This window comes from Vanessa cardui, chromosome 23, assembly GCF_905220365.1.
Source record: "Vanessa cardui chromosome 23, ilVanCard2.1, whole genome shotgun sequence".
Lineage (NCBI taxonomy): Eukaryota > Metazoa > Arthropoda > Insecta > Lepidoptera > Nymphalidae > Vanessa > Vanessa cardui.
In genome coordinates, this window is record NC_061145.1 from 2,312,421 (window position 1) to 2,456,599 (window position 144,179).

The window sequence follows — 144,179 nt, forward strand, 5'->3', positions numbered from 1 at the left end:
AACATTTAAAAAATACAAAGTCATGTTAGTTAAATACAATTATTTAAATTAATATATCGTGCTTTCCGAATCGGTGGTAGCTACACTTAATTGTAAAATGACGATTCAAAAGTGCTTGTAAAAGCCTATTTGAATAAAGTTTATTTTGATTTGATTTAATACAGAATTTATAACTTAATCTACAACCTGAACAATAACTTTTTTTTTTAATTCAAAGACGCACGAAGTCGCGGGCACAGCTAGTGTCATATAAAGTTTGTTTTCGATAGAGTGACGTCATATTTGAAATCGTATTGTTGATAGAAATACATATTATTCAAATGCCACCGTGAGAAATTCCAAAGAATTGAACCGAGCCTTATTGGAATATTTACCATGATCGGAATTCTCATAAAGTCGATCGTCCATCACATAAATAGCGCCACGTAGCGCAGTTTCACAATATTTTGCATGATGTCGCATTCATTTAATTCGCTTACATAGTCTTGTGAGCGAGTGAAATGGATATACGTAGAACCATTTGCGAGAGCGAGACGGAGATATTAATTAATACGCGGAGCCAATAGCAATATCGTTAATTCCAGAACAATCGAGACTTGGAATGCAATTGAAAAAAAAATCTTTTTCATTTTGATTCCGTATTTGAAATAGTTCGAGAATGTTCTGAGTTATGCATTTAAAGTGATTAAAAATAGAAGCAATTTATTTTTATTATGTTTATAACATTTTTTAAATTAAGAACACTAATCGTATTTTTTAATAATCTTATACTATGTCGAAGTCGATATTCAAATTAAAATAAAATATTCTTTATTCAAGTTTGCTCATAAAATAATTTAAATCGACATGCTATTATACTATACAATGCGACATGCCATTACCGGTTCGGAAAATAGATTCTATAGAGAAGAACCGGCCAGGAACTCAATAGATTTTCACAATTTAAATTACGAGTAAATGGAAATTATTATCGAAATAATTTGATTTTTCATTTGAAAATATAACAACAACTCAAAAAGTTTTTAATAAACTAAAGCACTTGTAAATATTAAAATGAACACATACTATTTAATGTTAAGCATATAAAATTATTAAGAGACTTATTTAATAATGAAAGTGAGAAATAAGTTTATTTTTATATACATAGTTTAATTTATAAATTTATAATTTTTACATTTATTTTACAAACATTCTTTTCATGGTATTGGTAGGTGAAATAGGCCACCTGATGGTAAGTGGTCACCATTGCCCATAGACAATGACACTGTAAAAAGTATTAACCATTTCTTTCATCGCAAATGCGCTACCGACCTTGGGAACTGGCTCACTCACCCTTCAAACTGGAACACAACAATACTACTACTGTTGGCGATAGAATATAGGACGAGCGGTACCTACAACCAAGGTGTGTATATTAAATTATATCATAAAATCAATAAATTTATATTATCAATAATCGTACTTCAAAATTCTAAGCATCAATTATTAAGTAAAGTTGAAATAGTTACAACAGAAACAATTTTCAAACGAATTAATGTTTATTAATTGATTATATAGCTCATACCGACTTCGAACGGGTAAAATAAAAGTTTCAAATATTTACATATATTGAACTAGCGACCCGCTACAGCTTCGCACAGGTTCAATACTGATACTAAATATACTACATATTTTTTCTTGTTTCTTTACTATATTGTACATGTACATTATGTATAGAGAGCTGAGATGGCCCAGTGGTTAGAACGCGTGCATCTTAACCGACGATTGCGGGTCTAAACCCAGGCAAGCACCACTATGCATATGTGCTTAATATGTGTTTATAATTCGTCTCGTGCTCGGCGGTGAAGGAAAACATCGTGAGGATGTGTCTAATTTCATCGAAATTCTGCCACATGTGCATTCCATCAAACCGCATTGGAACAGCGTGGTGGAATATTTTCCAAACCTTCTCCTCAAACGGAGAGGAGGTCTTTATCCCAGCAGTGGGAAATTTACGGGCTGTTACTTACTTACTTACTTACTATTATGTACAGAAACCATCCTCCGTTGCGTTATTTTAAAGATCTAAGCATACATAAGGACAGACAGCGGTGAGCGACTTTGTTTTATACTATATAATTATGTTATGAAAATGAATGTGCTGTAATATTTTTCCATAACGCTCTCAGCCGAATACAGAATATTTTCCCAGTTTCATCACAATCATAGCTTAGGAACGCTTACAGAAAACGCAGATTTAATTTATTAAGATTTATTACATAATTAAATTTAAAACATTCTATACATATAATATTTATCTTTAGTACATTCTAATTAATTTACAATTTCACATAAAATAAATTATGGCACATATTAATTGCTTCATACATGTTTTTTTTGTAAATAAATTTATTATTACATTTTAAATTTAAATAAAACATACAGATATGTAAAGATTTATATAATTAACATTTTTGTAATGAATATTTTTAATTAATAACTAGGTACGCTTTATAATTAAAAATAGTCAAATATATATTTACTTTTTTGTACATACATTTTTATATAATATAATATTTTGACACTACCATATTTAAGTCACATTTACTATTTACTAAATTGATATATTATATATTTTATTCGTACACAATTTTATATACAAGGTATAAAAATACACAAATTTGTTTATAAAAAAAATAATAAAGGGATATCGATCAAATTTTCTTTATTAAATAAACAAATAATTAATACATTTTTATCAACTTTATTATGTACACGATGAAAAATAAACAGTTAATACGGGATACATCGATTTTTCCACAACTACGTATACAATTAATTTTACATTATGAACTACACCGAAAATAATTTTTATTTAACATTTATTCTCTACTGAAGGAACTCGGAATGGTACGTGGCAAACTTCAAGCGTAAAGTTTTGATAATTGGGACAAGAAATGGGCCACACGAGACAGACCTTTGATTGAGATCAAACTCAAGAGTCGATGTAAATATCGATCCTAAAACGTCAGAATATTTGATTTCAATTTTTTTATGGTATAGGTTGGCGGACGAGCATATGGGCCACCTGATGGTAAGTGGTCACCTTCAGCCATAGACAATGACGCTGTAAGAAATATTAACTATTCCTTACAACGTCAATGTGCCAAAAACCTTGGGCACTAAGATTTTATGTCCCTTGTGCCTGTAGTTACACTGGTTCACTCACCCTTCAAATCGGAACACAACAATACTTAGTACTGTTTTGGCGGTAGAGTAACTGATGAGTGGGTGGTACCTACCCAGACGGGCTTGCACAAAGCCCTACCACCAATAAAAACTACCACCAAAAAATTCGAACTCATAACACTTTATATACCCCATTTCCACATATTAAATTCCTAGTCTGTAAGATTTGTCACGTCCGCGGTTTATTATATTATGTGTACGCATAAAATTGTTTGTCCTTGTCTTTTCAATGCAAAGATAAAAATAGTGAGTTTACAAAGGTTTTTTTTTATAGCATCAGCTAAAGAATGTTTTTTTGGATATCACAACTTTAAGGACACGTAATACGAAACGAGTGGCGTACAAAGCCAGGTAGTATTATAGCACTGCAGATTTGGGCAGTGTTCTGAAGTTAGATAATTATTTAGTGTTGTAATATGTGAAGTCTTTGAAAATATATTTGCTAAAAATATAATGCTTTATTTAGTGATGTTATATGCGTAGTCTGTGAAAAGATATATGCAAAAGAATATGATGCAAAAACAACATACAGCCTCGTGCATGCTATTGGAATAATTAAATAAATTTATAATTCAACTACATCAACGGCACCAACAGCATCTGTGGATATGTAATCATAAACAAAAGGTTGTTTGGCATTAAATATAATATGCCTTCAGGTTGCTGTTGCAGTTTTCTTCAGTGCATTTTCATCGTATGGACTTTGATCAGTTTGTCTGTGTGGGCCGCGAGTGGCAAGCCATTCTCCAGGGACAAATGGATCTGAAGATCATCATTATGTTATTTTTTCTCATCGTTCTAACCATGGTAACCTTCAGAGTAGACTGTTCATACACATAATTTAGATTATATAATCGGAAAATTGAAGTCGTTTAAAAATTGAGGTGGCCCAGTGATCCGAAATGGTTAGAATACGCACATGATAACCGATGTTTTCGGGTTCAAACCCACGTGCTCATCTGAATTGTCCACTGAATTTTCATGTGCTTACTTTGTGTTTATAATTCATCTTGTGCTTGGCGGTGAAGAAAAACATGGTTAAGAAACCTGCATGTGTCTAATTCCAACGAAATTCTGCCACGTGTGAATCTACCAAACCGCTTTGAAGCAGTCTAGTGAAACATGCTCCAAATCTTCTCCTCAAAGGGAATGGAGGCCTTAGCCCAGCAGTGAGGAAGCAGCAGTTCACAGGCTAATGTTGTTGTTGAAGTGATCTACCAGATAACCAGATATCCAGAATTAGATACTTGAACATAATGCTTCAATCCCTACATTCAGATATCAGACACCATTTGCGTTAGTCTAATCCTGTACATCGATAAATTATAGACACAAAGGCAATATTATCTTGGAAATCGCATTTGTGGCGTGAGAAATTGTTCTTGTCGAGCCAATTTTATGAGAGAAGATAGCAATTTGACATAATTTGTTCGTCTTCCACCCTAAGCTGAGTAAACAAAATAAAAATTGAAATACAGGACCTAATTAAAAAGGTACTTATTTAAACAGCCCGCTGTTGAGCAAAGCTCCTCTTAATTAACGTAATGAGTTGAAACCCGAAAAGTCACGCTATGCAGAACAACGTAATACCATAATTAACGGTGTTATATAAAAAGTTTCTTTTGTGACACGTTTCCTGAGATTCATCATATTTATGTTTGGTAAATCAAGTATGGTTTTGAAAATATAAATTTGGCAAGAAGTTGGACCAAATGATGGTCAACGGGTATTGTTAAAAATTTTAACCGTTTCGTACATCGCCAATATATCACCAACCTTGGGACCAAAGTTGTTGTATTCCTTGTGCCATAACCCCAGAAGTTTTTTGGGAAATGAGATTTAAAGTAAAAGCTGTAAACTTCATTTTTTATTTTTTTTGTAAGGTACCAACCATTTTGGTGCTTATATATGCTTTTCTTTCTTTCCAACGACGATAACGATTACGTTACGTGGCAGTGTTTATTTGGCCATCAATTAGTAAGTTTATTGACAAAGGGATTTGAGTTTGAGATTGAATTGAGTTTGACCGAATTGAATGAAAATAAACTCTTTACGAATTTTTATTTTTCTATATAGAATATGTTTAACAAATTAGCGATTGCTTAGAATCTAGTTCATCTTGAACACGATACTATAAAGCATAACTTAATGTATCTTGTACTTAAACCGCTTACACAAAACAGCAATTCAGAGTAGATATAAAGTTAGGCGAATAGCTGTCAATTACTAATCCAGACCAGATAAAAAAAAAACAAAATAAAAAAAAATTGAACATCAGCGCGTGACGTCATCGCGTAAAATGTAATTGTTATGACGTAGCGATGATTGAAAAATAAACAAGGCGATACCGCAGAGCGCGGTTTGTGAATGAATATTAAGGGAATTGTATACAATAAAACAAAGTGCGGTGATAATGGTTTTGGACGGCAATTAAAGCATTTTGACAAGCATTTTTACTTGACGTGAATACCCAAGAGGCCTATTTTTGCACTATACATGTAAGGTTGATATTATGGACTGGCAAATGGACCAACTTGGTCATAATTGGTCACTACCCATTGACATTTGTAAAATAAGAAAGATTAACATGTGGTACAATTCTATTTCCTAAAATTAATTGCCAAACCAATGAAGCCAATGTGATGAAATTCGGTGTGAACCTAACCTGAACTTTAAGGATGGATATAGGCTACCTTTTTTGCCTAACATGTGACAATCAATTCCCCAAAACACAAGCAAAGCCGCGGGCGACATCTAGTTTATCATATACATATGTAAGCTTTATAAATAAATTAAAAAAAAGAGAAAATATAAATGTACCACTAAAATTGGGAATTGGTATGTGACTGTAGTCACATTGGCTCACTTAAACCGGAACACATGTGTTTACACTTTCTTATTGATTGTCGAAAATCTAACACCGGTTCGGAATATAATACATCAGACCTGAGAAGAACGGGCGAAAGAAACTCAGCGGGATCTATTTTTTCTTTTCTTTTTTTATAATGTTACTTTACAATACACAATAATAAACATATTTTTGTTATTTGAAACAGACTGGAGGCGATCATCTCATTCCCAAGGTACAATACTGTTTGGCGTTTGAATACGCGATGAGTGGTACCGTTACCCCAGACAGGCTTGGACTAAGCTCTACTAGTAAGATTTAACCCATATAAACAGGGGGTAATTAGAAAATATATTATAACATGGTTATTACTTTCACTAATTACTTTATTCGAATATTTTTGTAGTCCGGGAAAGGTCGTAATCGTCCTCTGGATCAGCAATTTATTTTAATCTCAATCTGACGTTTATTCATTATTCGGAGCGATAATAATTTTTCATTGAAGCCGTAAAGACGAAAAAGTTACACATTGGGCCATTATAGTCTATACATATATAAAATTGGAGTGTCTGTATATAATATTAAGGAAACCGAATTAATAAATGTACATGTATGTATACGATACATGTACCAAAATAATATTTTTTTTCAGTTTTTGAATGTCTGTCTGTCTATCTTTTTCCGGCTAATCTCTTGATGTGCTGGACCGATTTTGACGAGACTTTCACTGGCTGATGAAATAAGGAGTAACTTAGGCTACTACAATAACTTTTTTGTTAAATTTAAACGCGCACTAAGTTGAAGCACTCCTTGCTTTCAAATAAATCAATTATTTCGTTCAAACGTTTGAATCGATTTTTATGTAATTTCTTCGGTTATTCAGGAGAAGTTTTTGAGCTTTACACTCGGGTTTAAACTCATAGTTCATAGTAAATTCTTATTAAGTTGTTTCGTTAAAAATATCAATAACAATGGAAGAGAATTAGGAATAAGTATGGATTTTTTTAATATGAACGAATTCTCAGCTTCGTCAGGCTTAATAATACAAGTTATAAATATCATCATAATCTTTAAATATGTATGTTTAACTTCTGAATATATTATTCAGCTAACAAGCTACGCGGAAACTAAATTAAGGCATATACATATAATATCAGATATAACTGATCTTGAAAGAGCAATGTTTTTTTTTGTCTAAATTATTTGAGTTTGCACGAACATTTTAAACACGTAAAGTATTATTTATGTTTTATATACTTACGAAAGCATGACAACACACGATAACTGTATATCAACCGCTGTGAACTACTAATATTTTATTAAATAATTTGTTAATATTTTTCTCGTTACTTAGTTTTTTAATAATTACTATGTTAGTTATTTTTAATACTGTTGATATTTTATTCATTTAAAAAAAAATTCACGTACATAAATGTTGATACAATACTAATGTGTAAGGCAGTGTAGAAGAAACAATAAGGTAAGGCAATATATTAAATGCGCGAGATGGACCGTCGATCTGATCAAGTCCGCGGGGTATCGTTGTTCAGCAGTAGAGCTGAGATAGTCCAGTGGTTAGAACGCGTGCATCTTAACCGATGATTTCGAGTTCAAACCTCGTCAAGCACCACTATATATATGTGCTTAATTTGTGTTTATAATTCATCTCGTGCTCGGCGGTGTAGGAAAACATCGTGAGGAAACCTGCATGTGTCTAATTTCTTCAAAATTCCACCCGCATTGGAAAAACGTGATGGAATATGTTTTAATCCCTCACCTTAATCAGAGAGAAAAGGCCTTAGCCCAGCAGTGGGAAATTTACAGGCTGTTACTTTACTTTATAAATTTAAAAACTGCTACTGGAAAATGACTGAATGAACGAAGCAGACAGTAGATTATGTCTTCGCTATAAACCCTCATCAAAAGCCCATTTTTAAATATTCAGTTCGAGAATCAATTATTTGGACCTTTGATGGAAATGTCCTTAATTCAAAAATGCCTCTAACTGCTTTACAATAAAGTATATTTTCCTTTGCTGGTGATTGGATTGATTAAATTCAACTCCTTTTAGAATTAACTATAAAGCTCAAAACATACTGGATGCTTTAAATTATTGCATCATATATCTCGATTTTAAGCTATAAATGAAGAAATGGTGTATTATTAGATATCGATACCGATTTTTAAAATACTAATATTATTATTTATTAATAATTAAAAACACATGTTTTACAAAACACAGTATCATTATAATCCGCTAAGCCGTTTCGTAGTTCAGTGATAAACTTTGAGAACCTAAAACGCGTTTATATATGTAAACATCTATGTATGTATGTGTTTAACATTTATTTATATACATAATAAACTTATCCTACAAAAGGATTACAAGGCGTTTATATTAGTGACAGGCCTTTGTTGACAGGATAGTCATACGACACTATTCACTTTAGTGTATTTTTATAAAAGGTATAGATTTAATATTATAGCCATAGCATTGTCATGGACGACTAGTCTAACACTTGGATTGTTCTTGACAGCGATAAGGACAGGCGATTCAAAGATAAAAGATTGAGACTGCAATCAATTCGTTCTGGCTTTTTCTGTTTCATCTTATTTAGTTGCAAATGAATAATTTAATACTAGTCATAAATGCCGCGATGGCAAAATGATTAGAAAGCATCTTAATCGAAGAACAGATTCAAATCCGGACCTATCAATTGCAAATGAGCAAATTTCATATTTGTATCAACCAACCAGCATTGAGTGAGCTGGAATAGAATCTTTTTTTTATATGATGGGTGGCATACGATCTAGTAGCTCACCTGATGGAAAGTGGCTACAATTTGCCTCTTAATTAGTTTTAAATCTACTCCTCCTCGAAAGAAGCCTTATTATCAGCCCTATAAGCTGTGGAGCATAATATTAATTATAGTATAATATTGACATTAATTAATTATTATAAAAGTATGGCTTCGTAGCGTAAGATAGATCTTCTGTAAAAAGCCATGTTGAATATGTGTATGTGTGAATATATTTTATGTGTGTGTTCCATGTTAAATGTGTGTTCTCACATGTATCATTGTGTTGTGTGCGTAACCATCCTTGTATGTGTAAGACATCAATGTGTGTGTATGTTCGTATTTGATTTAGAGATACGAGAAAATTTCAAACATGTAACACCAACTTTCTGTTTTTACGTCAAAGTTTTAAGTCAAAGTTCATAAAACATTAATTAATTATATATTTTGTGTACTTATTGTAAATATTTGTCCTTATCTTGATGTTATTTAAATTTATCTTTTATTTTTTATTTAACCCAATTATTACTAGAAGTGCCCGCGACTTCGTGAGCCTTTGATTTTAACAAAAAAGTTATCATTGTAGCCTAAGCTACTCCTTATTACACCAGCTATCTGGTAGTGAAAGTCCCATCACATCTGATTCAGACTTTCCAGATATAAGTGGGTACAAACAGAAAGGGAGACAAAAATTAAACCAAAATTGTATTTATGCAAGCGCGTCTGAGTAGGTACGTCCTTATCATATAATCTACCCCTAAGTTGTTGTACTCAGTATTGTTTTGTTCTGGTTAGCAGAGTAAGTGAGCCAGTGTAACTACAGGCACAAGAGAGATGACATCTTACTTCCCAAGGTTGTTGGCATATTGGTGATTGGCGTATTGGTGATTATCGTATTGGCGAGTGGCGATGTCATGTATGACACAATTGGTCTTTATAAATTTGACGGCAACAGTTATATGACTGCTTTCTTTAAGAAATGTGAACTTCGGACTAATCCGATACCCACCTCTCATTGACATTAGCGATGTAAGAAATATTGATCATCCTTTACAATATAGCGCCATCAATTATGCAATGTGTTATTAGACTAAAAATGAATTATTTAGATTCAAGCCCAATACGGTAGGGTTGTTATAATTTATTAATAGAAACCCATTAAATTGCCCAACTAGGGATTTCAGTTCACGACCGTGGATTAGTCACAAGACAGAAATAATTTATACCTATTAATCTCGAGATATTCATGTATTATGAAAACGGCAAGGTCGAATCAAGGTATTCAATTTTTAGGCCGTATAATCTTGTGCTATTATTAAAAGAAAAAAATTAAATTTCAGTGATATAAAACCACAGACTAAAGCCAGTTAAAAGTTAATAAGCCGACACATGTCACAAATGTCAACAATTTAACTCGTATATTTTGGCATATTTCGTGTATACAAAGTTTAGACGAGTTTGACTTAAAACAACTTCGTCGTTAATAGGATTCGTTTGAGTCAATTTCATAAGTTTAATTATCATTTGCATATTTCATTCGTTAAGATTTATATTAAAGATAATACACAAGAAAAAATAAACAAAAGTCTAAATTAAATAGAGAAATGATTGACAAATTATAGCAAAACTCGCTGGCAAATATGTTACGATCGTTGGAAGAAGATCTACGTATGTCAGTGTAGTCTGTACTTAGGAGGCTAGCACCTTCCTGATCCAATGGGCTTAAGCTTTGAGCCAATTATATACAAAATCTTGCGTCAGGTTCGTGGTTAAAATAATTTTTGAAGAATGACTGAATATATCTTTTTAAATAAGCTCAAATCATCTGACCAAATTTCATTTTCATCATTAATTTCATTTTTAGTATCAAGCAGTTAAAAAGTGTACTAATAATTGGTGATCTAGGGGGTAGATGTATCTGCAAACCAATATATCTCATTAGCAATTCTAAAGCAATACATCCATGCTTTGTATTTCAGCACTTGTAATATAAAGAGTGAGGTTAAAAGTAATTGGTACCTGCGTTATGGCGCGATAAGGAGACGGCCCTGGATGTCAAATTTGAATTAGTATGTGGTACCTGGAGTCCTTTGCATGCCATGTTGAGGACCCTTGTACAAAACATCATTTGATTACAATCGATCCTCAATGCATTGCCTTCGTACAAAAAAGGAAGTCCACGATTTTTCTTGGTCCTTGTAACGTAGCCTGGCCCCAGTCAAATATAGAACTGGAGCACCTAGGTGGTTTCGGCTGGCTGTGTATGTAATGAGGTTACATGGTTTTATGATATCCATGAGAAAGAGCTACTAAACCAATATTCATAAAAGATATAAGAAATGCAGTGCCTTTCGGAAAAGTTCGTCAGTATATAACATTATTGTAGAAACAGTTACTTTTCGTAGTTTCAAGCGTGATTTTTATGGTCTCGTTGTAATTATTATGAATAGCTTGTGTTAAGATGTCCGTGTATATGTGTACAGGTATCCACTTACAATCAGATGGCCCATATCTACCTTCTTAAATAGGTAAGTATATATTTTAGCAAAAAAACTGAACAAATCCAAATAGTGACCCATTGGAAAATGCCATTACGAAAACCAAAAATACATATAAATATACAAGATGTCAAAGCTCACAACCAACTCTTTAGACCAATTAAATTAACTTCCAATTATAATGTCTTCCGGTCTTGAGCATGAGGGCTGATGTGCTCGGAGTACGTCCGCTGAAGTCGATTTGATGCAGTTGTTCATGTGGATGTCTGATGATGCGTTGGAATGGTGGTCGCGACGGTGCATCTGGTGACAGTAGCGGCGACCGAAGTTACCACATATCGACCTGGTGGCAACGAGAATTGTCTCGGTTTAATAAGAAATTTAGTTAGATTCGATTTAAAATATTTCACAGCACGTGTTGAAGGAAAATTACATTTGAACTAATATATGTTAATATTTTAATTTTCTTATGACTAATGAGCTGAGATGGCCCAGTGGTTAGAACGAAAACATCGCGAGGAAACGTGCATGTGTCTAATTTCATCGAAATTCTGCCACATATGCATTCCACCAACCCGCATTAGAACAGCGTGGTGGAATTTGTTCCAAGCCCTCTCCTTAATGAAAGAGGAGGCCTTATCCCAGCAGTGGGAAATTTACAGGCTGTTACTTTAATTTAGGACTAATATTTTTGATTATTTATACATGTAGATAGGGGAACAAAAGAACCAAAACTTGAAATTGGACCTCGCCATATGACATACTACTTTACTAGAGTGCATTGTCTTAGTAGTCAACTTTCTTTAATCTTTTTTCGATACATTCTAAGTTTTGACACTCTATCTAGATATAAATAATTTAGAACTAACACATTAAATTCGTATTCAATAAAACAATATGCAAGAATCAACAGGATCGATATAATTATTTTTAAAGAGTACTTTCAAAACTATTTGGTTCGTCTATATGTAAACCTGATTACGGAAGAACTTTAATATATGTATATAGAAATAAAAAAATAAAAATCTATTTAAAAAAATAAGGGAGAAAGCATAAAAAAGTAAAACTCGTCCGAAGTTTTGATTAAACCAGTAGTCGGTGCAAAACTTATTGAAGTTGGTTACATCTTTTATTTTTTCTTCCGTAATATTATCAAAACGCATTATTATTATAGCCTTATAACAGATTATCAAGTAAGTCATGTTTTTAATAATCGGTGTACAAAAAAAAGCCACAAACATAACCTAAAAGAGTTTTTCAATCGTGTCGCACATTACAAAAGTTCACTTGACTTACTTACTGGCGTCGTATACGCTGTAATACCCACTAAAAACCAATAGTGGCTGTCGCTTTGGGGGGAGAAACGGCATCTCTTACGCCTACCTATTATGTCAATATATGTTTATAACTAGTGATAAGTTGCAAAAACGCTCAGGGCAGTTCTTCTGTTCAACCTACTATCGATTTGAATTACATTCTTACTTGGCTCTTTTTATAATTATTCACGCCCAGAATTTTTTTTTATATATTGATCGAAATCAAAAGCTACAAATGTCTATATCGACTGGAATAGTGGCAAGAATGCTTGAAGCATTTCCTTATTGAATCACTGATCCTCTAGGCCAAAATAAGCAAGCCAAAGTCGTGGAGGAGGATTAAACGTGTTTTTAAAGATTCAGATTTTCATAATACAATTAGTTTGATAAATATAAATAAAAATTTTAACAATAAGAAAAACCGACTTCAAACAAAACACTATTTTAAAACAAATGAATATGCACTAAAAAGTAATAAAAATAATTACGTATTCCACATATTTTTTAGAGTCCTCCTAAGAAAAATGAAATGAAAAATGTTAGACTACTTAAAAGTCTATTTACGATTATATAATTTAGCTATAGTTATTGTTATATTTGGAGCCGGTGTCTTCGGTTCGGTTCGGTTGAAAATTAATTTCGTCATTGAATCGCAACTCTGATCCTCTAGGCCAAAATAACCAAGCCAAAGTCGTGGAGGAGAATTAAAGGTGTTCGTAAAGATTATCATAATATTATATAGATTTTCATAATACAACTAGTTTAACAACAAAAAGAGAGCCTGATTTTCTTTCGCCGGTTCTTCTTAGGTCTGGGTGTTTCCTTTTCCGAACTGGTGGTAGTATTTACTTGCCTATCAATAATAAATGGAATGTTTCCATACTGAATAAATGAATTAAAGTTTGAGTGATAATTATACCCAAGTTCAAATGTGTGATTATAGTACATTGTTCTTAGAAAAGAAATAAATAAACAAGTCTTACCTGCAACATGAGTCTAAAGTCTTCCTGAATGCTGCTCGGAAATCCCTGTTGAAGTATGCGTATATTAATGGGTTTAGAGCCGAGTTGAAGTATCCCACCCAGAAGACCGCTGCCACAACCGGTGGTGGTGACGGACACGACTCGCCACAGAGAGCAGTTATTATGTACCTGACGGACAAAGATTCGTATTACTATAGAAAAAAATGAGGCTGACACAGGACCCTCGGCACATATGGACATCCAAATGAATACATATTTAAATAACTTTCATATAAAAAGAGTATAATGGAACGTAAACGTGACGTGAAAGTATGGAATAAAATAAATAAAAACATGCGATTGTACTGAAAATCAATATTTTCTTACCATTTTTTTATGGTATAGGTTGGTGGACGAGCAGATGGGCCACCTGATGGTAAGTGGTCACCATCACCCATAGACAATGACGCTGTAAGAAATATTATCTATTCCTTACATCGTCAATGTGCCATCAACCTTGGGAACTAAGTTGTTATGTCCCTTGTGCCTGCAGTTACACTGGCTCACTCACCCTTCAAACCGGAACACAACAATAATGAGTACTGTTATTTGGCGGTAGAATAACTGATGAGTGGGTGGTACCTACCCAGACGGGCTTGCACAAAGCCCTACCACCAAGTAAAACAAATAAAATTTTAACAATACTAGTTATCACCCGTGGCTTCGCTAGCGTTTAAGGGGTCGGTCGTCAGCTGTTAATAAGTCGACAGACAGAGTTTCTGAAGCATTTAAAATATTAGTACAGTTAGTGATTATGATCTCCTGGCTGATTTTGGCCAATTAAATTGCATTGGCTAAAATCATTTTGTATAAGCCAAAGTTATGCTCTTTGCCGTCAAGCTAGACGAAACGGTGTTATCCCCCAACGTGCGCAAATAGATCAATAGATTTGATATAACACAGAAAAAAGCACGTAGGGGATTAATTATAATTTTAATTAAGAAGAGAAATTTTTCTTAATTAGTCTTAAGCCGTATTTCTTATCTTTTATCTAATAAACTTTAATAGTTTTTTTTAGTATTTTACAGCAAAATTTATAACTCTTTATTTTGTATTTGATTTTAATTTAATTTTGTAAAATAACGATTCAAAAGTACTAGTTAAATTGCCAACTCGAATAAAGTGTATTTTGGTTTTAACTAACTTCGAGATTTGTCATTCTAGACTCAATGAAACTTTGTTGAACGAAAGTTATATTTTAATGTAAAAACTTAGCCAGCAATGAATTTCTGAATTTGTTTCCACGAAAAGGAAGGAAGATATTTTGTGAAAGAAGTGTCAGTGTAAATTATATTGACTGGCTCTTTGATCTAGTGAATAGACAAAGTCGTGATCCTGGAATTAAACTCCAAGATGGGTGATAAAAATATTTTAGTGCTGAATAAGTTTCCGTAACACTTGTTTCGGAAATTACGTAAAACCGTTGATTCTGTACCTACTATATACAGTCGCGTCAGATTTGACGTCCATTTTATTATTATTTTGATTAATTATAAGAGAAAAAAGTGCAACATCGTTTGCGTCACAGTTACAGCCTCGCTTGGCTTGGTTTAGTTTTTAATTTAGTTTTAGTTTTATTTAATTTTAATTTGTGGTAGATTTATGACTATCAATAGCCAAGTCACTTCCATATTCACCAAAGATTTTTGACTTTGGATTGGGGTTGGTCATTGTTTCCGAAACCAGTTAAGACGTCATGATCATTATTGTATAAAAACTTTTTGGTCTACTAACTAGGTAATGATAACATCAATTATAATGAACTTTTGAAAAAGTACACATTGGTCGTTAATACAAACAATAAGTAATAAGTATTTAAAATTTAAATACTTGCTTACCATAAGAAAAACGGCAGCCAGCAAGCCAAGAACGCGCTCATGATGATCCCAAGAGTCCGTGCTGCTTTCCTCTCTCTCTTCATTTTGTTGCTCGCCATCGGCTGCATCTGAATGCTCTGGCGTTCCCTCATGACATCGCCTACCGAGATCCCATTGATTTGCAAGTGCTTGTCCAAGAGTAGCGCCGCTACTTTGCTCCTGGTGATATGAGATTTTATATATTAATACAGATTAACACATTGGTCTTATCTATGTATATAGGATTGTTTAAGCTACTTAATTAATACTTGTCAATATATAATAAGATACGGGGAAATATAATCAATTTATCATTTTCATAATTTAAAAAGATTATTGAGACTAAATTAATAAATAAATCGTATTATTCATTAAAAGAGTACTTTTGGAAAGAATCGCCTCGGATTCCATGATAGGACACTAATTACTGTAAATAACAGCATTGTATATTTGTTTATATGAAAAGAGCAACTATGCGCTTTGTTTTGTTTGTGTTTTATGATATAGGTTGGCGGACGAGCATATAGACATTAATGTTTTTGGTGAGATTTGAATTCCGCACATCAACTGTCAAACGCATCATGACAACTAAATTTTGTTAGCTATGAAAAATATTAATATGGAAGCAATCTTAGAAAAGTAAAGAATCTGGTTATTTACGAGGAGACATTGTTAATAATAACATTAAATGTCGTTTCTCTTACAGAGAAACTCAATTTTGTTTCATTAACTGTGTCATCCTAATAAAAAAGAAAGATTCGAAGAAAAAGAATCTTATATATATTTCACACAGGGCCATAAAGACGCAATACGAGTACAGCTGCATTTGTCTAGTTTCAATGAAAATCTGCCGAATATCAAACAGATCTATTTTTGTATATGAATGAAATCAGTTTTGGATTTTAAATAAATGGATAGATTTATGTGTTTCTAATTGAAATTACCATGTTTAGTGATTCATATTATTCAAAAACATTAATGCAACTTGATCAATATTGAAATAAAAAATTATATCAATTAAATACAACTAAATCTATATAACATATACTGCTTTAAATTCGATAGGTATTAGCTGCGCGTAATCGAACTCTTTTTCCGTTAGAAGATTAAATTAACCTTAAGTTGTTTATTCTCAGAAATATAAATAAGCTTGTTTATTTGTGTAAAGCGATGAGGTAAAGTCTCCGAAATATATACCAAATATCACTCAAAATAAAAGTGTCTGATTTCGACAACGGTCTCGTAAGTCATAGGCTTTCAGCCAAGTCAAATCTAGGCTAAGCGTGCTGAGGTTTTAAATTTCAAGCTCGTCAAAATCTTGCAAAGATTATAGTGAGGATATACCGTTGCTTTCAATATTAGTCTAGACTTCTATACTAAAATTATAAAGAGGAAAACTTTGTTTGTTTGTAAAGTACAGGCTTTGAACTTGATGTCGAAAGACTCGCATTGAAGTCTAGTAACTTATCAATTAAAATTACTAAATTATTAATTGTAAAATATTCATACAGGTGAGATACACCAAACCCGCCCGCCCGGCTCCGCGCGGGTGCAATACTAATACTAAATATACCACATATTTTGTTTAATTACGACATCATATTAGAAACTTCTAAAATGATTATCAGTGTTTTTTTACTATATTGTCAATGTATTTTGTAAAAAAACCTTTCAATCGAATCACCCATTAATAAAAAAAAACCACATCAAAATCTAATGCAAATTTTTAAAAATGTAAACATACAAAAGGACAGACAGTGATAAGCGACTTTGTTTTATACGGTGTAATGTAGCATGTAGTCGATAGTGACCATCATGATTCACACATAACAAAAAATTTGATCACAGGTCTCGTCAGTAACATTTGCACATAATTCCAGGCAGCAAGCAGCTTTTAATTCGTGCTCATTGCCAAGTCACTATAATTATAATATAAAGAAAACTATCGATACAATTACTAAATGTTGATTTATAACTACAAAATAATTTGAATAGAACTTGGCTTCTATGAGATCTCAAAACTTTTTACGATGGAAAGACTGCATCGAGAGACGTGGCATTTTATACATTTAATGTTTTTGGTGGAATAAGTATTGCTCGTTTAAGAAACTGTTGATTACTTTTGGTTAAATCTTAAAATGTATACCGAACATATTCGAAATTCAAATTGTATTCGTTGGTTCTTGATATACATCTGGCACTGTAATTAATGCCATGTTCAACTATTGAAATTTCAAAACGTTCATTTTTAGACCAATACCATTATCTACTTGAAACGTTGATGGATATAGAGGAAGGGGAGGACCAAGGAAACGATGGATGGATTGTGTGAAAGACGATATAGTTGGAAAGAATGTTACTTCTGGGATTATATACAGAGAAGTAAAGAAGAAGAAGATGCTTCTCTGACCCCAAATAAAATTGGGATAAGGGCAGAAGAAGAATGAATAAGACCGACAGACCGAAAACTCTTCGACATTGGCGTATGTGCCACCTTAAGAACTAAAATGTACTGGAAAATTTAAACTTAAAATCGAAGTGAATAAACATTGTATATTGTTGGAAGAAATAATACGAGTAAGAACATTATCATTTTCTTTGAATTCTGATAAATTGAATATCAATTCTATACAAAACATGCCAAGTGTTAAGCCTCTTTCTACTCGTGAAACGTAATGTAGATCTTATTATACACGAGCTATTTTATACAAGACGTTCCAACTTAACTGACTTCGAACAAAAGTTAAAGTAAATATTTGAATATCAAAGTCATGAACGAAATTCGTCGCTTTTATATGAAAAGGTTATATGTATGTGCAAATTTAAATTTATTATTTACTAGCGACCTGACCCGGCTTCGGACCGGTGCAGAGCTGATGCTAAATATAGTAGAGAACGTCTAAATTATCAGTGTTTCTTAACTATATTGTTAAAGTTTTATATTTTGTGTCTTATTTGCAATTGTAAGATCAACTGAATAAGTAATTTACTTCAATATGTATGATTTGGTGATTTATTTATGTTATGATATTTTCGAAGTTAGAACTATTTTTGGTTTATTGACTTATATTCTTATTACAGTTATTTATGTTATTGTCTTTTTTTAATCTATTTCACTTCTGTATGCTAAATGTATAAAAATTTATATGTGAATGATATTTTTGATATACGTTATATGTAGCTAATATGTAAGAGTGAATCTGATCGAAAGTGACTACCACCGCCCATGGAATGCAATATCGAGTGCTTGCAGGTGAATGCTTGCAGGCAAAAAAAATTAGGCTTCACAGACTGTTGGTAAATACATTATTCAAAACCTACTTGAAGTGTGTAAAGATCTGTAAAAACATATAAATTTCTATTAGAGATATATTTTATACAAAAATATTTATTATCTGTGTATTTATGCAGCTGTCATCATGATTGACACAAATCGCGGAAGCGCGGGAAAATAAGATATGTAAAATGGCGCGGTGAAGACGGTGTGTGTACAGCGTGTTGATATTTAAATAAAATATTCAATACAATATATAAATCATGCTTACATTTATATTATTTATTTAAATATATACATTAGTTTATGTTCTACTGTATTAAGAATTATTTAACAAAAATGCTATATATTTTAATATATATTTTTGTTGTTTTGTTAAATATATTAAAATATCTTTATTAGAAATGAAAACTTCCTCCTAGCTTGATTTTTTTCGTGTAACAATTGTCGTTTTATTTCAACTTATTAACAGAGAAACCTTAATAAATTATATATCTAAACCGTCCACATGAATCACTTTATCTATTAGTGAAAACCACATGAAAATCCGTTCAGTAGGTTTAGAATTTATTGGGACAATACAGATAAACATACGTGACTTTGTTTTATAATATGTCGTGATTAACAAAAAAAAAAACGAAAAGCAGATACATAGCAAATAAATATAAATAGTTATTTGTGTTTTTTTAAATGATAGCTTTTTGTCTAAGTATGAAAATACGAAGCTGTTGTCCGCAGATTTGCTCGCGTGGATATTGATTATATCAAGGAATAATTTGAAATATTACTTTAATTTATGGTCTCTGTGTATCCCAAAATTTAAAGTTACTTAAAGAATGACAGACTTCCATACAAACTTTCAACCCAAATTTCACCCCCTTATTATTAATTAAATTAGTAATTTCAAAATGCCTTCCTTAGTGAGTGTCTATTCAATATAAACAACCCTACTCACCAAATTTCATGGCCCCGACATTAATAGTTTATGCTCGGCGATGATGTATCAGTTAGTTCAGGACATGTTACTTATATTAATGTACCTACCCACCATTGCACGCGGTCAATATTTATACAGTAACTAGTTTTGGTTCATATTTGAATATATTTAAACATTTAATGTTAATAATTCTTATGGTAATAAATTAATGAATATTAATATTAAAATATGACTAGCTCTTTCTGTCTGTCGCCCTTTTACGACCAAATTGCTGAGCCTAATTCGATAAAATAGGATACGAAGCAAGTTTGAACTCCAAGAAAGGATATAGGTTACTTTTTCCTGACACATGACAACCATTACTTGGCGGTAGGGCTTTGTGCAAGCCCGTCTGGGTAGGTACCACCCACTCACCAGTTATTCTACCGCCAAATAACAGTACTCAGTATTGTTGTGTTCCGGTTTAAAGGGTGAGTGAGCCAGTGTAACTACAGGCACAAGGGACATAAAATCTTAGTTCCCATGGTTCGTGGAGCATTGATGATGTAAGGAATAGTTAATATTTCTTACAGCGTCATTGTCTATGGGTGATGATGACCACTTACAATCAGGTGACCCTTATGCTCGACCGCCAACCTATATCATAAAAAAGTGAGCGAAACCGGCAACAACAAGCAAGAATATATGCGCTATAGGCCTAGTTGTCTTAGTTAAGAGAGTAACAGGCATGAGGGACATAGTATCTTAGTACCACAGATTCGTGTGACATGAGATATTATATTTCACATAGTGATAGTAAATATTAACCAACGGGTAGCCCATTTGACGGTCTTTCTACCTATTTTAATAAATAAGACTGTTATCTTGTCTATGTTATATACATAGAAATTATATACATATGGCATAATATTTGTATATAAGTAGTCTCAGCCACGCATTGCCTTGGCTATTATATTTTGAGTTATATTGTACGATAATATTTTTCCAAAAGTCTGAAACACGAAAAAATTTGTTAAATAGCGGTTTTTGCTTGTTATGCCTTAGAGAAGATAAATAAATCCTTTTATTATAATATCAAATGAAATAAAAAAATATATTCGTTTTACTGAATTATTTATATATGAAGAGCTGAGATGGCCCAGTGGTTAGAACGCGTGCATCTTAACCGATGATTGCGGGTTCAAACCCAGGCAAGCACCACTATATATATGTGCTTAATTTGTGTTCATAATTCATCTCTTTCTCGGCGGTGAAGGAAAACATTGTGAGGAAACCTGCATGTGTTTAATTTTTTCTAAATTCTGCCACATGTACATTCCACCAACCCACATTGGAACAGCGTGGAATATTTTCCATACCCTCTCCTTAATGGAAGAGGAGGCCTTATCCCAGCAGTGGGAAATTTATAGGCTGTTACTGTACTTACTACTTTTTTATGTATATAAATTACATTGGTATTAAATTGATTATTACGTTGAAAAAAAGACCATTGATTCTCCACAGGTAATACCTTTGAAGCAATGCACCATTCGATTGCAAATATTGGTGATCTGCCAAGAACAAACTTCATTTTAAATTCTCAAGGCTAATGGGTTTTTAGCATTGTCAGGCGATTTTAAACTGCCTTCGTATAAAACTTAATTTACAGTTGATATTTAATAATAATAATAAGTGAATTATTTATTTTTTATGGAATAAGTTATAAACGGTACCATCTGACGCAGGGGTCACCACCAAACATTGATATTGGTTTCAAAAAAAAATCAAAATAAAATGTATTCCAGTGGGCTTTTACAAGCACTTTTGAATCGTCATTTAACAATTAAATGAAGCTACCACCGGTTCGGAAAGTAGATTCTACCGAGAAGAACCGGCAGGAACTCAATAGTTACTCTTTTTCAACATTTAAAAAATACAATCATATTAGTTAAATGCAATTATATACGTATGTAATGTATCCTGCCTGGAAATCAACAGGTATGAATTCCAAGCTTTTTTATCATCTACAAAATCTTGTATCGAATAATATGCCTTTTTTCCAATGTATTGCTGTTAGAAATATTTATCATTCCTCATATCACTAAGCTACCAATGTTATATCCCTTGTGCCTGTAGTTACACTGGCTCACTCATCCTTTAAATTGGAACACAACACTAATAAGTGTTATTGCTTGGCTGTAGAATACATAATGAGTGTACGAGTGTAAGAGTGGTACTTAGGCGGGCTTGCACAAAGTGTTACCACCAAATAAATATACAAAAAATGACGTTTTACGGATATAATAATAATAACATGAAATCGTAATTATTCTTGTCAAGTAGAAATATAATTTATTATTTAAAAACTCCCTTTGCATCTCACAATGTATATATAAATTTAATAAAATAAGAGTGTCTGCTGGTATCCTTTGTAACTGTGACGGTCTATGAAAAGGCTTTAGTATTAACGAGATAATTAAATAATATGTGAATGAATGAAATAAACATGAATGAATGAATGATGAATATTTATTTTTAAGTATGCATTCATTAATAACGGATATATCACACATGATATTGTTAGTAATGGCGGATCTACACTCAGCGTGGTCATATTTGCATAACGTATTCACTATTCCTGTTAGCTACGACTATTCACTTATTTCATTATATTGGAAAATTGCAAACAGACCAATGAGTGCTTCCATCCAACGGTCGGATTTACGGTGCTATGTTATGTTTTTTTTTGCATAAATACATATAGCATTATAATATTAATATTGTGTAAATTTCCCACTGCTGGGCTAAGGTCATCCTTTTAGGTGAAGGTTTGGAGCTTATCTCACAACGCTGCTCCAATGCGGATTGATGCATTCACAAGTTGCAGAATTTCGTTGAAATTAGACATATGTAGGCAGGTATCCTCACGATGTTTTCCTTCACCGCTGATCACGAGAGACATTATGAACACAAATTAAGCACGTGAAAATTCAGTGAACGGAGTTTGAACCCGCAATTATCGGTTAAGATGTATGCGTTCTAATCACTAGGCTATGTCGGCTCTTGGGTCTTCTCGGCTCTTCATGAATGCATACTGATAAAAATGTATTTAGGTTTAAAAGAAAACAGTATGAAATACATAACTATCACGACGATAGTTTCAAATTTATGTGGGGCACACCACAAAGAGCAGCTATTATATTAATATTATAATATACTAATAGCTACTTACTATGATACATGTTTTCGTAAGTCATGTATATTTTTTGCTAAAAGGGCTTTTTCGCATAAACGAACATGCCGCCCTGGTTAAGAATTCTTAGGAGGATACAAAAATAGAATATATTAAACTCAAAACTATGTTCATTAATCACAGGTCTATGGCTTAATTTAGACAACATTTTTGCGAGTTTTGACGTAGGATCTGACAGAATGACATAGCATTGTCCTACAGATTTTATATCTAAATTAAGTCGATTTCCAACAGATTCATTTCGAGCACCTTCCATCAATACGTGTGTTTGAAACGCATCCAATAAAAGCCACCTAAACTACGGGATTACACTAAGTAAAACGACCATTTCAAGATGAACTGACTGTATTCACACTCGGAAGAAAAAGCAATAGTACGTTTCTTTTTTTTTTTTGTGTGTTGAGTATTGCTGTTGGCCCTACTGGCCTTCGCAGCGTCACCTGTCTTTCGGGCGAGAACTAATGTCCCCTGCCCTGAGGTTGAGCGCGGGGCTCTAAATTAAAACTAAATTAAAACTAAAGTTCGTCCTGAGGGTGTCTCCTATGAGATCGCACCTCGGCTCAGAACGAAATCGGTGGGGAGTGATTCCAACACTGAGTGAATTTACTGACGTCTCGGCCGCCTCCGAGACGTCGCATAACTGGGTCCTCGTTTCCGCCGGCGGAAACGCTGTGGGTGTGTGGTGTGTAGTGTGTTATTCCCTACAAATGGTTTGTTTGCGATAGTGAGGCTATCGTCTGCGTCGTTCAGGACGTGCATAGGTCGCCTGAGTCTATTTGGAATATTACCTCTGCGAGAGGTGTATCGGCACGATTGAGCAATCGGCGGATTGCTGTGTTCTTTAGCTCTCTCAAAATACGCCGTCGATAGTATTTTGAGATGCTTCGCGATCGAATCGATGTCGAAGTCCTTATGGAGATCTACGTTTCGGATGTACCACGGCGAGTCCGTGGCAATGCGGATAAATCTATTTTGAATGGTCTGCAATCTTTTGATTTGCGTCGCCATGATATGAGCAAAGATATAATAATAATAAGATAGATCGCGTAGGTCATGATAGGACGAATGCAGGCTTTGTATAGTGTCGTCTTATTTCTAAGGGACATTTTACTCCGCCCGCATAACATCATATACAGTCTTCCTAGTACGAACGCTGCTTTGTTTCGGACTCTAGTTACGTGAGATTTGAAAGTTAGTCTACTGTCTAGGGTGACCCCCAGGTATTTCGCTTCCGGCAATAGTACGTAAACAGGGCGACCCTTATATATGTACCTTCCCGCGAACACAACGCTTGCGCGATTCAGAAATGAGCTGCCGTTGCTTACCGCCTATGACATATATGAAGATTCAGTTGACAACTTCTAGCGCGTTTCAGGATGAATCGTGACATGTTTTAGTGACATAGTATGTTATTGCATACATTTATATCTTATTTTATATTATATTTTATTTTAAACTTATTTATTATTTTATTAATATTTACATAAAATGTGAGGCTTTAACAACGTGTAAAGATAATCAGGTACGTTACAAGTTGAGCAGTTCGTAGAAGTTGATTTCCGCATCAGGAATGCAAACTTATTGCATGTGAATTCATATTATTTTAGATTTTTTCAGTTAGACATTACGAAAACCAAAACGAAAGTAGTCTCGGTAACGCGGCTGAAACATTTGCTATCGCTATTTAATAAGATATTCAATGAAATACATTAACAATGTATGACAATAATTATAACGAAATATACGAATAATATTATAGATAGACGGGAAAGTCGTTTGTCAAAATCATACTGTTATTTTTATTTTATATGTTCGCCATATTCCCAATAAAGCTAGAAATTTTTTGGAGGATTTCCAAACACGAACCACTCTCGCGAATAAATCCAATACGTCAAAATATTAGCAACGTAATCAAAATGTACTCTTTCCAACAAGATTTTCTCGTACCAGTTTGAAGTACAATTTTGAGACGTCATTTTGCAAGATTCAATTCAAATATAAAATAATGTTTAAAATTTTTTTACTGTCATTTTAAAGATGTTCAAACGTAGCTAATTTAATTAACGCATAAATTTATGCCATAATAAATTTGAAGGAATCAGAAAGTTCATTACAAATTCATTTGAGCTCTCCAGAAACTATATATATATATATCTTGCAAAATCTATAATTAAAGAGAGGGTTTGAAACATATTCCACCACGCTGTTCCAATGCGGATTGGTGGAATGCACATGTGGTAGAAACACGCTGAAATTAGACACATGCAGGTTTCCTCAGGATGTTTTCCTTCACCGCCGAGCAAGAGATGATTTTTTTTAATAAACTCTTAAAAGTAAAACCGCTATTTCCGGTGAGCCTAAACGTTGAATTATAAACGATTTTTTATCAATATAACCATCTTCTAATATTGGTAAGTCAATAAAGTTACATTAACAAGTATACATTCAAAATATTGTCACAAAGATCTTCAGCTGTCTTATACAATGTTTAGGTATATTATACAGCCTTGCTTGCGTTTGCCACAAAAGCGCTCGGAACTATAATTTTCTTTCCGACTGCCGTTGGCCTACTTAAATCTCTAAATCCACAATACTTTTGTAAGCTAGCGGAAAAGGAAGATTTTTTATAATACAGCTGACTTACATCACTTGATATGACTATAGCTATTAAGAATAAACTCGAAACTTACTTTAGAACACGATTGTAGAAAGTGATTTATCATTAATAACTGGCTCAACTTGAGGCATTATCCGCGCCATATTTATGAAACTACCCTTAGCACACAGAGAATTTCCCCTCATAAGAAGTAAATTAAGAAAAAGGATATGTCCTTCCCATTGATCCAAACTATCCTCGGTCGCGCTTATGACATTTATATAGTTAGTATATTAAAGAATATATGCATGTTTTTAAAATTTTACAGGATAGCATAGGTATTCATCTGTGCAGCCAAAAAAGATTAACTTTTATTGACTCGACCTGTTTAGTTAACTTCTTTTATTGTATTTCTCTACTTTTCATACACTAACACAAATTTATTACAATTTATGTACAACATAATAAAACAAAAGTTTTAACAAAAAATCTGACTTAAAAAAAACATATCTAAACAAATTAATATGCACTAAAAACTTTACTTTTTCTAGTCATCAACATGTAGATACGATCAATGAGTTTACCATCAGTTTAATAGTTAGAGTTAGAGTTTAGTATCAGTATCATTGTTATCATGAGATTTTATTGTAGTGCAACCCGAAACATATATTTAAGAGTTCACCTATACATTACGTGAAAAGAAAGAACGACCAACCAACACATGCATATGGATCCATTTAGATTTAAAGTTATTATTTCCATGAGATAAAAAAAGCTTCGTTAAAAAAATAGTTCATCTATATACAAGATGGATTGCGTCCAATTATTGGACCAAATATTTAAAAAAAAGTTTATGTAAAAGATAGATTACGTCCAATCATTGGACCAAACATTCGGCAAAGCTTTGACAGGAAACCGATAAAATCATTCAAACAACATACCAACATTCCAACATCGGTAACCACACGCGTCAGCTTCACAGTTTCACAAAACATCAAAGAGCTCCCATATATTTCAATTTAATTATCGAAAATACCTCAAAATACCACAATGTAAAAATATTTTTGTTGTTTATATGACTTTGATATGTGTACAAACCACAGACAATTATTATTTGTTTGTAGACCTTAACATTAAAATATTGAAATTTCTCATGTGGAAATTGAGTGTAAAAACAAACAAGTGACAGGGTTTGTTGTTTAATAATAAGAGATTGAGGGTTAAAAAATTAAAGCCACCGTCAGACTATCGGCAATACGATGATTGATCAATTTTTTTTAATTACCTCGAGTAATAACATTTAGCCAAAAATCTGTGAACATACACAAAATTTAATGGAATAACGGTCCTTGCTTGCTATGCGTTAAAGAAGATAAATAAATCCTTTTACTAGAATATCAAATGAAATTAAAAAATATATTCGTTGTACTGAATTATTTATTTATTCCTTTATCAAATATATTCAGATTTCGCTAAAGTAATGGGATTTATTTGAATAAATATACGTATTTCGAAAGTAAGCTGACAAACAGGAAAATCTAAAAGAGAAACGAACGCACGCTTATCTTGTTTTTCAAATGATTTGTCTTAAATATCTTCTGACAAATGTATCCAAAACTATTTCCAAACGTTATAAAATAAGTAAGAACTCAATTCAAATTTGAAAAGTACTATTAACTTTATTTATAAACAATATGCTCTTTTGACTAACAATTAGTAAAACCTCTTTAAAATGGACTACGTTAAAAAATGGCGTGAAAGATAAATGGGCGCAAAAGAGCTAAAATAACGATAGTAAAAGTATTATGTAATATTTGCCATTCGAAATATTTGCAGGACAAAATTTGCATATCGCAAAGTCAATAAATCACTGACTATCCAAATTGAAATTCTACAACAAAGTTGTTCACAAAATCATGGTAATTGTTTATACAGTTTCAATCATAACACAACAGCAAATCCTCGTCCCATTTGGAGTTAGCCGAAATCTGCTCAATTTTCCTTATCAATATTAAGTTTTATGCTTGAGTTGAGAAAATCCATGAATATTATTTTTAGTAATTCGTGGAGAAAATTGTCGATACGGAAGAAGAAAAATTTGACAAAAATGAGAATTTTTCAATTAATTTCACAGAGTTGGACATTTTATATGTAAGATATTTATAAAAAATCTATGAATGTTAATAGTTTTCCCATACAAAAATTTCTTTCGAAATTGGTTTGTTGAAACTAATATAGAGGATATTGTTTACAATTTATCCGTGAATTAATCGCCTATATTGGTAAGCTAATGGTACTTAAATTTATTCTTACCTGTAAAGCATACGTTCTTGTCGATCTGCCTCCACATATATCCGGTAGTACATGTAGAGCATTATCACACCCGGGATCCAAAAACTGACACTGCTGGATATCACTGCGTACACTCTATTCACCGTGAAACTGCACACTTTTGGGTGTCTTTTCCGAAAGTCCAGATGTTCAAGCGTCGTGTACCATCCCATAAATATAGGTAGAAAGGAAACCAATGCAGGGCTGCACCACACAACCGCCAACATGATGCCCAACTTGCTGGTCGTCATAATCAATGGGTAGTCCAAAGGTTGAACAATGGCGTAGTATCTGTCAACGCTTATGCAACACAAATGCAATATTGATGCCGATGAAAAATAAACATCCAGAGAGTTCCAGACGTCGCACATAAAGTATCCAAATAGCCATTGTCCATTCGTGATTTCGACGCTAAAGTTGAAGCACATAGCCCATATCGCAACCAACATATCAGCCAACGCGAGCGATACGACGAAATAGTTGGTGATCACTCTCAATTTCCTGTGTCTCATGACTGATACGATAACGAGCAAATTACCAAATATGGCCGCCAGTATTATGAAGAGCATTGTGATACACTTCAGGATGATAAGGAAGACGATGATCGGGTCATCCTCGAATTGATTCGAGTAGACCAAATCGTTGATCGTCTCGTTTATCTCGAGACTCTTGTTGACGTAAGAATCCGTTAGATACATTGATGTTGATAGATCTCTGAAGTCGAGGGTCAGGTTCTGCGGCGTATCGCTCAGTACGATGTCGATGTCAACTCTCATGTTTTCACATTTTGTTCAATTTTGATCCTTTAAGTTATGTTTATCTCTTTTGTTAAGGTAAAAGGGGCCACTGTGTGCGGACCCGCCTTAATTCTCCTTCCCATTGTGTCTCGCTCGTTACCTGCAAAAAGGAAACTTGTTTGAAAGGTGATTTCTTTGTACGTGCTCAATTTAGAGTTGTTGACGGCTCATTGGAAAAAGTTTTCTTTTTATATTTTTTTTATAAGATCTTAAGGCAATATGAATGGTAACTGTTTGTTATGAAACTTTATCAATTTTCCCATAATTATGTCGAACGAATTTTCTTTATGAGGAAAGTTATATCTATGGCCCTCCAATTCGTTATTATATTATTTGTGACGCTATTATTGTTCTACATTAATAAATAAATAAATTAATATTAAATATAATGCGATGTAAGAAATATTTAGACATCAAGACTAGATTTTATTTAAAAATAAAATTATTCAATACGAGACTCAAAATAAGAAACTATGTTGTAGTAAGAATAACTTTGTCGTTCCGTTTTATGTCATCAGTGAACATTGGCTAATAATGTGTATTTTCTTCATATAAATAAATTGTATAGATTAAACTTAGAACAATATTATATATTAAAAAACGTTTACGTGTAAGGATGTTGATTTTTGGCGACTCTTAAGTTTATGGTTTAACAACAAGTTCGGTTAGGTGGATTTAATCATTTCGGCAGACGGACAAGCATAAAGCTCTCTCATGGCTCATAATCAACAGCGCTGTAAAAAATAATAATCATTCCTTACATCCCCAATAACACTAACCTTGGAAACTAGCTTACTCACCTTTAGTAAAACACACTGACCCTTCGAACCGGAATATGTTCCGGTCTTGGTGAGTAAGCCAGTTAAACTCAAACCATAAAGTAAAACAAGCTTATAAAGTATTTCCAAGGTAACACATTGGCGGTTTAAAGAGTCATTTAAATGTCTTACCTCAATGTTTGGACCATGAGACATTTTTACATGGCATCATTTTTCGTTCCGCAAACGTATGTTAAGAAAATAGAAAATAACAAATGAATTAGTAATTTAAAAAAAATATGTTACATATTACTTAACCTTTAAGTACTGACGTGGGTGTCTCACAGACGGTGACAAAACATATATTAACTTTATTTCGGCGCCTTTAAAGTTACCTCCGCACCCTTCTCTGTAGCTTCGGGATCCAACGCAATGATAGATCAGTCGAGCCAGATTACAGCATAAATGTATTATCTATGTGTCGAGCGAAGTCGCAATATTGTTGAAAATCCTCGACGTCAATCCAAAACATTCAACGACTCAGAATCTTTATGACTTGAACTATTTGACACGACGATGATTAACACAATTGTTAAATCAAAAACTTTTACAGATTAGCACAAAGTATAAAAATCCAAATAAAGTTGAACTAAAACCCACCGATCGTGAAGAAATGAAAGCTTTCTTAAAAAGAGCGAAATAGTAGCTTTTTGATTAGTATCTAATTAATGTTAATCTCATACGAAAATGTTGTTGTTTTTTAATTTTCCTTAGTAAATGAATAATAAACGGATCATATTGCAATTAAATAATGTGAATTTTAGTGAATATTAAGAACCCATTTCGGTTTTTTAAATAACCGTCTGATAGACGTCACGTCATCATTTATGATCTGACTAAACCACATCAGTACTTAAAGGTTAATCTGTGGTCTTCTAAATTTAAAAAAATTACGTCAATTATTTTACAAGTGATGTGAATATTATTTCTATTCCAATATATTCTGCAACATAAATTAATATGAATCAAATCATCCACTGAAATTGTCCGCGGATTAAACTTTATTCGAGCGGCTCAATTTCAAACGGGTAGATGAAAGAAAATCTGAGACGATCTTAAATTCTATTTCATCATCTTTTTCCGATTCATTAAGACTGCCGGATATCCCAAAAGTCCTTGAGGTTTTTCCAAAGAATTTTATGATTTAGACAATCTTGTCGATTTATTCATTTATGGCTAACATTCATTTACTAAATTCAAATTCATTCACTCGTTCCAATTGTCTATGGTTTCATTTTAACAATCACAAGAAAGTTATTATTAAGATGCCATATTGTTCTAAGATTATTTTTTACATGATCAACTTCTGCTATCAACTAAAAAAAATTCTGATCAACCGATCACTATGACAAATGTTATATATACACAGGCATGAAAGCCTCTGGCAGGTTTTCATTATGATACGAGTATATATTTTGTAGCTTCATATTTGTTTTGCATACGAATACAAAAATCTACCGTTTTGACTTGTTCTTTTAATATGTTTAATCATTAATCACTTTAACTAAACATTTAAGAAATATTACCTATGTAAAGTAAAAAGTAATAAAAGCTTGTTAATGTCCGTTGAACAGAAATTCTCTCTTTTGGAGAAGAAGAAAGAAGAAATGGAAATGAAGAAAGCCTGTAAATGTTAAACTGCAGAGCTTGAAGAAAGGTTCAGACCTAGTAACATGGTGCTCACTGCTCACTATATGCGGCAGTAATTATGTCTGTCGCTCTTTCACAACTAAAATAATAAACGGAATTTGATGAAATTTGTAATGAAGCAAACTTGAACTCCAAGGAAGGGTATAAGCTGCTTTTTTCACCTAACACATGACAACCAACCCTTACAAAGTGAGCGAAGCCGTGGTCAACAACTAGTTTCTAATAAATGTAAATTAAGCACGTGCAAATTGACAAAATATTCATTTAAGTTTCACGCGGTCTTCTTTCTAAGCATTTGGTTAGAATCTACAAATGTTATTTAGTCCGCTTGAATACCGCTCTTATTGAAGCGTCTGTCGGCAGATTTAGTTCGACATCGCTTGAAGCTTAAAGACTTAGAGATTCTTTTCAATCATTGTTGTTCTTGCTTTTTTCAATGTAAGATTGTTTGATGTATCTGTTTAATAAAAGATAGATAACATTGTATCACGGTATGTTACATAGATAAATGAATTGTGGTAATTGGAAAATGTTGACGCAGATATATGAGAGTAAGAAAACGTTTGTTTGCAATGAAAAGTTTATTTAATAAAAATGTATTATATGTTTTGGTTGTGAAAAAATGTATTATATGTATGGTTCACCTCATATTATATAAGTTCTCAATGTTTTTGGCATTTTATGGAACTTTGTGTTTGAGTGATATGATGAAACATTAGTTTCCGGTTTCGACTTCATACAATTACTGACTATTATATATTACTTACTATTATACTTATTACTGAACTACTTTATTGTTAAAAAAAAATTTTAAGGCCGTAGCGTCCTAGCAAGACCTAGACCTAGCAAGAATCATACATACCTCCTAAGAATCCAAGCACACCAAAAAAAAAACATCAAAATCACTCTAGCCCTCGCGGTGTAGCTCAGTGAAATATACACCTATAAAAGAATTTTATATATAAAGTCCGACGGGTCAGTTTGATAAGAATTTGCGTTAGCGCGATTTTACAAAATGAGAATAAATTTGAGGAAATAAATAATAAATAATATTGAATCGAAAACTGCGAGTTATTGATCAAGAAGTTAATGAATATTTAGCAATTTAAATTATAATAATCTAAATAATAATGAATCTAAAACCACCAATTATTAGCCAAGAACATGATGACTTTTTTCTTCATATTGAAAAATCATCATCAGAAATAAACTCAATCAAAATAATAAAAAGAAAAAGGCACGTAGACTTAGATTAGGGAGATTCATTCATTTAAAAAAAAGGTTCTCTTATCGTTTCGTAGCTTATCGGGGTTTTATTGAAGGCACGAAACGATAAGGCTTCACGTAGAATTGGTAATAGACTTATAAAATTATTCAGAATGACTTGACATAGCAGATTTAAATAACAAAATTTTTATATCGAGTAAACTTCAAATCATTCAAATTCTTTTTAAAATGTGTTTAAAGATCTTTATAGAAACTACAGTTCAAGAAACAGTTTTTATTTGCTGACAGGGATTTGTGCATTCCACCAACCCGCATTGGAACAGTGTGGTGGAATATGTTCCAAAACCTTCTCCTCAAAGGGAGAGGAGGCCTTTAGCTCAGCAGTGGGAATTTACAGGCTGTTGTTGTTGTTGTCGTTGTTGTAGGGCTATGTTCAAGCCCATCACGCTAGGTATCACCCACTCATTAGATGTTCTAATGACAGTAGTGGTCAGTATTGTTGTGTTCCGTTTAAAGGGTGCATAAGCGAGTGTAACCACATGCACAAGGGATGTAACATCTTAGTTCCCAAGGTTGGTGACGCATCGATGACGTAAGGAAATGTTCGAGTAAGTAACTGTGCGAATGTCTATGGGCGATAGATCACTTACTATCAGATAGTCATTCGGCAGTAAACATATGTCCCAAAAAAATGAACTAAAATTTTTCGCATTTATAAATGGGTCGTTAAATATATTAATGTGGTTACACATGCTAAGTTACATCAAATACAATATTAGTTATTGAGGTATTGTCCTGAAATTCTCGGCAGCCGCTTGGTATTTGACAGGTTGTTGCTGCCTTGCCTCGGGCAACAGGTAAACTAGTTAGTAGTGCCTCTAAACTTGTTATTTAGCCTCGACTATGAATATTCTTGACAGTGTAAAAATAGCATCAATGAAGCTGTGATAAATTTAATTTTAGACCGAATAATATTTTACCTTTGTTAATTCTGAATATTATTTTGATTTGATTTGATATAACGTCGTGGACAATTTATGCCAATATTTAACGTTTTTAATTTTTTGACGAATTTAATATCAAAAAAATCATTTTGACGTTTGAAGATTAATCTGAGCGCTGTTGGCGAGCTAGATATGAACATTATCAAATTGCCGACGACAGACTTAGAGGCATTTTATCTACGTTTAACGTCCTTATTACCAAAAAGGAATTTATAAATTAATTTAATTCACGATAATAATAATCATATAACCGTGGTGCCGTCGTTATTTCTGATTTTCCATAACACAAGTGCTTTAGCTACTTACATTGAGATCAGAGTAATGGTTCTACAAGAAGTACCTATTCCAATATAGCTTAGTATGTTTAGCATCATGATGGCTATGAAAAAATGGACTCATAGTTATTCTTAACTAGCAAGCCAGTCCTGTCTTAGTTACTTAAATTATGACCAGGCTATTTTAAAAGTACCACACCTCGTTTTTTTGCTGTTACTAGAGTCAGAAGGCCTAGATAATGCTTTGACAAGAGATTTCGACGGAAAAATTCTTACTTACAACATTTCTTGTTACAGTGGTTAATTCTTATGTAAATAAACAAGAAATCTTTTGAGCAATTGGAGTATAATAATTTTAAAAATGTATTACTTTTCTCGGTGGTATATATACAGAAATAAAAATGGACTTAGGGGGTAGGCTATTAAAAATATTTAATAATTTCTGTCCTAGTTCATCAGGGCTTATCAAAAAGTGCTTAAAATAATAAAGTAAAGTAAAAAAACATATATAAGTCTTCTGCTCGACCTAAAATGTAAGACCTCATCTAGTTTTGAGGAGAAGATGTATAGAGTATTAATATATATTTATTTATTGAGTATTGCCTCAATTGATGTAGTGGATACAAAATTAGCAGATTTTCAGCCAACACATTCTAATCCTCACGTTTTCCTTCACCCCTGAGCTCGAGGTGAAGTAAATACTAATGAAGTGCAAGGAAATTCAATGATGTTTGTCCGAATTAACGCCCACAATCTTCAATTAACATTCACGTGTTCTAGCCACGGGTTTAGCTCTAAACAAAGGCATCTCATTATCTCCATCCCGTAAATGTTAGATATAATGATAGCGTCAATCGCTTATCAATGTCGGAAGTTTGATTATATTCTAAGCTTGGTATGATAACATTGTCTTCTGGGATGTTACCGGCTATAGCGGAAACTGAACAGATATTTTCCAACTTCTTAATAGATATCCCATACAAGTATTTTGTATAATATAGTGTGTAGTGCAAGAAGAGCGTAAAAACCTTTACCAAAAGATGGATTTTCAACAGCACCAGGGAAATTTTAGTCTCAGAATGCGTATTTACGTGATTTCCAAGATCATGCATAGCACGAAAATATGCTGTTTCTAGAAATATATTTGACGGAAAAGCATAAAATCAAAATCAAAATAAACGTTATTCAAGTGGGCTTTTACAAGCACTTTTGAATCGTCGTTTAACAATTAAGTGAAGCTGCAACCGGTTAGGAAAGTAGATTCTACTGAGAAGAACTCAGTAGTTACTCTTTTTCAATATTTAAAACATACAATCATTACTACTGTCTCGAACCAAAATTCTAATCCTTTGCAATACGAAATTAAGCACTACAAGAGGTAACAACGTTCAAAGAAAATGGCGCAGTTATTTATCAAAAAATACTCTTTATACACAAAGTATACATTACTTAATTGCTATTTAAGAAGTTAGAAGCTAACAAAATCTATTGATACATGCCGGATCAGCTTACTCGACGTTTGAAACTTTTCCAATACGAATAACGATTAAATCCACTCAGTACGAATTCCTTACTTCTAAAACAAATAATTCAGGTCGTTCTAGATATCAGACAAGACAGTAAGACAGAATATATTGTGTATCTAACTGAAACAATGCATTCGCTTTGATAAAATGAATCAATAATTACAACAATGTATTCTGGATTAATTTTGAGACAAATATAACAATAACTATAATTACGTTATATAATCGTAAATCGACTTTTAAGTAGTCTAATATTTTTCATTTCATTTTGCTTAGGAGGACTTTAAAAAACTATGTTGAATACCCAATTATTTTTATTACTTTTTAGTGCATATTCATTTGTTTTAAAATAGTGTTTTGTTTGAAGTCGGTTTTTCTTTTTGTTTAAATATAATATTAAGGTCGACTAAATATAATGCGCAATTTATTTCGTTACTCAAGCTTGTATTATTTTTTGATTCGATTCTTGATTATTAACAATAGTATAATACTTTATTAAAACAGATTTTGGTTTTGACTTTGACTAACGGACTAACAACTACAGTCTGAAAAGTGTCTCTTGTAAAATATTATTGGTGCGGTTATATGTAACATTTATTTACATAAAATGTATTTACAATATAGCCTTAATGATGCAAAATAACAATTAAAAATAGATACTTCACAAAGCATTATAAGTATAAATAATGCTAACAACATTTCGCCTTTAATTGTTTTTTATTTTTAAATTGCGATTTAACAAAATTTATTTAAATTTAAAGTTAAAAGTTCGGACAACAGTTTCAACCGTGAAGAAGCAAGAAACTCAGTAGCTAGTTACTCTGGCCTAACAATGAAATAACAGGTAATCAATAATACTTATCAACAACGATTTTTTGCATAACATGTTATGACAGATAAATCAATGATCCACCTGATGGTAAGTGACTAAGATATTATGTCTTCTCGTTACACTGGCTCACTCACCTTTAAAACCGGCTTGAAAGCCAAGTAAAGTTAATTTTCTATTTACTCTGTAATTAACTAGGGAATTTCGGCTAGTATATATATTTCGGTGGTTTCTGAAAAGCATTTGGGAATGTGTTTATAACTCTATGTATGTCTGCGCTGCTCTTACAATAGCCTGTGGCAGTTGACTAAGCCGAGTAATTACATAGATCAATAAGGGTACAGGTGTGTTCTGAGCTTCACTTTGTAGGGTGACCACGTCCGATTTAAATTTAGGAATATTTCTTTTGGTTTTTTAGTATATTTTGAGTATAGAACTCAAACCAAAGTAATCTTTACCTAACCATACGTGTATCACTATAAGTCTCTGTGATGCTGATTATAGATTAGATTGCTATATGCCATCATATATTGTTACGAAGTTATATTACGCGGCTTACATTAGATTGAAGTGGTACAAATCATCATATAAGATATATTATGTCTTCCAGGCGATCTTTCCCTTAATTTTTTGTTGTCTAAATGGACACAGAATTTTCCAATGATATTTATTTGTATTTAATAGATAATATATAGTGAAAACGACTTCTTTACAAACTGCTCTTCGACATTTTATATGCATATTATGTATATTTTATCATCATTATATTGCGATGTCATTTAACAACTATTCTATATTATATCTGTTTATAATTAAATTACTGACATGTCGATATGATCTACACAGGCTTTGCCATAGATAATATGTAGTTTCTAAAAATGCCACTGTGTTGCCATATATATACAAAGCTTATAGTTTGTTTTGCTTTGAGAGTCTGGATTAAAAATAAAATAGACACTCTTGAATATAAAAAAGTTTCATTAAGCTTTAGTTAATTATCTGTTGAAACGAGAATCTCTTATTTATACAACTCTACGATTTCAAGGAAATTAGTTGATTCTCCTTTAACGGAGATACTTTTAATATTACTTGATAAATATAGTGTATTTTATAATTACATATTCATTGCATCTGATTTCAGTGTAATCATGTGTAATTACTCAATATCAGAACGTTATTTGTATTGCTTTGAAATAAAGACAAGTTATTCCCGCTTAATAATTTTATTATTTTTTTTATTCCGACCTCTGAACTAAGTTGATAAAATTAAACAAATAATTATAATTTGTTCCAAGTAACAATGTATTTATTTACCCGTATTTATGTGGAAGCATTGATCACTTCTATTAGTAAAACTGTGATCGTATTAAGGAACAGTTTGTATATAAATCGACTAAGAAAGCTATGTATTATATTACTAATTGAGAAGCAAATCTTCAGCTCAAATGACTGGGTTATGTAACATAAAATTCAGTTGACGGATTTTTCTTAAGCATACTAACGATGAAGTAAATATATGTTCGACACAACTAGGTTCTTTTGAGTATAAATATTATGTTGAAAAGCTTATAATGAGATGGCCCACTGGTTTGAACATGTGCATTTTAACCGATAATTTCGGTTTCAAACTCAGGCAAGCATCACTATATGTATATGTGCTTAATTTGTATTTATAATTCATCTCGTGCTCGGCGGTGAAGGAAAACATCGTGAGAAAATCTGCATGTGTCTAATTTTGTTCAAATTTTGCCACATGTGCATTCCAACAACCCACATTGGAACAGCGTGGTGGAATATGTTTCGAACACTCTCCTTAACGGGAGAGGAGGCCTTAGCCCAGCAGTGGGTAATTTACAGGCTGTTACTTACTTATAATGTATTTATATAATATCGCTCTTTCGTGAAAAGACTGCGTTGTGTGATATCCTCTTTTGATTGATGATTTTTTATTTATATTACTGTAAATTTTCAGTCTTAGTGCACGATATAGTGTATTTAATTAACCAACTTCTAAAATGTTATCAGTTCGATATGGATGTACGTAGCATTGTTAGAATTTAATTATATTTCAGGCTTCATCCACTTAGGCTTCTAAACGCGTGTGCTTATTTTTTAACTGTATGTATGTATGTATCTATTTATTCTCTTTAACTAAAAGTTTTATTATGTTTAATCATTTTTAATCTAATTAAGGTACTCCACAACTGTTTGAATACTGTATGTTTTATTAAAATCGGTTCAGTAGTTTTATAGACGTATTTCTTATTTTCCAGCAGTTTATAATTATGAAGTTGATTTATTATTTATCATTTATTTAATATGCTCAAAATTGATAAATATTTTGATTAAATCTTTGTATGTTTTATATTAAGCATGCAAATTAAAAAGCACAAATAATTTGTCAATTTGTCCAGGTATAATATACGAACATGGTGCCACTAGCTACCTTCGCTATTTGTCTTCGTTGCCCGACATCTGTGGTTTTGATGGCCCGAAATTTATATCAAGACCGAAATGACATATTCATCATAATATCTCGGCAATATTACCATACTATGTTAACATTCAATGTCAAAATGTATAAGAATATAATAAGACGTTATTAAAATAAACTATATTTGTTAACAACTATCACGTACACAACAAAATAAAAAAGATGAAAAAAATATTATCTGATTCAACATTACTTTTTTATGGTATAGGTTGGTGGATGAGCATATAGGCCACCTGATGGTAAGTGGTAACCTTCACCCATAGACAATGACGCTGTAAGAAATATTAACTGTTCCTTAAATCGCCAATGCGCCACTAACCTTGGGAACTAAGATTTTATTTTTTTGTTTTTTGTTTGAGGTGTGCAATAAAGAATAATTCATGTGCAGTGTGTACACGGGATTTCATGGGTACGCCACTCAGAGATCCCGGGTTCGATCCCGGCCGAATCGATGTAAATAAAGTTCATTAGCTCTCTATGTTGTCTTGGGTCTGGGTGTTCGTGATACCGTTATCGATACTTCTGATTTTCCATAACAGTGTTTTAGCTACTTACATTGGGATCAGAGTAATGTATGTTATGTCGTCAGATATTTATTATTATACCATATTTGTATATGTAACCAGTCTTTGTGATTGGAGGCTGGATGAACCTTTGTGCATAGGACGTTTCAAGTTGATTATTGTTTGAAAGAGCTGTCTGCAAACTGTTTCTTGTTTCACAGTCTTGGCTTGAGTTAGTAAGCCAAGTCGATTAAGCATTATTCAAAAAGATTAATTTATTTATTGAATAAATATATAAGGAGGTTTAATAAGTATTCCAGTGACACGATTTTATGTTTAAGTTTATCTTATCAGTTCAAACGAAAAGCACCCCCTCTACCCCCCGCCTTGGGAGTTGATTTCCGTTAAACCGTTCTCAGTAAACATTTATTTACAAAGGAGTGGAAAATCTTGCCAAGTTTTAAGGTCGTATTTCTATAAACAAGCTGAGATGGCCCAGTGGTTAGAACGCGTGCATCTTAACCGATGATTTCGGATTGAAACCTAGACAAGCACCACTATATATATATGTGTGCTTAATTTGTATTTATAAATGATTTTGTGCTCGGCGGCGAAGGAAAACTTCGAAAGGAAATCTGCATGTATCTAATTTCTTTGAAATTCTGCCACGTGCAATTCACCAAACTGCATTGGGACAGCGTGGTGGAATATGTTCCAAACCCTCTCCTTAATGAAAGAGGAGGCCTTAGCCCAGCATTGGGAAATTTACGGGCTAAACAAAAAAAAATCAAAATGTACTTTATTCAAGTGGATTTTTACAAGCACTTTTGAATCGTCAATTAACAATTAAGTGAAGCCACCGGTCGGAAAGTAGATTCTACCGAGAAGAACCGCCAAGAAACTCAGTAGTTACTCTTTTTCAACATTTAAAAAAAATACAGTCATGTTAGTTAATACAATTATTTAAATTATAATTCCAGCCCGTAAATTTCCCTTTTACTTTATTTCTATAAACATAATATAAAATAACATCCTCCTCTCTCAAGCAGAGGATTTGTATCTCATTCCACACTGCTACATTGTGGGTTTATGGGTTTCATAATTATAATTGTATTGTACGCACCGCTACGCACGGGTTTCATAATCCACATTATAAGCCATTGTATTAAATGACGCACGCTGGTATCATTTTGATAGTTTTTGAATTCAAGCAGACAACTAGAGCGAGTGGTTTTCAACCGACTTCAAAAAGGAGGTTATCAATTCGTCTGTATTTTTTTATGTTTGTTACCTCATAACTTTTCACTGCGTGGACCGATTTTGATATTACTTTTTGTTTGAAACGTAGTGCTTACCGTAGGGTCCCAACTGGCAACACCAATTCCAAATATAACAAAAAATATAACTACATTACATAATCGTAAATCGCCTTTTAAGTAGTCTAATATTTTTCATTTCATTTTACCTAGGAGGACTCTAAAAAATATGTTAAATATGCAATTATTTTTATTCATTTTAATTTCTTTTAAAATAGTGTTTTGTTTGATGTCGGTTTTATCTTTTTGTTAAAATTTTTATTTATACAATATTTATTTATTTAAAATACTTCATTGCACAACACAGAAATATATGGGAAATACAAAACATTAAATACATAGTGCGCAAAGACTGTCCTATCGCTTCTAGCGATCTCTAACAAACAACCTTTGGTGATAGAAGCTTAGAACTAAAAAAGGTAAGTGAAAAAAAAGATACAGAAAAAGATAAATAGTATAATATAATAATATTTATACTAAGGTATAATAATAAACTACACATAAATACACCCCAATACAATATTTAGTGATATAATATAATCTTTATATTATAAATGTGAAAGTAACTATCTGTCACTCTTTCACGATCAAACTGCAAAACCAAATTTGAATTTTGGTATGAAGCAAACTTGAACTCTAAGAAAATACATAAGCTACTTTTTTTGCCTGACACATGACAACCAACACCTTAAACGCAAGTGAAGCCGCGAGCGTCTAGTAATAGTAAAATATATTTCATCTCCGAAATTCTCTAAATGATTATTCATGTAAAACATGAGTCTGTCAGACAGATCCCCACTTCGTTCATTAGCCGAAGACCACGTCGCAGAACCTCATGATTTGCGTAATTTATCAAATCGTGCGCGATTAAAGATTACAACTCATGTTTTAACGAAGGACATTAATTTAGAATACATTAAATTTAAAATACGTTTAGAAATCCGCCGAGCATCTGAGTTTTTGCTATGTCTGGCTGTCTATTTGTTTTTTTTTTAGTTTAAATTGGATCATGTCCAATTCATCTTCCAAATTAACCTTGTCATAAATAGGAACAATATCATTGTTATTCTGAGAGAGAGATACGTAATGTTTGAATCCCCGAAAGTTAATGTTCAAAACAATTATCTTATCTATATTTAAAAGAAATAAAATTGCTATTGATTCAAAGTAATCTTTCAGTACTCTTTGTTCGAATTCTTTATCAAATTGAACACTTATTCTTAATATTTTTGCACACGTTTTAGTTCACAGATATAATGGTACCTCATGTAACAGACCAAGTGTGCAATATAAATAATAGATAGATAAGGCTAAAGTGATCCAAATGAAGAAGGGAAAATCCATTATTATATTCATTTTAAAAGATATTTTATAGATAAACTTTTGCTCTTGCCACGTGAAATCGAACTGACTGTTAGTATTATAAATAAGCAAGTTCATAAATAATATTTATCTGAAAGTTATGAAGAAAATAAGTTAAGCGAAAAGTGATTCCCAACGGATCGTCATCATTCAGAGTTCGAGATACTACGAACAAAGATGTTATCTCTGATTGTTTTTCGTATTATTCAATCGAATTACAAAGTTTTCACAAATTGTCGGTAAAATCCCACACTGATTTTTTCTATTTATAATACAAAGTAATGCTTGAAGTTTGCTAGATTGATCATCATACTTTTATTATCTACCATTTTAAGCTTGAAAAAAAACCGTTTTTAAATATACATTTAAAAAGTTTTCTTATTCATTATTCAAAAATATTAATTTAAAATTACATGCTGTATAGGGACATATTGATCTATATTATATTAAATTCACAATTTATTCAAGATTAATGCTGTATTGCTTATAATCGCTTCGATAATAAACCATTATTTCACGTTAAAAATAAAGGATAAAAAATGTGCATTGTGGGTTATCCCTAAGAGAAACACATATAACATCGAGGACTTTTTTTATAAACCTTTTTAAGGTGGAAAATACTGTAGCACATTATTTTGACCTATCTCAGCCAGTTCAGCCGACGTTAGCGACGTAAGAGCAGAATATGTTTGTATTTACGACGTCGCTTTAGAAAGCTCATAAATTATCAGTGCTTACTATATTGTGCAGTCTATCTATTAAATGTAACCGCATCAAAATCCATTATACAATTTTAAAGACCTTAGTATACATAGGTACAGACAACGGTAAGCAAATTTATTTTAAAAGTACTATGTAATGATAGTGATGATGATTAACAGTCGTCAGCAGTATCGATCGCGTGTTAGCGTTTGGTCATTAGGAATAAAAACATCATCAAATTCAAGACAGCAGTTAAGTGAAAGAATAACAAATAATTTCACCTTTGTAACATTAGTATAAATTTATCATGCTTTAGAGATTTCGTTTAAAAAGAGGTATAAATTCTAAGCGTAATAGAATTAAAACATCAGGGACATTCATTTGTTTTAAAAAAATGTCATAAAAAATTTGTCGCTCGGGTGTACGAGATCGTAGATCAAATTATGCTTACGAGTCGAGTACACACTGAATTAAGCTAATAAAAATGATCTCCTTTTTGGTTCAGTATCTAATTCATATGTCTGCAGATTTGGATATCCTGGATTCAAACTTGAGCTTTGTTTTTGTCAACATTCAATAGCTGTCAGAAGTCCCAACTTAACGTTTTTCTTTATCATAATTTGGTTAGTTGGACAGGAAAAGAAAGCTATTTGATGATAAGTGATCACCGCTCCATAGACGTTGGTTTCATAAGAAATATTACCATTACACCACCGATCTTCGGAGCAAAGATTTTGTGTACTTTGTAGTTACCCAAGTAGGTTTGCAGAAGACCGAACCAAGAAGGCATTGTTAATATTCCTTACACCTCAGACCGCAAGAAAAGCCATTGGTGTTGCGCTTGAATTCTCTGGCTTTAGTCATACATTATGATAATAAAGAAATTTATATATAATGTTTGCACTCGAGTACTATAATATTTTCTGAATTATTGGCTAACTCCACTGATCTGACAGCTGACAGTTGGGAACTAAATCAGTAAGAAAGTTTCTTAGATTAATCACAGTCTATCCAGATATATGACATATTGTGGCCGTAGAGGGTGTTAACCAGAAGGGCGGTACCTCACTGTGAGCATTCACATGTAGTGGAACAGGTCGTGTGTGAGTGTTTGAGAAGAACTGATAAGAAACGTTCGCAACCTGTAATGATAAAATTTATGTTACATTAGCTAGCTGTGCCGTGTAGTCCAGTGGCTATTTGAAGTATCTAAACCGATGATTCTAGGTTCAAACCTGGGGCATGGAATTAAAATGCTTTATTTTTATTTTTAATTTATCGTTTGCTTGGCGGTGAAGGAAAACATATTGAAAATGCCAAAATCTGAACCTGAACTGGTGAGAATCTGCCACGTGTATCTACTAACCAGTATCAGAGCAGCGTAATAGAATAAGCTCCAAACATTCTTCTTGAATGGGAGAAGAGGTTTGTGCCCATCAGTGAAATGTTAAAAGGCTGTAACAGTTTTACAGTCTTAGTTTAAGGATGATGGGTCGTTAATTGTTTATCTATGAAATATTCAATCCTACATATTTTGAAATGAGTTGCGACATAAATAATATTATTCATCAAAATATATAATCAAAGCAATTTCACCGTACTCAATAAGACAGCGTTACTCGATATCGCAAAATCAACTGACTCGACTGCAGGAGAATGCTCAAAATTAAATCTTCCCTATATTGCTACATTACAAGCGAATGACGAGAGATAGTCCCAAAGAATAAGTGCTCGACAAAACATCATAACAACACAAACGGAGACAGCCATGCTTATCGATAAATCTATGTTGTCCGTGAGTAACGTGCGCGACATAAAATTGACAGAAACAAATGAGCGTCGAATGAAAATTGTAATTTTGAACTGACGCTTGAGTCAATATACAAAACCCTTCGCAACAAAATAGCTCATCCTACAACTTGTTTCACCCGCGAGTTTATACAACTTTTACCCATAGCTCCCAAATCATCACCCCCATTTTCTTACTCGAGGAATTAAAAAAGCAACCTATGTCCTTCACCTAGACTCACCCTATCTTAATACCAGTTTTCATCTCTATCAGTTCAGTTGTTTAACTGTGGAACTTCACTGCAACAGACAGAGTTACTTTCGCATTTATAATATTAGTATAGATTGTATTTATGCATCACATAGTAATGTAATAGTCCCCCTTTCTTGCTTTAGTTTCTTTACCCCACCTTAAGGCTGCTTGGAAGAGATCGCTGTTTTAGCGATAACGCCGCCTCTTGTAGATTTTCCTTGTATATAATTAATGTCTGTGTTTATTGGAGAATTATAATTTGATAATGTTATTATATACTTCTTGATTCATATACAACAACCAGTTATGTTCATGATAGCAGTCGAGATGAAACAATAATAAATAAAATTTTAACAAAAAGAAAAACCGACTTCAAACAAAACAGTATTTTAAAACAAATTAAAATGCACTAAAAAGTAATAAAAATAATTGCATATTTAACATATTTTTGAGAGTCCTCCTAGGTAAAATTAAATGAAAAATATTAGACTACTCAAAAGTCGATTTACGATTATATAACGTAGTTATAGTTATTGTTATATTTGGAGCCGGTGTCCATACGGAATCATCGGAAAAAAAATGGGACCCCACGGTAAGCACTACCTTTCAAACAAAAAAAAAATTATCAAAATCGGTCCACCCAGTAAAAAGTAACAAACATAAAAGGTAACAAACATAAAAAAAAAATAAAAAAAAAATACAGACGAATTGATAACCTCCTCCTTTTTGAAGTCGGATGAAAATGCATCGATCTAAGCATTAGGTCGTGAGTTCAAATCCGAATATTATTGGATTTTCAAGTGCAAATGTTTTTATAATTATAATTGGTCACGTGCACAATGTCATCGCATCCTTTATGTTACGTGAGAAACGTATCCCTAATGGAACATTTCGAACTAAATTGTAATCCTTTCCTTTAAGTGTTTTTGTCTAGTAGACAGATCTCCAGCCCGATGATCCACGGGACAAAATTTACCGTGGATCGTGTGTCAACATGGAATGGAATGGATCGTGAGCTGAGATGACCCAGTGGCCAGACCACGTGCATCTTAACAGACGATTGCGGGTTCAATCCCAGGCAAGCGCCACTGAATGTCATGTGCCTAATTTGTAATATTCATTTCGTGCTCAGTGGTGACAGAAAACATCGTGAGGAAGCCTGCATATGTCTCATTTCATAGAAATTCTGCCTCATGTGTGTTTTCCCAACCCGGATTGCGTGTTGGAATATGTTCCAAAGCCTCTCCTCAAAGAGAGAGGAGGCCTAAGCCGAACAGGGGGAAATTTACAGGCTGTTGTTGTTGTTGTTGTTGTTGTGTAAAAAATTTGTGTATATAAAACAATTTCGACATGCTTTTGCTGTTTTATAATTACTTTTAATTAAGAACGTGTGTTATCTGCATCAAGAACTATCCCAGGAGCTGTTCAGGCATATCGAAGTCTGGGGTAATATTTTTCCCTACGTCATTAGACTAATGAAGTGTTAAGCTTGACTTTAAGGGTCTCTTCACACGGGTTTGCCTGGCGCTGACCACGCGTGTATTTTTTACACTGTAACTTTACAATTTACGATAAAATGGTACGTTAATTGCTCACGCTTTTTGCAAATGAAAATAACATATTATTGTATGAAGGAGCTGAGATGGCCCAGTATTTAGAACGCGTGCATCTTAATTGCTGATTTCGGGTTCAAACCCAGGCAAGGACCACTATATATATAAATATAAATATAAATATATATATATATATATATATATATATATATATATATATATATATATATATATATAAATATAAATATAAATATAAATATATATATATATATATACATATATATATATATATATATATATATATATATATATATATAATTATATATATAATCTCGTGCTCGGCGGTGAAGGAATACATCATGAGGAAATCAGCATGTATTTAATTTCATCGAAATTCTGCCACATGTGCATTCCATCAACCCGCATTGGAACAGCGTGGTGGAATATGTTCCAAACCCTCACATTAATGGGAGATGAGGCCTTAGCTCAGTAGTGAGTAATTTAGAGGCTGTTGACTTTACTGACTTTACTTGACCTATGAAATATTAAAAATGTTGTTATTGTTGTTGTTGTTGTTGTTGGTGTGCAAATATTTTAAAATACATTTTAGTCCAATGACATTACATCTTGACTGCGGTTAATTTATTTTAAGTGAACCAATCAAAACTGTCCTTATGTTCCAAGCCTCATGGCAAAGCCCAGCTGTGTTTTATTTCATTATAAAAAGTACGGCTTTGAGTAAGATTCTTATTAAAACTAATGGCCGTGTCGGATGTTTCAATTTATTCTGATGCAAGTGTCGTGACGTTTCCGCATTAGCTGGGAGGGAGGAAAAAGTCTTGAGTTTTTTTTGTTTGTTGAACTTATTTTTTTTTTAAATTAATTTTAGGTTATTTTTTGTATTTATTTAATAAATATACAAATTTATTAAGTTCTTTGCTATCTTCTATATTTATTGAATATCATGTCCTGACTGATACTCATCATCGGTTTGTTAGTGAAAGTAGAGTATCTTTTAAGAGAGAAACATGAACATTTATTTTTGGCTACTGATTAAAAATGAGTGGATACATATTTCAGTCTTTTTGGATATTCTAGCCTTAGGTTTAAAATACTCAACAATGTGTTATACCAAGAGGTCTTAATTCAACGCCATACTTTAAGTTCATCTGTAAATATATTCAATATCCACGTGAGAAAAGCCGGTGGCAACAGCTATTATAATAGATAGATAGAAAAGTTACACGGAAATTTAGTTTAGCGGTGTATGTATAATATAGGGTTTTATGCAGTCTTTAAAATACTTGGAAAGTTTACTTGGTGGTAGGACTTAGTGCACATTCTACCGCCAAACAATATTACTCAGTATTGTTGTGTTCCGGTCTGAAGGGTGAGTGAGCCATTGTAACTACAGGCATAAGGGACATAACATTAGTTCCCAAGGTTGCTGGCACATTGACGATGTAAGGAATCGTCATTGTCTATGGGTGATGGTGACCACTTATCATCAGGTGGGCCATATGCTCCGCCAACCTATACCATAAAAAATAGACTCAGTATTGTACTTTTACTTTAAAACAAAAATGCGTGTAAAATATCGAAAACTTTTAAAATTATAATAAGATAATTTTATTTAGAAAATATACTCTTAAAAGGATTTATGAGTTTGTTTATGAATACGATTTAAAAAATAATTGCCTTTTTAAGTTAATACTGCTATTTGGTAGTTATAAAAAACAATCATACACTTTATATTTTCTGTAATCCGGATAATCTTTAAAAAGAGTCTATAAACACAAAGTTTATTTGTAAATGTTTTAATATATGGTATGTTCCAATATCTCGTGATCGTTATTTCATAAAAAATATCCAAATTAAAATACTTCATTCAAGTAGGCTTATGACTTGTAATTTTACAAAACTTTTGTAAAATTACGATTTATTAAGTTAGAAGTAGTTTTCAAACTCAGTGCTCTACTATTGCCCTTATTCACCATTTATAATACATCGTTATGTTAGTTAAATACAATTATGTATATAATATATCAAAATTAAAATATACTTTGTTCAAGCAGGCTTTAACAAGTACATTTACTAAATATTATATATTAAGTTAGCTAATCTAAGTACTAGAATGTAGATTCTACCGAGAAGAATCAGCAAGAAACTTAGTAGTTTCTCATTTTCAACATTTAAAAATACAGTTATAAATATATATTATATCAAAGTATTATCTGCACCCTATTTCATCTATATAATCTTGTATTGAATAACATGGTTATTAATTTGTTTAAAATATTTTACATATCGTATATTGTTTACATATGTACATGTATATATAGTAAATTGTTTATAGCAATTTTTTATTTATATCTGATAATCATAATAGAAAATGAGTCATCTTATTGTATATGATTGCCATATCTCATAGCCATGAGCATTCTAAGAAAGCATATAATCGCTTATGCGCCGCCAATCTTGAAAACGAACAGTGTATGGCATATACATATTGCGACACTAGCAGCGCCCGCGACTTCGTACGCGTTTTAATTTAACAAAAAAGTTATTGTTGTAGCCTAAGTTACTCCTTATTCCATCAGCTTTCTGCCTGTTAAATTCCTAACATAATCTGTCCAGCCGTTCTAGAGATTAGCCGAAATAAACAGACATATAAAAATTGTATACAATACGCATGCATTAATTAAAAAGCGGTTATAAATTCTGCCACACGTGCATTCCACCAACCCGCATTGAAACAGCGTGGTGGAATATGTTTCAAACCCTCTCCCTAATGGAAGAGGAAGCCTTATCCCAGCAGTGGGAAATTTACAGGCTGTTACTTTACTTTACTTTTTTCTAACAATTGTACACACTTTAAAGATTAATTTATCACCCGTGTGTAAAATTATTAGACGCAGTACGAGTACCAGTTGATAAAACAGAAGGCAGTCGCATTCGTAACGATCAGTCCATTTTAAGTGAATTCAAGCACTTTACCAGTCAGACTATAATTTACATTTAAATGCAGTCTGTTTGTCTCTGACGCGTCGTAAATAAAAACAAGATTTAGATCACGTCATCCACTTTCAACTTACGCTGGTAGCCCTGAGGAAATGCAAATGGAATTTGAAATCAACTTCAGTTATTGAAAATTTCTTTAAATATGAAATATAAAAACGACATATAAAAAATTTTTGGAATAGTCTTCTGTATTTAAATCGTATGCGAAAAAGTAATCGTGGTAATAGTCCATGCGTTTAACGCATGTAATAAAAGTTCAGTGCGTTTTACCCTTAACACGACTGGGCAAAACCCCAATAAGTATATAACCGTATAATTCGCTTATCATAGTGATAATAACTTGAATCGACCCACAACTGGAAGTAGTTTAATTGTAGGGGATCTTCGAAAGTCAAAAAAATCAGTACATCTCTTACTGATGAATGTAAAGAAGATTTCATTGGATTTTATTTTTAAGTCAGTCTTTGTTATATTTATTTATCTGGGAAGCCATCGTGATATATAAAGTGTTTAATTCTACATATACATCCAGAATTAAAAAATATTACCATGTCCATCTGGGGGTACGGCAGTGCCCCAGCCAAGTCTCGAGCAAAACGGACACGGCCGTACCATCTTTTCTCGAAGCGATTCACGGCTGTTTTGATTTTTATTTGTGCTCATTGCTAAGTCACTATAATTATAATATAAAGAAAACTATTGATACAATTACTAAATGTTGATTTATAACTACATAATAATTTGAATAGGACTTGGCTTCTATGAGATCTCAAAACTTTTAACGATGGAAAGACTGCAGCGAGAGGCTTGGCATTTTTTTACATTTAATGTTTTTGGTGGGATCACTCTTACAGACTGTCTTCGTGTCAGAAAAAAAAGACGTAAAGAAATATATATGTAATAGTACTGTGCTTATTAAAAAAGAATTAACGAAATGAAACGAAATTAAAATTATACAGTAAACATCTAAGAAATAAAAAATCATTATCAAAAAAGAAAAATAAAGAAAAATATGAATACCTCTTATGGCAAAAACAACAGTGACACGAAAAGAGTGTTATGGTACAAAATATTTCCTTAATTTATTTTTAAATTTCATTTCAGTGTTGCCATATATGTCAATAGCAGTTTGTTTAAAAATAGAATAATAGAAAAATAGAACAGAATTTAAGTCATAGCTTATGGTAGATGCGATAGTCTGCAGTGACATTTTACCTTATCATCACTAGAAAAGAAGAAAGGCTGAAGCGTGAAAATGGTACATTTGGGAAATGATGTTTAAAGTGATGTTAGAAAACTTCATTTCCCAAACGTACCATTTAGGTGCTTAAGCCTTTCTTAACAGTGATGATATGTACTTCCTCGTAGATTAAAAGCGTGACGTAACTAAATGTATCTTTTGAGTTAAACTTCTTTCTTTATTTTATTTTATGGTATAGTTTGGCGGATATTCATATACGCCAACTGATGGTAAGTGGCACCATCACCTAAAGACAATGAAGCTGTAAGAAATATTAACTATTCCTTAAATCGTTAATGTGCCATCAACCTTGAGAACTAAGATGTTATGTCCCTTGTGCCTGTAGTTACACTGGCTCAATCACCCTTTAAACCGGAACACAACAATACTGAGTACTGTTATTTGGCGATAGAATAACTGATGAGTGGGTGGTACCTACCCAGACGGGCTTGCACAAAGCCCTACCCTATTTATATGAGAATTTTCAACAAGAATAACAATAACTCATGAAAAAATTCCCCACATAGGCAACTACAGCTTGTTCTTAAAATTCGATCAGCTACATAAACATCAGCTATCAATTCTCGATCAATATCAAGATTCTATTCATTCACATAGATTAAAAAAAATTTGATAAAAAATAACAATCACTTGTAGTGGAAACGAATTTTAAGTTATGAACAATTATGACTTCATGTAATATTATTAATATTTTCAATAATAATAAATGTATTAATATTGTTTCAAGATATCTAAATCATTGTCTACTTATACTTACAAGACAACTTTGCAACAACTTGTACTTTAGAGCTGAGATGGCCCAGTGGTTAGAACGCGTACATCTTAACCGATGATGTCGGGTTCAAACCCAGGAAAGCACCAATATATATATATATATATATATATATATATATGTGTGCTTAATTTGTGTTTATAATTCATCTCGTGCTCGGCGGTGAAGGAAAACGTCGTGAGGAAACCTGCATGTGTCTAATTTTACCGAAATTCCGCCACATGTGCATTCCACAAACCCGCATTGGAACAGCGTGGTGGAATATGTTCCAAACCTTCTCCGTAATCGAAGAGGAGGCCTTATCTCAGCAGTGGGAAACGTACAGGCTGTTACTTTACTTTTTACTTTACTTTTGTATTTTGTAAGTCTAGTTATTGGTGCACGTTTTCCTTCGTCAGTTTTGTGAATAGGTGTTCGAAATAATGGGCAATGAATATTCCTAGATAATATAAAATTATTATTACGTTGAAACTGTGTACTTCAGATTTTATACAGAAAAGTTAAGTCATGTAATGACTGACACTACGGTCATTCGTTTAAGAGTCATAAGCATTGTAATTGACTGACTTTGTGGAATAATCTTGATTTGGAAAACCTTTATGATCGTTGGAATCATCACACTAAATTTTAGGAAGGGTTACGATTCCTGGAAATAAATCGCCATTGCAGATTGCAATTCCAACTCAAATACTATATGCCATGTACCATAGAAATTCGGAATATGGATGTTATAATAAAATACCTGGTTATATAAACAATGTAAACATTCAATGCATTTAAGACCAAATTGACTAATTACATAAAAGTAAATCACTTAAAAAAAACTATAATAATAAAATAATAATAACAATAATAAATATATACGATTATTCGTTTTGTGTTTGTTTCTGTTTTGTTTTTTTTTTACTTTTATAAATATTATTTCCTTTTACTGACAGTAGTTATAACGTTGACGGGTAACACTAAAAAATTAAAAAAATATTATCGTGCACATACATAATGCATATTTGAGTCTTATGTCGTTTTCATATGGATACCATCATCAGAACTTGACAAAATAAAATGGGAATATACGGAATGCAGTAGTTTTCAAACAAAAAAAAATGTCAAAATCGGTCCACTCAGTAAAAAGTTATGAGGTAACAAACATAAAAAAAAATACAGATGAATTGATAACCTCCTCCTTTTTGAAGTCGGTTGAAAATTAAAATATGGGCTATGTCTGAGACAAAATAAAAAAATAATAATAAGCCAATGCGTTGAATGGAATATTTTAACACGAAAACGAATGGTACGTTACTCTATATATACTCTATACTCTCATGTTAGCGACTTATATCTTTTTTGAGAATAAATGTCTACAAACCTAAGAATGATTGCTAAGTGTAAGGGTACCGAACCGGTCCTGCCCATAGCCCTCCAGAGAACTATCAACATACAGTAAAAATGTTGACACGTACAGTACGACACAACTTAGATGTAGCATCGACAAAACTCGTAAAACCGATCACATCCGCATTAAGTACGCTATCCCAAATTATCAATATTTATTTCTTATTTGAAATAAAACGCAATACTAGTAATATCATATGACCTAATATATTCGTCAAATTGGCACGTAGATTTACATGCACTGTTTTCTCGGGTTGAACTGACGCGAGTATCTATAGCGAGGAATAGCCTCGAATGGCGCGATAGGGAGCTATTACTTTTGGTTGTATAAATAGGCAGTAATCAGTTCTATTGAATTTGCCGATGCTACATCTAAATTGTGTCGAACTATACGCACGAACGAATAGTAATACTTTGTTTATATTTGCCAAATTAAAGGATGTTTCAGAAATATTATTATCCAAGTTTATTCTAAATCAAATTGTATAAAACCGAAAAAAAATGGAAATCCACGAAAAAACAATCAACCCCGAGAGACGGCGTTAATGGACAAAAGTTATATAAACTTTTCGAAAAGGGCTGTTTCGGAACGAAACGAATATTTTTTTAAAAGTTATTTTATTTCTGTAACGAAAATGATAATTTGGTTGAATATCGTGAACGAATTGTTTTATAAACTAATTTTTCACTGTCATTTATTAAAATAAGTTGCAGAAACAGTGGTCGTATAAATATATATCCAGGGAAGTGGAGGTTGCAAGATGATAAACGAGATCGTCATGCTGTTTGCCCTTACGGAATACGTGTCAATGGTATCCCCAAAGCGTGACAATCTGGGGACACGGCCGTGCCCCAGCCAAGTCTCGAGCAAAACGAGTACGGACGTACCATCTTTTCTCGAAGCGATTCGCGGCTTTTTCGCCCCTCCTATATCTTCGACGTGGACAAAGCTAGGAGTTTAGGTTTTCGGCGAATAATAGTAGGAACAAGCTTAAGTTCGAAATTACATGCCAATTGAATTAATAGTTTAGGAGTTACGGTCGATCAAAGTTACACCATTTTGTCACTCACTGACTCACTGACCGATCATCAAAAATCTAAGATACTTTATCACTATAATTATAATATAAAAAAAACTATTGATACAATTACTAAATATTGATTCATAACTACAAAATAATTTGAATAGGTCTTGGCTTCTATGATCATCTCAAATCTTTTTACGATGGAAAGACTGCATCGAGTGACTTGGCATTTTTTTACATTTATTGTTTTTGGTGATGACCATTGGACATCGAATCGAACAACCCGCTCAGTTCGCCGCCTTATTATATTCAAAACTAGTAGTTGATTCGTTCGCGTGTTTTTTTTATGGTATAGGTTGGCGTACGATCATATGGGCCACCTGATGGTATGTGGTCACCATCACCCATAGACAATCACGCTGTAAGAACTATTAGCTATTCCTTACATCGTCAATGTACCACCAACCTTGGGAACTAAGATGTTATGTCTCTAGTGCCTGTAGTTACACTGGCTTACTCACCCTTCAAACCGGAACAGAACAATACTGAGTACTGTTATTTGGCGGTAGAATAACTGATGAGTGGGTGGTACCTACCCAGACGGGCTTGCACAAAGCCCTACCACCAAGTAAAGTGTTAGGGTGTTGGCTGTTATGTGTTAGGGCAAAAACAGACAGAGTTACTTTCACATTTATAATATTATATTCAGAAATGGTGATATTTTAATTTTGGACTAATATTTATTCATTGGATTAAAAAAAAATAAACATCGTTCTATTTTAATAGGACGATATAGTAAATAAACAAGAAAAAATCTATAATATATTTAGTATCAGGGCACACGTGCGAAGCCGGGGTGGGTCGCTAGTAAATGTATATAAAAAAAACAATCGATATCTCATTTTACATTGTGATCCTTTAGTCTGGTCAGGGCGGGAAAGGCGGCGATTCTATTTTTAGATTAATTGTAATTGGTGTTTATTTTCAATCATAATTTTTTATCCCAAACAAAATAAGCGGTTTCAATGTAATATAAATATCAATCTTCATTTTTCAAATATTCGAAATGTTTCTTTTTGTTTTGCTTTTATAATTAAATTGAATAAATTGAAATCGTCGATATTCGATATTAATTGAACAGTTTTAAAATTAAAAAGGCTCACGTTTCCGGTGATGCTTAGTTGCCAAATATTGAATCTCAGAATTGAGATATAATAAATGATATGAATATCATTAAGCTTAATGAATTACTGAAATGTCCTAAAGAGATTCGAATACTTTCTTATTTCTAAAACAATATAAAATCAAATATGACATTTACCGTAGTTGTAGACAGATTACAAGAAAGCGAGTAAAATAATATATAGATTATTAAGACGAAATTAATAAATATATCATATTATTCATTAAAAGTGTACTTTAATGAATGATATGACATATTGTTTTGATTTAGGCTCGGGTTCCATCATAGGACACTAATTATTGTAAATAACAGCATTGTAAATATGTTTACTTGAAAAGAGCAACTATGCAAGTTTCTTGCCGTTTTTTCACGCTAGAAGCTTTTTTCCGAAACGGTGGTAGTATAACAACATACAACGCATCATTGTGAAGTTTACTTGAATAAAATTGGTTTGATTTAATTTGTATATGTATATTGTATATTATTTATATATTTATGTTTTTATTAATGGGAATATATTTTTAATTACAATTTGGAACTTTTCAAACAAATTTTCTGCAATCCTATCTGGCAAGGGGCCACTCACTCATCAGATGTTTTATCTTTGGTTTGGTTTGAAGAGTGAGTAAGCCAGTGTAACTACATGCAAAACACATATAACATCTTAGGGATGTTGATTAACCAAGATTATTGGCGCATTGGTGATGTAAGGAATTTTTATTTCTAATATAGCCAATGAAGTTATGAAAGCAGTAGTAAGCACAAATAATTAGCTGATATACATTCAAGTCTATATCTATGAATTCCGCACTGCAGCAGTGTGGTGGATTATATTCCTAACTTTCTCCTCAAAAGAGACAGTAGGCCCAGCTGTGGGAAATTTACAGACTATTACTGTACTTTATACTAAATCTATGAATAAATATAAATTAAGTAACAAAATCAACTATTTCTCAGAGTCTCTTTATCGGTTCTGGGGTGTAAAATATATGTTGTCATTTTTTGATAATTAATAAATAATACTTATATACTTTATATACAGGTTGATCCTTTTATCTTGATTAGAATAATTTAATAAACGCGTAGGACGTAGATTACCATTGGGATTTAGAAAAGATTGTAACGGGATCACTCTGATCAATAAGTTTCATCGTAAAACATTTGTTAAGCTTACTTCTCGATCTTAAGATATTACCATTTTTTGTGGTATAGGTTGGTGAACGAGCATATGGGCCACCTGATGGTAAGTGATCACCATCACCCATAGACAATGAAGCTGTAAGAAATATTAACAATTTCTTAGATCGTCAATACGCTACCAACCTTGGGAACTAAGATGTTATGTCCCTTGTGGCTGTAGTTACACAGGCTCACTCACCCTTCAAACCGGAACACAACAATACTGACTACTGTAATTTGGCGGTAGAATAACTGATGAGTGGGTGGTACCTACCCAGGCGGGCTTGCACAAAGCCCTACCATCACGTAAATAAATAATACCCATTTATTATAATCATATTTTTTTAATACTTCGAATCGAACCTTTTCATCCCCTTAATCACGATTACTAGGTAATAATAAATTAAAGTCTCGTGTAAAAAAACATTGATAGATTCATAAAGGATAAGCTTACGATTATATGAGTAGGTTTTTGGAAAAGCGTAATTATAAGCGTTTTTCTAGGTAGATATATATTAAATCTAATTTTCATTTAAAAATGCTTGTAAGAACTTATTTAAATAGTATATCGATATTTAATTTGCAGCGTGAATATTCCCCTTGTTATAAGGTACTATGTGCCTGTAATTACACTGATTCATACACCCTTCAGCAACGTAACGCAGCGCTACAAAGAATATTACAAAATAATTCATATCTCGTAATCGTAATTCATTTCGTGCTCGGCAGTGAAGGAAAACATCGTGAGAAAACCTGCATGTGTCTAATTTCATCGAAATTCATATGCATTCCACCAACCCTTATTGGAACAGCGCGGTGGAATATGTTCCATACCCTCTATTTAATGGGAGAGGAGGCCTTAGCTCGGCAGTGGGAAAATTACGGGCTGTTACTTTACTTTTTATATATTTAACGACTGCCTTTATTATATGATAAGTAACAGATAAAGATAATTAGGAAGTGGTTTTCTATTGGCTTATCGAGGTGGGTATCATGCGCTACTTATACAGAATTTTTATTTCATTGATACTCAATTTGACCACAGAAACAAAAATTCTTTGCAAGCAATCATTGAAGTGTGCTATAATAATAATTATTTTTAATATATATGTTTGTATAATGTAGCGCTTTCCTAAACGATAATACCTGTTGACTTCCAGGCAGGATATATTAATTTCAATAATTGTATTTAACTAACATGACTTTGTATTTTTTAAATATTGAAAAAGAGTAACTACTGAGTTTCTTGCCGGTTCTTCTCGGTAGAATCTACTTTCCGAACCGGTGGTAGCTTCAATTAATTGTTAAATGACGATTAAAAAGTGAACGCTTGTAAAAGCCCACTTGAATAAAGTTCATTTTGATTTTGATACATATTCATTCTAGAATCAAAGGTAACCATATTGTAGTTGAGGAATATGTTAGTCGGGAGGTAAATTTGCAAACATCTATTTTATTTCCCATGAATTAATTTTGTATTGAAAATATAGATTGACATCTATAAAGTCAAATCTATATAACAAATCGAATCAAATGTTAGATTAATTATTTGCTATTGATCGATTCCAATATAGTTAATTAATATTGAATCGTGATTAAACAAAAGCATTGTTATCGTATGTGTGTGGGAACATCAAAAGAGCTCAAATTTAACTATTTAACAAAGAGATTTGATCAACAATGGCTAGTTCTGAGAGTTTATCGCATCGTCCTTTGATCATATTAGATCAATATTTGGATAGCTTTGTAGTGTCTCCTGTGCTGAGTAATAATGAAAATCGTTACAACCAAAATAAACATTGCTTGAAGCTATAAATTAATTAAAAATATGAAAACGACATTAGAGAATTTATAAGATCAAACGTAATTTCATAAAGTAACACGTTAACACTTTTATATTAGGCTGCAATGCTATCCATGTATATATAATCGACGACCTCCGTGTGGTGTGTACACCGGTTTTCATGGGTACGCCACTCCGAGGTCCCGGGTTCGATTCCCGGCCGAGTCGATGTAGATTACCATTAGTTTTCTATGTTGTCTTGGGTCTGGGTGTTAGTGGTACCGTCGTTACTTCTGATTTTCCATAACACAAGTGTTTTAGCTACTTACGTTGGGATCAGAGTAATGTATGTGATGTTGTCTCATATTATATTATTATTATTATAAAACCCGTTGGCGGCCCCTAAGAAACGTGTACGCTCTTTTCTTAAAGGTTTCCAAGTTGTATCGGTTCCACAAAAATGCCTTAATTGATGCAATTGTAGATTAAAACAGAGACGGACAATTTGTTCGGAAAAATATCTTCTTTCATTTATTATTGATTTTATTATCTATATTTTGAAGATATACATATAAATGAAGATGGAAACAAAGCTATCAACAACAACAACAACAGTCTGTAAGTTCCCACGTCTGGACTAAAGGCCTCCTCTCCCGTTCAGAAGAAGGTTTGGAACATATTCCACCACGCTGTTCCAATGCGAGTTGGTGGAATACACATGTGGCAGAATTTCTTATGAAATTTGTCACATGCAGGTTCACCGCTGAGCACGAGATGAATTATAAAGACAAATTAAGCACATGAATCAGCGGTGCTTGCCTGGGTTTGAACCCGCAATCATCGGTTAAGATGCACGCGTTCTAAACACTGGGCCATCTCGACTCTTAACAAAGCTATGCCATCTCCAAATCACTTCGTAAAACAAGGAAGCGAAGTGAACAGCCGGGTCTTTTAATCTGACGCGAAAATATTTTCGTAACATAATGACGCGGCATACCTTGATTAAAATAATAAAAGGTTTCACCGCAAAGTAAGCTTTCCCCTCCGGGTGTGGTCCAAGAGCATATGTTATTAATTATTAAATACTACGAAGCCTTTTTGTCTGAATCTACTCGAAATATAAGAACTTTTGCAATTGGATATTTTAGTTTCAATTAGTAAGTAAAAGTAAGTAACAGCTTGTACATTTCCCACTGCTGAGATAAGGCCTCCTCTTCCATTAAGGAGAGGGTTTGGAACATATTCCACCACGCTGTTCCATTGCGGGTTAGAGGAATGCGCATGTGGCAGAATTTCGATGAAATTAGACACATGCAGGTTTCCTCGCGGTGTTTTCCTTCACCGTCGAGCAAGAGGTGAATTATAAACACAAATTAAGCACATACATATAGTGGTGCTTGCCATCTCTGCTCTGAGTTTCAATTGAATTGAAAAAAATTTGAAACAGTCTTGTCTATTTCCAAAAACACGAACGAGATAAACTTGCTTGTCACTATATCTACGCTGAGATCTTTTAAAATACTCAACTGATTTTAACGTAATTTTCATCAAGAACAGAGTGATTCGAGAAGAAATACACAAAACTTGTATATAATACACCAACAATATAGTAAAGAAACACTGATAATTTTGAAAGTTTCTAATGAGATTTCGTAAATATACAAATTTTGTTGTATAATTAGTATCAGTATTGCAACCGTGCGAATTTAATGCGGGTTTTAAATAAATGTAATCCATATAGAGGCAAATCTTTGCCGTCTTACACCACACGCAAAAATAATCCATGGATAAAGGCCGCTGACATTTTATTGTTAATGTTCGAGGTTCTGGACTGGAGGTATAATATACCTGCTTTTGGATTTAACGAGGACCTCAACATGATAATCCTTTCGAACACATTTTTAACGCAAAGTTGGGATTATTAGGTTTCTTTCGGGATTTTGCTACAATTTAAAGACGTGTGGAATCATATGTACATATGTGTTTATACAAAACTTGGTAGATGAGTGATTGGTTAAATGACGTTTACTTGGTGGTAGGGCTTTGTGCAAGCCCGTCTGGATAGGTACGGTGGAACCTACTCATCAGTTATTCTACGGCTAAATAACAGTACTCAGTATTGTTGTGTTCCGGTTTGAAGGGTGAGTGAGACAGTGTAACTACAGGCACAAGGGACATAACATCTTAGTTCCATGATGTAAGAAATAGTTAATATTTGTTACAGCTTCATTATATATGGGTGATGGTGACCACTTACCTTCAGGTGCCCTATATGCTCTTCCGCCAACCTATACCATAAAAAACGACGTCAATACATTTTTAATTATGATTGTTGTTAAAATATCTTCTAATTTATACTAATATTATAAACGTGAAAATAACTCTGTGTATCTGTCGCTCTTTTACGACCAAACTAATAAAACGAATTTGATGAAATTTGGTGTGAAGCAAACTTGAACTCCAAAAAACGACATGTTATCATATGTGAGCCAAAAAAGAAGCCAACCTCTAAGCAAAGAAGCGGGTGACAACTAGTATTATATAGACATAAAAACTTCAAAAATGAAATATATAGTTGAATCAGTGGTAGTGTTGTGTAATTGTAGTTCAGAATGGTTTAGGGTTATCACTATATAGAACAGCCTAGACAATGTCACATGTAAATGCGCAATTCCACTTCTTTTATTATTTTAGGTTGAATCCATCAACCTAATATAATAAAAGGACAAATGGTCCACCTGTTGTCGCACAATGGAAAGCATTCAACACAGCCCATCGACATGCCTTATGTCACCCAATGTACCACTAAGCTTAGAGGCTAAGATGTCCCTTGTGCCCGTTGTTACACTGGCTCACTCACATTTCAATGTAGAACCCAACAATACTGAGTATTGATGTTTGGGGCTAGACTGTCTGATAAGTTACACAAAGCCTTGACACCAAGTTCACTACTTCAACTATAGTTCCTTACTCCCAGAGGAAAAGTTACTTGCCCAGCAGTGGGACTGACAGGTACACTTATTATATTATGTGATTATATTCAAGTATTATTGAATCTGGCAATTTAAATATACGGCCCAAAATCAGTGAGTTCGCATTCCAGCTTAATTGAGTGAACATCGTATTAATACAAAGGATTCCGTAACTCAGATCTTATTGTTATGATCTTACATATGTCCATTGTATTATAATATATCAATAAGTACATATAATACATTCGGTGTGTCTGTTTGTACTATTAAAATATCTCTCTTTACTAAATGAAAATGTATGTATACAAGTTACGTATACGAAAATATTTTGTTTTTACATTTTTTGGTCTGGCTGTTGATTCCAGTTAATCTCTAGAAAAGCTGGACCGATTTTGATGGGACTCCGCCGTCCCTCTACCAACTACTTAATGTCACGAATATGCCTACAGAATTAATAAGTTATAGTAAAACCTTCGAACTAAAGTATATATATTTTTTAATTGATTGCGAGGCGCGGGCAGAGCTACTTAGGAATATACAAAATTACTAGCACGTCTAAATCACATTTTATTGTGATAAGTAGGGTAGAACACCAAAAAGCTATATTTGGGTAGACGATCTCAGTAAAGGAAAACATGGTAAGGAAACCTGCATGTGTCTAATTTCATCGAAATTCTACCACATGTGAATGCTTCACCCCGCACTGGAGCAGCGTTGTGGAATATGCTCCTAACCTTCTCCTCAAAAGGAAGAGAGCCTTACTTCTATGTTATTATTAGTAAATAAGACAAGGACGTAATAATGACGGTACATTAAACCACAGCATCCTAACTTATCATCCGAAAAGCGAAGGAATCGAATCAATAACCGAGTATTTTTATTCGATTTAAGTAATGCTATCCGAAAGGGATGGAAGGGAATATCAGTATAAACAGGTAGGTAGGGTACGCTTATTTAATTATTGGTTGCTGAGGGTTGTTGTGCCCGCGACTTTGTTTGTGGCTTTTCCAACCTTTGCACGAACCGACCTTAATCAGGTATCCCCGAGGACTTTAACTTTTCCCTTAAATATATAGAACAATATATAATTAAAACTGAGTAATTGACAAATACATTAAATGAAATTCGGAGTGTTTGTTTGTAATATGCAAATAAATAATTTTTACTAAATGCACATGTGTACATGGTACATACATATATCAAAACGATATTTTTCATAATTTTTGGTTTCTGTTTATCATTCTGTTTGTTGCGACTAATCTTTGAAAAAGCTGAAACAATTTTGACAGTACTTTCACTGGCAGAAAGCTGATGTAATAAGGAAAACAATAACTTAACAAAAGATTTTAATTAAATTCAAAATTTACTTAAAGTAACCTAGTTTTGTCTCAGTCCTCATAGGCTACCTAATCGTAAGTGATACCATCGTCCATACACAATGGCGCTGGAATATTAGCCATTCCTTACATCGTAAATGCACAAGCCTTAGGAACTAAGAAGTTATGTCCCTTGTACCTGTAGTTACACTAGCTCACTCACCCTCCACATCAGAATACAACAATACCAAGTACGTAAGTGTTGTTTGGCGGTAAAATATTTGATGGGTACCTACCCAGATGGGTTTGCACACTACCATGCAACCAAACTTTCCGTAAATAAGTACGAAGTAAACAGGAATATTTGTATTACATAAAAAACGGTGTTATAAAAATACATAAGGTACTCCGTTAAAATGGATTGAACTCACATTTCACCGAGGCTGAATAGAAAAATACATCAATGTCAGAGTTCTCGCCGTCGAATAAGAGTTTGAAGGGGTTTTTCAACGTTTACAGTTTTGATACACGTATTGTAAAGCCGTTTATTTGTGTGGGAGGTATATGGCAATCCATTCACCCGTATTGGAGCTGCGTAGTGGAATATGCTCCAAACCATTCTCAACAAAGGAAGAGGGCATATTTTTATTAAAAGATATGTCTTTGTAATAATTATATTTGTTTGTTTTAAAAATAAATTTAAGTGTTTTTTTTATGATTATGTGATATAAACAGTGGAACAGCGTGTTGGAGAAGATAGCCTTACATATATATATAAAAATTTTGTTGAGTAGGTTGGTGAACTAGCATATGGGCCACCTGATGGTATGTAGTCACCATCATCCATAGACAATGACGCTGTAAGAAATATTAACTATTCCTTACATCGTCAATGCGCCACCAACCTTGGGAACTAAGGTGCTATGTCCCCTGTTCCTGTAGTAACACTGGCTCACTCACCCTTCAAACCGGAACACAACAATACTGCGTACTGTTGTTTAGCGGTAGAATATCTGATAAGTGGGTGGTATGGCCACCAAGTGAATTATACAATATATTAATTTTACCCAACTTTTCAAGTTATTATGACTATGATAAGTAATGACACCTATCATTAGGTACACGCTAGTCATACATTATAACAGTTTAAAATTATAGAAATAGTTGAAAAAAGGGGTTTTCAGATTGAAAGTTGACATCACCCTAGATATTGTCGCTGTTAGAAATAATTTCAATTCCTTACATAATCACTGACATCGACGGGAACACCGGTATTCACGTTTAAATCCAGAACACAACAAAACCTATTGTTACTGTTAGGCACTAGAATATCTAAAGGTACGATGGTACCATTAGATTGAGATTAATGGTGATGAATGATATAAATCTTCTCAATTATTAAAAATATTTAAACATAAAGGGATATATATTTATTATCTGTGCCTAAAATATTCTACTACATCAGCTTTCTGTTAGTGAAAATCCTGCCAAAATCGGCCCAACCAAAGTCCTGAGATTATCTGGAACAAATAAACAGACTAACACAAAAATTAAAAAATATATATATTTTGTTATATGTAACATGTCTAAATATATATACATTTAGTAAAAATTTTAATATTACAAACAGACACTCCAATATTATTACATATATAGATTTAATGTTCTAAAAATAAAATGTACATATTAAAAAGTTACATTCGGAACAAAATTCAACATAATTACCAAACGATAATTAATGTATTATGCAAAGAGATGATTAAAAAAAAAATCAAAAGGGATTTTCATGTTGGGTTCCATATTTACGCTCAGATAAACGGACCCAAACGCGCCAGTGGGTCCCGTAAAGGGTCCGGAAGGGATGGATAAAAAATCGCTGCTCGTGACCATAAAACAAAGTTACAGTTGAACAACATGACTTGACTTGGTAACTGTTTACGTTTATGAATAATACATTGTCGATTTGAACATTAAAAGATAGCCAGGCGCGGTCCGGAGGTCATAGGAGTCATGTATGCTCTTATCTTCTAAGTTAAATTGAAAAAAAAAGTAACAGCCTGTACATTTCTCACCGCTGAGATAAGGCCTCCTCTTACATTAAGGAGAAGGTTTGAAACATATTCCACCACGCTGTTCCAATGCGGGTTGGTGGAATACACATGTAGCAGAATTTCTATGAAATTTGACACATGCAGGATTCCTCACTATATTATCCTTCACCGCCGAGCGCGAGATGAATTATAAACACAAATTAAGCACATATATACATATATAGGGGTGTTGCCTGGGTTTGAACCCGCAATCATCGGTTAACGCATTCTAACCACTTGGCCATCTCAGCTCAAAACATTCTCAAATTATATGTGGGAGATAATAATTTTTAATCAAGTTCCGCTCTTACAATACGGTTGTGCTATTGACTCAAAATGACAAGTTGCTATAAAAAGGCTCGACAGATGGCAACAGTTCAGAAATGGTTCAGACTTCAGTGTTGAACACAACACAATCGGTGCTCTGAGCTTTCTATTTGGTGATTAACCCAGGTGAGCACATTTTTGTACTCATTCTGTAATAATGAAACCTTATTTATTCTATACATAGAATTCATTGTGATTAGTGTTTAAGAATAATTTATTGTTATTGTTTTAAATGTACATTGTTTACTTATAAATAATATATTATTAAGCAATTTGTTTTCATTTGTGTAGTCAAAAAACACTTGGTTGATATTATAAAAAGATGTTCAACTGACATTTCCATTTGAAGATTTCCACTTAACCCAAATATTAAAAATGACCAAAAGGCTTTAGCCGCGTCGGCTCCTGGGTAGGTGACGAGTATCTAATTGAAGATTTTATATTAAATCTGAAACCACAGATAAACAAAAGACGGAGGAAAAGCAAGTACCTACTATATTTGTACTTATTATTAAAAGCGGGTAAATTTTCTACTAAAGTGGTTATATAGCCAAATTACTGGGCTATGTGTTTGTCTTCGTGGATAAGAATTTTTATTTATTTATCTATGCTTTATTGTACCAATACATTAAATAAAAATTTTCATTTACAAAAGTTGCATGGATGCAACAGGCGGTCTAATCTAAAATTTGGGCAGACGACTGGTTCTATAAAACAAATTTGGGAAGTGGTACAATAACTTTGATAAAATACTCAATATAAAATATAATAAATTATACATATAATACAATCAAATAAGTTACTCCAGCAATAGCAATATAATAGTTTTTGGTCAGATTTATTTCAGGCAGGTGGAGTGTGGCTACATCCCACTTCTGATAACGAGGAGTCAGGCATCAGCTCGTTATCAGATATGGTAATATCTTCCTGTCGATCTTCCTTTTAAGTATGTCTTTTTTCGCTGTCATGTGTTCTACGTCATACTGACGTCGCCAGTATATACGATAAATAATTAATAAATCCTTATAAGACTTTTTGTCGCTTCGAAATATATTTATTCAGGTGGAAGGTTTTTGTACATAATAAATGGACAATATATGTTTGTAATTTTGATATCGTAAATAAAAAAGAACCTGTAGTATATTTAGTATAAGTATAGCATCCGTGCGAAGTCGGGGCGGGTGGCTACTATCTTATGTTTGTAACCAAGGCTGACTAGAGCAACGAGTCAATTCCTCGCCACAATAGATGCTTTCGCTCGTAATCAGCTTATATACAATATACAATCGATACTTTTCAAGTAAACATATATTTACCTTTTATTTATTCTCGATTCTGTTAGAAATCACTTCGTATTTCACTCGGGAACTATAGAAAACTGTTTATAGTGTATACGCCATTTTAACACGTCCATTCTATAAATTGTGTAATGATTGTAAAAGTCGCATATCACTTTAGACATGAATTTACTTTGAAACATAAAATTTATATATTTATATACATATATAAATGTTTTTTGTATCTATATATGAATTTATTTCTTTATTTGAAAGATTATATACCTACATTTTTATTCAACTTTCGAGTTTTAGCAATAAGGCTCTCTCATGCACACTTGAATGTAATTTACATATGTATTTATTGGTATACAATAAAAATATTTTGATTTAATTTGATTTGATAACTTTCTAGCGACGTGATTTTTCAGTGTTGAGTTTCGAGTTCCCACAGAATAGGTATACAGAATCAATGAATTAAATCAAGGTCATGAAACGATGTCTTTGTTAAGTCATAAAAACTTTTCAAATGCCTCGTTAACACGATTGGTCGAGTTTTAAAGTAGGGAACTGTTAACGTTATCAGAAGCTGTTATCAGAAGTTTAGTCTACAAACGACGGTTTAGCAATCAGAAACAATATTAATGCTTGTTCTACATTTCCCTGATTATTGGTTTTAGTTCAATATTGATGTTAAGATTTCTACTTGTTTTATTATACCAATTAAGATATACTAGCGATCGACCCAGTTTTGCATGGGACTATTTATTAATAATCAACTTTAAAAAAAAAAACCGACTTCAGGGGTACACCTCTAAAGTTCTACCCTTGGGGGTGAAATATTTTCTCAAATTCGAATGAAACCACCCTTTTGATAATACCTATTCAACAAAAAAATAATCGTTCAAATATTAATATATAATTAACATAAGAATTAACAACATTAAATGCTTAAATATATATATATACAAATATGAACTAAAACTAGTTACTGTATAAATCTTGACCGCGTGGAATGGTGGCAAGAATGCTAGCAGCGTTTCCCCGTTGAATCGCAATTCCGATCCTCTGGGCAAAAAACGAACCAGCCCTCCTGTCAAATTGGTTCATAATCGGCGGAGATATTGAGTATAAAAAAGTTCATCCCCAATTTTCCACTCTTGGGAGTTGTTTTTTATTATTAAATTTAAATGGTGGTCCCATTTAAATTTAATGTGTGTATAGGTAAAACCCTTGAGGTATTACCTATACACCGAAAAAAGATTTGTTCAAATCGGTTCATAATTGGCGGAGTTATCGCGTAACAAACATAGAAAAAAAACATACGGGTCGAATTGAGAACCTCCTCCTTTTTTTGAAGTCGGTTGATAAATAAAACTGTATGTGTGTTACGAGAGTAACATTACCCTTCAATAAGGTGTTATGACATTTGATTCAACATTACAATTTATATCACTTTATTATAGCATATTATGAATATAGTAGGGGCTATTGAATTTACTTTATTATATACAATTATTATTGTAATCGATTGATCAATAATTCGTAAAATATTATTTTATATGGCATAGCATTTAATACTGGCATGTACAATATTTCATATTTTAATTATGATTGAGCTGTCATTAGAAAACAATTGGACGATAGCGTGGATTTGAGGCAGAATTTCTATGAAATTTGTCACATGCAGGTTTCCTCACGATGTTTTCCTTCACCGCTGAGCACGAGATGAATTATAAAGACAAATTAAGCACATGAAACAGCGGTGCTGGCCTGGGTTTGAACCCGTAATCATCGGTTAAGATGCACTCGTTCTAACCACTGGGCCATCACGACTGGGCCATCAACACTCAACAACAACAACAAACTCTCAGCAATAACCTCTACTCATGTAAGAACTGTAAATACGGTGATAAGTCTTTTAATTATAGCCTAAGTAGTCTGCTAATTATTACAAAGAGTTCTATATATCTTGATTTATGATATAAAGTGTCTCGAAGATGGAACCTTGTCGCAATTTATGGACACCTTCTTAATAATTTACGTGTGCCTCAGACACAGACGACAGATGACCGTAAAACTTTCTTTAGTTTTGTAGCTATCGACATAAGTACAGTCGATGTAAGAAAAGGTTCGTCACCTTAAGATCTATTTTTGTGTGCTCAGTGTGAACGATAATCTGCTTTACCGATAGAGAATGACATATTGTATCGCAATGATTTGATGTTTAGATTCAAAAGGTATTAAAAGTTTAAAGTAAAGGTAAAAGTAAAGTAGTAAAGTAACAGCCTGTAAATTTCCCACTGCTGAGATAAGGCTTCCTCTTCCATTAAGGAGAGGGTTTGGAACATGAGCTTAGATGGCCCAGTGGTTAGAACGCGTGCATCTTAACCGATGATGATTGCGGGTTCAAACCTAGGTAAGCACCACTATATATATATGTGCTTAATTTGTGTTTGTAATTCATCTCGTGCTCGGCGGTGAAGGAAAACATCGTGAGGAAACCTGCATGTGTCTAATTTCGTTAAAAGTTTAGGACTTGATAGTGGAATTAATTTAAAAATTGACGAAGGTTTTCTTTCTCTGACTTAACATCAAGTAGAGTTGAACTACTAGAGCTCAATAAAGGCATAAAACAAAAACATAATATTAGTAGGCTTTTACGAGCCCTTGCGTCGTTCAACAATCACTAATGTTGGTATGTTTGAAGAAAATAACAGAATATCAAGATACCTGTTTGTTTAATTGAATAACGTAGTAACAACCTGGGGTATATCAACAAATTATAACTTTTAGACTCTAAATGTTTTTGGAGTTTATTTGTTTTTCATACTTATTCCATCACCTCGTAATGGAATAAGCTTTACGGCTACTTTCTTCGATAAATGTTCAATTCTGTTATTATAAGAAAGGCGAGATCTTGTCACGATTTAAATGTTACTTAAGCTACATATATCAATATTAAACAATACCATTGATTTATTTATCAGAATTTTAACGTTAATTTAACATTTTCCCGTAATAACGGTAGCACACCATATCTAGATTAAATTGTTTCAGGAACTTCCCTGAAACAATTTCGTACTTGTGTGCGTAAGTATGCATCTTTGTGTGAGTATATGTATGCCTATGTTTTATTTTACCATAAGAATATGAAGTTCATACCTTCCCACGCTAAAATTCTAAATTATAAGCGGTTGAAATTGCGAAGTGCACCTACTTACATAATTATATTGTATACTAAAATCTTCTCCGAAACGCGTTGCATATTATTGTCAAAGATTTAAATCGTTTAAGTTTTATGCAGGTATTCGTTAAGGAGCATTTTCATTTAAAAAATCTCTCTCATTTATAACAATGTTATTAATTTCAGAATATTTACCATGTTTTTTTTATTTTTATTCGATGGAGCTCAATATTTCGACATTATCTACGAATGTCTTGTTCACGAGACTGAAGTTTGCGGGTAGATGTTGATAATATTAAAAGTGTCCATATCGGACTACCTCCTTTCTCGTACGTTTGCTGCGTAAACACCGGTCACCTCTACTATTGTCACTTTCACCCCTACCATTGTCACTGGTTATATTTATTTTATGTACACTCCACACTATAAACAATAATAAAAACATAGTAAATATCCCGAATTAATAACTTAAATAATAAAACTAACCATGTTAATTTAAAATCTTGTATAAAACAAGTTGCTAAATCAACTACAAGACAAAATAATAACCGATCTTGTTAAAAGGCTTCGTATGTCTAAGACATAATAGGCGTTAGGTACACTTTTTACTTTGCATAGGTTAATAAATTTCTTGTTAAGTTAACATTACTTCGTACCTTAGCGTAAGTTCGACTATTGTTGTTCCTTTTTACTTACATAAAATGCTCATTATTATTCCACGCATGAATTACTCCATTAAGATGAAAATCATATGCCTTAGATATTCATCCATGCTTCATTACCTCTCGATTTCTAAAACTAACCGTGTAATTTAAATATACATTTAATTGGTACACAACCAATGATGTTGTAGTAAACAGATATGTTATTAAAGCGCAAAAAGTGAAGACTAGAAAACGTCCTAATTGAGACGTTAGTCTTTAGTCGTTTTACGTAGTAATACGTTATAATACATCATAATTACGTAGTAATACGTTTTGCGTAATTGAAACATCTAGTTATCCCTTTTACTTATTGTTTTTATCAAGCTATCCTTTTTACTTGTAACGAAATGTAAAAATAAACTAAAATAAACGGTCCCCGGCGCAGCACACTTTTTCTGTTGCTTAGTATGAATATAACATATCTGTTTATTAGAATATCATTGTACACAACACAGTAATGCGTGAAAAAAGGAACTGGTTAAGAATTACTTGAGAAGCGGCTATAGGGGTTCATTGTATTATCTGAATTCAGGAGCCATTGTTAAGCGTTGGCTCTCATTTTTTACAAGTAAAACATTATCCAACAAAAAAATATACACCATAAGATTAGACGTTACTTAATGTTGTAGCCTTACTTTTTATTTAGTTGCATTATATCTTTATCGATTTACTAACAAGCGATTGGAAGAGATCGGGTAATATAAAAATAATATTCGTAAATAGCATATCTTTAACAACTAAACAGTCGGTTACATGTTTAAAGGCGACAGTTTCAATGCGATCGAATCATTGAATAGAAATGCGCAATTAAAACGCCTGTATGAAAAAAAATACTGATATTTTTGAGGTAAGCGCACTGACCACTACTTATAATATTATATTATTATTGATATAACTAATTCAATCTCTCCTGATCTTAAAAAGTTAAAAATCGATGCATTGATTTTCCAAAAGTCGAACCCATTCGAAGAACTGCTAATATAGAAAGGTAATAAGTTAACTAAATTTCAAAGCAATAATACAATTTTATTTATGATAGTTCGTTATTTGAAATTTGCCTTAACTTTTTTTTCATTGTTGTTGAATACATATCTTTCATATAAAATGTCTGATTTACCCTTATGTCGGTATTGTAAATTTTTTATCAGTAATCCAGATTCTCTGACACCGAAAAGAATTCTGCGTAGGTAAATAAATTATGCAACGTTGGACTTGTGCCAGGCTGGTATGAAGCAAGATTTGCTTAAAGCAATGTTACTTTATTTTTTATTTATAGTATTTATTTGTGCAAAGGAATAAGTTAGGCAATTGTTAAATATAAGTTTGTGTTTTATTTAAATATATTCTTTTTTCAAATTTTAAATTCCTTTTTGCAATGTAGAAGCATAACACGTATTGGTTCGAAAAAAGAACAGCCTGACCTGAGAAGAACCGGCGAAAGTAAGTCAACGCTTTTTTAGAAGAAATAGCCAGGATGTAATTGCTTCATTGTGAAGGTATGCTATCAAACATAAAATCACTTATTGTACACTTAAAAACACATGTTCATTAGCAAGATATCGTTATTTATAGCTTATCTTAAATTCCTCTCGATTGAACAAGTAACAGTACTTGGTAAATATAACTAACATGCGTTTTAATTGCAAAGATCCAGATAAATCCGGAATAGAAGCGAAATGAGGGTTCCGTATGAAATTGAATATAACGAGAAAGGCTTACGCTCTCAAAAAGATTCGGTCGAGGGTCAAATTATTAAATTTAAAATTGGAATATTCATCTCAAACTACTCCATCCATCGTGTTTCAAGTAGTGTACTAATTAAATAATTAGTTTTCGTAGCGATATTGAAATCTCGATTTTATACTTTAACTACTCTGACCTCTTAGCAAATGATTTGATTTAATTTTAATTAATAATTAACTTATCCATTTATTTGGTGGTAGTCTGTACAAACCTGTCTGGGTACCATACACTCATCAGATGTACCACCGACAAAGAGTATTGTTGTATTCCATTTGAAGTGTGAGTGAAGTGTTCATCTTACAGCACCATTGTCTATGAGTGGTGGTGACCACGTACCATCAGTTAGTCCATTTGCTTTTCCTATGTAAGTATATCAATCCTCTCCTTAATGAGAGAGGAGGCCTTAGTCCAGCAGTGGGAAATTTACAGGCTGTTACTCTATTATTACAAACATGCCAAATCATTATGATTTCTTTTTTAAGTCATGATTACGAAGCTAAATTTTGCCTGCAATAATTTTTCATATGATGAGTCAGCTGACGATCGCACTATTTATGTACATCTTACTACGTAGCTAATAAAGATAAATTAATATTTGTTTAATACGAAATTCAAATAAAATACTGTAATTCGAAACGAAAGAAAAGTATCAAATCTTCTTTTTATGATAATTCGTTGTAATTATGTGTCATTGAACTGTGACCGGCGGCGGTGCATATATAAATGAGTACAGTCACTTTATATCTCATTGGTGGAATTTAGAAAACTAGCTCTCAGTCATACGACATCTTGAAAAGTGCATCATTTATCAGGTCATGTTATGTTTTACGTTGATTTTATTATCATAATTATGTTATCTTTATATAGAAAAGATCTCTTGAAGTTAATTTTATTGTATGTAAGCATTTTAGTAGGTGTACACTTCGAAATTCAAATTTTATTTAAAAAACGGCGTCTTCTTTCTTCTTCGTTCTTATAAGCTGTTATAAGAAGCTGTTTAAACATTTTCAGTAGCATGGATGCTAGCTGAGCATCCATGCTACTGATGGGCCTGTATGGGCCACCTGATGGTAAGTGCTCACCATCACCCATAGACAATGACGCTGTAAGAAATATCAACTATTCCTTATCACGAGTCACCAACCTTGGGAACTAAGATGCTATATCCCTTGTGCCTTTAGTTACACTGGCTCACTCACCCTTCAAACCGGAACACAACAATACTGCGTACTGTTGTTTAGCAACCACCAAATTGTATATACTTTTTAATGCAACCTTTGTTTCATTGTTTTAGAACATAATTCAATTTCGTCACTGGGAAAGTAAATTTTATTTACGATAAATATATTCCGCCGTGCACTCTGTTTTGTTTAACTATTTTACGAGCTTTCATTTATCTTCAAATAATGTGTGCGAGTCATAACTTTCAATTGAATTTTAAACAAGTTCCACTCGAGCGATTTCACTGAAATTTTCCGCAGTTTTGAAGCTGGTGACAATACAATGTAGTGTGCACGGAGGTTTGTTTTAATCCTTGCATTAATAGAAGGTTTTTATAAAGTTTTTAAACGTGTTGTTATCGAAACTCATTTGATATGTTCGATACGTTTTATTAAGTTGTTATAATTTAAAAACAAAGTTATTATAATTTTTTTTTTAATTAACAGCATGCTGAATAACTTTGTGGAAACCGGCTGTGATGGTATATTATGCGGAGGAATGAGGACCAAGTTGTGAGGAAGGTATTCAGTATGGATGTGGACGATCAAGTAAATGATGGATGGATTGTGTGAGAGACGATATGGTTAGAAAGAATGTTACTCGATGACTTATGACAGAGAAGTATGGAAGAAGAAAACATGCTGCGCCGACTTCAAGTAAAATTGGGATAAGGGTAGGAGGATGATATGTATGGCTTCGTCAGCGTGTGACAGGAACATATGTATATATATAATATATAGAAGGTCGGTTTGATAGTATTCTATAAAGAACTTTATATTTTATAATATGTTTAATTAGGTTGACTAAATATGCTCTATAAAAGAAATTATATTTGCGTAAAAATATCTAACATAACATGTACGTTAAACTCGTAGCGATTGCGTAGCAGTTCGTAGCTTACGAGTAGCGCATGCTACATAGCAATTTGTCAATCAATCAAGTATGTAGCTCTTTTTAGTGTTGCCATTACCTTTGTTTGTTTTGTTTGACTTTAAAAATTAAGTATACTAAATTATTATTAAAAAAAGTACTTAACTGCAGTGAATAAATTGCATTAATTAATTATTTGTTAGCTACTAACTACTTGATAAATATACTATTTATTTATAATATACTTCCTTTTATTTGATATCAAATCTGTATCAGATATATGCATCGATTATCATTACATAGATTTAAAACAAGTTATCACGGGGCATTTATACAGACGGAAAATGTATGTATGAAATTATAGAAATACTCACGTCAAACCTGATACAACTAACCGGATTTATTTAAATAGGATAAATAAATGTATTTTTAAGTCTTGCCCTAAACCATAAAGACTGACCTAATCCCAAAAACAAACCTCACCTAAGTGAAGGTTGTTTTTTCTAGGTTACTTTCGGATTTGTACGAAAAAAATCTAATTTGAGGTCATGCATACTAAAGTATCGTTTAGTTAGGGTTCAGATTTCAGATATATAACAAAGCTTACTTTAATAATTCAACTATATTATTAAACACCCACGCAAAACAGATATTTGGGCTTCAGAATAAATACTGATTTTCAATTTCCATACGGAGCTAGGTTTATTTATGGATGTGTCACGCTATAGAGGATTATCTGGGATTAAAGTCTATACGAATATTCCGAGGAAAAGTCCGATTATATATAAACAATGTTAATTAACAACGAGAGCTTACCTAGATGTGTATACAAATCGAATTCCGTACAACGAAATCGATTATCGTACAAATCATGATTGCGTGGAATCGTAACAAAAATTCGAGTAACATTTTCCTATTCAATCTTAATTTCGATTTTCTGATCGAAGAATGAACCTTTTTGTTCTTCTGTAATTATTCAGAAATAACAGAGTAAATGTATATTGTTTTTAAAGTCTATTAGGAGACGCTTCTCCTGATTTAAGTAAGCTCGTCCATCGTATGTCGTCGTAAACTCTAACAAACAAACAACAACAACAACAACAACAGTCTGTAAATTTCCCACCGTTAGGCCAAGGCCTCCTCTCCCTTTGTGAAAAGGTTCAGAACATATTTCACCATGTTGTTCCAATGTGGGTTGGTGGAATACATATGTGGCAGAATTTCTATAAAATTAGACACATGCAGGTTTCTTTACAATGTTTTCTTTCACCGCTGAGCACGAGATGAATTATAAACAAAGTTTAATATGCACGCGTTCTAACCACTGGGCCATCTCGGCTTCTCAAAATACTCTAACGCCATTTAACAACATTCGGTTTTGTTGCGTTCCAGTTCGAAGGATATGTTTCTTTATAAGTACAGACACACAGAACATCTTCGTAAAAATTAAGAGGTAGTTCCAAGGCGATACTTTATAACGATTAATATTTCTTAACATGCCAAAGTCTACACGACAACTTTCCTAGATGGCACATTAGCCAACTGACCTATATCAGAGTATAAATAATATTAAATGCTTAAATATATACAAATATGAACTGTAACTATTTACTGTATAAATCTTGACCGCGTGGAATGGTGGCAAGAATGCTAGCAGTATTTCCCCGTTGAATCGCAATTCCGAACCTCTGAGCAAAAAACGAACCAGCCCTCCTGTCACCAGTGGAGGCAATGAGGCGAGGTGTTATACGTTTGATGAAGCTTTTTGCACCACTCCTCCAAGGGACAAGCGTTTCGACAACAAATGGAACAAAAAGTGATAACACTGACCTATTAAAATAAATTTCATTAACAGTGGAAATTTCATATGTTAGATCTAATATAACCTTACATTTGCGCAAATTTAATACTATTTAATTTCACTAAACAATACTTAATTAAACTATGAGTATGATATATGTACGTTTAGGCTTCCTTTGTTGATAAATTTAATCCGTACAAACTACTTCCAAGCAACGTAGATTATATTTAATAATTTAGTTTTCTGACTTTATATTTGATATAAATACTCATTACAGCCAAGTGGGCTTGATTTTTGTCTGTGATTTTTTTCAAAAAAAGAAAATATTGTAACTTATAAAGGATCAAACCTAAGCTTGCAGATTAGTCAAAAATCGTAGTACATTGTTGACCTAATGTCAACATATACTAGGCCGAATTTTGACTTGATTACTACGCTATCTAGCAAGTTATTTCTGTAAAGGAGCCTATGGATACTTACGTGATATTTTTCGAGCAATTTCAGTCCAGTATTCGCGGTCTTGCCTTGAAATAACAGGATGTAATATAAAATGGTGCTTGGTTATTACATTTATAATATTTAAGAAGTAAAACGTACATTCCGAAAGGGTTCACATTTCACAATTTTTTTTATGGAATAAGTTGGCGGACGAAAATATAGGCCACCTGATGGTGAGTGGTCACCGTCACCAATAGACAATAACGGTGTAAGAAATATTAACTAATCCTTACATCGTCAATGCGCCACCAACCTTGGGAACTAAGATGATATGTTCTTTGTGCACAAGTTACACTGGCTCACTCACCCTTCAAACCGGAACACAACAATATTGCGTACAGTTGTTTAGCAGTAGAATATCTGATGAGTGGGTGGTATCTACCCAAGCGGGCTTGCATAAAACCCTACCACCAAGTAAATCATGTAAAAGGATATTTTTTGTTATTTTTTTTTTCTTGTACTACTTATGGTAGTATAGGGTTATTGGGTGACCCATTAACCCTATACTATCTAAATATAAAAGTACGAATGCATTTAAAACATGAATAAATAACTAAAAACTCATATATTAAAAAGATTAGAATTTATTCATAAGAGTCTTGAATAAAATATTCTAATTACGATTTTAATATAATCTTGGAAGTAAAAAGGTACTTTCAAAGATAAATACACTAAGGAAGAAAATCTTTCTCTTATAAGTGAAAACGCGTAACTTCTCGGGTAAAATAACACGCTTTGAATATAGTTTAATCCGTACACGATAATCCTTTATGATACTAAATAATATAGTTTCATATTCCAGTTTTCTGAAAGAACACGTCTACCGGTTAGCTTTGTTTACGAACTTAATATATAAAACATGTTTGTTTTTTTTTATGGAATAGTATGGCGGACGAGCATATGGGCTGGGCAACCTGATGGTAAGTGGTCACCATCACCTATAGACAATGACGGTGTAAGAAATATTAACCATCCCTTAAATCGTCAATGCGCCACTAACCTTGCATATTTCAATTTCTACTTCGTATTATCTCTATTTCTATATAGTCTAAATAGTAACATAGTAAAATTATTTTAAAATTGAAAATAATTGATTATTTAATAATAAGCAATTATTTCTATTGAATTATATATTTTCTACAAGTATGACTGAAGTTTTAAGAGGAGCCTGAAAGAAGCCTATTTAAAGAAGTGTACCTATACACTTCTTTAAATACTCCGGATGTAGTCATGTGCCGAGATGCAAGCAAGCACCACTGAATATTCATGTGCTTAATTTGTGTTTAAAATTCATCTCGTGCTCGGCTGTGAAGGAAAACATCGTGAGGAAACCTGCATGTGTATTTCATCGAAACTCTGCCACATGTGTATTCCAGCAAGCCGCATTTGAACCACGTGGTGGAAAATAGTTCAAACCTTCTCCTCAAACGGAGAGAACCCTTAGGCCAATAGGAAATTTACAGGCTGGTAATACATTGTAAAAAAATTATGTAATCATGACATATATTATCTTATAATTATTGACAAAATTTACATATCATATGGCATATTACTTTGGGGTAACGCTGCAGATATTGAATCTGTCTTTATTTTACAAAAGAGAGCCATCCGGTTTATTTATAATCTTGGAGCTAGAGACTCACTTCGGGATGTTTTTAACAAAGTGGGAATACTCACTGTTGCGTCGCAATATATTTACAACAATATTATGTATATTCACAGTAACATTGATAACTTTGATAAATTCAGTGATAATCATTGTATGTGCACTAGGGGTAAGGATAAGCTTATGACGCCAAGTTTCCGACTCCGCAAAGTCAATAAATCCTTCTTGGGGCAAGGTATCCGTTTCTATAATAAAATTCCGCAGAAATTTTTAACTTTACCGTTTAGTAAATTCAAATCGTTTGTAAAAAATACATTGGTAGAAAAAGCATATTATTCGATACAAGATTTTATAGATGATAAAAAAGCGTGGAGTTAATACCTGTTGACTTCCAAGCAGGATACATTAATTGAAATAATTGTATTTAATTAACATGACGTTGTATTTTTTAAATGTTAAAAAAGAGTAACTACTGAGTTTCTTGCCGGTTCTTCACGGTAGAATCTACTTTCCGAACCGGTGGTAGCTTCACTTAATTGTAAAATGACGATTCAAAAGTGCTTATAAAAGCCTACTTGAATAAAGTTTATTTTGATTTTGATTTTGACACGTATTCCGTTTTACGTATTTTTATAATGAGTTTGGAAAGTGATAAATTTTTACATACCAAGATAACTTAATGCCTTTGTATATAACACTCGAGGTATGTAAATTTCCTACCTGACGCCTCATCGAAGGTTACAACCCTTGCAATGAGCCAAAATTTATTTTAGATAAAAGCAATTCCCGGGGGAAAATCACTTGAGAACCTTCCCTTAGCCGTTAGATAAGCGAATCTTATTTTGTTTTTCTTGTATTAACCCGTAAAGTACAAAAGGAAGGTTATTTTTTTAAATGTCTGTTTTTCTTTTCATAAAAGCATTATAATATTTTATCGGCAGTATTGTGAAGTTTATTATCGTTCTTTGCTTTAAAAAAAAAAAAAAACAAATGAATACGTTAATTGTATCATTATTATTTTAAAATGGAGTGTCTGTTTGTAATATCAAAACAAATGCTTTCTACTAGATATACGGGACATATACTAAAATAACATTTTTTTGGTCTATCTGTCTGTTTGTTCCGGCTAATCTCTGAAATATCTGGACCGATTTGCACAGTGCTTTCACTGGCAGATGGCTGATGTTAGTAAGAAGTAAGTTGGTACTTTTATTTCAGAATTGTGTATAAAACAATAATAAATTTGCGCTGCAATGTCTAACTACCGTCGAGTGACGTGCGCAGCCCTCGCCCATACCAGCACTCCACCGTTATATCAAGTGCCTCCTACGAATTACTTCACATCACTAAAGCTACCTAATTTTTTTATGGTATAGTTTGACGGACGAGCATATGGGCCACCTGATGGTAAGTGGTCACCATTACCCATAGACAATGACGCTGTAATAAATATTAACTATTCCTTAAATCGTCAATGCGCCACTAACGTTGGTTAGTAACTTGTGCCTGTAGTTACACTGGCTCACTCACCCTTCAAACCGGAACACAACAATACTGAGTACTGTTGTTTGGCGGTAATAGGTAGTTGGTGTTTACCTAATACATAATAAGGTAAGTAATATCTGAGACCTGAACAATATCTTTTTTATTAAATTAAAACACACAAAGCCGCACTCACAGCTAGATTTTATACAAAATGAACCCTTATATAATAATACGATATTTGAATAATTATTCAATAAATTTAATAGAAAACAAGAGAAATTAAATGGTGAAAATTAAACACAATACATCACTGATTTCAACAGAACGATTTATTGTACGGTGTTGATGATTTTGTATATCGAAATCACATTGCAAATAGTTCAATAAATTAATTATTATTAATATCTTATTACAGATACGTGATAGCTCAGTAGTTACGAAAATGTGAAACTCAATCAATGATCCTAGGTTCAAAACTTTAGTTGTAGCTGTTATTGTTCTAGGCTTTGTGCCCCTCTGGGTAGGTACCACCCACTCATCAGTTATTCTACCGCCAAATAATAGTACTCAGTATTGTTGTGTTCGGTTTGAAGGGTGAGTGAGCCAGTGTAACTACAGGCATAAGGGACATAACATCTTAGTTCCCAAGGTTGGTGGCACATTGACGATGTAAGGAATAGTTAATATTTCTTACAGCGTCATTGTCTATGGGTGATGGTGGCAACTTACCATTAGGTAGCCTAAATGCTCGTCCGCCAAACTATATAATTACAAAAAAAAACCACAAAGTTCGTTCATCGGATGCTCGACGTCTTAAACTTGTTTATTTACCTACCGAGGAAGTTAAAGTTGTATAAGTCAGAAGCCCTATTGGAGCAGCCTGATGGGATTATCTCTAATGCTTTCAGATGCTACCTTTGATGAGTAGATTTGGAATGTTAGCCAGACAGTGGAAAGGTGTTACTAAAATATTGCATAAATATCATTACATATATATAGCGTAACTTTGCTGAGATATATAAAAATCGTATAATTTATCGCTACATATTATAAAACAAAGTCTTCCGGCCACGTCTGTCTGGCCGTATGTTCGCGATAAACTCAAATTTTACAGTGGTAGTGCCACACTGCATACCTCTCGGTTGCATTCGAATGGGCCGGCACGCCCGGGGAAGTACCACTCTCTCACTTAAAATCGGCGTAAAGTGGTAGTTATGCTACCGCGTTTCGTCCGGTAAGTGAGAGTTCCGGAGGCCCGATCCTTCTCCCCCCAAAACATGGTTCCCCCTGGTGTTGAAGATGTCCATGGGCGGTGGTAGTCACTTTCCATCAAGTGAGCCTCCTGCTCGTTTGCCACCAAACGTACATAATAAAAATAAAACTCGAAAATTATTGAACGGATTTTCATGCGGTTTTCACTAATAGATTGATTCGCAATGTTTAGGTATATAATTTATTAAGGTTTTTGTGTAAATAAGTTGAAATAAGACAATTGTTAAACACGTCAAAAAAACCAACAAAAAATACATAAATAAAAAAAAAGTATGTCCATCCGTGCGAAGGTTGTATGGGCACCTGGTTACGGTATAAATTTTTGATGCAGACCCTTAATATACAAAATACACTTACTTACAAAATAAAATATATTATATGTCAATATTCTTAACAATTTAAAGTGCACTGTAAATACATTAACAAGAAGACTCTGAGTAACTCAATATAAAATTACGGGAAGCCCGTCTTCGTTAATTAGCCGGCGAGTAACATTAATTACGGGAACATATAATCGAGTAGGACGCGTCGAAAAATAACAGTAATTTGCGTAAAAGTATTTCGTTTCGCCTGAATAAATAGTACTTGAAACGTAATGTACGTTTCAATTGAAGAAATATTGTAAGGTAGGCATTAAATTAATAATAAATATTGGACAACATCACATACATTACTCTGATCCCAATGTAAGTAGCTAAAGCACTTGTGTTATGGAAAATCAAAAGTAACGAAGGTACTACAAACATCCAGACCCAAAATAGAAAACTAACGAATTTTTTCTACATCAAATCAGCCGGTAATCGAACCTGGGACCTCAAGTGGCGTACCCATGAAAACCGGTGTACACACTACTCAACCACGGTTAAATCGTTAAATGAACCAATAAATTCCCCTTGTGTCAGTTAACTAGCATGACTGGGTTACCTGTTCTTTGGATGTAAAGTAACTCAATACATTGTTTACTGTTTTGTTATAGTTGCTAACTGAACTCCATCAAAACAACGTACTGTGCAAACGTCGTGGGAAGCTCTCGTCATTGATGATGCTGATGATGCTCTGAGCAACGAGAAGATCACGGCTAGAGTGGTTTAGTAGATGAGCATGTGTAAATAATCACAGTCTCTATAATCCGCATCAAAGACCTAAAGTCGCAAGAATCCGTTTTGGTACTCAAGAATACTCTACATAACCCATTTACCTCCAGAACTTAAGTACCATTCGAAGATAATAACGAAGATAATTCGATGATGCAATATTAAATTGTTACTATTTATAAAAAAATAATAATTTTACAGAACTAAAAAATGTTACTAGCCGGTTAGAGCAAAAGAAAAAAAAGACGTAAACAAAATCAAAGTAAATTGTTATCTACATACTAAAATTCTAACTAAGTAGTGTTTCATTTGACTTTGGCGCCAAATGTGACTTGCAGCTTACAGTGAAGTGAAATCAAAACAAAATCCGTCCTTAGAAATTCCTAAAAAAAAAGAATAAACGCGCGTACACGCGCTAATAAACGATAATTCTGTTATCATGATAAGGATAAAATTTCAAAATTCGAACGTTACCGATTGAATTGTTTCACGAAAATGAACCCATTAAACATTAAACTCATCCAATGTCTAAAGTTCGCGTTAACGAATCGCATTCGATACCGCCTCATTAATAAAACCATACACAAAGTTCACCTCATCGATCTCATTCAATCTTCGCTCAGGACATTCGGTCACCACCGACAGGTGCTCGAGCGAGCGTTCGTTACGCTTGACATTATTGATGTAGTAAATCCACTTAATGGTTTTCAGATAAAATCAATTATTCAAGCTCCTGTTTACAAGTGTTGTCTTCACACTATCAATTTGGGATACGGGAGTATCTGCTTATACCAGAATTAATAGCATAACTACAACAATTGTACTGCCTTTTGGTCATGTAGCTTGCTTATAGAATAGTGGATTCCAAATGTGATTACTGTTTGTGTCAGATTGTGAGGGAAATGGCATATATAGTTGGTTGGTTATTTCTCTTTCGTAATTAGCTATTTTTTATGTGATAGGTAGCAAATGAGCAGGAGGCTCACCTGATGGAAAGTAACTACCACCGCCCATGGACAGCACCAGGGGGCTAGCAAGTGCGTTGCCGGCCTTTGAGGACGCTGTAAGAAATATTAACTACTCCTTACATTCATAAAACTTGCCACCAACCTTGGGAACTAACATGTTATGTCCCTTGTGCCTGTAATTACACTGGCTTACTCACCCTTCAAACCGGAACACAACAATACTAAGTACTGTTATTTGGCGGCAGAATAACTGATGAGTGGATGGTACCTACCGAGACGGGCTTGCACAAGGCCCTGCCACCAAGTATTCCATGAGAAATGGAAAAAAATAAAAAATATATACAAAATAAGGAATATATTACCCACTCATAGTTTCCAGGAAAATCTTAACGAAAAACCTGCCCTGTGAATCATTACAGGAAACGCGGAAAATAGTACGAAACCGTCTCCCCACACGACCGACTGGCTCTAAATGTTTTCTTTATTTATTTATGCGTTTGCTGCGACAGGCCAATGATTTAGGAACGGGTACACGCGTTTACATTTTACAAAACAGTATGCTATGCTTATTTTTTTGCTTTACTTTATTCTATACAAGAATATTTACGCTAGTAACGTTAATAGCTTAAATTTAAATCAGATGATACTGTGAAAAGCAACTACTTACATGAAAATATAATATAATTTTCTGTTATTATTATTGTTATTTTTATTTATTTATTTTCACTCATATAATATTATATTTTTAAATATAAGATACAAACATATAAAATATATTTAAAAATATAAAATACAGAGGCCAACCAGTGGCGGGAACAGGGTCCAAGCCACCGGTGGTCAGGGCTCCAGAGAGAGGAACTTCCTCACAATACGAGCCGTGCCGAGGAGTACTGCCTTCTGCATCAGGCCCTTGACCCAGCCACCCAACGAGAGCCTCTTAAGGTGTTGGTCGAGGCTCTTGGCCATTAGGCCATTCGCTGAAACAACTATCGGCACAATAACTGCTGTATCCACATCCCACATGTCGACAACCTCGTGAGCTAAGTCAAGATATTTTATTTGTTTATCTTTCTCAGCCTTCACGAGATTCTCGTCATGAGGGATGGTGATGTCAACAATTATCGTGCGGCGCTCTGACCGATCTATCACCACTATATCAGGCTTGTTGGCGACAACAGTCCTGTCAGTTATAGATCGGTCCCAGTACAGTGTGATATGACCATTCTCGAGAACTGGGTCGGGCACATACCTGTAGTATGGTACCTCTGATTATTGTTATTATTATTATGATGTACATATACTAGCAGTTCTTTCAAATATATTACATTGTATAAAACAAAGTCGCTTACCATTGTCTGTCTGTGTATGCTTAGATCCTCAAAATTACGCAAGGGATTTCCTTTCCTTCATCATCATCATCATCATGATGATGATGATGATGATGATGAAGGGATTTCCATAGATTGATTCGAGACAAAGTTATTTATATGAAATTGTTTTACACACAGAAATAAATTAAGAATATTTGATATAGTGAATAAAATCCAAAGTATATTATATAAAAAAAAATTAAATAACATATTATAAAGCAGTATATAATGAGAGAAAATAAAAAAGAGGGAAAGGAAAGACGATTTCTGAAAGCTCACTCTACTGTAAGCTGCGTAAAAGAAAATCTCCATATATTAGTATAGATAGAGAATCATTTTAAAAATAGAACATCTATATAATTCAGTCTACACCAATCAATACACAAGAATCGATGTAACATGGAAATTACAACGGCCAAATGTCAGCGTGTCTGACTCCAGAGGGACAGCGTGACGCGATTGCACAGTGGGTTCAAACATTTCGAGTAATCACGTGCGTGACATATACCGCGTGTTAAGTTCACCTTCATTTATAATACACGGTTAGAATACACGCAGAGAATTTCATATATATGTGTCAGATTTTTATAAATAGATACATGATTTTCAGTAATCAACTTTACGATCTTCTTAACGAATACGCCACGGTTTCCTTAGCATTTTTGGGGGTTGTTGTTAGTTGTCATGAATAAGGCAAAACAAGTTGTTTGTCTTCCTTGGAGTTCAAGTTTGCTTCATAGCAAATTTAATCAAATTCGATTCATTGGTTTGGAAGTTAAAGATAGACAGACAGACAGAGTTACATTCACATTTATAATATTGTTATATATAGTATAGATTACGAAACGATAGTCAATCGACTCAACTTTACAAAGCCAGCTCAAATGATAAAAGACCATGAAAAGAGAAACTAAGAAAGTATAACCTTTTTTAAACTCTATAATGGATTGTGATGCATTGACGGTTTAAAAGCAGAAGTTTATTGGTTTAAAATATTATTAATAACCTTTTTTTATATATATATATATTTTATATTTTAAATCGGTAGACTAACCTCCAACCTTGGGGCCAAGGTTTGCACCAAGATGATATGTTTCATGTACCTGTAGTTACACTGGCTCACTCAAATCGGTACATAACAATACTAAGTATTGGTGTTTGACGTAAGAATGTATGATGGTAGTGGTGGTAATATAATATATCCTTCATCCACTTAACAATCACAATCATACAGACAAACAAATGATAAATAAATATTGGACAATATCACATACATTACTCTGATCCCAATGTAAGTAGCTGAAGCACTTATGTTATGAAAAATCGGATGTAACGACGGTAACACAACAAAGATCAGCTAATAGAACCACGATGAAAGTCATTAAGAGCGCTCTGCATGTAAATATAAAGTAAACAGAGTTTGTTTTGTCATAGGAAGTGACTGACTAAAATAATCTGCTGCGATACCAGGCGTGCTTGGCATCACAAGACTAGTCCTACATCCATACTATCTACATTTTAATTTTCAACCAACTTCAAAAAGGAGGAGGTTATCAATTCGTCTGTATTTTTTTTTATAAATAAATATAAATATTGGACAACAACAAAAACATTACTCTGATCCCAATGTAAGTAGCTAAAGTATTGATGCCGGAAAGTCAGAAGTAATGACGGTACCACAAACACCCAGGCCCAAGACAACATAGAATTTTAGAACTAATGAATTTTCTACATCGACTCGGCTGAGAAATGAATCCGGGACCTCGGAGTGGCGTACTATGAAAACCGATGTACACACTACTCGACGATGGAGATCGTCAGCAAAGTATTAAATAAAACAAATTCTTTATTAATTGTCTGATTAATATTATCATTGGTATCGAGAAATAATTCTAAATAAAATTTGGGCAAAAGGTCATAATTTTTCGTGAAAAAAGTATTCATAGCCATCAAGTCTCTAGAGAGGAATGAAAGTTCTGATATTTGCGAGTAAAATTACGCCCTAATATATGAATGGGTTTAGATGAAATATCGGACGAATATTATTTGCCTTGAATTATTATCTAGACTACTTTACTAGAAAAATAGTCCCCTTAGGGAGGAGCTGTGGGGAAAATATACCGGTCTGATCAGGAGTTAGACATAAATCAACTATAATACGAAACGAAAGAAAACTCGCCATCAATCTAATATACCCCTAATTGACGTAGAAAGGCTCACCTAATTAGATCTAATGATTTTCTTTTTATTTAACATAGGCAGGTTAACAGACAAGTTACAGGTCAGTTACACACGTAGTCACAGTAAATTTATACTAATATTATAAATATCAAAGTAACTCTCGACGACATCCGTCGTCGATTGGTGTGTACACCGGTTTTCATGGGTACGCCACTCTGAGGTCCCGGGTTCGATTCCCGGGTTGATGTTGTCTCATATTTATTAAAAAAAAAAAACGCTGTAACACTGTCTGTCTGTGTGTCGCTCTTTCATCACCAAACCAATGAACCGAATTTGATAAAATTTGGCGTGAAGCAAATTTAAACTCCAACTCTAATAATATCATAATAATATAGACTACATATTTTTTTGCCTCACACGTGAAAACCATGCCCCTAAAACGCGAGCGACAAATGTAGATATGAATAAAGATATAAAAGTCTAGAATAAAAAATACTTACAATTCGATATCAACTTATTATACAAGAAACATATCGAGGTGTCAATAGTAAATGAAATTAGGGAAGTGCTTTCCACTATTTGATTTGATCACTTTTTTCTTGAATGGATTGTAACTGTTAGTCACAGTGGTCTATACAGCATCAGCGGACAGGTGGCTGAGTCGTAGAAGACTGCCGGATCTGCCCATAGATGGACTCAGAGCACGCCACTTGTTAGGGCCTCCTGTGAGGCCAGACATTGGCTAACTTCGCAACCTGAAGGAAGGACATGTTTGCATAATTGATAATAGCTACTGACAGTTGTACTTACTAGTATCTACTATTAGGGGATTTGAGTGACACGACGGTTTACCAAATTGATCTAATAAATATATCTTTCACCACTTTTTTTATGGAGTCCATACTTAAGTCTTTATAAAGATCTATGTTACGCATAAAATACGGGCAACCAGCTGTGATGGATAGTCATCCATTCTGTAAAACCTTTGGGCCATGTTCTGTCGCTTGTTTGTGTGTGTGTGTGTGTGTGTGTGTTGTGTGTGTGTGTGTGTGTGCAATTGCAATACTAGTTTATATGAGAATGGTATAGATGCATGATTTGCGTAGTACCACCATAATAGTTATATAAGGGACATATTATTAGGTTTGAATAGTATCGGATATCGTCCACTTAGAACCAAGAAGGCTTTGTTTATTATGTTTCGACGACCACCGTGGTCGAGTGGTGTGTACATCGGTTTTCATGGGTACGCCACTCTGAGGTCCCGGGTTCGATTCCCAGCCGAGTCGATGTAGTAGATCAGTTTTCTATGTTGTCTTGGGTCTGGGTGTTTGTGGTACCGTCGTTACTTCTGATTTCCATAACACAAGTGCTTCAGCTACTTACATTGGGATCAGAGTAATGTATGTGCTGTTGTCTCATATTTATCTTAAAGATTGCTTCCGATCTAGCGTAACGCCTGAGTGTTTGGCTTCTTTGTGCTAGGGGTGGGCCTATCGTTAAGGCTAACATATGTTATTTCACATATTTAAAATAACTAGCGAATATCTCGATAGCGCGTTTCAGGTAAGTGATGTTTTTGATCAGCGCCCTCTATCGCTACCCGGTTGTGATATACACAATAATACAATAATCTTGTGAACTAAGGCATATTTAATCATTTGATCTTTAAAATGACAAACAGATACTGCTGTTTGACAGTTAAAAATATCTGACGGGTGGAACCTAACGAGATAGACATACGCCTTACCAAATTATATTTTAAGCGATGCTTCTGCCAGATATAATTTAAGGGTACCACTTTACCTGATAACATGGAAGAGGCCCATATCCTACATTGAGATTAGCTCAAGATATTTAGCACTACAAACAAAAAAAATACAAAAAAAAACGATTTCAAACAATACAATAAACTTAATAATTAACTTATTTTATCTACTCATTAATATGTAAAAGTAAAGTAAAGTAACAGCCTGTCAATTTCCCACTGATGGGATAAGGCCTCCGCTTCCATTAAGAAGAGGGTTTGGAACATATTCCACGACGCTGTTCCAATGCGGGGTTGGTGGAATGAATTATAAACAGAAATTAAGCACATATATGTAGTGGTGGTTGCCTGGGTATGAACCCGCAATCATCGATTAAGATGCACGCGTTCTAACCACTGGGCCATCTCAGCTCTATTAATATGTAGGTACGATCTAACTCAACATGTACAATGATCAAACTATGTTTCAGAGTTCTCCTAAGTAAAATGAAATGAAATATATTAGACTATTCAAAAGTCAATTTACGATTATTGTTATTTTTAAGCCTATGGTCAAATGGTGAACCTCCTTTATTGAAGTCGGTTAAAAATAGCCTGTTATAAACTAAAATTAATCCATAGTTTCGAATGTTGGTTATCAAATTACCGGTAACATTAATTAATGACGCTGAAATATAAGGATTAATTAAATCGTACGTATTAATGATAACCGACTAAATTGCGTATGTATGACACAACATATCACAGCGTGTGATGTTACGACTATAAAATTATGTCGCTTAAAATTTTCGACCGATAGCTCGTGGAATCGGTCAAATAACATTTTCGGCGCTATGATTGCATCGTTATTGAATTTTGACCAAACATTTGATTTCTCCATCGCTTCCTACATTTCGCCGTTCGTATCTCAAATACCAATTCTCATACAGGTAGCAAGTATAATATGTTCATCTTTTAAGCCTAAAATATATATTTTTTTAATATAGTTTACATTTCATTGAACTAAGGATAATCTAGGCTCTCTTTAACCACCCTGAGAATCCACCGACGATGTTGGAGGCCGTCAAAGGCAGTCTGACCGTCAGGAAGTCACGGTAGCACGGCGCCCGCCGGAAGGAGGGTACCACTGGTTTTTTTAATGGGTATTCCGGTATTCCTGGCACACTCGGCTTCCAGGGCACCGGGGAGTGCCACATAACCAGCCCCCCCCCCCTTCCAGCACGTGAAGGAAGCGCGTGACGCGTTTTGCCATCGATAAAAAGATAAAAAAAGGTTCTAGTTTAGTGCATAATATACCATAGCGTAGCGTAATGTAAGCGTCCGTTGCGCTTTTCTTTGTTTCTATTTGAATACGCAACAAGTAACGTTTAATTATGCAAAACCCCGCATTCCTTTTAACTGTTTAAATTTATTTTCGTATCCTCCCCATTGTGCTTAATTAAACTCTTGTTAATTTAGCATTCCATTATATAATTAGTACGTAATAACGGTTTACACCCAAAAGTACAAGATAACAACGCTCCCACCAAATGTGTTCTTATAAATAAATTATAAAAAATTAAATCGACTTCAAAATTAGAAACAGCTAGTGAACTAAAAATAAAAAATGTAATATGAGTAGTTCGTGATGGCCAAAATAATATTATCGTTTTACAATGATTCTCCAATCTCTCTATCTTTTGTTACAATCCCACACTATCGTCCAATTGTTTTATAATGACAGCTCAATCATATTTAAAATAAGGAATAGTGTTACATGCCAGTATTAAATGCTATTCCATATTAAATAATATTAATTACAGTTTTACTAATTATATTGATAAATAAATTACAATAATAATTGTATATAATAAAGTAATCAATAGCCCTTGCTATATTCATAATATGGAATAATAAGGTAATATAAATTATGATATAGAATAAAATATCATTAAATCGTATGAAGGCTAGGGTTCCTCTGTAACATTTGCATCTATGAAACTACTCGACCGATTTTAATGAAACGTACAATATTGCCCTAGTAGAAGTGCACCTAACTCAAATTAAAAATTATCATCTCATATGACTTTTAGTTTTTGAAAAATTCGTGGACAAATATACGAACATACACTTACGAAATTTAGCACATGTGCTTGAAAGTTGAAGAGATGACCCAGTGGTTAGAACGCGTGCATTGCGGGTTCAAACCCAGGCAAGCACCGCTGCTTTATGTGCTTAATTTGTCTTTATAATTCATCTCGTGCTCATCGGTGAAGGAAAACATCGTGAGAAAACTACACATGTGACAAATTTCATAGAAATTCTGCCACGTGTGTATTCCATCACCCTGCATTGGAACAGCGTGGTGGAATATGTTACAGACCTTCTCCTCGAACGGAGAGGAGGTCTTTAGCCCAGCAGTGGGAATTTACAGGCTATTGTTGTGTTTGTTGTGCTTGAAAGTGCTAAATGGACCTGATAATTCTCAAATATATTTAAATTCTAACAATGTTAAATACATACATATGTATATACATATATGTCGACCTGATAACCTTCTTTCTTAGAAGGCGGTTACAAATTCCGAAACCAAGAACCTTTTCTTCTATATATTCGAGAGCTCTTCCGAATCTAACAGCAATATTAAAACCACGTATTTTACTAAGTCTTTAAGCCTTCATAAAAATAGGGCAGAGGTACACGTGCATGAATTAATATAAACTGCTTATATAAAATAAAATTTATGTCATACTGCTTAAGCGACTTTCGCATTATTATTCCATTCAAAATAAGTACCGAACACACTTTTACAGCTAAGCCAAACCAGAGCAATGTAGTAACTTGAAAATAAACTATTTAAACTATACTTTTGTAGTAGTCATCAGATAATATACTTCTTAACACCAATGCCTATCAGTAGTAGTTTTCCTGTTTGATATTTGAATTATTGTAACTACACCCAAGGTAAAATGCCACTTTTATTTTTAATTTGAAACGCCATCGGCATATTGACAAAAATAAGGTATTCAAAAGTACACACCTATGCAGTATGATACACCACTACAGGTATTTGACAAACAATAAAATGTAATTGTGTTACACACACACACAATAAAAATAAAGTGTAAAATATTTTTAAATTAATAATCATCGTCATCAACAGGCAAATTTCCCATTGACTTAGACCTCATCTCCCTTTGAGGAGAAGGTTTTAGAACTTACTCGTATTACTCCTCGCTGCTCCAATACGGTTAAGTGAATACACATGTGATCGAATTTCGTTGAAATAAGACACATGCAGGTTTCCTCACGACGTTTTTCTTCGCCGCCGAGCACCAGTTGAATTATAAACACAAATTAACACATGAAAATTCAGCAGTGTTTGCCCAGATTTGAACCCGCAGTCATCTTCTGAGGGTTAATCAAGGATATTTTGATTTTCATTGGACTGTTTGTAATTATGTTGTATATGTATACCAGTTTCCCTATATAATAGGGGGTTACCTATGCCCTATTCTATGACGTGAAAGCGTAACCAACAAACCACGTTTATATTTTTAATATAAGCTAGTTTGCTTTGTTTAAGATATAGTATTACATTTTAATTTTCATTTTGCAAACTCAGGTAAACTTATTTTCATATTAAATCTTAGTTTCGCTTTAACCACGAACATTATAAAGATTCTTAGAACGACACACCAAGAATTCAAAATTTATTAAACAAAATAATTTAAGGTAAAATAATAATTTAAGTGCAAGAGAACATAAGCCAACTAGGACTTTAGCAATGGTTATTGTCGTTAATCGGTTACTTTTTGAGTGAGAAATTAACAACCTTTAAATCTCTAACAACCTGTAATATTTGAACATTGTCGCGGAAATTAACTGAAAAAAAAAATTCTATAATATATAATTATATTTCTTGGTGGTACGGCTTTGTGCAAGCCCGTCGGGGTAGGTACCGCCAGTTATTCTACCGCCAAATAACAGTACTCAGTATTGTTGTGTTCCGGTTTGAAGGGTGACTGAGCCAGTGTAACTACAGGCACAAGGGACATGACATCTTAGTTCCCAAGGTTAGTGGCACATTGATGATGTAAGGAATAGTTAATATTTCTTACAGCGTCATTGTCTATGGTGTATGGTACCACTTAACATCAGGTGGCCCATATGCTCGTCCGCCAACCTATACCATAAAAAATGCATTATATCCAAACAAGATTAAAATATTTTTTCTTTGTTATGTATTTTTCTATTCAAACACTATTTACAACTTTAGTTCATTTAAGATTTAAAAATACAATAGAAATGAAATCGTAATAGAGACAATAAGGCATTGAAAATGTTGCATCCAAACGTTACGTTTAAACGTTCCACATTTTCCAAATGCACTTTTATATCCAATCAGTATCGTCTAAAGTAACAACTTCACTCGGTAAGTATACAAAGTTTTATCGACTATTATATCTCTGTTTTATTATTAACATTGAATATTTCAAACATCATGTTATATGGTCATTGTGAAACCTTTAGAAAGGTTAGCCGACCAAGTTATGGAGGACTCTTACCCACAAAAACCAATGCGACTGTCTTTAAAGCAGATCGGCTGCGAAATCGTATTGATGTAACACACATGCACACGGCTCCTATAACGTTGTCATAGATTTTCGCGATTATAACACTTTGAAATAAAACTAGTTTTAACGGATTTAAATAGTGTATATTAATTATTTTTATCATCCCGACGTTTCGAGCACTTTATAGCGTTCGTGGTCACGGGTAGTGTCAGTCTATATACGCGATTTAAATCCGTTAAAACTAGTTTTATTTCATACGGCTCCTGCTTTGCTATGCTGTTCCCCACTCTTGGCTCAGTACAACTCCCTTCGGGGACAAAGTTTTTCTCACGTCTTGGCAATCCGGCTGCCTTTTCTTGGAACCATGTTCAGTTAAATAATTCATCAACAACCCTCGAGGAAAAACATTGCTCCAAAATTTCTCTTCCAGGTAAGATGATTAAGAAACTGTTATTTACAAAGTGCAAATTATAAATCTCAAGCCGTAAGAATTATATTATAATTGCAGACACACTTAACTAAAATTATAACAGTAATTGACCTGACCCGGAACTAGAACAGTGAAACGTTTATAATTATATTAAATACACCATAATACTAAACAAGGAGTCAAAAAGCCTACCTACTGAAAATATTGGTGTTGCTAGTAAAAAAATAATGGAGAAATGTATGATAGTAAAAAAAAATTTGAATTGATCTAGCACCAATTTCTAAAATACTCCGCTTCTCTACACCCAAATGCAAGTTTGATCTCCGATAACGAGTATGTGTGCCACGATGTTTTTCATTTCAGTACTTGCATATATAGCAACTGTTGCAGAAAATATTGATAGCGTGATTCAGAATATACGCATACGTATAATGTATTTATATTTGCTATTAATTTATTCAGACATTATATTTTGGTTTACATTCTGTCGATAAGAAATTTTTGTCTCTATGTAATCTCTCACATATTTAATAAACGGTTCTTTCTTTATGTGTAATTAATTGTTCTAAATTTAAAATTGATTGCCATTCTGCGTTTTTCCAATGCTTTGACTGTAATAGTTGTCGGAGAAACCGTTTTTGGTTCATGTGTTATTTTTTATTTCCTGAAGAAGAAATAAGTAAATTAAAAATACAAATTTCATGGTGAGATCAGTGTTTGCGTTACAGCTAATTATAAATAGAACAACAAGTGTTTTTTTCAGCGTAAAATCAAACAAAACCTCTCAGTGAACGGCACCCCAATGTGAACGCTTCGTTAACTAATTATTTTAAAAATAACCTAATAAGTAAAACACAACGTGAAAGATAAATAAAATGATACGCGTAGGGTTCGTGAATGAAATAGGGTAATTAAACTGAGGCTCATAAATGTAGAAACTTGAGATTTTCATTTAAAATGAAAATTTAGAACTTATTCCATAGCATTATGTGTATAGACACAAAAAATAACTTTGATGATTGATCTGTGATAATTATTGTATATGCACAAGTAGTAAGGATAAACTTTTAACGCCTAGTTTCAATAAAACCTTCTCGGGGCAAAGTATCCGTTTCTATAATAAAAAATTCACAGACATTTTTAATTTTGCCGTTTTATAAAAATAAATTAATTTTAAAAACTATGTACATTGGTAAAGAGGTTACATTATTCAGTACAAGATTATGCAGACGATAAAAAAGCGAGGAATTAATACTTGATGATTAACTAACATGACTGTATTTTTAAATGTTGAAAAAGAGTAACTACTGAGTTTCTTGCCGGTTCTTTTCGGTAGAATCTACTTTCCGAACCGGTGGTAGCTTCACTTAATTGTTAAATGACGATTCAAAAGTGCTTGTAAAAGCCCACTTGAATAAAGTAGACTTTGATTTTGAAAAAACGTAAAAAAATATATACAGTACGACACAACTTCAATAACACCGATTTATAAAACCATTAGAAATAGCTCAGTATCGCGCCATTCGACGCTATTCATCGCTATAGATTCTAAAATGCAACCCGAGAAAGCAAGTTGACGCATATATAAGAAATAAATACTGACAATTTGGGATAGCGTACTCAATTCGGATGTGATCGGTTTTACAAATTTTGCCGATGCTACATCTAAGTTCTGTTGTACTATACCTTAATTGCCTAGGAATTAAAATTAGGTCGAATGCTGAGACTCAAAGGAAAGTATTTTGTTTTTCCTCTTATAAGATATATCGTCCATCAAATTCAAAATTTATCAGGAGGAAGTACGCTAATGGTTTGCAATTTAATTAATAATCTCTTGCTTAGACATGCGTGGGCGTGTTCTAAATCTGAAACCATCTTTAACCATACTATTACTATCTATAAAGTTCGTTATATCTTTGAAAAGGGTTTTGACAGGAATAGTACAATATGTGTAATGAAACGTATTTGAGAATTGCGACGAATACTATGACAATAAAAGTCAAACATATTCATTTAGATCAATATCTAATCATTACTTAGATGAAATATGTCAATATATAGCTCATCTAAGTTATGAATCGGTAATTTAACTTGAAATTTTGCAGATATCCTTTATACAGATAAGTATAAAAAAATCGACAACGAATCGAAAATGATCTATGTTGTCCGTTGTGCGAATAATTTACATAGATTCTAATATAACGTGACATTAAAGAGTCTTTAAGTTTGTGGATAAAATATTGAACTCAGGGATGCTGCCAACCAAACTTTCACGAAACAAATGACAGTTAAATATTCAGAAGCCGTCAAAATGCATGTTTTTATCATTGCAAGATTACGACGAGCTACGTTTTAAGAGCCGAGATGGCCCAGTTGCTAGAACGTGCATCTTAGCAATGATTTGTTGGTTCAAAATCATGCAAGCACAACTGGATTTGTCTTTATTTCATCTCGAGCTCGGCCACATTCTACCACATGTGTACTTCACCAACCCGAATTGGAACAGGGTAGTGGAATATGTTCCAACTTTCTTATTAAAGAGAGAGGAGGTCTTAGCCCAGCAACGGGAAATTTACAGGCTGTTGTTGTTGTACATGTAAAGGATAATGCAAAACATGGAAAATTCATTTTTCTAAAATTATATCGTTTAAAATTCAAACATAAGCAAAGTTATGTTAAAATAATCAAAAATTGTTAAACTTTGTTAATGATTTATTGCGCCCATCGAAATGCTTAATGAAGTATTCCAATATAAATTTCATTAGAAAGTTCGTTGAGCAACAGCGCTGTGCGTCTTTTAAAAGAATTCCTCTCTACATTTCATGTTCTTCGTAACCGTTTTTATTTTAAACTTTATTTATAATATGGTTCATCAACACTTGAGTCTAACCTCTAAAAGCAGAAAATGTAATCTGCCACCCATTTCGAGTATGTATTATTTATATTTTTAGAACCAGAAGTAGGATGGCTGACCTCTAAAACAATTATATTTAATTTACAATAACAATCAATCTAGTATACAACACAAATAACCATCAATAATCACATTACACCGTAATAATCATAATGGCGATCCAAAAAAAAAGGGCGGGAGTTTTGCTGCTTGCAGGGAAGTTGTGTGACTTGACGCAGATGTTGCTTGTTATTCCTTGTTGGAATATTTATTATTTAGGTCTTTTTATTCCATAACAATCCACATTTATCATTTTTTTAAGTTATATAAAACTAATTATGAAATCGAAATTATGTTTAAATTTTTACTCACGAGTAAAAATGATTATGTCGTTTCAAAATATACAAGTGTTGGTATGCGACCGGCGCCTGCTCAACGATAGAATGACGATCCAGAAAACGCAGTGTTGCCGTTCCACGAAATTGATAGATAATAAAGACAACGACGGTTACGGTTCAAAAATCGAGGTTTTGTTTTAAAACCGATAAATATTTATAAAAATAAATACTATAATTTTAGTAGAAATAAAATGTTGAAATATTAAAATTTTTAGGGTTACAAAATGTTTAAATATACAAAAAATAAATCTTATAATTATGATGATAATTGTAAAAAAAGAGTCTTGGAACTGTATGAGCAAGGCTTTCCATTTGGCTCTATTTGCTGTCATTAGCCTATTTTATGATTTGTACCCTTAAATTTCAAGTAAAATCCACAACATGCATTCAATCTTATTATTGTTGAAATGAGAACATTATTCCTACCTCCCTCAACAAAGTGTTAAACAAATGCTAAAAGTGGATACGACCCAAGGGGTCAAGATAAACTTAGTATACCAAGTTTCTGACTCCGCAAAGTCCCAAGAGCATGGCATATCACATATTATAAAACAAACCCCAGCCGCGTTTGTCTGTCTGTATATTCGCGAAAACCTCCAAAACTACTGAACGGTTTTCATGCTGATTTCACTAATATATAGAGGGATTCATACGGAAGGTTTAGGTATATAATTTATAAAGGTTGTGTAAGCAAGTTGAAATAGATCAACAATTGTTAAACATGTCGGAAAAAGCAACAAAAAAAACATCATACATCCACCCGTGCAAAGCCGGGTCGGATCACTAGTGATTTAATAATAAAATCTTGTACTGAATGAGCTTATTTATTTAATTCAATAAATGGTTATTAAAAAATAAGGGAACGATATTACTTCTGTCAAATTGAGAGTACTTGTCCAAAATATGAGCCCATACTTTTTGGTTTATTTAATATCAAACTTCTGGCTCATTATGTCAGCTTGATAGCCACAGAAACTTGATAATAAAATAAAATATACTGTCATTCCAAGTACAAGTACTTACAAATTTTCTCATTAGTACAAAATTTAGAAGAACTTGGATGTTTTTTTTATGGTATAAGTTGACGGACGAGTATATGGGCCACCTGAAGGTAAGTAGTCACCATCACCCATAGACAATGACGCTGTAAGAAATATGAACTAATCCTTATAACGTCAATGCGCCACCAATCTTGGGAACTAAGTTGTTATGTCCCTTGTGCCTGTAGTTGTAGTTTTTTTATGACATCGGCGCATTGATGGTAGTCACTAATACCCATAGAAATTGACGATGTAAGAATTTATTAAACGAAAACGATATCAATTTTGAGAACTAGGCTGTAGAGTACCGTGTGCCTGTAGTTACACAGGCTCTCTTACACTTCAAAGCGAAATACAATCATATGTCCAAATACTGGCTTTATTAATAACTTATTAGTCAAACACAAACTACAATTAAAGTTTATAGTTCAATGGTAAGGCAAGATTATAAGTGTAGGGAGCGCGTGGGATAAGATAAAGCAATACATGGGAGTACAAAATCAAAGTCGAATGCAAATCCCCGGTAGTGTGTATAGTAATTAATAATTGGTTAATTATTTTATGTAACATAAAAAATATATAAGAAACAAAAATAAAAACAAAAACAGCGATTAAATTTTCACTGCTGGGCTAAGATCTCCTCTCAATTTGAGGAGAAGTTTTGGAACATATTGCTGTTCCAATGCAGGTTGGTAGCAAAATAATAAGATATAAAAGATTATAAGAAATAAAAGTCATATAATATATCAATATTAAATATATGTCACGAGAACTAGGCTTACTGAAAATTTGTGCTCACTTTAAAAAAAAGTAAAGTTCCGGTATTTTGTTCCATAAGCGGACAGTTTAAACGGATCTTTAACATATGTATACATAATGAAAGAAAGGATATATATAGAAATACATACTATTTGCGTACTCTACGTTTGTTACGAAACATATATGTGTGTGTATTACAATATTATAATGTTAAGTAAAAGTGGTCATGAAATAATAGGTCGCCCACTTAACTCCCTGACCTTTTCGTATAATAGGGGTATTGTCAACAATAATAAGAAACTCAGAACTTGTAATAATACTTTATGACTCTTACCTACTACAAAACAAAGAAGGTTAATGGTATTGAGAAATTATAATTATAATCTAAGTGAAGAGGTTCATACAATAAAAAGCGGTATTACGGTGAGCCTTTTTATGATTGACATAAGCTGGAATCTCTATGAAGACCTCGAGAGTGATATGCTCAAAAATTGTAAAGTACGACACAATTTAGATGTAGCATCGTCAAATTCAATGAAACCGATTACTGCCGATTCACACAACCAATAGAAATAACTCCCTATCGCGCCATACGACGCTATTGGTCGCTATAGATACTCGCGTCAGTTCAACCCGAGAAAGTAAGTGCATGTAAAACGACGTGTCAAATAGACGAATATATTAAGTCATATGATATTACACGTTATTACGTTTGTGTAAAGATCATATTCACATAAGAAATAAATATTGATAATCTGGGATAGCGTACTTAATTTGGGTGTGATCGGTTTTACGAATTTTGCCGATGCTACAACTAAGTTGTGTTGTAGTATACGTGACATTTCCTGCATTAAATTATTATATATAAATAGCGTAAGCCCTTTTTGTCCCAGTAATTATGGGACAATAGCTCCATGTAGAAGACGTGCGGTCTTATTTTGAAGATAGCCGTCTGTAGATGTGCAGAGAAAAAATGTTGCGATTTAACATACAATTAATTTTAGATAGTGGATAAATGTCACTGGCTGGTTAGAGAGCTCTGATACGGCTATATTATATATGGTACAAGAAAAAAATGTAAACAAAAAAAAAACGTAAACAATAACAAACGAAATTGATATCGACAAATTCTTATGCTAACTGATCTACTGTTTAGTGTGTGTCTGACATTAAACATTAAATTTAAGAAAGGTTTCATAATTTGGGCGCCAAATGTAGATGAGTGACGCAGTTTATAATGAACTGAAATCAAAACAAACCTGTCATAGGTTTCGAAATTCCTAAACGATCTTTTGAATAAACGCGAGATTCAGACCCACTACTAATATTTTAAGAACATCAAGGCCGTAATCTGTCATTGTCCAGTACTTCTTCGTTTACTTTTGCTCAGTAGAATATTTTATTTAGGTTTTAATTTATTTTAGACTCAGTGGACATTTTTTTGCCGTTTGATTCTGATTTTGACAGATGGGGAATTCTATTCGCAAAGTCTGTCTTAGAAATCTTTTCACTGTTTTCATACTAATTCCTCTCCCTGAAGAAATAATAACTCGTATAAGTTCCACGTAAACAGAGCAATCTTATTCCTCGATTGCACTAATTAGAGTTGTTACAACACGCTAATCGACTATATTTGGGGCCACCAAATATACTCGATTAGCATGTTATATTTTCTACGCGAACTCATAAAAGTTTTACTCATTTGACGTGCTGTGTGCACGCAATACCTTCATTTTGTATTTTATGATCCATATATAATTACAGATAACAAATTTGTTAATTTATACGCTTTTGTATGAAACATATTTCCTTGTTCGTCAATCACGAAATCAACTTCTGAACATATCGGTAAAGACCAATCAGTTATAGGCTGTCAATTTTCAACTTGCGTTGTTCGATATTTCCGTCTTTTTTTAAGCAGCACTTTCCCGTCTAGCAATGTGGGTGGGAAAGAAAGAGCAATAATAAAATATGTTTATAAATCAATTTATTTCTATTAAATTATTATTCTGTATAAAATTAAATGAGATAGTAATTTTAAACAATTTTATTGATCAAAAGGCTGTCTTTAGTCTGGTTAAACCCACTCATCATACATTCTACTAACAATTATAAATACTTAGTACGAATCATGTATTTAATGCATCTTAGGTGCTAAATTTACGACCGCGAATTCGCGGCGCTTTGCGTTGTAAGAAATGGTTAATGTTTCTTAAAACCAATATCTATGTACGATGGTTATTACTCCTTCCTTTCTTTCTGTCTGTTCGCCTTGGTTTTTTTAACTATTTTTTTATGGTACAGGTTGGCGGACGAGTATTTAGGCCACCTGATGGCCACCTTAGACAACGACGCTGTAAGGAATATTAACTATTCCTTACATCGTCAATTTGCCACCAACCTAGGGAACTAAGATGTTATTTCGCTTGTGCCTGTAGTTACACTGGCTCACTCCTTTCAAACCGGAACACAACAATACTGAGTACCGTTATTTCGCGGTAGAATAACTGATGAGTGGGTGGTACCTACCCAGATGGGCTTGCACAAAACACTACCACCAAGAAAATCGGTTATACATTCATCTCCAGCTTTTAATAAGGCACAAAGTAAAGTACCACCAAGTTAGAACCATCGATAATAAACACAATAAGAAGTAATATACAGCCAAATGAGGTTGTCTTGGATATATTAATATGTTTTCTTAGATATTTTAGTTATATTATTGTTTCGTGTGAGTTGGTGAATAAAGAATAATCATTATCACAAAATCCATTTAATATCTTACGTATAAAAGCGATGACTGCTTTAATTACTGTGGAGTCTGCCTTGTCATTGTCAGCTTAAGATAAAAATCTGATACTATATTGTAGACCCAGCTTCAGGTAAACAGGAACATTAAATAATTAACATTATTTAATATGGTTTACAATATTAATTTTTTTTCCGTATTTAACCAGATTAACAATTCCCATGTCAAATTCAATAATATTCTATTTCTACTTTTATTTATAAAAATGTCAAACCAAAAAGTATTCATTAAATTTATATAATTCTGTAACTGAATATAACTGAACGGCTAGAAGTTATACAACCTTTAATGATTATTTATAAATATTATATTTAAAATACTTTATAGGCTTACAATATTTAACATTATAACCTTTTATGACATTACATTTTTCTATTTAATAAATATTTTTATACGATAATCTTGTGAAATTTTAATAGTTATATAAAATACTTCTTCATATCGTTGAAGGAAGTTCTGAGATGTTTGTAAGAAAGAAATAAATAAATATTGGACAAAATCACATACTCTGATCCCACTGTAAGCAGCTAAATCACTTGTGTTTTAGAAAATCAGAAGTAATGACTGTACCACAAACACCCAGACTCAAGACAACATAGAAAACCGGGACCTCGGAGTGGCATACCCATGGAAACCGGTGTACACATTAATCGACCACGGAGGTCGTTTGTGTGCTATTTTAAAAAGTAATCTTAGAATAATTTAAAGAAATAGTAGTAATGTGTTTTATCATGGGTAGCTTTGGTAGAAAGGTCAATCATATTGTGCAGTACCAGTTTGGAAAATGAATACTTAGAATTAGTATTATAGGTGTATAAAGTAATCATAGATCATCCTCCTACCTTATCACAATTTTATTTAATGTCAGGGCAGCATGTCTTCTCCCTCCGTACCTCTCTATCCGACGTCATCTCACTACTAACATTCTTCCAAACCATATCTTCTTTCACACAATCTATCCATCGTTTCTTTGGTCGTCTTCTATCTCTACATCCATCCACATACATGCTCAAGACCTTCCTTACACATCCTCATTCCTCCTCATAATATGTCCATACCATGACAAAGCAAAGAATTATTTGCATTCATGTAAAGGAAATGTATACGTTTTTTTGATGGGAGCTGTTTTAAATAACGCAGATTTCAAGATTTAAATTCTTTGTTAGGTCAATATAAAACATAAGGGTTTTACCGTCGAAAAATATTCAAGTCTTGAAGTCGACAGTACAGTAAGTACACATATCCTTTGCCTCAGAAATTATGTAAAGCCAGCTTAAGCACTGTCTGCTCGTGTTATTGTTGAGTTTAAGAGGGAGACGTGGTCGAAATAGGTGAGAAGGAGCATGTTATTATCTTCACAGATGGGGGAGAGCAACTGGTTGTACAAGTAAGAGATTACAATCTCAATCAAAAAAAGGAACAATACAACCTCGTGGATCAAACAAATAAAAGAATAACATTTTAATTTTAAGGGTTTTAGGAAATGAATGTAACATTTCTGAAGGTTTGAGATACAGATGATATGAAATAATCGATCCAAGCCTAGTTGGTCTGCCTTTTTGTTACGAAAACAACTTTTAGAAGATTTCATAAAGAAAATTTGCCATATTTATCAATGCTAGAAATAAAAAAAATAAAAAAATAATATTCGAATTACAAAATCTTAAAAAAGCACTTACAGTAAAAACTAACGTAATTAATGTTTTTTTTTATAAAATAGGTTTTATATTAACTACAAAACTGGCTGAAGTCGGTGCCAAATCATTGAAGAATTTCAAAATCTAGTGTATTCATTACATTATTCTATAATACATGATTGTATACGAGATACGATTTTTATTCTGCTTAAGAACGTCTGAAAGAATGAACGACTAAGAGTCTAGCAGTATTTTGTCTTGTAATGTAATCAAAATATTAGTATAACTTCATTAAGCTCATCAGTCAAGGTCATTTTTTGAAAAGTATAATATTTTCGAGAATAATGATAATCATTTACGGCATTTCCGCTGGTGATGGGAGCGCTGGTTCGTTTTTTGCCTAGAGGTTCGGAATTGCGATTCAACGGGATAACGCTGCTAGCATCCTAGCCACCATTGCACGCGATCAAGACTTATACGGTAAGTATTTTTTAATTTATATTTGTATATATTTAAGTATATAAAGTATTTACGGTATTTTATCATTTAGAATCAAATAAGCTACAAGCTTTTTTGTTAAAGTATAAATAAATGTACAATCCGAATTGTTAAACTCTTTCATCAGTTTAGGGCAATTCATTCTTTTGCTAAACAGGTTTTTTTGAAAAGGGACACAACATTGTATTATGCGGTGCACATCACCATATAAATTGCTTTTATATCGCTTATCTTGGATTACATTAAGTTAAATGTTGTACATGTCATAAATAAAAAAAATATAATTTCATTTCGACTTACTTTATTTTAGGGTCCAATTTTAGGACCTTTTTTATTTTTGGTATGTATAATTGGTCAACTCAATCAATTATCTTCGACAAAAGCATTTGTGTGTATTGTCTGCTGTGGTCACCTAATACATTTAAACAATGACACAACTGATATAGTAATAAAAAAAAAATACAACAAAATTATGACGGTGATAAAAATGAATTTTCATGAATAACAGTGTTCGTTCTACCGTATACCGTTACGCAGTTATTTTTAAATTTATTTAAGAATAACTTTACACCTTGTGTTAAAATTACTTTCATGAATAACGTACATTATTTGATACAATCTTTTAGTACAACAGAGTGTCACTATTATTGTATTTGATTTTAGTATAGAATACTTTGCTACCAGGTTTCCCGCTATACAATTGGTTGAGGTGCTTAGATGCTCGACGGAAGTATGCTTTACAGAAATTCCTTTAGACGGCTCTTACGACACCCTCGGGTTAACATAGATACGGAAGGTTAAGAGGGTATCTCACTTCGCTATTATCTTATGTCTTTTATAGGTCATATTGCCTAATGTATTCTTGAACATTGTGAATTTTGCTAAACTCCATGAATCGTAGAAAATGAGATTCTTGTATATCTTTGTCTGAATACTCTTTTAATGTAAATTAAAAAATAATGATCCATTTGATTTTACTATATAATTAAATTTAGTTTAGATAATTGCCAGAGATTACATAAGAGATCGTTAGTTGATTCTGCTTTTAGTAAGATGATACATTATAAATAAATGTTACCATAACTTGTTTCCAAAAAAATTCACTCAAAGGCCATATATACAAATAATTTGAATGCAAGTATCATAACGATAAACATTTGAATTTTACGTGCTAAGTTTTGTATAAATCCACCAGTTTGAACGATAAGTTAGTTTCATGGTCCCTTTAAGGGTCGAACACAAATGTGCAACTACAGGTCTTTCATTAATGGTTATATGAAAGTCTTGTTACATTTCAGATAGCATTAATTTTTTTTTTATATTGACCCAATTAAACTTAAACGTTATAAAAGGCATAAAAATAAAGTAGACAAATATAAAGATCGTTATCATATATGAAAAATATCACTTAATATGAAAGTATATTGTTTGTTGAAATATACTGAATATATCGTTTATTTATTTATTACACTTTGTGCCTGCAATTTTATAGCATACTACACATTAAAAATAAGAAATTTATCAATTGGGTAATATTTTATTATGTTCGTAACCTCTGAACGTTATTTAGGAAGGTTTGTTGTTTTTGGAGGACTTTAGGAGGGAACTTTGAACTGGAAAATGGAATTTAAAAAAAAATAAAATTTTATATCATAATTTTTTCAATCATACCATGAACAATATTTATGTTTTCAGCGTACATAGATACATTACAAGCTTACAAATTGAAACTAAATAATTCAAACAGCCATAGTTAATGCGCATCTGAATATTAACGTAGCCCAATCTTCCAGAACTCGCTACTAAAACTGATTCTCTGTGAGAGCATATATGTATGAATAAATTGCAAGCGGCAGCAAGGATAAAGATAATTTAATATACGTATAATTTATCTGTGCTCTTGGGATTTGACAGATGACAGCGCGACATCTGTGGCCGACTTAGGAACTAATATCATGCTAATTTGTTTATTATTTTGATAGCACATTATGCTCATTAAAATTATATATGTCGGCGCGAAATCACGAATTGAAGAAAAATACGTGTCCAGAAATGATTATTTTAATAATTTAAACCTGTTTGATTGTTAAATTTAAAAAAACAAAAGAGTTCCGCGCATGGATCGACAATAAGAGATTTTTTTGAATTGGATTTTTGACTTCAGGACAATAAACTATGTACTGGTGTATTTATTATTATTACCCTAGTGACTTACCCTAGTAGGTGAATTTTGTGTTGACTTACCCTAGTAAGTAAATTTTGTTAGGCACTAGTTAGTGCCTAACAAAATTCACTTGGTGGTAGGGCTTTGTGCAAGCCCGTCGGGGTAGGTACCACCCGCTCATCAGTTATTCTACCGCCAAACAACAGTACTGGTGGTACAGTATTGGTGTGTTCCGGTTTGAAGAGTGAGTGAGCCAGTGTAACTGTGTGACGATTTAAGGAATAGTTAATATTTCTTACAGCGTCATTGTCTATGGATAATGGTGACCACTTACCATCAGGTGGCCCGTATGCTCGTCCGCCAATATATACCATAACAAAAAAACGGAATTTCTATGTAAAATTTCATCCTGTTAGAAGTTGCAAATGTGTCTGATTTTGTTGGTGACGTTCGAATTTCTCAAACGATATCATCAGGTAACCTAATGGTCTTCATAACAGTAATATCCGTTGGCAATAATGCTAGCATTCTGTCGCAGAACCACGCTTTGTGATTCCGCTATTCATCACTGTCATGACTTCCGACATTTATGATTAAAACTACTAATATTCGGTCGTAATATTTGGAGTACTTTTATTTATTTGATAGATTAAAAACGTCTTAAGTATTACAGACCAGATTAAAATAAATTGCTATATCATTTGTCTGTGTGTCTGCATGTATATGTGTGTATTAGTTAGCGGTATCGTGTAAAAGTAAAAAGAAATTGCACAGGAGTTTTATAAAACTGCTGAGTTAAGCCAGCGTAGAAATACTTACATCATTAGTTCCTTGTTCTACCAACAAATAACTGAATATACTTACTTGCATTCAGAATTCGCAAATTTCAAAAAACATGAAATTTAAATTTTGTAACTGAAAGATCGTATTTGAGTTAAGAATATGTTCAGTTTTTAAAATTTGATTTATAATAAGAAAAGTTAGAAAGAGACAGCTGTTTTATTGTTGAGGCCACTACTACACCTTATGTTATCATCTTGTGCTCCTTTATAAAAAAAAAACTAAAGACCCGTCCTGGCTTCTCAGAGGTGCAATGCTGATACTGAATATATCCGTTGTGGAATTTTAAAGATCTAAGCATACATAGAGGCGAAAAGCGGTAAGCGACTTTGTTTTATACTACATTTTTATTCTTACTATTATTTTCAGTCAAGTCAGCCAGTAGGCGTTATGTAATGTAATGTTGGCTCCGGAGTATCACATAATTCACGCAGCATCACCATTAGATGATTGATGCTCTGGTCGGTAATCGATCTGTTTGGGAACTTGAAAACTTATTCAGTTCCAAGGCAGATCCCTTGAGATTCTAATACATACTACAATAACTCATTGGCCCGCGTTTAACCTAATTTTACTGAGATTATTTTCGACTTATTTACTAGCTGTGCCCGCGACTTCTACTATTTTTGTAGCTTCGGTTACTCCTTATTACATCAGCTTTCTGCAAAATATACAGACAAATATTAAAAAAAAAAAAAACATTGCTATATGTACCGTGTATACATACGTGTGCGTTTAATAAAAATCGGTTATTTTTATATAACAAACAGAGACTCAAATTTTATTATATGTATAGAGAAAAATATTTTGCATTCAAAATTACTTCTGACTAAGAATGATGAAATATTACTCTAAAATAACCATAAAAGTAAGCTGATTTACTTGAGCCGAAATGGCGTAATGTTTAGGACGCGTGTATTTAGAATTTATCTCGTGCTCAGTGGTGAATGTAGAAACAACAAACAACAACAAAATCCTGTCAATTTCCCACTGCTGGGCTAAGGCCTCCTCTCCCTTTGTGGAGAAAGTTTGGAATATATTCCACCACGCTGTTTAATTGCGGATTGGTGAAATACACATATGGCAGAGTTTCTATCGAATTAGACACATGCAAGTTTCGTCACGATTTCCTTTCTCAGTGAGGTCAACGTCGGGAGAAAATCTACATGTGTCTAATTTCAACGAAATTCTGCCAGCATTAGAGTAGCGTGGTAGAATATGTTCCTAACCTTCTCATCAAAGGAGAGGCAGGCCAGCTGCGAGAAATTTACAGGCTTATTGTTTGTATAATAAATTGTATATATAATTATATACTGGCGTCTATATTGTAACATAATTAAATCAGTTTTGTGAGAGACAGTATCGTTATCTTCAGACATAATATCACGTCGAAGAAACATTATCCGTTAATCATTTGTATCATTTACTTTTTGCCTTCGTTCTAGATTCGTGGCGTGATTAATAGCTATCGTATAGTACGACACAACTTAGATGTAGCATCGGCAAATTTCGTAAAACCGATCACATCTGAATTAACTACGCTACCCCAAATCATCAATATTTATTTCTCATATGATATGGTTTTTACGTGACCTAATATATTCTTCAATTTAACACTTCGATATGCATTTGCTTTGTCAGTTTGAACAGACGCGAGAATCTATAGTGACGAATAGCGTCGAATGGCGCGATAGGGAGCTATTTCTATTGGTTGTATAAATAGGCAGTAATCGGTTTTATTGAATTTGCCGATGCTACATCTAAGTTGTGTCGTACTATACACTGAACATGATTCTCTGATACTAGAAAGGCGCTACACATATTAATATATAAATTTGTTATCTCCGTGATCTTTGCCTATGACTTGCGTGGAATGAGAAAAAAAAGAAAATAATATTATTCTTTTCTTTTTTCGAATTTGGAACTGAAAGGTGACGTGAAAAGTTAATTCGAAACAGCTTCTAATAGTTATTATAAAGATGAATTGAAACATTTAATACTAGTTTTCGCCTGCTGTTTCTTCCGCGTGTAAGAAAGAAGGGTGCAGATGCTTTGTGCCCGTGTGCCTTTTGTACTTCTGATAACGTAGTCAGTCTTTTCGTTGACCTACCTTAGTTTGAAAGGTCGATGGCGCATTGGCGATGTAAGGAATGGTCAATATTATCCAGGCGTACTTACCTTCAGGTGGTCCATTTTGACGACCCCCGTGGTCGAGTGGTGTGTATACCGGTTTTTATGGGTACGTCACTCCGAGGTCCTGGGTTCAATTCACGGCTTAGTCGATGTAGATTATCATTAGTTTTCTATGTTGTCATGGGGCTGGGTGTTTGTGGTACCATCGTTACTTCTTATTTTCCATAACACAAGTGCTTTAGCTACTTACATTGGGATCAAAGTAATGTAATGTTGTCTCATATTTATATTTATTTGCTCGTCCATCTAACTTTGGCATAATAAGTTCAGTAAGTCGTGTATATATGTGTGTATGTGTAACATATGATGGATATTCAATTATCATTTCTCTTAAACAGTGGCAAAACTGGCTTTATCTGTTGTGATGCTTCAGTATTAAAGTAAACTTTCATACGTTTCTCGAATAAGATTGAACGACCGCCAGATCAAAGCCGCCGATTCTACCCGATCACACGACGCCCCATAAATCTATTATAACTAAGGTGCTTACTCTATAATTTATTACTCTACTAAATTTTATATATATATGTATGTATGTAGCGGAAGGATTTAGCTCTAAATCTTCTTAAGCCTCTGTCCAGCTGTGGTAAAACAACGTGATGTTACTTTAAATAAATTTCAGACAAATTGGCTATATTGTTACGCAATAATGGCCCTAAGGTTCTTTATAAGTGGGTAGGATTTTGCAGATCAGCTCGTACATGCTGTAACTACCAGTGGTGCAGGCAAATGTACTTGCTTCTCGAGCATGTAGTAGCGTTGGGTGTAGTAGTGTACTTCAGTAGTATGTACCACTAAATATTCCTTGAACGGAAAGCTTGTTTTTGTTGGCACTTGGATTAAATTCACACCCGCGACAGTAAAATAACAGCCTGTAAATTTTCCACCGCTCGGCTAAGATCCGCTCTTCATATGAGGAGAAGTTTTGGACCTTATTTCACCCCGCAGTGTACACATCGAATCTTTGAGATTGTTGCCTGCATGGTTTTTCCATGATATTTTTCTTTATCACCGATCACGAGATTTGAACCCGCATTCATCGGTTAACATCCACGCTTTCTCACCACTAAGCCATCTCAGCTAAATCACGTAAGACTAGATAAATATCCATAATGCCTAGGAAACAAATGATATCTGTACGTTCAAATATTTACCTAACACAAGTTACTATGCAGATGTTTGACTACACCGACCCTTCTGTAAGATAGTACTGTGGGTACACTGTTATGACGACATATTATATCAATACAACTAGCAACCCGCCCCGGCTTCGCACGGACAATACTCATACTAAATATACTATAGAATTTGTTCATTTAAGTCATTAGAAACTTCTAAAATTATCAGTGTTTCTTTACTATATTGTACATGTATTACCTACAAAAACCTTCCTCTCGAATCACTCTATCCATTAAAAAACTGCATTGAAATTCAACGCGTAATTTTAAAAATCTAAGCATACATAGGGACAGACAGCAGTAAGCTTTGTTTTATACTATGTTATGATGCTTGCGCAGTGACAATTTAGTCTAGTCAGCACACCATCCTGATGACATTTTAATGTTTTGGCGAGCCAGTCAGACTTAACATTTCATTTTATTAGATAAACTATATTCATATTTGTCGTAGAACCGACAACCGGTGGGGAAAACGTTTTCTAGAGTGGAGACCGCGTCTCGGCAAACGTAGTGTAGGACGTCCTCAGCCACGGTGGAGTGATGATATACGCAAGGCGGCAGGCAGAAGATGGATGCTAGTAGCCGGAGAAAGACAACAATGGCGTGCACTTGGAGAGGCCTATGTCCAGCAGTGGACAAAAACGGGCTGATAATGGATACACTATAACTTAACACTATGTAAATAGATATATAGATATTGATCTGCGGCGTTATTTTTGAAACTAATTGATAGGGACAGTTATATTAAACATAATCTATATTTATAAATACAAAATACCACCCGCTGAATGATCATGAAATCTTAGAAACTATAACACATATAAACTGGAAATTTAGCGGTTAGTTTACTTACAAAACTTCACCATAAAAGGAGTGGAAATGGGAGTTAGAAATGAATGCTTTATAAATTTGATGATGATTTGATGAACCTGCAGCTTTCCGCGGGTTCATCATTTGTTCAGTCGTTGCCATTACAATATAAAATAATTATCAAAAACATAAAGAACAAACGAGTTAAAAGAAAATATAAATATTATTTGACCGATGTCTCATCCATTTAATTATAAATTTGACAACGAGATCCTCATCTACCTTTGTTGTATATGTATATAAATGTAGATTATAGAACAAGATACGACATAAAGCGCTGTAAGTTTAAACCCAAAGATAAAAGTCGTCTGTACACTGTACTGTCATTCATCTCCAAACGTTTGCAAGATAAACGTTTGAAGCGCAGTTGTGTATAAGATAGCTATCTCTTTTACTCCCATATAACTCTTATCTTCCTTCACATCCATGATGACGCTAAGAACATAGCATTTTAACAATCGTATTGATGACAAGCATCTGATATCCGTTCTATTTTTTACTTTTTGAAATGTTTTATGTTTTATTTTTTATTTTAATAAATAGGAAGCCAACAAATGTACAATCTATATTAATATAATGACTATCTTAAAAAATAAAACATTTTTTTTTTTACTAATTGTTACATTATATATTTGACGACCTCCGTGGTCGAGTAGTGTGTACACTGGCTTTCATGGGTCCACCACTCCGAGGTCCCGGGTTCGATTGCAGGCCGAGTCGATGTAGAAAAATCATTAATTTTCTAGTTATCATAGGTCTGGGTGTATGTAGTACCCTCGACACTTCTGATGTTCCATAACACAAGTGCTTTAGCTACTTATATTGGGACAGAGTAATGGATGTAATTAAATATGTCCAATATCTATTTATTTATTATTTATATATGTCACCGTAAGATTACAAAATTCGTTAGACTACAATCTAACGAGATAAATTGTAATCTATATATATTGTGAACCGTGAAAACAAGTAGTAATTGTAACAAGAAATATTTAAAAAAAGAATACAATAAATAAATTAGAACTAGCTAGCGTATGCGGAAAAATTTAAAAGATAATCATAGTTGAATCAATTGATGTGATATTTATTTATAAAAGTTACAATGTAGATAGTATGACTAGTAGATATAGGACTAGTCTTGTGATGCCAAGCACGCCTCGTAACATAGCCGAACATTATTTTAGTCACTTCCTATGACAAAACAAACTCTGTTTACTTTATATTTACATGCAGAGCGCTTCTAATTTATTAATGACTTTCGTCGTTGTTCTATTAGGTGATCTTTGTTTTAGAAATACATGGAGTTGTTTCTATTATCTATATTATCTTTATTTTTAAAATAGAAAAAAATATATTTCAAATCAGATCACTAGAATATACCATTACTTAAAAATTACATTTCTTTTTATGATACAGGTTGGCGGACGAGCATATGGGCCACCTGTAAGAAGAAACCTGTCCGTAAGAAATATTAACTATTCCTTACATCGTCAATGTGCCACCAACCTTGGGAACAAAGATCTTACGTCCCTTATACCTGTAGTTACACTGGCTCACTCACCCTTCAAACCGGAACACAACAATACTGAGTACTGTTATTTGGCGGTAGAATAACTGATGAGCGGATGGTACCTACCCAGGTGGGATTGCACAAAGCCCTACCACCAAGTAAAAGACGAATTAAAGAAAATAAATTTTTGAATTGAGTCAATCGTAATTCAAACCTTAAGGTTTCCGCGTTCACGAGATCACCATCTTCTTCAGGTCATTGACCCACATGGACATAGCCTAAGCTGGGTTTACAAATATTCACAGTCTCGCTACTAACTTAGCTCTCGTCTCGTTTTGAGAAGATCGATTGTAGTGCTCTGTTTTAATGTTTAATGTTGTTTGTGGATTCGCATTAGCAGATTTTCACACAGATTTTCTCACTATATTTCCTTCACCAAGCATGAATTATAAACACAAAATAAGCACCTGATTATTCAGTCCAATCAAAGCACTGAGTCATCTCGGCATTTGTCTGAATATTTTCCAGACGTTCCAAGTACTTACCTTAAGTACAAGCTATTCACGCAAGATATATTATAGTATATGTATATATGATATATACATATACTATATATGTATGTCACGATTACCTGACCCTAATAATCAGAACGAGAAATCAATGCAATTTTTTAATGTTAACGAAAACAGGAAATCTTTAAAACCTTTTAGTGATATTTTTTGTGCTAGTGGTTGGTGGACGAGCATATGGGTTACCTGATGGTAAGTGGTCACCACCGCCCATAGACAATGGCGCTGTAAGAAAAAATAACCATTCCTTTTATCACTCATGCGTCACCAACCTTCGGAACTAAGAAGATGTTACGTGCCTGTAGTTACACTGGCTCACACAATCAAAGCGGAACACAACAATACCAAGAACTGCTGTTTAGCGGTAGAATATCTGATGATTGGTTGGTACCTACCCAGACGGGCTTGAACAAAGTCCTACCACCAAGCGACGTAACCGGTCTAATCCAGGATTTGAATTCAGTTCTTTGGGATCTGACTGCAAGGTCTCCGGTTCACATAGTTAACAGACTGATACGTAACCCGAAAAAGAGCCGAGATAGCCCAGTGGTTAGAAGAGCTGAGGTGGCCCAGTGGTTAGAATGCGTGCATCTTAACCGATGATTGCGGGTTCAAACCCAGGAAAGCAAAACTGAATTTTCATGTGTCTATTTTGTGTTTATAGTTCATTTCGAGCTCGATGGTGAAGGAAAACATCGTGAGGACACCGTTTCCTCAAGGGGAGGAGAGGCATTAGCCCAGCAGTGAGAAATTTACAGGCTGTTGTTGTTGTACGTAACCCGGTTTTAACGGATGTCCAAAAACATTAACAACGCACTCTGTTTTATTGTATACAATTCTGTTAAAATTCATTCACAAACCGCGCTCTGCGGCGTCGCGTTGTAATATTTATTTTTCAGTCATCGTTACACTACGCCATAACAATTACACTTTACATGATGACGTCATCGTCGCGTGATATAGTTATTTGTATTTATTTTACTGGTAGTTGTTTTGTACAAGTTTATTTGTGAATACTAGTCGTCTAATGTGTTAGGCAAAAAAGTGATGTCGTAAGGCGGTTTGTATTGTCTAATGACAGTCAAACTGAACGTTGTAAGACATCGTGTAGTATATTTAGCGTCAGCGTTGCACATGTACGAAGCCGGGTCGGGTCGCTAGTATATATATTTATACATTTAGAATGTTTTCACATGAGCCCTAGGGCACCTGCCTCCCACGCTTGGTTCATACTACGAAATTCGTTGTTTTTGAAACAAAACGACAAAAAAAAACCAATTTAAATTGAACCGTCACAACGTACATTCATATTCGTTTTAAATGTATTTGTATTTTGACCATAGAGTTCAACTTTAAGTGGAAGTGGAGTCCAAACGAGAAGACGACCAGTACGGACAGCAAGAATGAGCTGCACTAGTCACTTTCGCCATGCCGGCCCGCAAGATGCTTTTTCACGCCTTGTTTGGCACCCAGGTTATAAGAGGAGGGGTACACGTGTGCTAGTAAAGAGTTCAATTTTTTCTCAGTGCGAAAGTAATTGACTCGTGTAAACCAACTATAAGTCGAACTTATTGCGGGTAGTCGGCGTACCTTCCGACTCGTATAAAAACGACCGCTCGATAGACTGCACGTCACTTTCTCATCAGTCGTCGGTCGGTAAGAGTGTCGTTACTTTCACTACTTAGCAGTAAGATCGTTTATTTATAATTGTGGTTTTTTGTTTATTTATGTGTTTGTCATATCTGAAATTAACGGTTGTTTGTGATTGCTCAAAATTTGAGTACAATTTGAGTTATTGTTAAAAATTAAGATTATTTTCAAACAAATTAGCTATAGGTTGTTTCAATTGTTTTCTTTTTTTAATATTTTTCCTTCTGATTGCTAAAAATACATTATTCTATTATTATAAGTCATACATTATTTTAATGCAATTCCAACCATAATAATATGACTAACCTTATCTCTCGCGTATGTTTAACACAAGAAACGGCGTGACCTTGAATTTAGTAAATTATCCCGTAAGCCTTCACGACTACACCCGCCTAACATCACACAGCCACTTACAGTAGGTTGTGCGTACAGTCAGAGTAAGAAAACCTTCGTCAGATTTATAATTAACTCTTTACCAAGTCTTAAACTCTTAGTACGTTTTGAATCTAAACATCAAATCATTGCGACGCAATATGTCTTTCTCGATCGGTAAAGCAGATTGTCGCTCACACTGAGCACACGAAAATAGATCTTAAGATGACAAACCTTTTCTTACCCCGACTGTACAATAAATTGTGTTGTACATAGTAACTGATATTTATATTAACTTTATTGTATAACACAATACAAAAAATGTTTTCTTTTTAATGTTAGTTTTGTATCTCTACGGATGTTTTTCCATGCCCTTGTATCTTATTTTGGATTATCTAAATTAATGTATGTTTAGATATCATTTATCTGTAATACGAGTCGTATAACTAATTAGCTATTTATTTTAGACAGTCTGATCAAAATACTTTAAAAAGATACCGGACAGCTAGTTTATTAAAAAGATTATAAAAATATTTACAAACGAATACTTATTTGTGCGTACAAGTAGTACTTGTAAAGCAGTACACAGCTAGTGTATCCAACTACATGTAACAAGATGTGATACTTCTTTTATCTTTTCTTTAGGAGTTGCAATACAAAAATCATGAGGAACATAAACAGTATTAGTCGCGGTACCGCAAGCCAGATCGACTAGCTGTCAAATCTTGTTTCCTCCTAATCTAAAATATGGCGCTAGTGATGCACAGATAAAACATATTTAATTTTTTTTTATATCAATACAATTTTCACAGATATTCTATTATTTATTTTAATTAGAGCACTGTTACTCATAATAGAGATCGTCGAGTAATCTCCGTCCTTATTTAGATAACAAATCAGTATCAAATAACTCAGCAGTAAAAATAATCATCGTGAAATGAAATCATAAAAGTAACAAAATGAGATTAAGTCGTAAAAGTTCTATTCTCTTGATTAATTTTTTTCCGCTGTTAATGAACTGATATAAAGTTTAAGAAAATACTGTGATTGCATCTAAAACTAAGGTTTAATCAAGACGTATTTATATTGTTACCAGCAGTTATTCTGTAAGATTACACTTCGAATCTCACTCGTGAAAATCTTGATCAACTTATGATGGTAGGGCATTTTCACACGTGTATCCTACATAGTTTCTTATACTTAATCAATATCGTATATCACATAATGACTTTTCACTTTCGAGTTTTGTGGTGAGTTTCGGATTAAGAAAAAAAACATCTATCGCACATAATTGGATTTAAACAATTCGTTCTTATAAATTAATAGCCTTATTATAATAGATTATTGTCTCAGTGATTATAGGACCATAGCTGCTCATAAAAAATGGTATATGTTCATAGATTTTTCTATAAGAAGATTCTTTATTGCAATTCACTTAATAGGCTATTTGACAATGCGAAAAATAAATTGTGAATTATTGTAATCAGTGTATATTATGAGTTTAAAAATGGTTATTTACCAACGAAACTTGAAAATAATACTTAATTTATTCATAAATCAATAAATAAAAATGCATTTTTTCAAACGTTTGTCACGTGACACAAAACGCTCCTGCTTGGCCGGGCTTATGATGAAGTCACTTTTTTGTAAACCTGGCTTTTCTACTATATGTACCACAGATTAAAATACAGCAAAGTGACGTCACCGACCCCATTGCAGTGCCATATTGTCCAAGTAGCTTTTTCGCGCGTTATTTAAATATATAATTTTTAATATGTTATTTTTCGGCAAATATGTACTAGAAGTAAAAAAAAAACAACTTTTACTGGGTTCCTTAACCTCTACTAAATAATATAAAATGGATTTTAAAAACCATTCAAATAGCCTATTGTTAGGTTTTAACGAAAATTTAATATGAGAGAGCAAAAACCTTACTGGCCAGTTAGAGAGCGATACTACTACGGCTGTTTAAAAAAAAATATAATAAAAAAGTAAATAAAATTAAAGTAAATTGTCATCTACATCTACATACTCCAATTTCTTTGAATTAAAACGAAGTTTCGGGGGAGACGCACAAGTCTAAAATAATATTATAAATGTGAAAGTAACTCTGTCTGTCGCTTTTTCACTACCAAACCGCAGAACCGAATTTGTTATGGTGCAAATTTGAACTATAAGGAAGGACATAAGGTACTTTTTGCCTAACAAATGACAAACAGCCCCATAAAACACAAGGGAAGCTACGGAAGACAACTAATACCTTATTTTTGGTAAAAAAAGTTTATTCTCAAGAGACAGAGCAACCACGTCGGATATAGTGCACGAATGTATGCTCAAATACTCTACAGATATATAGATAATAGTATAGTAAAGCCTGTACATTTCCCACTGCTGAGATAAGGCCTCCTCTTCCATTAAGGTGAGGGTTTGGAACATATTCCACCACGCCCTTCCAATGCGGGTCGGTGGAATGCACATATGGCAGAATTTCGATGAAATTAGACACATGCAGGTTTCATCACGATGTATTCCTTCACCACCGAGCACGAGATGAATTATAAACACAAATTAAGCACATTGGTGCTTGCCTGGGTTTGAACCCGCAATCATCGGTTAAGATGCACGCGTTCTAACCACAGGGCTATCTCAGCTCAGCTTTAATAGTATAGTAGTACATTAGATATAGATATATCTTTATGTTCATAATCCAACGGAAATTCGGAGACGAAAGATGTCAGGCTCAGTACCAACATAAATTGACATGATAGCACTGACACTTCGAAATTCAAAATTCCAAGCTGTCAGAGAATTATCGGACGGAAAAACCGATTTTCTTAATGGATAATTATTTGAAGTCGTATAATAGACAAATGCGGCAGGCAAGAGTTTACTATGATACCGCAATGACCCCAAATATACTTATATCGTTCCAGATAATGGCTTTTTTGTCGCTGCCTCTTGAGGCATATAGGATTCACAAGTATCACAACTATCACAAATATTCACAAATCTCAAAGTACTAGGTTTAAATCCAAGATTAGTAAAACTGATGTTAAGTGGTCACCACTACCCATAGACAATAGTGATGTAAACATTTTTAAGTATTATATATAGTCTATTAAAATGAAAGTAGAAAAAAAGATAAACAAACTTTCAAAATAAACTTTATTCAAGTAGGCTTTTACAAGCACTTTTGAATCGTCATTTTAAAATTCAGTGAAGCTACCACCGGTCCGGAAAGGAGATTCTACCGAAAAGATCACGTTTAGTGTTTAATTGAAATACGTGATGTATTTCACTTAAACATTAATTTGACATTGGCCGAAGATAGCACCAAACTCTGGGTGTACATTGTACAACCGAACAAAATTAACAGTCGTAAAATAAAATAAAAAATAAATATACCTTCAGTTTGCTTCCATAAAAATACTACCAATCTATAACTAGTAAACACATATAGAATTAAGCTCGCAACTAACTTTGTAGTGTAATCTTTTGCCTTAATATCCTATGCGCTGTAAAATTTTACCCTCAAAGCGCTTCTTTAATATCACTACAAAAATTTTGTAAAATGATAAATTGGAAAACAGAGTATTAAAGTACAGTTTGTCCTGAAACATAATATCTGACGTCATAGCTCTCGAATAGCGAGGCTTACTCTTTGAGCTAGTTTACCTTAATGGCTAAGGTAACTCTTTTAAAAACATCAAGTATATTGAATGCCATAAACTCTTCACATTTTGAAAACAAATGTTATAATTTTTGAGTCGAGATGGCCCAGTGGTTAGAACGCGTGCATCTTAACCGATGATTGCGGGTTCAAACCTAGGCAAGCACCGCTGATTCATGTGCTTAATTTGTCTTTATAATTCATCTCGTTATCAGCCGTGAAGGAAAACATTGTGAGGAAACCTGCATGTGACAAATTTCATAGAAATTCTGCCACATGTGTATTTCACCAACCCGCATTGGAACAGCGTGGTAGAATTTGTTCCAAACCCACTCCTTAATGGAAGAGGAGGCCTTACTCAGCTGTGGGAAATTTACAGGCTGTTACTTTACTTTACTCCTTTACATAGATACTGGTGCTGTAAATGTTAACCATTCCATACAGCATCGATGCACCACCAACCTAGAGAACTAAAGTGGTTAATTCCCTTGTGCCTGTTGTATATTATGCTGGTTCACTCGACCTTCAAACCGGAACACAAAAATACTGGTGTTTGGTTGCAAATATCTTATGAGTGGATGGTACCTATACAGGCTTCCACAAGGATTTCTTAACTATTATCTTTTTATCATATTATTTTCGATCAATAAATTAATCAATGCTGAATCATGAAAATGTGCCGAGTCCTCAGTCCTAAATACCAAGCATAATATATTTTAAGTATAATAAAGGCGCCAAACTCTCAGTTGTGAAGGATCTTATTGATGATAAGTTGAATTTTAATGTTCATATTACTTTTATAACATATAGCAACTTAGTATACTTAAAGGAGTGGAGAGAGGAGGCACAGAGGGGGTATGATAGCATACGGGTAAGTCTAATCCCCAAAGCACGCAAATATATTTTACATTAAATAAAACCATATATTTTAATTTTCTCATTTTACTAAACATTTTTATTAAATTGAAATCATCCTTAGCCAAATATCAACCTCACTAAACATCACTCCCTCGTGGGAGTAATTTTATCAAAATTAATACTTAACGTAAGAATAAAATCTGCACGAATTGCATGTTCGGAGACGTTATAGTTACTCTAAAAGAAAAATCCACTCAAATCGAATCCAGCTTCGTTCGCCCTATGGGATTTGATTTACGAGCATCCGTTCCTAACGAATGTTTTTATAATACTAAAGGAACACATAGCTTTGTAGTTCGTGAGCGTTCGAGTGACATTTCGATTGTGATATTGAGTGACACTTTGCACATACGACTCCCAAATCAATCCGTTTATCTTCTTGGGAGTACATTTATTCGATCTTGTTCTTTACGTACTATATAATATAAGTCACTTCTGCTTGTATCTATTATTATAGAAACATAGTACTATTTTATACTGTTAAATAATCCGCAAATTTAGTTAATACTTCTTAATATTACTTTCAATTTAGTCCAAATTAAGTTTACTTAAATGAAACCAAGAAATAATTATTTAAAAATGACTGTTTGATTTAAACTTCTCTAAAAGTAACCGAAGAGAATGTACGGAGCAAATTCCACGACGCTGCTCCAATGCGTGTTGGTGGTTTGGCATGTGTCAAAATTTCGTTGAAATTAGATACATGCAGGTCCAAGGACGAGATGACGTTCTTGTCTGGGTTTGAACCCGCTATCTAACCACTATCCCACGTGATTGTGGTGTGATCTAAGAAAATAGTCAATAACAAGGCGGAATTTACCTTACGCCGTTCTAATACAAATTTACATTCAACTTTTATCTCAAACAAACATTATAACAATAAATTCATTCAACTATCATACTTCACTGTGTCGTTTATTATTTTACTATTTAAGATAATATAATCTGTATTTAAACTGAGAAGTTGTATAGTTACTACATGCGTATTAAACGGATCATTATTTTTTTCCTGTTATTCTGTATAATATTAAAAAAATATTGTGATTATTTTTATTCATGTCATTCTGATTTAGAGATGGTAACACTGTTGCATCGTGGTTGGTTAAGAAAGCGGAGCTCGGCTGATCAATTGGACGACGGTATCCATTGTGAGGTGACAGGAGAAAAAAAGAAGAAAAACAGGAGAGAGCGGTCGGTGGTCAGAATCCGGGGTTATCATAAAAATTAAGGGTGATTGATTGTATAACTTGGAATTATGCCAATTGAACATATGATGTCCAATAAATGTATTTATATCTAATCGAACCGAGTTTGGATTTATAAAATATTAGGCCTAAAATTAGAAAGTAAGTAAATTTATATACCTTGTCAGAATAACTAACTGCAAGGGACAAAAAATCCTAGTTCCTAAGGGTCGATAGGGGTATACAAACCATTAGTATTTCTTAAAGTGCCAATACCTAAAGACTGAGGTAACCATTTATCAAAGGGCAGTCTGGCAGAATATATCAAATAAAAAAAGGTTTTATTCAACGATGATGCAAAATAAATTGAAGTCATACATTTAATAAATAATTAATTTCGATTTTTTTTAAAAAAAGTTTCATTTAAAAAAGGAAGAACAAAGAAGGACTTTTGCTCTAATTTGAAAAAAACTGAACAACATTTTTCATCATTATTCCTATTAGGGCTTCTTCGTATGTTACCTTAAATTGCAGCACATATTAGCAACGTAATAAAGTAACAAAAATGACCATAAACAGCCTAATAATAACATCGTTAGTGGTTGTAAATCTTTATTAACGTTTTATGAAGACGTAGCGTGCGTGAAACGATGAAATATTATCTGATCTATTAAAAACTAACATAGTTTTATGAAGAAAAATAATTTCAAATTTGGAATGTTACATTCGAATAGATTAATAAAATAATATTTTAAATTAACGACGGTATTCTTAATATAAAAATATTACACGGTTACTTTTTGTTTTTAATAATAATAAATAATTATTCTTTTATAATTTTTTTTAATGTAATTTGGGCAATGATAATGTTTTTCAGTTTAGTTTTGGTAATTTTTTTTACAAACAACAATTACGTATAATGAGACTTTAAAAGAAAAAAACTTACTTAATATTTTATTTTAGTAGTAATTAAAAGTAAAAATATGTTAATAAATATTTCCAAAAAGAATTAACATTAAATTTATATGAAAAAAATAAAAAGAAATAAACATAATTATTTACTTACGTTAAGTTTAAGATGATACAAAGTTTCTTGTATATAAAACCCAAAACACATTAAATACAATCCAACCGTCACTGTCACCAATTTATCACTTTACAGTTCGCGCGAAAAGTACTTTTTTAAATATCTGTATTTCGTTATGGCGGGTTAAGCGGAGTACAGACGTGCGCACTCCACAGGTCTTGCTACGAGACTGGCTGCGGTAAGTATGTTCGGCGCAGGTTCTGTGCGCTGCAAGCCTGCACGAGCCTTATGGTGCAGTAAGTTTGAAACATTTTGAAAAACTACAATTGCTTTAATTAACAAATAATTAATACACCCGTAAAGAATATTTATTTATTAATCGTTTTATTTTAAAAATATATTTGTTCTGAAATTAAAAATTCAATTCACAAATATCTCCAATTGTCTTTCCATGAGCAATTCTCTTTTGTTTTTTTTTAATAATTCGTTTGCGCGGGAAAACATTATGTAATTTTGTAAGCCAAACGAATGACGCTCTAAAATCGATATACTGATTATGAAATCTACATAAAGAAGTATATCTAACAAAATTAGAAAAAATAAATAAACAATAATGAAAAGAAGGTAGGTAGGTACCTATTGATGAACAACACTGGCTAGTACTTTTTTTATTCGATTAAAAAAAAGACTTCATTTGTTTTCCAATTATGAACTCATTGAAATTGGATCAACTGCCTCACATATTTCATTCGCATGTCATTAAAATTTCAGTAGTCTTCCATCCACGTGTTGTATGGTTTGACAATGTCTAATGATTACAAATTACCTCCATATTGGATATACACAGATATAACATGAGTTTCAAAATTACTACATAGAAATGGAAAGATAAATAGATAAAAGAGAGGAAAGGCTTTTTTATCTTTCGCATAAATTAAAGTTTATTATGATTTAGTGCATGCGTGCATTAGTGTGAGTGAAGCTCATGTTTACAATATGCATTAGTGTATGTGAGAGAAAAAAAAAAAATTGACAATTTTTTTCGCTATCAGGTCTATATAAAAATGTGTATTTATTTAATTAATAAAGGATATACCTACATATATACAATATTTTGATTAAGAACATACAGAAATAAATGACAAGGTAATTTTTGGGATCTTAGATGTGTCCTTGGTATACACCAATTAATTGACTGATCCTTCAAATAGGAATTCAGTAGTACATTATCTGTGCTACATTTTTTTCATATTGATGTTTATCGACATATTACTTTGGGGTAATATTGCGGACATATTTACTATATTAATTCATCAAAAAGGAGCCGTTAAAGGCTATTTATAGCCGGAGTTCTCGAGACTTCCTTCGGGAGGTTTCGTAACATAGCAATATATATACAACAATATTATATATATCCATAATTATATTGATTACTAGCTATTCCCGCAACCTTGTACGCGTTTGTATATATAAAAAATATATTTTTGTAGCCAGTCAGTGAAAGTTCCGTCAAAATCCAACCGTTCCAGAGATTAGCCGGAAAAAATAGACAGACAGACAAAAATTAAAAAAATATATATTCTGGTGTATGTACCGTGTATAGATACATATGCATTGAGTAAAAAAGAGCTCTTTAAATATTACAAACAGACACTCCAAGTTTATTATATTTATAGATTTTAATCGAAACATTTTATAAATATCAGATGTGAGGAAAAATTTGCGACATCAGGCTTCCGTTTTTGCAATATTATCCTTCATTGAGAATGGTATAAAGTAATCAGTAAAGTAACAGCTTGTAAATTAAACACTGCTGGGCTAAGGCCTCCTCTTCTATTAAGGGAGAGAGTTTGGAACATATTCCACCACGCTCTTCCAATGCATGTTGGTGAAATCCACATGTGGCAGAATTTCGATGAAATTAGACACATGAAGGTTTCCTCACGATGTTTCCTTCACCGCCGAGCACGTGATGAATTATAAACACAAATTAAGCACACATATAGCCGAAATAAAAGAAATTAAATCATCATACGTTACGTTAGATCAATTACAATCCATAACAAAAGAATGTCATAAACGTGAAATGACTGCTCCGCCTTTATCTGCAATGAAAGTGAACATGAGAAGAGGAGCATATCGTGATAGTGGACCCATCGGTTTGTCGCACCTAGATAATACGTTTATTTCAAATAATGAAAATCAGTCGAATTGTGCGTCATCACCACAATTTTTTCGGAATCGAGAAGAGGGTAGTGAGGTACCAAGTGACAATATGAATCGCTTAACGGTCGGCGACAGCGACATCCTCGGTCAAGGTCGTACCGTAGTGCGAGACGAAGGCGCAGGGGGCGAGGCAACAACGCGCCCGTTTACCGTTCCGTGCGATCAGGTGATTGCGGCGATGAATGAACAAACAAAGAGTGCATTATCTTTTGCGGAGGTAATAAAAAGAGACAACGAGTGGAAAACAGTACAGCGTCGTAAACCTAAGTACAAATATACATATCGCTATTTAGGCACGACAGGCATATCCAATGATAAGGATTGTAATTTTAAGGCAGCGGAACGAAGTGTACCCATATTTATAACAAAAATACACAAAGACACGACAAAGAAGGACATTGAGGACTATATACGTAATAAAACGAAAGAAATTATTGAATTAGAAAAGATCTCTTTTAAAAGGGAAAAGGGTTACAATGCTTATAAATTCTTTGTTTCCGAACATAAACTGGGTACATTCTTGGATGATAAACTATGGCCACAAGGAGTTATTTTTAGGCGATTCATAAATTTTAAAAATAAAAATAATCCGCATATTGCATCTGATAAGATCGAAAATTACCCCATCAATACTGTAAATGAATAACATTAAAATAGCTAGTTTTAACTGCAAAGGTGTAAAAAGATCGTTAGCCGATATAAATCAGCTATGTGAGATATCGGATATTATAGCCTTGCAAGAAACCTGGTTACTACCGCACGATATACCATTCCTGAGTAACATTAATGAAGAATATAGTTGTACTGGTACCTCTGCGGTAGACACAGCTGTGGGTGTGCTACGTGGCAGACCGTATGGAGGTGTCGCGCTGCTTTGGAAGAAAAGTGTCTTTCCAAGTGTATTCGTAGTGCAATGTGATAACCCTCGATTGTGTGCAATAAAAATAGTGATTGACCACAGGGCAGTGCTGGTATTCAGTGTTTATATGCCTACTGAAAATGTTCAAAATCTCCCAGAATTTACGGATATACTCAGTTCGGTAAGTGCTATTATTAATAATGAAAATGTCGAGTACGTTTATATACTCGGGGACTTTAACGCGCATCCTAACGAACAGTTTTATATTGAACTAAAATGTTTTTGTGACGAGTTAAAGTGGACCTGTGTTGATACACAGTTTTTGGGTCTCAATTCGGGCACATACACTTTTGTCAGTGAAGCCCACGGAACAAACCGTTGGCTGGATCATTGTGTAGTCACCAAGTCCGCCCTATCATCTATTGTAAACATTTATATAATATATGATGTGTTTTGGTCTGACCATTTTCCTTTAATAATCGAATGTAATTTAGAGTTAATTCCACCAAAAATAAATTATAACGATAAATCTGTTCGTAATACAGTACTATGGGGAAATAAAAACCCAGAACAAATACAACTGTATACAATGTTATGTCATGAGCGATTAAGTAATTTAGAACTGCCAGATGACAGTTTTTGTGGTAATTACATATATAAAAATACGAATCACAAAATCTTAATTGATAACCTGTATAGTGATGTCATTAATATACTGTCGATGGCGGCAAGTGAATCGTGCAGTGTAAAGGGAGCTGTTGAAAGGCGGCCTGTAGTTGGGTGGAACAGGTATGTACGCGATGCTCATAGGGAGGCCAGATCTGCTTTTTTGATGTGGAGCTGGTATGGTAAGCCTGTAGAAGGTCACGTGTATAATAAAATGAAAGAAACCCGAAGTATCTTTAAGTCAAGGTTAAAGTGGTGCCAAAATCATAGTGAGCAAATAAAAATGGACATCCTTGCTTCACATCACTCAAAGCATGACTTCAATAATTTTTGGAAGGCCACAAACAAAATAAATAATGGTCGGCCTGGCCTTCCAGTGAGCGTCGATGGTATTAGTGAACACAGTCTTATAGCCGATCTGTTTAGGGATCATTTTACAGTAACATCGCCATTGGGGCCATCACAACAGGGTCATTTTTCGTCGACACGTTGTCCAGGGACAGAAGTTCGTTTTACACCCGATGATGTTTACAAGATAATTAACTCTATGTCGCGCGGAAAATCTCCTGGGCACGACGGGTTGAGTATTGAACATCTAAAACATGCAGGGCCTCATCTTTCGAGAGTTTTAGCGACTTTATACAATCTTTGTATCAAACATGCATATTTACCCGAGGCACTTATGAAGACCGTGGTGGTACCAATCGTGAAAAACAAAACCGGTAACATTAGTGATAAATCCAACTACAGGCCGATTTCTCTCGCTACTGTTGCAGCTAAAGTGCTTGATGGTTTGCTTGATACACAACTCGACAAATACTTAAATCTGCATGATAATCAGTTTGGTTTCAGGCCTGGCTTATCCACAGAATCAGCTATATTGTGTTTGAAGCAAACTGTCAGGTACTACACAGAGAGATCCACACCAGTTTTTGCATGTTTCTTAGATCTATCTAAGGCTTTTGATCTGGTAAATTATGATATTTTATGGAAAAAGTTACAACACACGGGGATACCTCTTGAAATCAGTAATTTATTTAAATTTTGGTATCTTAACCAGGTCAATGTAGTACGATGGTCTGAAAGCCTCTCGAAACCATATAGGCTAGAGTGTGGCGTAAGGCAGGGGGGGCTTACATCACCTAAGCTCTTCAACCTCTACATAAACGCTCTGATTGAGGAGCTCAGTAGCACACATGTCGGATGTTATATCGACGGCATATGTTTTAATAATATCAGTTATGCAGATGACATGGTGCTGCTGAGTGCGTCTGTCTCTGGTCTTAATAAATTGCTTAAGATCTGTGAAAATTATGCTAGTTTGAATGGCTTGACATATAATGTAAAGAAAAGCGAATTCATGGTGTTTCCGGCCAGTAATAAGCCACTGTCTTATGCAGTTCCTCCTGTTAAGCTATATGGGACTCCATTGAAAAGGGTGGAGCAGTTTAAGTACCTCGGACATGTGGTTTGTTCTGACCTGACAGATAATGCAGACATGGAAAGGGAGCGCAGGGCGTTGTCTGTTAGAGCTAATATGCTTGTACGCAGGTTTGCTCGTTGTTCCATAGATGTTAAAGTCACTCTTTTCAGAGCTTACTGTACCTCATTTTACACGAGCAACCTGTGGGTCGACTACACGCAAAAACAGTTCAATGCCCTACGGGTACAATATAATAATGCGTTTAGGTTGCTGATGGGTCTACCGCGATACTGCAGTGCATCCGGTATGTTTGCCGAAGCACGAGTAGATTGTTTTTACACTACGTTAAGAAAACGGTGTACATCCTTGTTGCGTAGGATTCGTGCTAGTCCCAGCAGCACCCTGAAAACATTTAGTGACAGGTGCGATTGCCGGTATTTGAATCATTGTGGAATGGTTCATGTGCTGGCAAATCGTTCCTGTCTTAAATAAATAAATAGAGTAAGTATTTAAATAAATTTTAACTATTGTATATTTTTTTATTATTGTTACTAACGTAGTTTTAAAATAAATATTTTGTATACTAATATCTTTTCATAAGTAGATAATATGTAATTGTATAAATGTAAATGTTATGATCCTTGGATGGTCGAAATAAAATATTATTATTATTATTATTATTATTATACATATATAGTGGTGCTTGCCTGGGCTTGAACCCGCAATCATCGGTTAAGATACACGCGTTCTAACCACTGGGCCATCTCAGCTCGGGAATGGTATTCGCTTCTATAAAACAACCTCCGTAATATTCGATAAAAAATTACGTAGATCAAAAGTGGAGTATTCGTTGGTTTCCAAGCGAGATAAGAAATAATTTAACTTCAATTGTTCCTAATTGCCGGGAACGAGTAACTTCTGAGTTTCTTGTCGGTTTTTCTCGATAGAATCTACATTCCGAGCAGATGAAACCTTTGAATTAAATATAATCATGTAAAAATCATCATCATCATCATCATCATATATTAACTGTTTAATGTATGCTACCTACTTAGATGGACATAATGGCCTACAAAACAAGGTCTACTTTTGTCAAATTAAAAAAAAAATGTTTTTTCTTCTAGGTCGTTGTCTCTAATCATTTTTGACGATAGAAGAAGCATTACACTCTCACAACAAAATTTTCTGTATGTATATTGGACTAATGATATGAATTCGCTTTTGTTTCTGTATTCACTTGGCGACGACCTCCATGGTCGAGTGGTGTGTACACCGGTTTTCATGGGTACGCCACTCTGAGGTCCCGGGATCGATTCCCGGCCGAGTCGATGTAGATTACCATTAGTTTTCTATGTTGTCTTGGGTTTGGGTGTATGAGGTACCGTCGTTACTTCTGATTTCCATAACACAAGTGCTTCAGCTACTTACATTGGGATCAGAGTAATGTATGTGATGTTGTCTCATATTATTTATTTATTTTATTTACTTTTGTTGCTCCGCTTTAATGTTTCGTGTGCTCTCCTAACTACACTTTTTTTAATCTTAGATACTATATTAAAAAAAAAACATTCCATCCAATATTTCATAATTATTAATAAAATATTCCTACAGTTCCTAGTAATTATATTTCCAATTATTAATATCTTATCAATATTATTACTTATCTGATTTGTATTTTAATTGGATTCAGAAGTAATTCATTAATTTTCATAGATAATAAATATTTTTATTATGCAAACATTTCAATACTTACTCTTGTTAACTTATGGAATACATTATGTTAGTTAAATCCTATATACTATATCCTGTTTGAAATGTCAACAAGTTTAGCTCTGCGTTTTTTTACTACATAATCTTATGTTGAATAATATACATACCTTATTTTGTACATGTTTTGACAAATAATTTGATTTATGTAATGTTATGGTCAAAGGTTTTGTAGGTACCACCCACTCATCAGTTATTCTACCGCCAAACACAGTACGCAGTATTGTTGTGTTCCGGTTTGAAGGGTGAATGAGCCAGTGTGACTACAGGAACAAGGGACATAGCATCTTAGTTCCCAAGGTTAGTGGCGCGTTGACGATGTTATTAATAGTTACTATTTCTTACAGCGTGATTGTCTATGGGTGATGGTGACCACTTACCATCAGGTGGCCCATATGCTCGTCCGCCAACCTATTCCATAAAAAAAATTGATTAATGTAATGTTATGGTCAAAATAACAGTTCCTCGAACAACATTCATGCAGGTTTATTTACTTTACAAAAACAAGGACCGTAAAAAACACTTATGAGACGAAGAAATCTATATTACCCAAAAAATTTATTACTGTACTATGTAAGTCACAAGACAACAATTAAAAATATATAATTTTCTAACATTACATCAAAAGGGAAGAAAGATGAGATTATTGTGTATCGATTGGATCTAAATTTGTTTTAACTGTGTTGTAAAAAAAGGGCACGAAACCATTTGTTCCTGTCTGCCTTAAAGATGAATGAAAAAATCTACTAAAGACTAAGAAAATCCATTAGCAGACATTCAGGTATTTGCAATCTCACGGGATGTGGTTGTAAAAATATCCAAGCGTAAAATAAAAATATATATCTTGGTATTCTTTTTTAAATCTTTAATAACATAAGGTCTTGAATTTAAATCCAAAATCTATTAATATTTGATATTGAATCTGTCTTTATTTTACAAAAGAGAGAGATCCGGTCCTATTATTAAAAATACATTGGTAAAAAAGGCATATTATTCGATATAAGATTTTGTAGATGATAAAAAAGCTTTGAACTAATATCTGTTGACTTCCAGGCAGGATACATTACATACATATATAATTGTATTTAACTAATTGGTGACAAGAGGGCTGGTTCGTTTTTTGCCCAGAGGATCGGAATTGCGATTCAACGGGGAAAGGCTGCTAGCATTCTTGCCACCATTCCACGCGGTCAAGATTTATACAGTAACTAGTTTTAGTTCATATTTGTATATATATATTTAAGCATTTAATGTTGTTAATTCTTATGTTAATAAACATTTAACTAATATGATTGTATTTTTTAAATGTTAAAAAAGAGTAACTACTGAGTTTCTTTTCGGTTATTCTCGGTAAAATCTACTTTCCGAACCGGTGGTAGCTTCACTTAATCGTAAAATGACGATTCAAAAGTGCTTGTAAAAGCCTACTTGAACAAAATTTATTTTGATTTTGATTAATTTTAGTGTACAGAAAAAGTGTTCCATTCCGAGTAAGCAATACTGAATTTTATATGCTAACGTTGTGTTACAAAATTGTGGCCGGCTGTGAAAGAAAACATGGTTAGGATATATGCGTGGGTAAATCTCAGTGCATCCAAGCAGGGTGATGTAATAAGCACCAATCCTCTACAAACTAGGTTTGCCTAGCACTTGTATTTTTACGGACTGTTACTATTTCGTTTTCTTTTCTTTTACTTTGATTTTACTTTGACACTTCTCTTTATCTTATGCTTTACAGTTAGAGTATTGTGCAAGTTCAAAATTTTTAGAACAGACTATACGTCATTTCTTATAATTATTATAATCATCATCATCATTACATCATATCGCTTAAACAAAGTCGCTTACCGCTGTCGGACCCTTTGTATGATTAGATCTTTAAAAAAAAGTAAAGTAACAGCCTGTAAATTTCCCACTGCTGGGCTAAGGCCTCCTCTCCCATTGAGGAGAATGTTTGGAACATATTCCACCGCGCTCTTCCAATGCGAGTTGGTGGAATGCACATGTGGCAGAATTTCGATGAAATTAGACACAGGTTTCCTCACGATGTTTTCTTTCACCGCCGAGCACGAGATGAATTATAAACACAAATTAAGCACATATATACAGTGGTGCTTAGCTGGTTTTGAAACCCGAAATCATCGGTTAAGATGCACGCGTTCTAACTACTGGGCCATCTCAACTCCCACTGGACCATTTCAGCTCGATTTTGAACAGATTTTGATGCGATTTTTTAAATAGATAAATAGATTCAAAAGGAAGGTTTCTATGTATATATATTAGTTAATCATGTAACAATATAATACAGAAAAACGTTTTATTTTAGAGGATCCTAAAGAGATGTCAAACACATTTTTTTTGCGATTAAATTGCAAACGCTGGCTCAACCCTACGAGATAGATCAAAATGGTCTACTACAGTAAAGTACACGTTAATTAAGTCTTCAAAAAGTACGTAATGGTGTATTTTTTTCTCTTAGGGATACCCAAACAATAAAGTACAATTTAGATGATCATTTTCAGTAAAATTCAGGTTATAACCCAGCGGTTTGTATGGTTTAATGACAAAAAATGTTGTGAAGGTTCTAAATCATTCTATAGTATATTTTGTGTCAGCAATGCCGTGCGAAGCCAGATCGCTTATTAAAGAATATGTCAAATGCAAAATACCGAAGCGCTTCTGAGAATTTTTCGTCTGAAAATAGCGAAAACAATTGGTCCGACTCGGGGATTAAACTCAGCTCCCAGGAATTTGCAGCCTTAAAAGCAAGTCACGGAACTAACGAGGCAGTTCCCCAATTACAACCTGAGCCGAAAATACACAGACAGACGTATTTACTGGTCCTCGTGTTTCCAATTTGTCAACAACAAAACAACTACAGAACAACAACAGCCTGTAAATTGGGCTTATTCCTCCTCTCCCTTTAAGGTTTAGAACATATTCCACCACGCTTTTCCAATGTGTATAATACACATGTGGCAGAATTTCTATGAAGTTAGACACATGCAGGTTTCCTCACAGTGTTTTCCTTCAATTACGTACTAAATTAGGCACAGGAATATTTAGTAGTGCTATCCTGGATTTGAACCCGCAATCATCGGTTAAGATGCACGCCTTCTAACAACTGAGCAATCTCGCCTCCCAATTTGTCCAAAGTTGCAATTACATTTGACAAACAGCTTATTGGTCTGGCTTTGTACAATCAACGTCTAAGCTGTATAAACGACTGTGGTTAAAACTCTAAGTAATTATCTAACGACTGCACTGCAGCGCGATGCAAACTTATCGAGAGGTTGTTACGTAACTTTGGACTACTTTTTCCTATCAATCAACTACGATACAGGCAAGAACAGCGATAGTACGAAGACAAATGAACTAATCGTTTCAAATGGTGTAATCTGCACGATACGATGGAACTTTGTCAAGGTTTGTGCACTCACGACGCAAAAAAATATTATCTAGTTCTTATTACCACTTACTGGTGGTAATAAGAACTAGATATTACACTACACTTGGTGGTAGGGCTTTGTGCAAGCCCGTCTGGGTAGGTACCACCCACTCATCAGTTATTCTACCGCCAAACAACAGTATTCAGTATTGTTGTGTTCCGGTCTGAAGGGTGAGTGAGCCAGTGTAACTACAGGCACAAGGGACATAACATATTAGTTCCCAAGGTTGGTGGCACATTGACGATGTAAGGAATAGTTAATAATTCTTACAGCGTTAATGTCTATGGGCGATGGTGACCACTTACCATCAGGTGGCCCATATGCTCGTCCGCCAACCCATACCATAAAAAAAAACCACTACATTGTAATATAATGATGTCCACACAGGCTCGCATAAGCTCCGGGTGCGATGGCCCCGTTCAGTGGTAGGCCACTACAGATGGGTCAGTGGGTGGAACGTTATCCGTGGAGTCTGATCCGGGTATCGATCACGCGACTAAGCGATCGAGCCTCGGTTATCGCCAAACTGCGGTGGATCCAGATGTGGAGTGTCCGTGTGTTGGCTTCATCCGACGGTCAGTGAGGTCGAGTTCGCTTGTGGATGGCCCCAAGGGCACCGGCAGCCAGCGACAAGGAAGCAATCATTGCAGGGTGAGGTCTGTTAGTCGCCGATAGTACGACGTAATACCTTTTTTTTTCAACGCAGGGAAATCCGACCCCTGGGGGTAAGATTGTACTCACTAAAAACTATTTATTTTATTAAAATATTTAACACAGTTTAACGAAGTTTATCGAAACTGATCGTTCTCGAGCAAAGCGTATAGAGTTGGCAAAGTGAACTACGTATTACTATTCGACTCTCGCAAAGGCTAAGAGTGTTTACGGTTTTAGCTAATTATGTATATGTTACGATGTATGTTAGAATGTGTATATGTATATTAACTACCACAATTGCATAATGTTATATTACCTCAATTTCCAATAATTTATCTAATGTTATAATATCAGTGTAGAAATAAATCGCTAAAAAATAAGGTTTGCGAGCGTTTTGATCTTGCCGTGGCTGACCAATAGGAGGCTGTTTCGTTAATTCTTCATTTGTTTACTTAATATTTAACATCTAGACATCGGTCTTCGGTGGTTTAAAGACGAGGCCGAAGATCCCAAATTATTCGGTTAAAATTTAACGTGGGGTCGATAAAAAGTAATTGCTAGTACTGCCTGTGACTCCTGTTCTTTTTAAAAAAAATACTGACCGGTTACAGAGCGGGCTTGGATGTATGAGAAGAAAATGTAAAGTATAAAGTAAAAATGAAAAGTAGTTTTCAACAAACTCGAATACAAATTGAACGAATTTGTACTATTTGATGTTAATAGTTTCATTTAAAAGATGTTTCATATTTATCATATCATATCATATCAAATTTAGATGACATTTAGATGGTACTATACAAATAAATAAAATAAAAAAAAACTGTCATAGGTTTCCGGAAATAACTAAAAATCTATAAATTAATCGCGACGATTCACGGGTCATTAATAATTACGATGTCTAGAAATAAAAATTAATATATTTTTATAAAATAACGCCAATCAAATGAAAGAGATAGATAGAGATTAGAGTTAATTAAAAATAATAATGACAAATGACTTGCCGTTTCATGTAACTTAATTAAAAATGTTATCAAGAAAATTGTAATTGAAATGAAAGGAATCTTTAAAATAGACCGCCTCAATTATTTCAGTGATAAAACAGTCTAGTTAAATGAAGCTCCTTTTTTAAATATTAAAGAAATTCTAATTAAAAAATAAGCTTTCATTACAACCAATTTTTTTATAACCAAAGTTTAAATATAACATCTAATAATAAATATAATGTTTCAATGAAGTTCATTATTTTATAGAATGTCTTTATAGCATTATTAGTAGCGTTCTACAAAAAAATTATTCCTGAGGTACTATTTGTTTGACATGTAAATTCTACAAATAATAATTGATCACTTAATACACATTCCAATAGATGTATCCTTATTTAAAAAAAAAAATAAAGAATAAAATTAAACATAGAATGAAGTAATAGTTACATTTTCTGTATATGTGTACAACTAATTTTCTTTTTAGCTGTTGGAATCACAATCAAGGGTTAAATATTCTTTATTTAACTATTTTTTATTTTAAGTGGTCGCCGCCGGCCATGGACAATGGCGTTGTAAAAAACATTAAACATTCCTAATATCGGCAATGCGCCGCTAATCTTGGGAGCTAAGATGTTATGTTGTTTGTGCCTGTCATTACTGGCTCACTCACCCTTCAAACCGGAACACAACAATACTGAATACTGTTGTTTGGCGGTAGAATATCTACATTAATTGGTGTTTTAGATTGGACCCAGTAGGTGACGCTGAGATCGGTTTTAAATATTTTTCCTAATAGAACAAAATATAAATTATATTTAATACGGAATGTTAGTTACAGTATCTCTTTATACATCCAAACATGTTCAATAATTATTTCTTTACTACTAGTTGCGTCTCACGACTCTATAGGCTTTTTATATTTTACTCTAGAGGCGGATGCCAAGATACGTAACTGTTAAGTAAGGATTGTGGATTCAAATCCGAGCGAGCATCCCTATATTCATAACTTAATAGCGCAGTGGTTTACGGTCCACCTAACGATGTAAATCGGAGGCAACCCTTGTGCTATTTTCATCCCCATTCTTACTTCGAGCTTTACGCTTAATTAGAAGGGTAAATAGAACTACTGATATAGCAATACCTTAAAAACAAATATTGCTATTACTGCTTTGGTTACAACTATATCACATTCTTTTAGTTTTAGTTTTCATGATTTGAACATTAAATATCTTTATTTTTAATCTGTTTATAGTGAAGACCTTAATTTTAATCATTCATATAGAAATAAATTTCATCGGTAATAATTTCATAATGTGATTTTTTTTAGAAATGTTACTTGATATATAATATTTTCCATGAATTGATCGCTTAGAAATCTCAATCAAAGAAAATTGCACCTGTATGCGTCTAATTTTAACGACATTGTGTTGTGAATCTACCAACACTTATTCAAGTGGGCTTTTATAAGCACTTTTGAATCGTCATTTAACAATTAAGTGAAGCTACCAACGGTTCGGAAAGTAGATTCTACCGAGAAGAACCGGCAAGAAAGTCAGTGGTTACTCTTTTTCAAAATTTAAAAAATACAAAGTAATGTTAGTTAATACAATTATTTAAATTAATATATCATGCCTGGAAGTCAACGGGTATTAATTCCACGCTTTTTTATCATCTACAAAATCTTGTGTCGAATAATATGTATAATATGAATACCTTTTTTATCAATGTATTTTTTATTTGAGCAATGTTTATTTGTATTGGAGCAGCGTGTGGAATTATCCTAATGTATCAAAGGGAGAGGAGATCTTAGCCCAGCAGTGGGAAATTAAGTATATGTTGAAGGAAGTGCAGTTAGTTCTTTAATATATTTTATGACCAAATTACGTCACTGTAGTGCGCAAAGTCGTTTCAGCATACAACGTATATACATATATACGAGTAATATTTTAAAGTAGGTAAAGTATGAACTATGAAGTAATATTTCATCGTAGTTACGTAATAAGCCCCGGCTGGACCGCAGCGGTTTGTATAGTGATTGGATTAAAATCCATTTCATAAAGTTTGAAAGCTCAACAAACTATTGAAACATGTGTTTTACAGACGTTATATTTTATATTGGGTCACCGTATGACGCTTCGTTTACACTTTCGAATTTAATATAAGTATTTTCTTATACTATATGTTGGCAGACGAGCATGTAGGGTGATGGTAAGTGGTCACCGCAGCCCATAGACAATGCCGCTGTAAAATATTAACCATTCCGTACATCCCCAATGTGCCACCAACCTTAGGAACTGAGATGTTATCTCTTGTACCTGTAGTTACACTGTCTCACTCGCCCTTCAAATTTGAACACAACAATACTAAATACTGTTGTTTGCAGGTAGAATATCTGATGAGTGGTACTGACCCAGACGGGCTTGCATTAAGCTTTACCACAAAGTACAACAAACCAAAAAGCATAGGAAATAAGGCTACTTTTTCCCTCACGCATGACAACCAATGCCCTAAAACGCGAGTAAAGCCGCGGGCGACTACTAGTGATTAAATTAAATAAATAAAAATGTGTTTCACTTAAACATAATAAAACGTTCTACTTTCGAAAAAAAATTACCAAAAGAGTATTTACATTTTTTTTATTTTATGGAATAAGTTGGCGGACTAGCATATGAGCCACCTGATGGTAAGTGGTCACCATCACCCATAGACAATGACGCTGTAAGAAATATTAACTATTCCTTAGATCGTCAATGCGCCACCAACCTTGGGAACTAAGATGTTATTTCCCTTGTGCCTGTAGTTACACTGGCTCACTCACCCTTCAAACCGGAACACGACAATACTACGTATTGTTGTTTAGCGGTAGAATATCTGATGAGTGGGTGGTACCTACCCAGGCGGGCTTGCACAAAGCCCTACCACCAAGTAATTAATAAAAAGTTTTTTATAATTCGATTGAGAACATTTTCACATTCCAACAGAAGCGTATAATTTTAATATGATTACAAATTTCATACGAAGTTTAACTAATTCGTTCAAGTTTCATAATTTGCTCATCCTCAGTCTTTATTTAAGTTATCCGAAATTTAATATTATAAATTTAACCCTAGCTGCGGCTAACATACATTATATGTAATGGTGGATGACGTAGTAGGCTACGCGAGTAACGATTACTTAATACTAGTCGATGCTCTCGGTTTCACGTTGTAGGGGTTGGTTGTCAACAACAACAACAATAGCCTGTAAATTCCCACTGTTGGGCTAAAGGCCTCCTCTCCCTTTGAGGTGAAGGTTTGGAACATATTCCATCACGCTGTTCCAATGCGGGTTGGTGGAATACACATGTGGCAGAATCTCTATGAAATTTGTCACTCGCAGGTTTCCTCACGATGTTTTCCTTCACGTCTGAGCACGAGATGAATTATACTTTATTTAGGATATATTACAAAATGTATTTTTTATAACTTAGCTATTGAACTGTTTCTGTTTCTAAATTTTATTTTAAATTTGTATTAAGCATGTCAGATTAGTAAGTAAGTAGTTTTTTTTCATTGGTTTTTATTTTTAGTTAATTTTGTGAAAATTTTAAAGAGCGACCTTTAGTACGAATTCGTTCATGTTCAAAAACGAATGTCCGCCAGCGTGCTTTCTGGTGATTTTATTTCGATTGATTTGAAATAATTTTCTTCTTTTTATACATTTTTGAAAAGCTAAGAAAACGGTTATGTTTTTAAAATAATCCGGCCAAGTTTCATAATGTTTTTTTAGTTTTAAAGCATTTTTGAGGAAAAAAAAATCAATAAAATATTGAAATAAATTCTTTTTCCGTCTCGCGTTTTTAAATTTGGACCGATAATTATTTTTGTTACGTTTTTATAAAACAAAACAAAAAAATAGACTATAATTGATATATTTTTTTAAAATTAATATTTGAAGTTGCAACTTTGACAAATTTTAAAAAAAGCTTAAAAATCGTGATAACTCAAAAATGGTTCACTTTTGGATAATGCATATGGGGGTTAAAATTATTGCAAATAATCACCTCTCTCACCTCTTAGCGGATATACGTCGAGTTACCAATAACCCTGTATGTCTATACTTTATTGCATACTATAACAACATATAATCCTGAAAATTGCTCCTGACTAAAATAGAGCTGTGTTATAAAAAAATATTAGATTTAGGGGTAATTAACAATCTCTTTTTATTATTTATGGCGACTTAAAGATAGGTAGTCAACAATGACAATACGCCGCCAAACTTTGGAACGTTATGTCCCTTGTGCCTGTAGTTACACTGGCTTACTTAACTTATAAGTCGGAACCGATACTCATGATTGTTTACTCATACGTAGGTACTTGTACAAGAGCCCTACTAACAAGCAAAGAGACCTCCTCAGGCCACACAATTTGTATAAAATTATATACAAATAAATATGTCTTTCGAGGTAATTTGACTAAAATTAAAAAACATTTATATATGTATTATAATTTCAGTAGTTCGGGATGGCCAATATAATATTATCGTTTTACAATGATGCTTCAATCTCTCTATCTTTTGTTACAATGCCACGCTATCGTCCAATTGTTTTCTAATGACAGCTCAAGCATACTTAAAATAAGAAATAGTTTTACATGCCAGTATTAAATGATATGCCATTTAAAATAATATTAATTACAGTTTTACAAATCATTGATCAATTAATTACAATTATATTGTAGGGTTGGCTGACACCGGCTCCAAATATAACAATAACTATAACTACGTTATATAATCGTAAATCGACTTTTAAGTAGTCAAATATTTTTTTATTTCATTTTACTGAGGAGGACTCTAAAAATATGTTAATTACGGAATTATTTTTATTAATTTTTAGTGCACATTCAATTGTTTTAAAATAATCTTTTGTTTGAAGTTGGATTTTCTTTTTGTTAAAATTTTTATTATGATTATATAATATATGAAACTGTACTAATCAAATATTTTCGTGTTATTTTAGGATTCCATATCTCGAAAGGAAATCGGGAACCCTTGTAACATCACTTCATTGTCCGTCTATCTGTATGAGTGTTTATGGCGCATTCCTATAAATATCTTGTAGTACAAGTATATAAAAAACAGGAACCATAAATTTATGCTTACTTATTGCGCCAGTCCAACTCACACTTTCATAAATGTAAAAATTATATTTTATATACCAGTAAATAAATATAGAGATATCCTTCGATAATCATTGAATGATATTTTAAAATAAATAGCTGAATTATATTTAATTTTAATCGATATTCTCATAAAAATTATTCAGCTTTAAACAAGTATTAAAAATTCGTAATGTGCGAAAACGAAACACTTAGTAAAATACTCTTAAAATGGCCTTTTTATCTTTTAAGTACCTTTTAAGTACTTAGAATACGATAAAGTGATCGTTCTTTTAGGGCTATCATATATAAAAGGGCCGGAGGCTTGCGCCCAGAGGGCTCTGAAGATAAATGTATCGCGTTGTGGCGTTTAACTCACACTAAGACAAACACACACATTGCATACAGAATAAGTGGTTAGAACGCGTGCATCTTAAACGATGATTGCGGGATCAAACCCCACTAGGCAAGCACCACTATATATATGTGCTTAATTTCTGTTTATAATTCATCTCGTGCTCGGCGGTGAAGGAAAACATCGTGAGGAAACCTGCATGTGTCTAATTACATCGAAATACTGCCACATGTGCATTCCATCAACTCGAATTGGAACAGCGTGGTGGAATATGTCCCAAACCCTCTAATGAAAGAGGAGGCCTTATTCAAACAGTGGGAAAACTTATAGGCAGTAACTTTTTTTTAATAATTTGAGTTGTTAAAGATGCTTTCTATAAGCATGTTTGTTCGATGTCGGATTACTTTGGAGTATTCTAACAGATGCTTCTAAAATTCTATGTAATAGCTATAATAATAAATAACTAGCGACTAGCTTTGCTCGTGTGCATAATTGATACTAAATGTACTACAGAAATTGTTTATTTACGACATCACATTAAAAACTTCTAAAATTATCTGTGTCTGTATTGTCCATGTATAATATACGAATCCTTCCTCTCGAATCGCTCTGACCAATAAAAATAACTTTAAGCACACATAGTGATATAGGGACAGAGAAAGCGACTCTGTTTTATACTATACTAGCTGTGCCCGCGACCATGTACGCGTTTGGAATTAAAAAAATATTGTAGCCTAAGTTACTCCTAATTATATCAGTTATCTGCCAGTGAAAGTCCCGTCAAAATCGGTCTAGCCCAGAGATTAGCTGGAACAAACAGACAAACAGACAGACAGGCAAATATTGTAAAAAATGTAATTTTGGTATATGTACTATGTATAAATGCATATGCATTGAGTAAAAAGGGGAAATTTTAATATTAAAAACAGACACACCAATTTTATTATATGTATGTAGTGATGTTTTAACGAAACGAAGAAGGTAATTGGACTGATGTGCCTGTGTAGAACAAAAGTTCCGAATATAATAAGTAAGATGCGTTCCTTCTGTTGTCAGCAGACTACAAACAAATAGTGTCAATGACCTTTTAATTCGTTTAAGGTAATTTCAACTGAACCGATTTTTATTTCTTATTTGTTTTAGAAAAGAAATTACACATGGCAGATATGTAATAAAATATATAAAAAAATTAACAAAAAGAAAAACCGACTTCAAACAGAACACTATTTTAAAACAAATAAACATGCACTAAAGAGTAATAAAAATAATTGCGTATTCAACATATTTTTTTAAAGTCCTCCTAAGTAAAATGAAATGAAAATTATTAGACTACTTTAGGCTACATTTACGTTTATATATCGTATTTATAGTTATTGTTATATTTGGAGCCGGTGTCATTAGCTTATAATTTACTATAAAAATACTTTCGTAAATTATTCGCCATATTAACCGATCATCAGGAAAACATTTTCTACACAGGTGGATTTTAGTGCGATGGTATTTTCTCATAAGCATTGAAACAGCAATTGTAGCTAGCGCGTGTGTGTTTTTATATAGATATAGCTATTATTACAGAGATTACAGAGTTACCCTAGCCTTCAATACGGTGTTATGACATTTGATTCTATATCATAATTTATATCACATTATTATTACATATTATGAATATAGCTATTACTTTATTTTATTATATACAATTATTATTGTAAGAAATTGATCAATAATTTGTAAAACCGTAGTTAATATTATTTTATATGGCATGGCGTTTAATACTGGCATGTCATTTATTTCTTATTTTAAATATGATTGAGCTGTCATTACAAAACAAGTGAGGCAGAGAGATCGGAGCCTCATTGTAAAAAGTAATATTATTTGGCCATACCGAATTACTGAAATTACACTAAATTTTATATAGATAGCTGATTGTAAGTGGTCACAACTGATAGATTGCTACTGTAAGAGATATTAATTATTCCAAATATTATCAATACATAAACTTTGGGAAGTAATATGACCAACTAAGATGTTACGTCCCTTTTGTCCGTATTTACTCTCAATCACCCTTCAAACCGAAATGACAATACAAAGTATTAATATTACAATAACAATAACACCAGCCTGTAAATTTCCCACTGCTGGGCTAAGGCCTCTTCTCCCCTTAAGAAGAAGGTTTGGAACATATTCCACGCTGCTGTTCCAGAATTGCAATTCAATGGGGAAATGCCGCTAGCATTCTTGCCACCATTCCACGTGGTCAAGATTTATATAGTAACTATTTTAGTTCATATTTGTATATAATTAAGCATTTAGGTAGTAAATGATGAGTACCCTTCCCAAACGGCACACAGCCCACTAAATAATACCAATGTATACAAGTATATAGCGGGACGTTTTCTTTTTATTGGAAAATATTTATCGCGGATTGAGGTGTGAATCAATGGACCAATGGTAAGAAAACAAATGATCCTCAATTGATTTCAAATTGTATGCCATTTCTCTCATTGGTCTAGAACGTTATGAACGAATTATTAAATGAATATTTTTTTGTAGTAGAGTTCATTGACCTACACCTATTTATTTGTCTAAACATGCAATAAAATTGGAGGGTATTAGTAAAGTTCATTGACCCTAAACGTATTTTTTTGTCTATACATATAATAAAATTGGATTGTTTGTTTGTAATATTAAAATAGCTTTTTTTACTTAATGCATATTTATGTTTACACGGAACACATAGCAACATATTTTTTTACAATTTTTTTCTGTCTGGCGCTTTGTTCCGGCAAATGGCCCTTCCTTTCCTAGACCGATTTTGACGGGACTTTCACTGGCAGATAACTGATATTATAAGGAGTAACTAAGGCTACAATATTTTTTTTGATAAATAAAAACGCGTATAGAGTCGCGGGCACAGCTACAAACATTTTTTTATAATTTTTGTCTGTCTGTCTGTTTGTTCCAGCTAATCTCTGGAACGGCTGGACCAATTTTGACGGCACTTTCACTGGCAGATAACTGATATAATAAGGAGTAACTTAGGCTACAATAATATTTATTTTTGTTAAATTCAAACGCGTACAAAGTCGCAGGCACAATATGGAATAAAATCACAGAAGCAAAGTAATAATATTTTGAATTTAATTTTAATTTATATCTGGTTTAACAGCGGCGCCATAAGAGTCGGCACTTGGAATATTTTACCGAACGCTCGAATTTGTCGAGTGCACTCCTATTCGCCGATATAATGGGTATCCGTGGTCCACATCTGCGGAACGTTTCGTTCTAGTTCAATATTTGGACGTAAAATATATACTTGATACTTTTTATTAAACTATTCATGTTTTGTTTAGTGTTAACAAGTGGAACATAGGCATAGCTGTTGTATATAATAACGACTCTCAATAATATATTATATCCTGATTTATTTACCTATACTTTATTATTTGTATAATGTATTATTTATAATTACGTTATTCGTCATGTTTATTAAATTAACAGTAATTTAACCTCACTAGTAGAGAGGAGGCGCCACCGTGCCACAGTTCACTTCGTATCCGTATTCTAACAAACTTTAAAAATTAAACAGTGCATAAAAACAGTGGAAGAGTGATAAATCTTATATATTACGATTCAATTCACCTGGACAATATTGAAAACATGGTGAAGAAATGACAATTTTAGTGATTTTGAAGACAAAGTGCCAGTGTCGGTCTATCGGACTACTCAAGTGAAAAGTGACTTTACGATAAAAGAAAAAAGAGTTATAAAATCGGTCTCCGCGTGTATGGTGTCTACAAGAACTGTATATATCTTGAGAACTATGTACTTTTGAGTGAAAATTAATATTAAAAATTCAAAAGTTGATGATTCATTGTCAATACAAAAACGTCAAATCATCCATCGATCAAGAATTCATAGAGCGCCATCTTACGGACACCGAGAAAACTAGGAAGTAAAACGAAGTAAAAGAAGGAACGAGCAAAAACTCTACGAGCCTACATAATACTGCCACTTGTCACCAGAGGGCGCTTAACACTAAAAATGGAGGAAATTAAACATATGTTAAGAAAGATGCAAGAAGAAATGAGACAGCAAAAAGAAGACATGGTAGCCATGAAAGAAGACATTAAAAACGCAATCAACAATAATATAAATGAAAAATTTAAGAGTTTGGAAAACAAAAACTTACAACTTGAGCAAACTTTGGAAACACAAAAATTGTCAATCGAAAATTTTGAAAGGTTCACCCGGAGAAAAAATCTGCTGTTTTTTGGAGTTGAAGAGCGAGAAACTAGCTATCAAGACTTAGAGAAAAAAGTTTTAGATATCATAAATAACATTTTGAACATCAAATGTGAAAAGCACTACATAGAAGCCGTGAGAAGACTTGGAAAAAAAAGCGATAAAATCAGACCTATTGTTATTACTCTACTTACTATGGGGATGAAAATAGAAATACTGAAAAACAAAAAGAATTTGGAAACAACTTCCTACTATATAAAAGAAGACTTCCCATTAGAGGTGCTTAAAAAAACGGAAAGAACTCCAAGGAGAAGTAGAGATGCTGAAAGAACAAGGGAAAAAAGCTGTAATAAAATACGACAAAATCATTTTACTTAAAAACAATAAAAAACAGTATCCAGAATGGCAAAAAACTCAAAATAAAAAAAGGAACCTATCAGAATCTCCAGAGATGGCAACAAACACATCAAATTTTATGAACATAGAAAAACAAAACCAAAAACAACCTGCAAAGATAAACAAGACTAATAACATAAACAATTATATCATAAAGAAACCTACGCTCACATTACCAGGCAAGTCCCAAGAAAGTTCTCCTAGCCAAAATTCAAAATAGCAACTAACGCCGCCTTCTCTCGAACTCCCAACACGGCTTGTCACCGCGGGAGCTCTAGACTGTAACCCTCCAGCATGCCAACAACAAGATCTTTACAAACAAAACCTCTACATCTGTACATACAATGTGAAATCCCTACTAACAGCCCAAAGAATGACACTGCTACTATACTCTTTAGAGAACATTAAATATGATATTATTGGACTAGCAGAAATTAGAAGAAATGGTAACAATATCATTGAAGACGCTGAGCATATATTCTGCTACACTGGGCAGTCCAAAGGTCTCCATGGAGTCGGATTCTTAATTAAAAAAAAATTCAAAAATAATATAGAAAATTACACAGGCATATCCGAAAGAGTATGTCTGCTGAACTTGAACTTTGTAATAACGAAACTTTCACTTATACAAGTTTACGCACCCACCTCGGACGCAACTGAGGAAGAGATTGATGCCTTCTATGACCAAATAGAAAACGCCCGAAACCTTGCAACTGGCAAAGTTATATTATTGGGTGACTGGAATGCAAAGATAGGTAAACGAAAACCCGAAGAAAACACAATAATAGGCCCATACTGCTACAGTGAGAGAAACCACAGAGGCCAAAAACTTGTTCAGTATGCTCTTAAAAATAAATTTACCATAATAAACACAATATTTAAGAAAAAAATCAAGAATCTATGGACATGGATTACACCGGACAAACGAAACAAAAACCAAATAGACTTTATTTTGAGCAACCACCCAAAACTCTTTACTAACATAGAAGTTCTAAACAATCTCTCCTTCCCAAGTGATCATAGACTTGTGAGAGGAACAATAACTCTAAATACACAAAAGAAAAGCCGAAATACCTTCAATTCACTTCCAGTAATCAACTTATCTGACGAGAAATCACAAGAAATGTTCCTTCATGCCCTAAGAACAAAAGTTGAACGACTCAGCTGGGAAGACAATGATGACATAGAGTCATATTATTTCAAGATAGAGTCATCCATACAAGAAAGTTTAAAGAACACTACCCCTATTAAAGTAAAGAAAGAAATAATATCAGAAGAAACAAAAAACTTAATAAAAAGACGTACTGATCTACAATATAAATCCTCCAAGTCGAAAGAAGAGAAAATAGAACTTTCAGAACTATACAAAAATACAAATAAACTACTTAAAAAAGAATACGATAAGTATAGGATGAAAATAATTGAAAAACATTTACGCACCACTGGAAGCCAACGGA

The 144,179-nt window shown here is 33.4% G+C and overlaps 1 protein-coding gene across 1 annotated transcript; it reads right to left on the reverse strand.

Annotated features, from left to right (window-relative positions):
* Nucleotides 1-11,336: 11,336 nt before the first annotated feature.
* On the reverse strand, nt 11,337-120,780 carry LOC124539911 (octopamine receptor beta-1R-like). The gene is made up of 5 exons (XM_047117282.1): nt 120,604-120,780; nt 27,919-28,833; nt 15,549-15,746; nt 13,672-13,839; nt 11,337-11,715 (listed from the first exon to the last, which is right to left on the reverse strand). Exons 2-5 carry the CDS (start codon nt 28,710-28,712, stop codon nt 11,538-11,540), a joined length of 1,338 nt encoding a protein of 445 aa, XP_046973238.1. The 5' UTR covers nt 28,713-28,833; nt 120,604-120,780; the 3' UTR covers nt 11,337-11,537.
* Nucleotides 120,781-144,179: the final 23,399 nt, after the last annotated feature.

Bases quoted from the DNA above. Each gene is read 5' to 3' on its own strand.
- LOC124539911 (XM_047117282.1), bottom strand. From the start codon at position 28,712: ATGAGAGTTGACATCGACATCGTACTGAGCGATACGCCGCAGAACCTG. The intron at 13,840-15,548 runs GTAAGCAAGTAT...TTTGTCCGTCAG, and splicing joins TGGCTGCCGTTTTTCTTATG to GTACATAATAACTGCTCTCT. The intron at 11,716-13,671 runs GTAAGACTTGTT...CGTTGCCACCAG, and splicing joins ACTTTAGACTCATGTTGCAG to GTCGATATGTGGTAACTTCG.